General features: G+C 42.9%; 1 protein-coding gene across 1 annotated transcript; it reads right to left on the reverse strand.

Moving 5' to 3' along the window:
• Positions 1-47,945: 47,945 nt before the first annotated feature.
• Positions 47,946-104,617, reverse strand: Ice1 (interactor of little elongation complex ELL subunit 1). Its single transcript, XM_058574502.1, has 18 exons — positions 104,295-104,617; positions 91,782-91,840; positions 88,999-91,236; positions 88,086-88,197; positions 86,178-86,254; positions 84,704-84,741; positions 82,547-82,629; positions 82,300-82,339; positions 82,161-82,217; positions 75,875-75,961; positions 72,826-73,235; positions 66,306-71,099; positions 64,982-65,150; positions 62,145-62,305; positions 59,666-59,856; positions 57,836-57,942; positions 51,354-51,452; positions 47,946-48,989 (listed from the first exon to the last, which is right to left on the reverse strand). Exons 4-18 carry the CDS (start codon positions 88,161-88,163, stop codon positions 48,808-48,810), a joined length of 6,573 nt encoding a protein of 2,190 aa, XP_058430485.1. The 5' UTR covers positions 88,164-88,197; positions 88,999-91,236; positions 91,782-91,840; positions 104,295-104,617; the 3' UTR covers positions 47,946-48,807.
• Between the last annotated feature and the right edge of the window lie 26,358 nt (positions 104,618-130,975).

Below are 130,975 nucleotides of genomic sequence, written 5' to 3' on the forward strand. Positions count from 1 at the left end.
AGAAGCCATTCTGGAACTCCTTCCACTGCAGCTGACACACCACCAAAGCCTCAGGGACTGTGGAGTTCCACTGAGATGTGAACAGCTCCCTCTGCCAATGAGCTCTGAGTGGTCAATAAGACAATAAACTCTCTCTGCTTTAAACGGCTGATTCTGGGCTGTGGGTTCTGCTCAGGGCCTACCAACAGAGTTTCCTCACCCAGGTCTTTTCACAGAATAAGAGCACTCTAAAATATTTCTCTTTTTAGTATTGCAGTATGGAAGTGTCAAAGTTACTAGGAAGCTAGCTGTGTGGTTGAATCATGAATTACTCCAAAGATGAACCCACAGAGCTGGACTGGGCAGGGAGCCTGGAGTTCAGGCGGGCCTCCATCGCTCCCCACCAATCCTTGGGCAGGAGAAGCCATCCATGGGCGAATGCCTTTGTGCTAAACCAGTGTTTTCCACAGGGCTCCAGAGAGCCCGACTGCCACTCTGAGAAGGGAGAAGAAGCCCAGTGGGTCAGGTCTAGGCTGAATGCTGCCCTCTCCTGGTCAGATGGGATGAATCACTCTCTTTTTCCCCTTGACTTTTCCAAGGAATACAGGAGAATGAGAGAAAAGAAGACAGGAGAATTTCTGGGACATCTTGGTGTACTTTCTTGGAATGTTGCCTCCCTTGGGAATGGAGTGGGAGACTAGTGGGGACAGTCTCCCATTCAGAAGGAATGCATGTCCCTTTTGTTGAATAAGGCGGACACTTCTGCTCTGGAGGCCTCAAAGCTAGGACATGAACATCAGGGACACTTTGGGGGAAAGACTCTGGAGTTTGGGTGTACTTCCATGTTTGTTACACAATAGCACACAGAACACATGCAGATTGGAAATGAGGGGAAGTGTAAAGGATTCTAGGATGGGATGGGAGAAAGATAGCCTGCTAGGGAGGGCGAGAGGAGAGGTCACTGGCGAACAAGCAAACAAGGCATGTGGAAGGGAACACGGGGGCCGTCTCCCCTGTAGGGTAGCTTCATGAGGGGCTCGCTGGAGAACTGTCAGCTCGTACTCTCCTGACCCCACCTCCGTTAGCATGGCCTTCCCTTTCTGGTGGAGCAGTGAGGTGGAGCAAGGTCCCGAGCTCATCGGTGGTAGAAGATGGACTCAGCTCAGGTCTCCAGATTCCCGTGGGCTCGCTGGCCAATGGGAAAGGCAAAGAGCCAGAAGAACATGTGTGAAGGCCCAGAGAGGAAGACAGCAGGGAGTTGCAGGTGTCTGTCTTGGACTGTCCTGGAGCAGAGAAGGTGCCCACACCCGATAGAAGGAGACAAACTGCAAAGCATCTTCCCAAAAGGAGGAAGACAAGGCAAGACTGGGATGGGAGAAAGGAGCTTCTTTGCCAAAGTCAAGGGCCCAGTTGGACCAGGCTCTTCGGTACAGGGCACGGCTTAGAAGCCATTGGTTGAAAGCACAGAAGCCAAAAGTCAAAAGAACGCAAAAGCAGCAGATAAAGGGGGACTTCCCCACTGGCCACTAGAGCATCTTCCACTGCCCACATGCAGGCTGAGCCTGAAAACCCACCGCAGAGGGGCACCTGGTGGGGTGACTCAGTTCAGAGATGCTGGCCAAAGCTTGGTAATAATTTGGGTTAAAGGCTGTGCTGATAGACCTTGTTTCTCTTTGATGTTACTTGACAAGGATGTTTTGAAAAAGGAACACGAAACTAATTGGGCAATTTCCACAGGGACTATCTGATTGCAGATGACCTGCTACCTCTAGTGTCTTTATCTCAGGGCTCTGTATTGAGAAAACATAGTGATTAGTTTTCCTTGGAGAAATGTTGGAATAGAATAGGTTTGAGTGGCCATTAATCCCTATGACCTCATTCACTGTCCTCTTCAAAGAGCAAAAACCAGAAACAGATTTCAAATGAGATGTCTTCTAATGGGTGGTGACAGACAGGTCACTTGGGAGGAGCAGCCCTGTGCCTGTAACCAGCCACTCAGTCCTCAGAGTGACGCCAGACCCACACAGACAGCCTCACACCTGATACAGCTCCCTCTCCAGAAAACCCACTCAGACCTGTGATTTCTCTATGATTTATCTGTTCCCTGTTCCCATCAAGCTGCAGACATAGAGTCTGAAGAATAATGAGTCCATCTTATTTTGTCTGACCCAGGGGTTCTCAGACAAGGATGATGTCCTCTGCAGGGGACACTTGGCAATGTCAGCAGAGACAACACGACTGGGGAGAGCCAGAGCGGTGCTGTTAGCGTCTGGGTTTGGTGTGTGGTGGGCAGGGGTGCTGCTAACAGCCCAGGATGCACAGGACAGCCCAGGGCAATTCCTCAGGCCAGCGTCCTCAGGCAGAGGTTGAGAAGTTTTGGTTACTCACAGGACAGGGGTGACCAGGCTATTCTGTGCTGCCTCTGAAGCAGAAACTACTTGCCCCTCCAATCCTGAGGTCTGCCTTCCTTCCCAGCAGCAGGATTCCCGCATTCCCAGGTTAGACGATGGTTACATGAAGGAGGCCTGCTGTTGCCTGACCCGTTAAGTTGCCATCTTCACAGCCAAGACAGTGCTAGTAGATAATCAGCCACAGTCAGGATGATGCCGGGCGAGGGACGGTCCAGAAGGCATGGGAGAGGGTGAGCTGCAAGAGAATGAAGCAAAGTAAGCCAAGCCAACCTCTGGACAGGACTCAGAGGCCTGCATTCTTGCCTGCTGTGTTTGACGCTTGACTGACAGAAGTTTGTTCCTTTCTGGCTAACTTATCCTGTCAGGAAAAAAGTCTAGTCCAAATGGACACTAGAAAAATAAAGGCCATTCTGTAAAGCTGGGTAAGAGTCTACAGAGAAAGTGGGCTCCGCTCTGTGTTTAGGAAATTGAGCTTTGTATTAAAAAAAAAAAATTGTGGAAAAATCACACACAAAAAAAAACATTTTAAAAATAGATATATCCCAAGGGACACAAGGTGGAGATGAGGTCTGGGGATACAGCTCAGTTGGTAGAGCCTTACATGCACAAGGCCCTGGCTTCCACCCCGCACCACAAAAAAAAAAGCAGGAGATGACCCTGACCCTGAAAGTACTAATCAACTGAATAAAATGGATAAACAGAATGAGGTCCAAGCACATAAGGGATATTATTTTGCCACAGAAAAGAATAAAGTACTGATATATACTATAATATAAACAAAAGTTGACAATAGTATGCCGAGGGAAAGAAATCAGACAGAAAGGCTTCAGTTATATGATTTCCCTCATATGAGATGTCCAGAGTAAGCTGGTCAACAGAGGCAGGTTAGTGCTCTGAGGGCTGGATGGGAGGAGGGGAGTGTCCATGGTTTGGATGTAAGGTGTCCCCCAAAGCTCATTTGTGAGGCTATGAAAGAATGTTCAGAGGTGATGATCAGATTCTGATTGGTGAATTAATGCACTGAAATGGATCAATTGGGCAGTTACTACAAGCAGGGTGTGGCTAGAAGTCGTCACTGAGGTGCTACTTAGGGGGTCTATATTTTAATCCCTGGCCATCCCTCTCTCTGTTTCCTGGCTGCCAGGAGTAGGGCAGCTGTCTACCTCCTGCCCTTCTGCCATGATGTCCTGCCCTACCTCAGGCCCAGGGTCAGCCCATGGCTGAACCTCGGAAACCATGAACCCAAACACACTTTTCCTCCTCTAAGTAGTTCTTTTCAGATCCTTTCCGCACGGCAACAAAAAATTGGCTAAAACAGGAGTACTAGGCACAGGGTTTGACGTCAGTGATGGGATGGTCTGGAACCCGACAGTGGCTGCACACTGGGAATGTACTGAAACCCACGAAGTCGTAGACTTTAAGTTTGTTGACAGAGTGGAGTTTATGGTATGTGGATTTTACTTCAATTAAAGATTGAAGCTTCCCATGGGAAGGTGGGAGGGATTGAGCTCTCTTGAATGAAAGGGAAGGGGATTTGCCTTCTATTTAAGATCCATTCACTTAGGGAGAACAAGACCAAACAGGAGCAGAGGCTGTCAGTGCTCCAGGGGTTCACAGATGGTGAACTCAGAGCTCACTCCCATGGAGCTGGGTCACACGACTCAACAGAGGAGAAATGGATGCCAGTCATGGAGCCCAAGTCGTCCTGGTCATTAGCCAGGCCCACTGCCTTCTTTCGGTTTTGTCTCTCCACGTAGCTTCATTCATTCTCACTCGGTGAGACTTGAGTGTGGTTGTGGCTAGCGCCAGCCTTTGCCACAGGTGACTGTCCACCTGCCTCTAAGATCTCCCTCCCCACCCATCAACCTACCTTGAGCATCAGAACCACAACCTCAGCTCTGAAGCAGAAAGTCACTCTCAGCAGTGCTCAGGTTGAGAAAGGGCAATGAGGTGTCGCCAAGTCCTCTCAGCACTTAACACAGTGACCAGCACGTGGGATGGATGACAGGCAGTTCAGTTACCTAATCGCGGTGTGCTTCTACAAGGTCAAGCTGGGAGCCCGGAGGCCTGGCTGACCGGAGACAAGCAGGAAAAGACACAGTCATCTGCCTTTTAATGTTTGTGTTTTGCTTTGTTTTCATTTTGGATCAAGGTCATATTTAGTTGCTGAGGCTGGCCTCAAATTTTGGATCCTCTCAGGATCTGAACCTTAGAGCCTCTCAGGTCATTGGAACTACAGGAGGGTTCCATCAAGCCCAACTATGATAATCTTTTAATAAGTGGCAGCCTTTTTAATCCACTCACCCTTTTTCCTTCTTTCCCTGCAGTACTGGGAGTAGAACCCAGGGGTTCCTTACCACTGAGCTACATTTCCAGCCCTTTCTGCTTTTTATTTGGGGACAAGTTGCCCAGGCTGGCTTTGAATTGGCCATCCTCCTGCTTCAGCCTCCCTACTGCTGGGATTAAGGAGTGTACCACAACCCCAGGCCTAGCTGCCCTGAAAAGGAGGTGGTTTTAAACCACAGGAGGGTAGGAATGGACTTGGGGTCTTCCAAACAGGAGGTGGCAGAACCCCCAGACCAGCTCACAGACTGTCCGTTCACCATCCACACCTGGAGCTCTCCACCTGGCACCCAGTCCTACATACCATGTGACAAGAACCCACTTTGTGTATGCCCAGCATCTCCCTTCTTTTCAGATGCCACCAGGAAGGTCCAATTCCAGGCTTCTAGAATATTCCAGTTATATGCCGCCCCCACAATTAAATCAGAGGGTGAGGGCAGCTGCAGAGACGTGAACACACTCCATTTGCACAGGAAGACAGACCTGTCCGGGCAGTTCACCTAACACATCTCTCCTGCTTGGTGGGATGGTTGGATGCATGTGGGTGTGTACCTGGCTCTTGGCAGATGGAGCTATTTATTTTCTTCTTTTGTTTGAGGCAGAATACAAAACTCACTGTAGCCAAGTCAGAACTATCCAACCGTGAGGAAAAACCGATTCCCGTCTTAAGAAGGACTTAGCTACTTAAATAGATTGGGTTTTCAAAGTTCAAACACAAGAGGAAAACAAGCCAACTAATAGATAATGTTCCAAATAACATAAACCCCTACCCAGGCTTCTCTGGCATGCACCCCCATACTTATGTGGAGAAACCAGAAGGCCACAGAGGGACAGCACATGTGCCCGGGCTGTGGGTGATTACAGTCTTATTATCACCCGGCCCAGTACTTAGGAGAGCACAGCAAGAGGTCCCTCGCATTGCACACACCTCCTGCTTTTACGCCAGGGCGAAATCCCTCCTCTGGGTCCTTACCTCCTCCTTAGGAACCTGAACTACTTTTATGACAGGGAATAGCATGCAATTCTTAGCTGGATCAGTGGTCAGAGGAGCTTCTCCAGGACCCAGACAGGACAACCCCACTAGCAGTTCCAGGTGGGGTGTGAGCATCTCCTACCAGTGATCTCACTCCAGATTTGATGGAGGATGGGAAGCAGGCAGAGAGGCAAAGGTGGTCTCCTCCGGCGAGACACGAGGAGAAAGAGAGGGGTCTGGATGGAGGCTGGGGCTGCGCACTAATCCCAGACTGGGGTCATGAAGAGGGAAGGTCCATGCCCACACCTACCTCACTGATCCTGACTGGACAGAGCCAATTAGCCGAACTCAACCAGCTGGGAAGTGGCTCCCTGCAGGGGGATTCCACATTTTTCCTCTGGTGAAGCCGATTGCCTTTCCAGGTCGCCGCTTGATTCTGAGCAGAGGGCCCACACCTCCCTTGTGAGCTTCCTTTTTTCACCGAGGACAGGGGATACACAAGCCCAGTGTGAAGGATGACCCGTCCTGTTTTGCTCCAGAGGACCATCGTGAGACTCAGGGTAAGGGACCTGGAGCAGGACAACGTGGAGATGGACGCTTGCTGGTCATCTCACATCCAAATGTAGCGTCTTCCCTCCCTCCATGTCCTTCCCAGCGGCATCCAAAGACCAAGGACAGCGGAACGGAAAGCAACACTTTTTATTATGGTTTGAAAAGCTACTGCAGGGGGTGCCTGGAACTGCTGCTTCCTGGTCGGAAAGCCAGATGGGGGTCCCTTGCCTCCACCACTGGCCTTAACATGAGCTTTATTAAGAGGAGCTAACGATGACCCAATGCTTTCTCCCACGCATCTGAGCACTTCAACCCCCGTGGGCCCCTGTCGTCCATGTCCCCTGAGTGGCTGTCTAGTTTTGCTGTGCTTTCTGTAACTCAAAGTGAGGCATCTCCCGGCACCGCTGCAGTGGTTGCCAAAGAGAGAAAGCAGATAACCCCGTCCTGCAATACTCAGTGAGGGTTCAGCCCCCGTGTTCTGCCGAGCATCTGGGAGGCAAATCACCTTGAACACGAATTTGGAAACACCTGGGATCACTTCACTTCTAGACGTCCAGCGCAGGTTGGAAAGATGACTCAATTACAGGAAAAAACCATTCCATTCAACGTGGGGCTGACGTGGTGACAGCCTCATATTCTCATCCATGAACGCAGCGCTGACTGGGCATAAGTGATGTCCTTCCTGTGCGGAGTCCACCCAGCATTCCTGTGTACACCCTAAGAAGGTAAGTGCACACCAGCTCGGGAAAAAGGGGGCAGACAGGCCAGGACACCAATGTTGGCCACCAGACCTATCCCACCTCCTGGGTTTAAAAATAGTATTATTAAATTAATTTACCTTTGAACCAACAGATGATACCTGTGCCGTGGCCGTGTTCAGTCACTTAGCCTGGTTCCCCACACCACACTGGGTGGTTCTGAGGGGGAGGTGGCCTCTGCAGCCCAGCCCCGTTCTGATGAAGCCAGGTGTGGGAAGCCTGTGCCTCCCGGCCTGAGCCAATCATTCAGCGGGAATGAGCCCCTCCACCAGTTCTCACAGCTGGCAGGAGTTTCTTGAAGCCTTTGAGCTTAGTTTCACGTTCTGGGGGTGAGTGAGTATAATAGCGCTTACATCTTTGCTTATTATGAAATGACATGCAGCGATCCGTACGCCGAGTGTGGCCCCCTAGGGAACTGTGATGGGCATGGCTTCTGTGTGAGTTCACCACTAACTCAAGTACCTGACCAGAACAACTGAGGGGGTAAGAATTTACTCTGGGTCACAGTGTCAGAGGTCTCAGGCGTGGTCAGCCAGCTCCGTGGTTTTAGGCCTGTGGTGAAGCACGAGGTCCTGGCGGAAGGGCCTGGTCGATGAAAGTTTCTCAGTTCATGGCAGCCAGGAAATAGAGAGGGAGAGAAGGGCAGGGTCCAGAGAGGAGATACAGTCCCCACAGGCATGCACCCAGGGACCCACTCCCTTCAACATGGCTCCACCTCCCTCTCCAGCAACTCCCAGGGTCCACTCAACCATCGGGGATCCATGCACCGATGAGGTCAGAGCCCTCGTGATCCAATCACCTCCCCAAAGCCCCTCCTCTGGACACTGCTGTGTTAGAGGCCAAGCCTCCAACATGGACCTTTGGGGGACATTCCAGATCTGAACCCAAACAGCTTCTACTATTAATTAGCTTTCGTTATCTAGGGTCCTCTTCTCTGTCAAAATTCTAATGGAGTTTCGTTCCTGGGTGACTCACACTAGTAATTCATCTATAGACAGCTCTTTTCCCAATCATGGCTTTATGATAACAAAATTAGAGTTCAGCATGGCATGGCATCAATGGTCAATTGTGCTTTTTCTTTCTCTATTAACTATTAAGGACCAAGTGCTTAAAAAAATTTTAAATATAATTTAGTGCTACACCTTCAAACCAGCAATGAGACGATGATTCAGAGCCTTGCTGGTCAACACAATAAACCTGGGCTCCATACCACTTGTGACAGGGGCCACATCTGTGGCAGGGCCTGTCTGTGCTCCCGAAGGTCCCAGAAGATCTTCCACAGACTCCACAGGCCCTGCTCCATGGAACTCCACAGCGGTAGACAGCTTCATCAGACAAGAGTCCTCCCAAATCCTGCCCACAGCCCTCAGAACTTCACAAATAAAGCCCCCTCCAGAGGAGCACTGGGTGGGGAAGAAGTCAGAGCTGGGTCTCCATTTCCTACATGTAAATGGGACGGAATATGCCAGAACCCACTTCTTCCCACTTGAAGTTTTCATGGTTCCAAGAATGGAAAGACGTCTTCCAGGATGTAAGGACTGGTTAAAAAAAAAAAAAAATGAAAGATAAGTAGAGCGACTGGTAAGTCTGATACCAACAAGGCAGGCTGGCAGGATGAAGCCCAAGTTGATGTTGCTCTCTTGAGTCCATTTGATGGCTACAGAATTCCTTCTTCCTCAGGGAATATCAGTCTTTCTTTTTAAGACCTTCAACTGATTGGATGAGGCCCCATCACATTCAAGAAAGTAATCTGCTTTACTCAATAAGTACTGATTTAATTTTGCTAATATGATTTTAATTTACAAATCACAATTGTACGTGTCTATGGATTGTGTGTGTATACATATAAATGTAGAATGATTAGATCAGACTAATTTTTTTTTGTACCAGGGATTGAATTTAGGGGCACTCAACCACTGAGCCACATCCCCAGCCCTATTTTGTATTTTATTTAGAGACAAGGTCTCACTGATTTACTTAGTGCCTTGTCATTGCTGAGGCTGGCTTTGAACTTGCGATTCTCTTGTTTCAACCTCCTGAGCTGCTGGGATTACAGGTGTGCACCACCATGCCCGCCTTAGATCAATATAGACTAATATACCCACTTCCTCATTTACTCATCATTTTTCATGGTGAGACATGTAACTTACTTTTAGCTATTTTTTTAAATATTTTTTTTAAATTTTTATTATTAGTTGTTCAAAACATTACATAATTCTTGACATATTTCATACATTTGATTCAAGTGGGTTATGAACTCCCATTTTTACCCCATATACAGATTGCAGAATCACATCGGTAACACATCCACTTTTTTACATATTGTCATACCAGTACACAACTTTTAGCTATTTTTTATGTATTATACAATACTGTTGACAGTAGTCACTCTGCAGAATAGATCTCAAGAACTCACTATTCCAGCCTAACAGAAAGCGTGGTGCACTGTTTGACTGACATCTCCCCTCTCTGTGCGCTCCACCCTCTCTCCACCTCTGGAAACCACTGTTCTACTACTCTCTGCTTCTTCAAGTTCAGCTTTCTCAGATTCATGCAGTATTTGTCTTTCTGTGCCTGGAACGTTTCCCTTAGTATACTGTCCACCGATTTCATTTATGGCATTCCAAATGATAAAATTTCTTTTTTTTAAGAGTGAATAGTATCCATTATCTATATAATACCACATTTTCCTGATCCATTCATCTGTTAGTGAATGCTCATTTTGATTTCCTGCTGTGGCTATTGTGAATAGTACCGAAATAAACATTGGAGCCGAGATATCTCAGACTTACTACTGTCAATTCCTTTGACTATATACCCAGAAGGATTGCTGGCTCACATAATAGTTCTGTTTTTAACTTCTTGAGGAACCTGCATGCTGTTTTCAGTAGTGATGGTGCTAATCTACATTCCCACCAACAGTGAGCACAATTCTCTTTTTTCTCTCTTCTTATCTTTCATTTTTTTTTTTGATGATAGTTAATCTAATAGGTATGAGATGATGTCTCACTTTGTTTTTAATTTGGATTTCCCTGATGATTAGTAATGTTGAATACTTTTGCATGAACATATTGGCCATTTGTATGCCTTTTTTGAGAAACATGTGTGTAGGATCTTTGCCCATTTAGTTGACCTACTTCCTTGCTATTGTTTGAGTTCTTATGTCTTCGGTGTGTTAACCTCTTACCAGAACATGGTTGCAAATATTCTCTCCTATCATGTGTATCCCCTCTCTAAGTTATTCAGTCTTTCCTTTGTTGTGCAGAAGCTTTTTAGTTTTATGCAGTATCTTTTGTCTATTTTTATTTGATGGCCTCTGCCTTCGGGGTCAGACTCAAAAACTCTTTGCCCAGACCAATTTCATGAAGGTTTTCCAAGTTTTTGTATGTTTTATGGTTTCAGATATATCAATCAAATATTAATCACCTGTAAAATACAGCTTCACAGCTTCACAGCAACGTATAAACATATTTGACCAAAAAACTGGGCACTTTGGCCTAGGCAAGGTGAACGTAGAATTGACCATCACAGAATTGACACAAATACAGAGGAAAAATTTACCCAGGTAGTTTGAATTTATCCATCTCAGGCAAAAGAAATCACCAAGCAAAAGGAAAAAATAGTAAAGAAAGTCTGTGAAAGGTACTTCTTATCTACCTGTGGTAGATAAGATGTATTTGATATATAAGATATATTTGGTTTCTTCCACTGAAGTTTTTATTAAATAAAATTAATAAAATAGATGGTGCTGGACATTCCTCATGCAGGGGACTGAATCCCTCCTTGTACCTAAGCTGCCTTTCCTGGAAACTGGGGAAAGTCTCTTGGTATAAGATGCCTCAGCAAATCAGTGGCCTGCACTGCTCAGAAGCACAGGTATTGGAGTCGGCCCAGCCTGAGTTTACTCCTGGGTCCTCCCACGGGCTCCCTGTGTGATCCTGGAGAGTTCAATCCATCTCCTAGTGCCAGTCCCCTAAAAGTGGCATGGGGTCATGAAATTGCCCACTGATGTGAGGGGAGCAATTGAGACTATAAAGGAAAGTGTTGAATGATTGAGTCGGGCTCGCCTCAATGGCCCACAAATGCCGGCTATAAAAGTGAACTGGGAAGATTTCAAATCATGATCTACTGCGCAAACTCTAAGGAAGGTAGACTCAGATGGGCGCCGTGACGATCCCTCAGCAATAAAAGCCACCTTCCAGGAGAAAATGGGTGATGGTGGTCACCAGGCACAGGGTGTGCTGGGCAGGTGGGGACATGAGAAGAGCAGCCAGATGGCCCAGCACCGCCATGTCTATGGGGGCAATCTCCATGCTGATCTCACAGGCCATTAATGTCAGATACCCATCGAGGCGGAGGCAGGTTCAGGTGCAGTGGACATTTTAGAGAAGACGATGGCAGTCCTGACCTGAGAGCTGTCTCTCAGCATGATTGCAGCCATGAGGAAGAGCCAGGCTCTGAGCCCGCAGTGACATGAGTGGCCTCAGTTACTGTCCTGTGCACTGAGAACATTATTATATTGAAGAAGATGTCTCTATTATGGACAGTTAAGACATTGCGATGCCGATGAGTTCCAGCCCAACTGATATCCCACTGACCCTCCCCGATGTGAACAAGAAAATATTGTTTAAATGTATTCAAAGTTATCAAAAACTAATACAGCAATTTAAAAAAAACAGAGAACCAAAATTTGAGAGAAAAATAAAACCTCTGAAATCTTCTCCCTGTTTTGAAACAAGCTGCAGAGTAGGCAAAGATGAGCAAAGCCTTTGAGCATCCGACAGGCGGGCATAGAGACTAGAAGTCAGGGTGCTACTGTACAGAGGTGGCTCAGTAGACCCCTGGCTGTGGGTTGGAACAGCCTAGGAATAAGATTAAGTAGAAATACCTCGACCCTGAGAAAAACAGTGCCAATCCTGCAGAGTCCAGGGAAGCCCCGAGTTCAAGCCCCCTAGCGGGGTTACCCACCATAGCCAACAGACACCCTCTGTGGATGGGGCAGCATTGTCCAGAGCCTCTCATTATCTCTGCAGTTTTTCAATCCAATGTCTGTGCCTAATCTAGGATTCTCATGCCATTTCCAAAACAGGCGACACGGATCTCAGAGTGGGAGGTCACATGGTGGTTAGCAGTGACGGGGCAGCAGAGGCAGACCTTGGGGCCCTGACAGTGTTCTGTACCTTGGTATAGATGTGGGGAACACCAGAGTAGTCTGCTGATAACAATTCATTGGCTGTATTTTATGATCTGTACATTTTATGTATATTTCACCCAAAAAGGGGAGAAAAGTATACTTACAAATGTCAAACCTGAATGCCTAAGAACTATGAATTCTGATAGCTGCAGCCAGACAAGTTCTTTGAGAACCTCTATTTACCCTTTGGACTGGATTTTGATAAGTGTGGTTCAAAATAGATTCTGTTTATGTTCCGGTGCTTGGTGTTCTAAAAGGAAAAATAAAAATTTTAAAAAAAACTGTGGGACAAATAGGTGAAACTTTGAGCATAAAAAGAGTATTGCTATTTTGGGGGAGTTGAAGAATAGATTCCTGAAAGGCCCTGCTTGAAGTCACACACCTTGACCATAGACCAGGTGTGTCTTCTGACCCAGAAACTAGCACCTGGTAAGAAGATCCTGGACACTTCTTGACCTCTGCTGGAAAAGGGCCATGTTGAAACACACACACACACACACACACACACACACAACTTCTACGAGATAGACAAATTAAAAGGACTACAGTTTAGACCCAGCACAACAAGTAGATTATGTTATATTAGCAGTCATTTTAAACTGAAAAATAAAAAATAGAGACTTTTTCCTCAAAAGCATGAAATTTTACAGTTACAGGGCTTTGTTCATATAAATTTAACTGAAACATGATGTTTTATGATTAGAATTTCCACTGGAGATGGAAGTGGATGATGTATTTTACAAACAAGGATCTGGTGAGTATTCAGGAAGGCCAGGCCATGCCCAGGACGTTACTGCAGATCAGGCATCTCTGAGACCTTGGGTACCGGAGAGGTCTGCAGAGGCACAGCATCAGGAGACTCAGTGTGTCTTACAGCTCTAGCCTTCTGAGAATGAGTGTGCAGGGCTGGCTGTGCGGAGGGCATCTGCAGAGCCTCAGCCCTGAGCTCGGGCCTCTTTCTACCTGGCCTGTCAGGAGAAGCTCATCTCAGGTCAGGAGAACAGTGCATCCATCCACACGTCCAGGCCATCTTACTTTGAAAGGCATAATGCACGGTGGTGCTTTCGGTGGAGTTCTACATGCAGTCCCTTTCTGCCATTCTGTCTCAACCTTTGTCCCTCATAAGGTCATGTGATAAGGTAGCATCTGGACTTCAACAGCACACACGTAGGGATAGGTTCACAGCAGGGAGGGCCCTTCCAAGAAGCCATATGGTGGTTTTTCCGAAAGAGTTGTCCCAAATAAGAAGATTCCACCAAGGAAACTTGCCAAGACTAAGAAATCAGCCCACCAAGAATAACTACATCCCAGGACTCGAAGCCGAAGCGAGAGTGCGCACGTGAGACAGTGAGCTCTCTAAATGTTAGCCATGACCACTGTCACCCCCATCACCACCAGCACCATCTTTATCACCTCTACTGTCATTGTCTTCATCACCATCACCACCATCACCATAACCACCTTGGAACTATGCCATCATCATCAACACCACCAGCAGCATCACCACCACCATCATCGACATCAATGGCATTCTGAAATTGGTAGATTGCTTCTACCTTTTTATTTTGTTTTATTTTAGTTTCATCCCTACACCACTGAGTGCTCCCCTTCAGACCTCAAGAGCTAAATGCACTACCCATGCCCATCACAGAGGTACTGGTAAAGTGGGCTGTTCTCCTCTCCTCTGTAGGAAAATGGCGGGATGCACATTAGCAGCTATTGTGTACTGCAAGAGTTGTCCCAAATAAGAAGATTCCACCAAGGAAACTTGCCAAGCCTGAGAAAATGGTCGACAGACCAGGATGCCTGTCTATGGGATCAACAGACCCAGAGCGAGAAGGCTCCCAGTCCCAGGAGGCCCTCTGACCAACTGGGTGAGAATAAAGATGTGAAGAAGCTGCCTTCCTGTGATCTTGAAAGTGCAGCCACTTGCTGTGCTGGGGAGCCTTTCTGAGACGTTTGCCTGGATGCTCTGAGTGAAGCTCATTGTGATGCATGCCTGTTCTGCTGATTGATGGTGAGAGGGAGATGAAGCCCAGGTGAGTTCTTTGGCAGCAGGGAATGCTGCTGTTTTTAATCAAGGCAAATAAAAGACAATCTTTTATTGAAAAAGATGTATCCTCAAGGCCTTTTACAGGCTGTAGATATATGCCTCTTAATCTCACATTCCTTTGAAATGAGAACACTCTTGAAAAGCAATCTATATGTTCCTAATTTCACAATAAAATACTTGAATAGTTTTGAGTTCACAGAGAAGAGAAAGGCCATAACTAAGCCTCTGTGTATAGAACCAACCACTTCATGTGAGACAAGACCCTGGAAGGAGAAGTCAGGGATAGTGCATCCAAGGCCATCTAAGGCTGGCAAGGGGTAAACTTGGTTATACAATATGGACGTGAGAAGTCAAGACAATTGCAAAGCATGAAGACACAAGGATGAGTGGAAGAGCAAACCTGTGTGTCTGAGGAGTCCTTACTGCAGATTGACCTTCTGCTGTAAAGACTTGATGCCCACTTGAAGACTTAGTCACATGCCACCAAGTGCATCCTACTCAGAAACTATGGATGCTGGAGGGAAATAGATGGTACTGGCAAAGCACTGAGAAGCATCAACCCTCAGGCAGGAGCCTGAGAAGACAAATGCCCACAGAGAAGCCTCCTTGCAGGAGCAGCAGACCAGAGCCAGCACATTTCTCATACCAAGCAGGAGAGTCAGATGATGTGTTTGGTGATGTTGCTAAAGAAATACATCTGAGTTTTTAAAATGCCCGGGTTTCATGACTTAATAGAAGACAAAAAATGCGTACAAAACATATTGTCATTGGGTTTGTAACATGATCTCTGCATCCAACTACCAGAGAAAAAAATAACTTTATTTCCAAGTAACTGATTGTTCAGATATCACCTAATTTTTTCAAAACTGGCTTGTGAGGGTGCAGCTAAAACCTTGTTTTTCTTATTAACCCAAATGACTGTTACCACCAGACCCATTAATACCTTAATGAAATCTTCACTGCAAAATGGATGAGGGACAAAATGAGCAGAGTGAGGGGCATCAGGACTCAGAGCCTGCTCTAGACAAGGTCCTCAGGAGGTGTCTCCTGGGCTGAAGTGTGTCTCTCCTGAATCCATGACCATCCTAAACCCCGGAATACGACCTTATTTGAAAACAGGGACTCTGAGATATAGTTAAAATGAGTTCACCCTGGACTCATTCTAATGAGTCTAACTCGATGACAGATGTCCTGATAAAAAGAAAACAGAGATGCAAAGAAGAACACTATGTGGAGACAGAGGCAGAGCCATGCGCCTGCAACCCAGGGGTGCCAAGTGCCCTGGGAAGCCAGAGAGGCAAAGAGGGTGCCAAGGGGACGTGTCAGACTTCTAACCTCCGGGATGATAAGAGAACAAATGTCCATGGTTTTAAACCACTGAGTCTATGGTATTTTGTTAAAGCAGCCCTAAAGCTCCACGAAGTTCCTTGGTCATCTGGAGAACAGAGTCCACACATGAGCACCTTTCCAGGAGTCCGTAAGCCCTGGGCCTTTGAGAGCTGAGAGCTGAGGAGGAGGAGACCACTGCAGTAGCTGATGTCAGCCAGGACCCTAGAGAACCAGAAAGGTTCTTGCCTTCTGTCTTTGCCACCAGGACTTTTGTCAATGCTTTGTGCTGCTGAGTTCCTTTTGATTCTTGGTCAGACTTACGAAAAACTAGTTCCCTTTAATCACACAACTTGGTGTTTTCAAAGGCCAGGATGGCTGTCATGGATGATAAATTATCTATAGCTGAGATGCAGGAATTTCAATCTTGTCGTTGAGGCCAACCCTGCTCTGTTATTGTTTCTGAGTCCATTCTTCTTTTCCTGTATCTTCTCTGTCCCTTGGCCCTGTCCCCTCAGCCTGAAATGCACTGACAGATCACTGCATGTGTGGCTTCCTTGGCCATCTTCCTTGTTCTCTCCTTGTCCTTCAGAGCCAGGGGCATTAGTGTCCCAGGGTTGCTGGGACAAAGCTCCACTTCAGGAGAGTTAAGAAGCCCAATTCTGGCCACTCAAACTCAGTCCCCACTCCCCTCAGAAACAGAGGGCCTTTGCTTGTTCCCGGGGCAGCTGGCCTTGGATGCACCAGGGATCCCTGTTTCCAGCAGACACGGCCTTTAGCAGTGAAGAGCTTCACGTTGGCTGGGAACACCCAGCTCTCCCTTTCTGAGACCACACGCTGCCACACTCTGCCTTCTTTCTGGAAAGATCAGAGAGGAGGCCAGGAGGAACGCGACAGGACACGGCCAAAGTGAGGGCCACTGCACAACGCAGGCAGGTCTGCTTGGGCATGCGCTCAACCTCACAGGTCACCCACACCCTGGGTAAGCCACCAAGTCCCGTCTCTGGGCCCCGGCTTCTTTATGCATAAAATGAAGAGACTAGATTGTGTTGAGTTTAGGGACGTTGTGGTTCTATTAGATTTTTAACAATAAAATCTCCTTAGGACCAAAGCAGGCTTTGCCTCCAGAGGGAGAAACAGATGGGAACTGTGCACCAAGTTCATGGACCAGCTGCAGTGGAGGGCACAGCCTGGGGAGGGACTCTGGGCCTTTGTCCTGATGAGAGAGCGGCTCCCCACTCCACCAGAGGGCACAGGCTGCACCTGCAGCTTCAGCTTGGGTCAGCTCCCTTTCCCCCGACCACCGGCTTCCTGAAGGGAGACCCTTGGCCACCCACTCTGAATCATCACCTGGGGTGAGGAGCACAAGCTGTGCTGGGGCGCCCATGCTTAACAGCCTGGGGGTATATTTCCCTTCTCCCTTTGCAAATTTGAGCTCCGGAGCTGCAGCCCTTGTGAAAGTACAGGGAGGAGGAGGAAGGTGGAGGGAGGAAGGAGAGGGGAGGACACTCCACAGGCACCCCCACGGCCAGGAGCTCTACAGTCACCCTTCACTCGCCTCCCAAACATCAGAGTCCCGAGTGCATTCCTGCTGTGGGCGCCGTGGAGAGCCAGTCCCAGCCACCCAGATAAAAGGTCATGGGGGAAAGATAGCAAATAAATAAATAATAAAACCTGTCTGTGTTATACAAGAAAGATGGGCAGGAGTAAAGCACAGCAGAAAACATGGAGGTCAGAGAAGTGCCTCTGTGCTGGGGAGGGCCAATGAAGACTTGTGGCCAGGAGGGTGTCCCCCGCACAGCTGAGCTGAGCAAAGGTCCTCTGGCACTGGCGGAGCTTCGGGCCTGGCAGGGAGGCTGGTGTGGCTGGGGGAGAGCTAGTTCAGAAAAACCCAGGAGGGCACAGGCAGAGTGCTGAGGAGCAAGCTCCCAGCCACGGGACTTGTGCTTTCCCCACAAGGGCAGCAAGATGCACCAGGAGGCTGTCACAGAGGAAGGCCATAAGCTGGGGTCCTGGCTGCTGGGTGGAAAACACATGGGCAGGAACACCGGGGAGGCACCCCTGCCTAGGTCTGGGTGGGAGAGATGCTGGTTCAGACCAGGGCAGTTGGCTTAGATCTGAGGTGGAGCAGCAGGACTGAGGACACATGGAAAGGACACAGCTGTCAGGATTAGCTGAGGAGTAGTTACTGAGGACAACAGAAAGCAGAGAGAGGTCCACCCATGGACTTGAGCCCGGGCAGCCAGGAGGATGTAGCTGCCATTTATCATGCTGACCAGAGCAGGGGTGTGTCCAAGGCAATGATCAGGAGGTGCATTCTGGACACAGGAAACTTCAGTGCCAGTTAGACTCAAGTCGCACTACAGGGAGTGAGACATAACCTAGAGTTCAGAATCTTGGCATGGGTCAGAGATACCATTGGGAACTTCCAGTGAACAAGTGATATTTAAAACCAAGAGGAAAGACGCTGGAAGGCAGAACCTGAGGCACACCCAGCTCTGTGGAGCAGGAGAAGGTGGAGCAGAGGAGGCCCAAGGAAAGTCCCCGAGGCAGGAGACAGCCAGCTGGGTTCCATGGGCAAATGTCACAGAGGTGCTAGGAAGCTTTCAAAAGCAAGGAGGACCCGCCGAGAGCACTGCCGAGAGAGGAACACGCAGAACTAACCCCTGGCTGTGGCACGGGGGCCATCACCTGTGACTGTGACCAGAGACCACTGCAGCAGCAGGGCCAATGCCTGATTTGAGTCATTTCAAGAGCAGCAGCTACTGGAAGGAAAGGTGGGATAAAATGAAAACTATGTTTTTTTAACAATTCCAAAAGTTGTATTATGCCCTCGTGCTGATGGAAATGACCCTTCCAGTAGTGGAAAGTTCATTTGAGGGACAGGAGGGAGGATTACTCAGGCTTTATCCTCTAGAGCCAAGAGGGGACGGGTCCTAAGGGATAGGAGGAGGGATGGAGGAGGTGGCTCCATGCTGGGGTTGTATAGTGAGTGTGCAAATCTGCGGCAGCTCTCTTCTGGTCACTCCCACTGTCTCCGTGGCACTGAAGAAGCAGTGAAATCAGCTGAAATAAAGAGGGAGGAAAAGCCAGTGCAGCTGGTCGAGAGAGGTGTAAGATCGTGGTGGAGGGCGTGGTGGGGCCAGGCAGCTGGATGGTGACCGCGGGTGTGGTGTGAGGCCAGGCAGCATTCGGGGACCGCTTGGAGTCACAGCCATGGACGTCACGAGGGAAGAGTCTGCACAGTTGTGTGCTTTCTCCAACCTCATTCTGGTGCGCAGGGCAAGGGTGGGATGACCGAGACCGGGAAGATGCAGGAAGAGAGGAGCCAGGGGCTTCTATTTGTTGGTTTTCACAAATCATTATTATTCTTTCTTTAAAATTAAAAAAAATAGTATTGCTTTTTTTTTTCCCCCAAAGTGCTTTACAGTTTTTACATTTAACTATGGTAGGGCATCCACACAGGAAAATCACAGTCGAAAGCTGTTCAGCTAGATGAGTGTCATAAAGCCATACTTATCCACGAGCTTCTGTACCTGTGAATGGGTGTCTTTCACTGATTGGGGAAAATTCTCAACCCTCATGTCTTGCAAGTTTCCATCTGTCTTCTCACCTTTGAGGGCACTGAATCTGAGTGTTAGACCTTTTGTCCAAACATTCTCTTTATTCTTTGCTCTATGTCCCATCATTTATTCTTCTGCAATACATTGTGGGGCTTTTTCACCTATTCTCTGCCTGGTGAGATTCTTCAACTTGACTTTTAATATTAGAATGCATTAGTCGCTGTTGTTTCACAGTCTGTGCCTGACAATTTAAATGCTGGAGTTGTTACTATTTTCTGGGTTTTCTCCTTATTTTTGGCCCACCCTTATTTGTTTTCATCTCTGTAACTTGAGCTGCATTAGAACACTAGGTCTGACAAGCTGATGACCATGTGAGTGAGCTTCTGGGTGCTGCTGCTCTGCAGGAAGGACTTCCTCATGCTGCAGATGGGGGTCATGGCAGGCTGGATCTTCTTAATCCAGTGGAGGATGGCACTGACTCTCAGCTAGCCCTCCATTTGCGTGGGCCTGACCTGTTTCTGGTTGACCCTCCCTCCCAGGAGTCACCTTGGAGATACAACTGGGGCCTGAGGAATTCCCCAGTCCCTCTCCTGCTGCTGGTCCTGGACATCTGGTCTTGTCCTCCCAGGCCCCGGAGGCAGCTGGGACTGCTGCTTGGGGTCTCAGACTTTTGGCTACTGCAGATTTCCCTGAGGGAGAAGGTGGTGCCTGGTGTAAGGGCTTCTTCAAGGTCACCCCCTTTCCCAGAACCCTGACCATCGGGCCCTTGCTGTCTGGGGAGCACTGAGATGTTTTTCCTTATCCTGTGTTCAGTTTTCCTTAACAGGTGGTCTGCGTCATCTAGTCCCATTAATGTTAGTGGATTAGAAGTCTCTTCACTGCTTCAGGGACTTCTTGCAGGTCTCTCTGCATGCTCTCTCAGACCATCAGCATGCAGTGTACATCTAGTCAGACCCCAGAAGGACATACTTCACTATGGTGCCCACAGCTGAGGGACAAAGGCTTGGCACAGGTCATTGTTAGTATTTTGCTCTTAACAAAAAACTTCCAACTCCTCCTCCTCCTCCTCCTCCTCCTCCTCCCCATCCTTCTCCTCCCCCTCCTCCTCCATTGTCCTCCTCCTCCATTGTTAGTATTTTGCTCTTAACAAAAAACTTCCTCCTCCTCCTCCTCCTTCTTCTTCTTCTTTTCTTCTCTCTCTTCTCTCCTCTCTCTCTCTCTCTCTCTCTCTCTCTCTCTCTCTCTCTCTCTCTCTCTCTCTCCTTACCCTTCCTTTCCCACTGCCTCCTTCTCTGTGGCAGGGAGGACCTGAAGGGTTAAATTCTATTTAACTAGAAAGTCTCTCAAAGGATTCATGTCACATTATGTTCTTAGGAATTCCCAACTCTCATTCGACACATGAATTATTTAATTATAAGTTTCCAAGTAGTGGTTGGGGCGGGATAAGGAGTTTCAAGATGTACAACTTAACCTCAAACCTAATAATGTGTTTTCAGGGAGAGGAAAAAAAAAGAGCTTTAATTAAGAAAGCAAAATGACAGATCAGAGAAGTGTGATGGAGCAAGTCAGTCTCATAGCACCTCCCTTACTGCCCATTTCCTCCTGAGACCCAGCCTGGGAACGAGGGTCAGAGGTGAGTTTGAGCAGAAGCTTTGCTCAGAATCCTCTGGGCACACACCTGACCCAGGCCACACCCACTGTACCCTGTCCATCAGCCAGAATGACAGAGCTCCACGTTCAGGAGTGTGGAGTGGAGGAGAGAGAGGCTGGGCCCCCCTGTGGTGCTCATCAATGGGCCAAGAGGCTAAGAACCCTGAGCTCTCGCTGCCCGATGAGTGCTGCAGCTCCGCTCTATGGGCCATCTCTCCTGTCACTTGAAAAGCATACTCTCCTGTGTTCAGAAAGCTGCTCAGTCTGAATCAGAGTCAGTGAGAGAAGGTGCTGTGACAAGTGGCATCAGCCACAGGCTTAGGGGTGGTGGTGCACCACGGGTTGTTTGCCACTTCAGGCCACTTGTTAGAACACGGTACCATCAGAATTACCCCACTGATTTCTGGCAGCCAAGACACATCTCTGTTTTCTCAGACAACCTCATGATGCAGGCAAGACCAGTAGTAGGAATGCCATGTTATAGCTAAGAAAATGGCAACAGGAACAGAACAGGATCTGAGCATATTGTCCAAAGTACACAATGAATACTCCCTAAAGAAGAGTAAATGATTTTGTCCACTCATGTTAAAAAAATAAACACCTAATTGAAGATCATTTTATAAGTAAAATATCAATTTTATGAATAAGCTGGGATACAGCCTTATTTCACATTAGAAATGAAATAGTGTAAGTAGTTAAAGTCATAAACATTTAAGGAGGTACAAAAGATGCCTCTATGATTGAAAACTTTACCAATAATCATTTTGAATATCCAACTAGGCAGGACAAAAGCAGCTCAATTCATCTAAACACGCATTTACATGGGCCAGATGCTGACTGCAGAGAATGTAATCCATGTGCAGATGTTCTAGCACAATCTAGCATGGTTAGGTAAGTGCCAGTGTAAGTGCTCCAGGACAAGGTATGATTGTGCCAGTGGAGAGACACAAAGAAAAGTTTGTGGAGATTTGGAAGTTGCCATTCAGAATGATGATTGAAGGTAAATAACTTTTGTTAGAGTCTGTAAACAAGTCTGGATGGCGCCTGGCAAAATGCCAGAGGGAGTGGTTTGTGAAGGGATGCCAGTGAGCCATTAAGTGTGGAGATTCCTTATTGGTTGACTGCTGTATCTAGTTTATGCTAATTAGATAAGCTGTGTGGAATGTATAAATACCTCTGTTGTCCTACAATAAACGGCTCCCACTCCTGCTGTATCAATGTACACAAGTTGTTCGTCACCCCCCCGGTTATTTTGCTGCAGCCAGACTGCGGCAACTTTCATGTCTTAAATATTACAATTTACTCACAAATTTTGAAACATTCATGTTTTAAGTCTTGAAAATTCACTTCACAAAGAAAGACAGCCAGAAGGGCCCCGACTTTCATATCTGTGGTTTCCAAATTTGTGGATTCAATCAAGGTTCAAAATATTTGGAAATAACATTGCATCTGTACTAAACATGTACAGACATTTTTCTTGTCATTATTCCCTAAAACGATACAGTTCAATAATTTACATAGCATTTACATTGCATTAGGCAATCTAGAGACAATTTAAAGTGTATGGGAGGATGTGCGTGGGTTCTATACAAAGGTATCTTATAGAAAGGACTTGAGCAGGCACGCATTCCAGAACCTGCAGGAGTCTGGGAACCTAGCCTCCCAGGAACTGGGGACAACTACATTTCTTCCAGAGCTGTGCTTGACTATGACCCTGCATGCTATTTTCCCCTGAAATCTTCAACTGTTTATGAGCAAATCGTGTATATGAGACATCAATGTCCACTTCCTGGAAGTCTTCTAGGATGGCACATTCTGAGCCTTTGATAGTAGATCAGTCCATCTTAGGCTCTGCTTATTAATCCTCAAAGATTACGAAAAGAGCAAGGTCATAAGTGGCCCTGTAGCTCCCACATGGTCTCAGGTGTCCACTGCTGGAATTCTTCTCAAAACACAGCACTCTGAAGTATGCAGCGCAGAGCACAAGGAGAGGCCACATACAGGCACCTGCTCCCCCCACCCCAGTGCAGCCTGACCTCAGACATCCCAGCCAGAGCACTGGCAGTATGTCTGAGCAGATGGTTCTGGTCATGAGCCTCAGGACACCCAGCAACTTGAGTCTTCCTGAATGAGACTCCAGGTTGTGCTCTGTACAACCTCCTGGTCCACAAGTGTGTGAGCACAAAAAAGTGATGGTATCTACACCTCTAAGGTAGAACATCTGCCACACAGCACTCAATAACCCTGATACTCACACACATCCAGAGTCCACAGCTCAGTCTCTCCCAACCACTCATTCTCAGTCGTTAAGCAAACTATCCATCTCACCACTCACTCTATTTCAAATGAATATTTTCTCACTGTAATACTTTCATGTATTTCCTTTCATTTTCAAAACCACTTTGCTATTATTATGCGACTATTATGGGACATTTAGGTTCTTTTCCACTTGGGGCGATTATGAATAATGTTGTCTTTCATATCTTCGAGTGTACTCCTGTGCTCAAGTTTGGGCTTCATTTTATGGGATAGATTTTCAGAAGTTCAATTACTGGGTTAAAGAGGATTAATGACTTGAGACTCTTGAGGCATTTTGCCACATTTATTTTCAGAGTTGTAGGAATTCAAGTGACACCAATAACAGATGAGCATGCCTGTTCACTGTAGCCTCTCCAGCTAAATTTAGTTTTGTAATTAAGGAAACTATTAATTCAAAGCTTAAAACTCATAGTTTGATTTATCTCACAAACATATGGAGATGTGGAAAGACACACACATCATAGCAAGGTTACAGAGATAGATGAAGGATGACCTGGAAGAGGACAGAAATCAGAAAGAATGATTGCAAAGCCTGGGAGAGAGGAAGGAGCCAGGCGGAGTGAAAGGGCGATGGAGATCTCCATGCAGCTCTGAGACATGGCGAGGCCTGGACCATAGTACTGAGGACCCTGCAGTGGGCAGATCCCCGGATGGGCTGGGGGTGAGGAGAGCTCCATGTTAATCAGGTCACTTGGCTTTTCAGGATGGATGTCTGGGGATTAGACCAGGACATGGGAGACCAGACAGGGGTTGCTAGGAGTCAGGGGACCATCTCCACTGGGGTGTCTCTGTGACAGAATGCCCATCTGTTTGCCACCCCTACTTCCCTGAGCTCATCCTGGGTCAGAACCCAGGCTTCAGGTAAACAGCATTTGAGAAACAATCACCACAGAAAAATTGGAATGGGGTGAACTTTGCTGACCAGCATCAAATATGCTCAGCATTATCTTCCACCATATCTAGCACTTTAGCTTCTCTAAGGTAAGTGGAGTTCCTAGAACGAAGAAATTTAAGGGAGTATTCCAAACATCGATTTAAAGATTTGTTTATCATTTTAGTTCTCACTATGCTGTGGCCACCATGCTACACTGTCCTATATTTTCTCTCCAGAGGCTGGTGATAAACACCTCTGGATTATGTGAGTGCTGGCTCTGGCAATAGCCCATTATGTGAATATCTGCTTTGAAATGCATCAAACGGTTGAAACTGATCTGATTAGCTACACAATTTTTCCAAGAACAATGTGGAATAAACCACCAATTAAGCCTTCTGAACAAGAGGGCAAGAGAAGAGCAGATAAAATGACTGGTTTTGCTCAGGCCTCTCTGCCGGCCGGGGGAACCTAGGAAATTCAGGCCCTTGCATGTGTTGGATAGCTACAAAGAAATCCATTTTCCCCAAGATTCTCCCACCTGCAAATTAAAATTTTATTTTCGGCTTGTGAAGGAAATGACAAACTAAGAATTGTAGTTCATGGAACAGACCATGTTGATGTACTGGGTGTGGACTGCCGGTCGCCCGCCATCCTTGTATCTGTGTACTGACCTACAAGGGGTAGGTGATTCCTGCTTCCCGTCCTCTCTCATTGGCATTACAGTTCTGACACAAAGGGATCACTGTTCCAGGTTTCAAAACTCCAGCTCTGGGTAAATCGCCACCCAACGTGCATGAGGAGGTTCTGTGATGGACAGAGATTAAGGTCAAACAAGACAATGGGGTGCTGTTTGAGACCATGTTCTCCCACTGTCACTGGGCCTGCAGCCCAAGGCCCACACCCCACTCTCTTCCTGCTCCCACCTGGCGGTTCTGTACCATTGCAAAAGCAGACCCCAGAGTAGCCCAAGGGCCACCACTCTTGCCAACTCACAATCCTCAAATGTCCCTTTAAATCTACCACCCTCAGTCCCCAGAGTAAGTCACACAGGCTGAGTTCTCAGGGGTGGGGCAGTCCTCCACACCCTTTGCCATAGTGTTTCTTCCTGCTCATGTGAGCATGCCGCCGAAATGGAAAGTGGCCTCCAGCGTCCGGGCACTTTTGCTGGTGCTCTCCACCTGCTCTGTGCAGTCTGATGTTCCCCATGCAGGAAACATGGATTTCTGTTGTGGGCCTCAGAAAAGAGCTAAAAATACTACGGGGGCTTGTGACACCATTTGGTAGAACTGTGGATGGTGCTTGCCTGGGGACATCTGCTGGCTCCTCCAGAGACCTGGCTCTCGGCTCCTGCTCTGCATATCAGCAGATTTCCCTTGAGGATGATTAGAAATACAATTGGGAATGGAAGGGGCAGCTGAGCAGAGGAGAAGGCTGCAGATGCTTACTTCCAGGGTCCTCTCTGGGGACTGGACATCATGCCCCAGGCTCTACTCTCCACAGCGCACAGGGTAGGTTTCCAGCAGGCAGGCCTACCTCCTCGGCTGCTGAGATTTCCATCCAATGCAGGGATGCCGCTCACTGTGCATGATGCTGTCCTGAGCACTGAAACACCATCTCTGATTCCCCAGCAACCTGTGTGCAGGTCTGCAGCCATCCTGTATCCCAGGTGAGGAAGGTGAGGTGGAGAGGTAAGGTTGAATTCCGGGTAGGTGTCAGGGCTGCCTGGGTTTCATACTTGCAGATGTGGCCCCAGGACAGCCCTTAAGGACAATGTTCACAGTCTATGAAAGGAGCACACAGGTCAGGGCAGGAGAGCAGAGCAGTGGATGGGCCTCCCCTGCCCTCCATCTGCCCAGTGAATTGGGTAGAAGCCTGGCTTTCCTTTCCTCAGCAGAGGTCTGTAAGGGGCTAAGCCCTAAACACACTCTTCAGCTACCTGTCCACCTTTCCCCTGGCATTGCCTGTAGGCACTTTGCCATGCTTGGGACTAAAGTGCAGAATAAAGAATGAGTGGGCTGAAGAATACATGCCACTGAATTATTGCACAAGATCCCTAAAAATGCATGAGCACCCACCCCGAAAAATATTTAGGCTTGGAAGATGGTGGTGTTTCTGAGACCACTTGCAACATATTGATTTTATTATAGCAGAGAGAAGTTATTCAACTTTATTATACTTTGTTCTTTCTGACTTACCGATTCTGCAAGCATCGTTCCCATCTCAGAAAAACAAACAAAGTGCTTCCTGTAGGAGTCAAGTGGCTCTCTAGTTCCAAAGCCCCTCACATCTCTTACTCATGTGTTCACAGCAGCACAAGGCTGCTGGCTGGGCCACTGCTCCAACCCCTTTCCTTCCAACCAGAGAGAAAATCAGAATTGCTCCTACTAGGTTCTCCATCCTGGGCTCTTTCCCGTTGATTGGGGTTGCTACTGGAGAAAGGGAGGTTGATGATGGCTGCGGTTTGGATGTTGTCACCCAAAGGCTCATGAGTTGCAGGCTCTGTCTCCAGGATGGTGGTGTGGAGGGCAGGTGGGTCCTTTCAGAGGCGGGGCCTGGTGGGAGGTTGGGGTATAAAAACAGAAAAATAATTAATACAGCAGTGTATGTTTTTCTTGGGCAAAAGCCCAGTGCAGCACTCCAGTCCAGCCCCCTGGGAAATAAGGAAAGAAGCACACAGGGCTTCATGCAGAATGGAGGGGCAAAGCATAGGGCCTTGGTGGTGAGGGAGGCCAGGACAGCAGTCCCCAGGGAAGGGCAAGAGGAAACCTGAAAAGAACAGTTACTGTGTTGGGAAAGCTTAGAACTTGTCCAAGTGAATGAGGGGACAGGAATTCCTGAGGACAGTGTCATGAGTGTGGGGATAGGCACTGGAGCCAGCAGTGAGTGTCCACAATACTGAGTGGAGGGAGAGTGGAGACATGCCAGGCAAGAGAAGGTGGTCATCCCCAAGGCCAGCCAGAGTGACAGGCGGAATCCAGGCTGAGACGGTGTTGCAGAGACAGTGTGCACACAGCACAAAGGGCCAGCAGAGAACTGCCCCAGTGCGGGAAGGAAGGCCTGTTGCACATTAGATCTGAGGAGAGGCGTGTGGTGCGCAGGTCCTCTTGCGCCCACCCAGGCTCCTCATCCTTCCTTGCCTCTGACAAGGAAAGAAGGAGAGAGGGGGAGGGTGGAAAGGCGGAGCCAGGAGGGCAGACCCAGTGTGGAGGGCAGGAAAGGCAGTTCAGCCAGTCCTGGTCTGCAGCAAGGTAATTAGAGTTCTCAGGTGCCTCAGGGCTGCTCCACCTGCCTTCTGCCTAAGGCCGTCTTGCCTGCTTTCTGCTTGGGGCTGTGTCCTGACTCAGTTTGAATAGTGTCCCCATTCAGCTGTGTGCTGATGACAGCCCCACACTGTCTGCCCTGCTAGCACTGCACCTGCAGCTGGGGCCCAGGGTGGGCTTCCACCCTCAGGGTGGCATTCTGGGAGCAAGCCTCAAGGTTGCACAGGTGTTGCTGGAAGAAGCTTCTGGGTGAGCCAGGCAGAGGGCTTTGCAGCAGGGGGGGATCATGTGCACATGACTGTGCTGGCCTGCACCTGGGTGGGCTGTCCAGTGGGGTGCACAAAGTTCTCATACCCAGTTCCCTCTGTGACTCCCATCACATCCAAGGAATTAATCCTAAAAAGACCATGAGAACCTGACCTTCACCCAATCACTGAGTTCACGGCAGAGCAGTCAACAATGTAATTGTCCTCTGGAGAAAGAAGCACTCATGATTAAAAGTCCACACACCCTGAGATGGAGAGATTAGATCTTAGTGATTTTGCCACTTACCACTATTTTTCATCGAGGAAATAATGAACAGGTACATCATGAAGAATTATGTGATGAGCAATACAATACCTATTTTAGGAAGTCTGGATTCAGAAATATGAATCAAATATGTCCCTGTCCCCAAATATGCCAGCTAGAAGCCACCATCATCAATCACTTCAAGAATGTTTCCTTCCAAATAAATGACCTTTCACACTGGGCCACCTGCTTCCTCTGAATCTGGATGCTCTGCTGGTGCAGAGGGAAATACAATTGGTGCATTTTAGACAGAGGTCTCCAGAGACACAGAACCAACAGGGCACAACTAGTTTTCAGTGGGTAGTCCTGTGCCCTAGAGACCCCTGGCTAATGTAGAAACAATGGTAGCTAGTTTTAGGTAGAAAGATAGATGATAGATAAAATATAATAGATGGTAGATAGGTAGATGATAAGGCAATACTTTATAGATCACTGTGGGCACAGAGATTTTAAGGAATTGTTTTATATGGATGTGAAGATAGACAATAATGTGAAGGGCAGGCTACAGACTCTGGGAATTCAGGCAGCAGTTGATGTTGCCATCTGGGGTCTGATTATACCAGGCAGCAGGCTGGAAAGTCAGGCCAGGCTCCTGTGTTGCCTCTTGAGAATTCCTTCTTTGGAAACCTCAGTGTTTGCTTTTAAGGCCTCTGACTGATGGGAAGAGGTCCTCCCACATCAATGAGGACAATCTTCTTCAGGTCCTCCCACATCAATGAGGACAATCTTCTTCAAAGTGAACTGATAGTAGATGTTAATCACTCATAGATACATACCTTCACAGTAACATGCCTGGCAAGTTGACACCTAAAATTAACCATGGCAGGGTGTATGTGTGTCCTTTTTTGTAGAACTTCTATAGTGTAGGAACAGTTATCTTTCCTCAGAAAGCAGTCAGGCAGCTGGGTCATTACCTGCTGCCCAGAAGTCAAAAGAGCTTCCTGTGAGAAGAAAGAGAAGGAGGCGGTCCATGGTAGCAGGCAAGCCACTTATTCTTGTGCTACACACAAATTCAGCTTTTTTCCCCTTTGAAATTTCCTCATTATGCAACCTCAAGCACCTCTGCAGTTTCAGATCTGCTCTTTCACCCTCAGGGTTGACAAAATTATGCAAATTCACACAAGAATAAATTTATTTCAATGTAATTTTCACACTTAGGTGCTCAGATCTCAAGTGTGCTGCCATTAAGTCCTTGAGTCCCTATAGTACCTGGAGCAGTGGCACCATCACAAAACACTGCCCAGCGCCCTCCTGGATGGGCCCTGCTTGCCAGACAAGTGTTGGTCTGCTGTCACCCACCACAGTCTCTTGTTTCCCGGACAAGTTCGCCTGGGCTGAAGCACACACCAGGTGCTTCTCTGTGTTTGATGTGCTCAGCACTTATTTTCAAGACAGGCATGTTGTATGGCAGGCACTAGTACACCTCTTTCCACTGCTAAGCAACACTCAAGAGTATGCACAAAGCACAGTTCATCCATTCTGCTCACCAGCAGCCCAGGTCTGGCAAGTATAAAAATCTGAGGAAGGACCTTCTGTGGATGCTGCATTTGTTCTGTACAAATGCCTAGGAGTGGGATTATGGGGTCACACAATGGAAGTATATTCAGCATTTGGAGGAACAACTCTCAGGTGATTTGCTAAAGTGGCTGTAGCACTGGACCCTGGCTCCAGCAGCACCCAAATGTTCTGAAAGTGTGTCAGCATTCACCAAGGTTGACCTGTGCTTGTAGACCTGGCAAGGAGCAGCCTGCCCCAGGGCCTTTCACGTACACTGTCCTGATGGCTAACAAAGCGGAGCAGTTTTCTGCACACTTACTGTGTGTTTGATAAAGTGCCTGTTCTTGTCTCCTTAGGGCTGCGTTGTCTGCTCGTTGAGCTCCGGGTCTTCACCTGCTCGGGGTACACATTCATCATCTTGTGAAGACATTCTCAGTCTGTGACTTGCTTCTTTCTTTTATTCATAATGGCTTGTGATAAAGAATTTCTTAATCTGGATGAAGTCCAAATTGATCATTTCTTTAAGAGCACACCTTTTGTTTCCTATATCTTTGCTTGTCCAAGGATGAAGACATAGTCATTTCTTCCAGAAGTTTCATTCTATTTTGCCTTTACCTTGAGGTCCCTGAGCCATCTCAAATTGATTTTGTATGGAGGGCATTACCAATCAGGGCTCTTTTTAAAATGGATCTCACATAAGGCATATTTGCAAACCAGAAGCATTAATCCAGAGCAATAATATCCACTTCTTTACTGGGGCTGTTAACACAGCTGTGTAAATAGGCTCAAAGCCCAGGGTATTGGACCGGCTCTGGAACCACGGTCTTCTTGCTTCCCCAGCTCCTCCCCAGGCCACTCTGACTCAGAACAGCTGTGGAGAGCAGGCTATGCCCTACTCTGAATTATTCTTTGATATATACAACAGTAGCTTTCAGGCTGTGCCTAAATATGACTTACTGCATCTTATATAGCAGTAGTTTGCCACAAGTGACTCCATATTCAGTACAAGTGTCAAGGCAGAATGACTCCATACTTTGTACAAGTGAACTATCTGCCCTGCACCACCATAAGGAACTGATAAATTACTTGTCAAACTAAATTAAGGAGCACCCAGACACATACTCATCCCAAATCACAACAGGAACAGCAGGCATGAGAACTTATCAACCCCACCACATGAGAACCCCTCACCAGAGATCCATAAAAGGAGAAGCCCCCTGAAATTTGACACAGTGGCACCTTGACACCTGGTCACTCATCATGAATCTTGCCCAGGAAAATCACTGTAGTACATACCTCCAATTTCCTGTTCCCATGAGGCTTCGGCAGAGTGTGGTTTCTCCTGCCTGTGGTCACATGAGGCCCACTCCAAGCTGATACCTCCAGTTGACCTCTGAAACTGAAACTGCAACTGCTGTCCTTCCTGACCCTCTGCTTTGACAGCTCTGCAGAACTGGTTCCTTAAAACCCTTATCTGAATACCTACAGTGACTTTTTTAAAAAAAAAATTTTTTTTTAGTTATACATGGGCACAATATCTTTATTTTATTTATTTTTAAAAATAAATAAACTGAGGATAGAACCCAGTGCCTCACTTATGCAAAGCAAGCGCTCTGTCACTGAGCCCCAGGCCCAGCCCCCCACAGTGACTCTTTAACTCTGCACTCATCTTTCTGCTTGTGTTCTCAGCTCAGCATCCTATAACCCTGCAGCTGCTGTAACCCTTCCTGTGACCTATTCATATGTCATTGTGTGAAGTATATGTGACTTGAGTCTTTAGATATTAGAAATTAAGACTGGACTAAAAGAATTTGTGTTTTCCTGCTGGGTGACCCACAAGTATTCATTGACTGTCACTGCTGAAAGTAGCATAGCCTCTGAATTCACTGTTATGCAATAAATCCCGATGTTGTGGAAAGACGTAAACATGTTCTAGGTTAATGGCAATCACTCAGGCTCCTTGCTGTCACATGGCATGCTCTTGTCACCCCTCCTATGTGTTGCTCAGTCTGTGACAGGCATTCTCCCATGATTTTTTGAATTGTGAAATTTGCCATTCATAGGTAAATATGTGTAGTTTAAAGAATAATCCTCCCTTGTTCTTTTTCTCACACTGTAAGTTTTTTGTTGTTGTTGCTTTTTTTTTTTTTTTTTTTTTTTTACGTAAATATGTGCCCTTTATTTTCTTCTCTTTATTGCCTCCTACAGATTCAGGGTTAAATCTGATATAATTTTTCTTTAGCCTAAAGAAATTCTAGTTAGTATTTCTTGCAGAGAAATGAAGAGACATTTTCTTAGCTCTTACCTTTTGAAAATGTGTTGTACTTTCATTGTATAAATTAACCTTTTGAGATAATACAGACACATGCAATCAGAGACCCCATATAACCTTTACTCAGTTTCCTGCAATACGATCTTGCAAAATTATAGCAGTACATCATGACCATGACATGGACCTGGATAGTCAGGACACAGAAGAGTTCTGTCACTGTGAGGTTCTCTCAGGATCCCTCTTCCAGTAGTACTTAACCCTTCCCCCCTTACACCCACCCCTGACCTCCAGTGACCGATAATCTATCCCCCATTTCTATAATTTTGTCATTTCATGAGTGAAATAACACTGCAGGTTCTCTTTGAGGATTGGCTTATCTTCATTTCTCAAGGCTCTTTTTGTAGGATATGGAATACAGGTGGATAGCTGTGTGCATGTGCACACATATGTACTCTGATGTGTCCTTGAGTCCTTTAAAGATAGTTTCTCACTGTTTTATTGGCCTCTGTTATGTTTGGGGAGAAGTCAGTGGTCATACTTATCATTCTTCTCCTACACATGATGTGTACCTTTCCTTTGGCTCATTTTAGTAACTGTTTTTCAGTTTTGTTTCTTAGCAATTTGTTGTGTGTCTAGGTATTTCATTTTTCCTGACCCATACTTTTTGTGTTTTAAATTTGTGTGATGTCTTTCATCAATTTTAGTCTATTCTCAGTGGATACTTTGTTAAAATACTTATTCTTCCTCATTATCTCTTCTCATTCTTGGCCTCAATTATATACATGCTAGACCACTGGATATTGTTCGACAAATTAAGATGTTCTCATCTATTCTAATTTTTTATTGAGTTTTATTTTTTCCCTTTGCATTTCAGTATTAACATTTTCTATGAGTCTGTCTTCAAGTTCACTGATTACCTTCTTTGCTGAGTCACTCTATCATTAAGCCAAATAAAATATTTGCTTCTGATATTGCATTTGTTTTTAGCATTTATTCAGCTTTTTTATAGTTTTCATATCTGTGTGAAATTTACTATCTCCTCATACATACTCAGAGTGTTTCCAATAGATAACTTTGCACAAATAATTGCAATACTTGAGCCACTTAGGGGTATACTACTGCCAACCATTACCTTTCTTCACTATGAGATAGTAGAACTGCAGAGATTGGGGTAGATGGCATTTCCCTTTGGCAATGGATACCTTCATCTTGCATCAGGCCACTGGTTAGCAAGACTGAGTAAACTGGGTCTGTAGTTAAGCTGGGTCAGTGCTTTGGCAAGAATAGCTTGCTTCAATTCATTACTAGTTTCAAATACTTTGCAAATGGGCTCAGATTTTTCCATTCTGCAGTTCTTAGGATCTGAGCAAACTTTCTTCATGTATCTAAATCACCAGTGTTCTAACTACCCAGGTGACCCACAAGTATCCACTGAACTGCCACTGCTGCAAGTGGTATAACCTGTGAATTTGTTATTCAATAAATTCTGACATTGTACTCTTGGCTCAGCATCCTATAACCCTGCAGCCAATTAAACCCTTTCTGGTCTTTCTGTGACCTATGTATATATCGTTGTATGAGGTATGAGTGAAGGATCTCACTAATTTACAATGGGACGGGCACTTCGAACACCTTCACAGGGTTCCATTTTCTTGCAGCCCCAGGCTTTTGAGTTCCTACAGAGTTCTCGCTCTGTCTGGAATGCTATGGCAGGTTTCTCTCCCATTCCTGTTCACCCTGCAGTTATTGTTAGTGGAAGTCTGAGTGTTTTGGGGAGAAGAGGAATATCTCAGGTCTCCTGCTTATTCCCAGCATTTGAAGCTGAAAACTCAGAGTGCCTCAGACTTGTTTAGTAGGTACTTGCCTTGGACTTCAAGAAGTTTCCTTAAACCTCAGCTTTCTATCTGCCCCAGTCTCTGGCATCCTAGGCCTAAGTGTTTGTTGAGGGCCAGTGGAAAGACTTGGTCCATACTGGGTGCTTCAGCGCTGTCAGCTACATGTACCATTCCTACAGGTTGTTGAGCCATGCCAATGTCTTGGTCCTCATCTATACCCTTTCTCTTGCCTCTCTAGCAAGAATGAGAATAGCTGTAGGTTTCCTCTCTCTTATCTGAAAATCAGCCATTTTCTAGAGTTGAGTTCACTTATGTTTTTAAATTATTTTCTTTCATCTCAGCTCAAGGTTAGTTTAGAAAGACAGTGATTCTGTGGTTTATACATCTTGCTTGAGCTATTGAGAGCAAAAGCCTCATCATTTTCTGTATCCTACAAACAGAAGAGACATCTCTAGTGCCTCTTACCTTCTATGTTCTATCCTTTTGTTTCTCTAAGCTGTTTTTTTTTTCCTTTCAGTGCAATCTTAAACAAATTCACCCTCATTTGTAACAAATCTGCTTTTATTTTGCCCCTTGACTTGAAACTTTGAAGTGTGTCTTTTTAGAAGTTTCATTTTCTTTTTCAAATTTATTCATTACATTTTCATAATCTTTTACTTTTGTCACACTTTCCTATTCCCTGTTAATTCTTTAAACATACTAACACAACTCATATATTCTAAACCTAATAAACAAAGCATGCACAATATGTACACATCCGATTCTCCCCCTGGTGTTTTGAAATTGTCCATGTGTTTAGAAATGTATGCTGCCTGGAACTGTATCTTTGAGAATTCTTTTAGGAATGGGTTTAAAAGCCTCCATTTGGCGAGGCTCTGAATTTGCCTTTCTGGGCACTGGGTACTACCTGATGGGATGGGGACTGGGCCAGGTAGTGTTCACACCAGCCCTAAATTCACAGGAGCAGGACTCTACTCACATCGAGCGTAGAGACAGGTTGGTGTCCCCTTCTTCCTCTGTGGATCAATTTGGGCTTACTCCAAAGAGTTCTCCTTCAGTATGTCCTGGCTTGATGAGGTAGAACTGTTGCTGGCATGGCACCTCTTACTTTGTCCCCAGACTTGTCCCCTTGGCCCTCCCATGTAGACTGCTGCCTTCAATCTGCTCTGTCCCCAGTGCTGCTCTCACCCAAGCAAGTGTCTCCTATCCTGAGATTTAAGCTTTGTCCTTTCCCTTATTTCCTGGTCAGCTCAATTGCACAGTAAAAGTGCTTCCAAAACATATTACTCAGCATTTTCAGTTGTACTTAAGTCTGAATCTCTGCAGCAATCCCCACCCCACCTACTTCTACTGGCTCTGCTGACCCCAGTGGCCTGTCTTGCCCAACTCCCTGCAGGGGCCACACTTTGGGTACACACTCAGGATCTGGATAACAGGGGGATTCTTACCCTGGATAAGGCATCCACAGTGACTTGAATATCCATCATGCATGGTATCTGAAGAGGTCTTGTTTCTTCTAAGGCCACTGGTCTATTGCAACTTAAAAAATACTGTGTTAAATGATTTTTATAAAAGCTTTTATTTTGGTAAATGTAAATGTTCAAGTGACTGTGACATGGTTACATTTAAAAGTAAATGTATCTTTCTACATACTTGCCCAAATTAAATCTCCAACAAGCCCTTATGATAAAAGTGCTCAATAATCATTTCTAACTGTAAATTAATTATTAGGCAGAAATGATGTTTTTACAAGATGGTAGGAATTGTCCTAATTTTCGTCAGAATTTGTGTGAGTATGTGTTTTGGTAGAATAAATCTGCACAAGTTAACCACTTAAAAGGAAAGTGCACAATCACATCTGAAATTATACAAACCGCTGAAATAATTTGGTGTGAAATTCATCCCATAAGGTAGAGTCACCCCGAAGCTCTCTGCATGCTTCTTCCTCCCTTTCTTCAGGGAGGAAGGCTGACCTCATATATGTGTTGGAAGGGGCCATGACGGTGGCAGACCACCAGGGAAAGGACGGTTCCAGAGTGAGGTGGAAGAGACCTGTGCAGGTCCTCCAGCACTGCCTAGTCTCTGCCTGCAAACCTGCACTGTGGTTGGCCATGGCACAGGGCTGCTAGGAGGAATGCAGGTGCCTGGGTCTGCAGGAGGCAGGGTCTGCTCTGGTCTTCCTGGGGCAAGTCTGCCTGGGTGGTCAGCCACTGTCCTGCACCACCGGCCAGGCTAACCCAGCATTCTTTTCCTTCTTCAAGAAGATAGCTATAAACCAAGTCTGACCTTCCTCCTAGCTTTGCCCTGTCTAAAGTGTCCTCACAGGGTCTGGGGTGCAGGACACCATTCTATCTTTGGCTGTTCATACTTGGTGAGGATGTCAGAAACAGCAGGTGAGTTTAGACGATTCTACTTTGCAAGTCTCTGTCTTCCCTGGTGTTAAGGTCACTCTGCCTGTGCCTCAGCTTTAGAAGCAGGTATAGTGATACTAGTATCTGCTTTCAGATACTCTAAGGAAAACAGGTGTGATGGTCCTTAATTAAAAAAATAAAAAAATCAAGCAAAAATCTTTAAAAGTTAATTAACTAAAATTAGTAGCAAAGTGGGCATAGTGTTTTACACTTGTAATTCCACAGACTCCAAAGGCTGAGGCAGAAGGATGGCAAGTTCAAGACCAGTCTCAGCAACTTAGTGAGACCCTGTCTCAAAAAATAAAACAAAGGGCTGGAGGTATAGCTCAGTGGTGAAGTGCCCTGGGTTCAATCCCCAGTAACACACACACACACACACACACACACACGAAAAAAAGAATAAAGAAATTAGTAGCATGTAACTTCAGTAGTTAACCAGAAATACCGTGATTATCTGTGCATGAACTCAAACACAGAATGCAAATCTCTATTCACTTCCATACACACAAAACCAAAATGCAAATCTCTGCTTATTCCCAATCCCCCAAACCAGAAAAAAATGCAGAAAATAAAGGCAAAAGAAAGCAATCAAAATCATTCCATTCCAATGGTGAAAGGTTATTAATTCTGTAAACTAACAACCAGCTAGGACCCTTCCATGATAACTGGATGCAAAGCAGTATCTCCTAAACTGAGGTGTCTTGGGAGGTCAGGCCCTGAGAAGCTCAATAGCATCCCTCAGGGGCACTGCGTTTTCAATAGTAAAGAAATTTAAATGCACTCCAAAAAATTAGGTGACTCTTATAAAAATATTATCTATGGTTTACTTGCCGTGTTTCATCAATGCGACACTAAGAAAAAAGACATGCTTCAGGATTTCAAGGAGCCAGGTGAAGAAACAAATACACATTCCTCTCCATTTAACCACAATCTGAGACACGTAAGTACACCAACCCTGTTATTAGAATTCCAGGCCAGTGGCACTGAGATCATTTTTAAAGAAGTGTCCAGTTTTTTGAGGCTGCTTCTAAAGTCCTGTACCTAATGACTCCTAGCTCTTCAGAATTGCTGCCACCATCTGCTAATGAAGGCTTTGCTTCTATAAAAAGTTCTCCCTTTAAAACACAACAGTGCATGTTTGAAGTTGGATTGATCTGAAACCCAGGTTGCATTTTTTTCTTTCCTAAACCTATTTGCATGTGGTGCAGGAAGGAGGCTCTCAGTATGGGTAGACAGAGCTTAGTGCCACCCCCTGACCCAAGTACAGAGTGTCCCACCTCTGGAAGGTCAGGTGGCTGCAGGCCCCCAACTTGGGAGCAGAGTAAAGGCAGTTCCACTGAAAGTACTTGTGGGGAATTTATAATCATTATTTAAAAAATCAACTTAGGGACTGGGGATATAGCTCAGTTGGTAGAGTGCTTGCCTTGCATGCAGAAGGCCTTGGGTTCAATTCTCAGCAACACACACACACCCACCAAAAACAACAACAACAACAACAACAAAAAAAAAAAAACAACAACAACAACTTGGGGAGCTTGGCACAGAAGTCTTTAGGATTTGTCTTCCTGACTCCTTTCTCTCTGCTTGCTCTGCTCATATTGTAGAGTTTAAATGAAAAGGAACATCAGGTAAAGGACAAGATACAAAGTTCAACCTGTGAATAAACATAAACCATTCACTGTAACACTTAAGTGCATTTTAAACAGGGTCATAAAGCTAAAGAAAGCTGGGGTGGGGAGCAGAAATCAAAGTAACCTTAGGGGTTCTGGAAATGGGTTCATTTTGCTCATTTTTTTTTTCCCAATGTTTCTACTTAAAAATTGAAGTTATGCAAAACTGCTTGAAAATCCAGAAAATATATTTCCTTGTTATCAAACAGAAAGATGCATTTAAAATATTATTTTGGATGATTATCAATGTGATAAGGGTTGAATTTTTTCATTCTCTTTAAAACTACAAACTAGAAAAGGTCAGGGGAGAATGCTTTAAAAATTCTATTTTCTGCTCCACTGCAGATCTAACAAATAGATTTAAAAATGCAAATAAGTGATGGCCCTCACTCACAGAAAATCAAAAAGGGAAGGACACCATGCACCCTAAGTCCCATTTTCCTTCTCCAGTGACAGTGTAGCAACCAGGACGAAGCTGGCTCTAAGTACAACACATCAGTCTCTTAGTTCTTGGGAAGAAAGAATAAACATGTGAAAGACGTTTATTATTATTTATTACCTGCACAACAGGTGTGTGGCATTTTCTAGGTTTCTTTGAATTTTGAGGTCATATTTGTTTTTTTTTCAAGGGCTCTCACCTTGGTAACTGTGTGTCTACTGGGAAAGAAAGACATTACTCTGAAGGGCATCAGCTGCAGCCATTACAGAACCCAATTCTGCTTTTCCACGTTTTTTTCTTAACAATTTTAAAATTCAAATTATTTTTGGCTGATACTCAAAACCATCAACATTGTGCATATTATGGGGTACCATGAGATATTTTGATACTGTTTAAATAGGGTTAAAAACTGTCTCTTCAAACGTGTCATTTATGGTGAAATCCTTTTTTCCAGTGTTTTGAATGTGCTGCGCATTACCCACGGTGGCCCTGATGTGCAACCTCACACAAGGACACCTAACTCCCATCTAACTAAAGGTACCTAACAGCTCTCCATCCATTCCTCCTGCCTGTTCTCCCCAGACTCTGGTAACCACCATTCTCTCAAGTTTAAGAAATTCACTTGCTTAGATTCCACCTGAGTGAGATCCCCTGACTTGCTATGTTACACTTGTTCAGTGCAACATAATATCTAAAGTGTAACATAACATCTCCATTTCATCCACATTGTCACAAATGACAGGATGTCGTTCTTCCTGTGGCTGTATAGTCTTCCCTCATGCATATGTACCCCATTTTATGCACTCAACAGTATGCGGACACTTATGCTGTTCCCATCTCTTGGCCACTGTGAACAGGGCTGCGATGGACACAGCAGCACCAACACATGTGCCATGGGAGCGCAGGCATCTCCTCAACAGCCTGACACAGTTCTGCCAGACAGATACCCACCAGCAGGAGGGCGGGGCCACACAGCAGTTCTATTCTCAGCTTTTTGAAGAACGTGCATCATGGCAGTACAAATTTACATTCCCACCAATAATGCAAGGAGAAAGTACACCATCCCCAGAACTTAACTCTTGTCTTTTTTCCTAAAAACTATTCTTACCACAGCAAGGTGATATCTCATAGTGGTTCTGATTTGCATTTTCCTAGTTAGTGAGGATAAATATTTTTTTATATATCTATTGGCCATTTGCTTGTCTTTTCAAAAAAAATTGAAGTCAATTGCCCATTTGCTATTCAGTTTTTTAAAAAAGTTTCCTCTATATTCTGGATGTTCATGTCTTGTCAGATATACAGATTGCAAATATTTTCTCCCATTCCTTAGGTTGTCTCTTCATTCTCCTAATGGCTGCATCTGCGCAGAAGATTCTGCTTGATATAATCCCATTTGTCTATTTATTAGGTGGTTCAATGCCTCCTATTTGTTCTTTTTGCTCAAGATTGCTTTGGCTATTTGGAGTCATTTTGAGGTTCCATACAAATGTTAGGATTGTTTCCCCTTGTTCTGTGAAGAATACCACTTGTATTTTGATAGGGATTGTGTTCAATTTGTGGATTTCTTTGGGTAGTATGGACATTTTCATAATATTGATTCTTCCAATCTATGAATAAAGAAGTCTTTGCAATTTTATGGGTCCTATTCAATTTTTCTCATGAATGTTGTATAGACTTCATTGTAGAGATCTTTCATTTCTTTGCTTAAATATATTCTTTGATATTTTCTGTTTTCGTTGTTATAAATGGATCTGCTTTGCTGGTTTCTACTTTGGACAATTCATGATTGGCATTGAGCAGTATCTTATAATTTTGCTGAATTTCTTTGTTCTTTCTCATGTCTGATCATTCTGACCAGGATTTCCAGAACTATGTTGAATCAAAGTGGTACAAGTGTACATCCAGATTTTAAAGAGAAAGCTTTCAGTTTTCCCCCATTTGGCATAACGTTAACTTCTGACTTGTGACAAATAATCTCATTATGCTGAGGTGCATGCATTCTAGATCTAGTTGGTTCATTTTTTTTTTTTTTCATGAAGGGATGTTGAGTCTTAGCAAAAGTCTTTTCCGTGTCTGCTGACATTATGGGTGTTGTTCCATTCTGCTAATACGGTGGAACACATTTATTAGTTTGCATATGTTGAACCATCCTTGCATTCCTGGGGTGAATTGCACTTGACTATGGTGAATAATCTTTCAAATGTGCTATTGGATTCAATTGGTCAGTATTTTGTTGGTAATTTACACATCTAAGCTCATCACAAATGTTGGACTGTAGATTTCTTTTTGGTTGTGTCACTGTCAGGTTTTCACAAGGTAATACTTGCCTCAGAGAATGAGTCTGGAAGAATTCCTTCCATTTCTTTCACTACTAGAACTCTGGAGTGAAGCCATCTGGTCTTGGGCCTTTCTTAGCGCGAGTCTCATACATTTTTGGTCAGTTCAAGTTTTCTGTTTCTTCACAATTCAATCTTGGTAGAGTGTATTTGTCCAGGAATTTTTCTCTTTCTAGATTATCAAATAGTTTTGTTATATAGCTGTTCATAACAACCTCTAATGAGCCTCTGTACTTTATTTCTGTGGTATCAGTTGTAAAATCTCCTTCACTTTTGGTTGTGGTTATATCTGAGTTTTTCTCCTTCTTAGTCTAGCTAAGTTTTTGTCAGTTTTCTTTCAAAGAACCAGCTCTTGGTTTCATTGATCTTTTTATTGTTGTTCTATTAGTTTTTGCCTCTATTTCACTTTTTTCCTACTCCAATTTTTAGTTCTACCTTTTATTAATTTTGAATTTTGTTTTTCTAGTTTCTTGAGGTGCAGCAATAGGTTGTTCAGAATTTTTCTGCATTTTCAATGTGATTGGTATAAACTTCTCTCTCAGTACTGATTTCCTTCTATCTCAATAGTATGTTGTGTTTTCATTTTAATTTAGTTCAATAAGTACCTTAATTTCCTACTTGGTTTCTTTCTTGATCCATTCATTTTTCAAAAGTAAGCAATTTAATTTCTATTTTTATGGTTTCCAAAGTTCTTGTTATCAATTCTGTTTTGTTGCATTGTGGTTGGAAAAGACAATATAATGTATATTTTTAAAAGTTTGTTGAGACTTGTTTTGTGGCCTAACATGTGGATCTTTCTGAAGAAAGTTCCTTGTGCTGCTGAGAAGAATGTAGTGGGTAGTATGCATTTGCTGAATGGAATGTTCTCTAGATGTCGTGTGGTGTAGGATGCAATTTAACTCTGCTGTTTCTTTGTTGATTCTGTCTGGTGGGAGTTTCTCAAAGTGGAGTGTTCAAGTTCCTTCTATTACTATATTGGAGTCCACCTCTCCAAAAGGCCTATGGATATTTGCTTTATATATTCGGGTGCTCCAATACTGCTATTTCCTCTTGCTGAACTGACCCTTTATCAACATATGACATCCTTGTCTCCTTTTACTGCTTTTGATTTAAAGTCATTTTATCTAGTCCATTTATATGGTTACTCTCCTTGTTGGATTCCATCTGCATGGAATACTGTATTTCATTCCTCTAGGTTCAGTTTCTGTGTCCTTAGATGTGACATGAGTTTCTTCAAAGCAACACAGTCAGGTCTTGTTTTTAAAATCTTTTCAGTCACTGAGTCTTTTAATTGGGGCATTAATCCATTCTATCTGAGTTAGTAATTTTGTAACTGCTTTCAGGTTACTGCAGCTCCTTTATTTGTCCTTCTCGTACCATCTTCCTTTGTGGTTAAATGACTCACTCTATTGGTGGGTTTTGATTCCTTATTATTATTTATATTTTTTGGTTTGTCTGTTACAATCTTTGTTTTGTGATTACCATGAGGCTTTATGAGAAGACATTTTCTCCTTGTTTATTTCTATTAATTTTTGAGACAGGTCTTGGTATTTTTCACAGATGGCCTTGAATTTACAATTCTTTTGCCTTAGTCTCCTGAGTGTTTGGAGTTACAGTCACACAAGGACATGTTTTGAATATAATAAGCTATCTTGAAATAATAATTATACGTGAGTGTAAAGATACAAAAGATAAAATAATTAGAAAATAATTTTAAAAATTATAAAACCTCTATATTTGCACTCTTTTCCACTCATTTTGAATTTTTCATGTTCCACTTTTATATCTTTCTTTACATCTTTCAGCTCTACCCATTCCAAGATATCTTTATATCTTTCTGTATCTTTTAAAATACAATAAGGTAGATATTTTTAAAATTTGGTGTTTTTTTAATACTAAACATATGGTTTAAGCATCATGTTTACAACATGAGAACATTCTAAATTTGTATTGTTACTTTTACTAGAGAGTTTTATACTTTCTAGCCTTTCCTTCTTCCTTATTAACATTTCTTTCAGTTTGAACAACACCTTTATAACATTTCTTACAGGATAGGACTGGTAGGAATACATTCCCTCAGCTTTTGTTTATCTGGTAATGTCTTTATTTCTGCTTCATTTCTAAAGAATAGCTTTGCTACATACAGTATTCTTGATTTTCAGTTTCTTCCTTTAGCTCTGTGACAATGTCATGCCAGTCTCTTCTGATCTGTAAAATTTCCGAGAAGTCAGCTGTCAGGAGAATTGGAACACCCTTATTTGCAATTTTTTCATTTGGCTTGGGAATATTCTCTTTATCATTGGAAATTGAGATATTCAATATAAGATGTCTTGGGGTAGTTTGGTTGAGTTGAATCTGACTGTTCACATTTGACCTTTCTGTATCTGCATTTTGTATTCTTTCTAGGTTTAGGATGTTTTCTATCTTTTTAAAATAAGCTTCCCACCCCTTTAGCATTTGCAAGTCCCTCTTGAGCCTGAATATTCAATGTCTGATCTTTCCCAAAGTTCCCATATGTTTCTACATGAACAAGACTTTCAAATTAAACACTCCACAATTAGAATTTTCCCCACTGTAGACTCCTCTTCCCTCCGATATCCCAGGGGTGATGTGAAACTAGAGATTGTATTGCAAGCAGCCCCTGAAATACTGACATGAGCTTCTCTAAATGACCAGGTGGCTCAGGACCATATGCTCCGCCAGCACAGGCCCATTCTCCTACTCCGCCTGCTTCAGGTATTGGGGCTGACAGACAGCTCCACATGGCAGTAAAAACTTCTGTGAGCTGAATGTCTTTATAAAGGACTCTCCAGGAAACTTACTTTTCCCTCAAAGGGAAGTACTGGTTGAAAATGCAGGGATGCAAGCCACCTAAATGTGGAGTTCAAGAACACAGCTGTCTTGGGGTGGGGGCCACGTGAGGGAACAAGCCACACAGTGGACACACACTTCTCTCAAGCTTTTTGCCCAAACCCAGCCATCCTGCCAGGCTGGTCCACTGGAGGAGGGCAGAGTCCCTGGCAAATGCTCGGGAGCCCCAAGCTCCTGACTTCAGTCTGTGCCTTGCCCTCCTCTTTTCCTTCAAGTTGGTGGTAGAAGCTCCTGACTCCAAAAATCCAGAGCTCACAGTCTACAGCCCTGATTTCTTGGTACCCTTTGCTTTTGAGGGCGATTAGCTCCTGCAAATAACCAACAGCTCTCCCCCAGCTACCCAAGTGGAGACCACCCCAAAGCCTTAGGAAGCAACTTGCCAGGTAGACAAAAGAACACAGACCCAATTCTGCACTGGCTAGAACGTAGCAAGGGACCACATGAGGCACTTCACATTTTTATTACCCTCCAGGATCTGAAGTACACAGAATGGAGAGGTGGTGTGACATGACAGATTCTAGGTTAAATGATATGCATGCTCTGAGAGAGCCTGGGGCCAAGCCTCCGCAGGGCCTGTGGATGGGGGAACGACACCAAGCCCATGACTGCTACATGCACACAATAGTGCAAGTTAACGTGGGATGACCAACTAGAACACACTGCATGACAAGTTAAACTGTTAAAGCGAATAGATAATGACAGAAAACAACACAAAAAATGACAGCTTTGAGGGGCAGTTTTGGCTGTGGAGTTCTGATGGCTCATATTTTCAGTTCATTGTTCCTTTTGAGTTTTATCAGTTATCCACTCAGGATTCAGGGAGAGGTGACCTCTCAGAGCAGCAACTAATGACTGTGTTTAAAAAAAAAAAACTTAAAAATGGCAGAAAAAGAAATCCCGCTAGCAATGGGATTTGGTTCAAGATAAAGGAAATTAACATGCTTACCTTGTCTTCTTCCCAAATTTCCACTGAAGTAGATCAATAGTGGGAACAAGAAAAGCCACGTGGAGACCAGAGACAAGGCCTTCTGAAAGCAGAGGGCAGGAGTAAGCAGGTACCCAAAGCAGGGCTGGGTAGGTGGGACCAGTAATAGGGGCACTCAAAGAGCAGTGGCTCCCCAAGTACCCCCGAGTTTCAAATTCGGTGGGTATGGATGAGGTTCCAGAATCTGCGTGTCTAATATGCATTTGAGAACTGCTGGTCTAGGAGCAGCCCACCACCCTCCCTCTCTCACACTGGGCATAGGCCCAGGAGAGTGCCGAACAACTCTACCCATTCCAAACAGGATAATCAAGGACAGCCTGGATGAGGGCTCAGCCTACTTTGTGAGGAGGTACACTAGTTACCTGAATGAGCCTGCCCAAGTCCTAATGTCCTTCACAACAAAAGGGGACACATTTGTGTAAAACTGATTTGTATCATCTCCCCCTCACTCTTCACAACTCTACCTTTGTCTGCAAACTGACTGCAGAACAGTGATGGTTCAACTCACTAAGATTTCCGAGCATATTAACATAGAAATTCATGATATGAAAGTAGGCATTCCTTAAAGTTCTGTTCAGAGGGGCAAGAAAATGAACTTCCAGTGTGGTTCACAATTGCACACCCTGAATTTTTGTGAGAATGTGTCAGGCAAATGGAAGGAAGCAGGAAACTGGTGCCCAGTTGATGGCTTGACTTTAAAGAAATGTACCTACATTTCTAGACGGTAACACTGAAAACATTGTTGCACCTCCAGTCTTGGTGAGACAGGTAGATTAGATTCACATTTGTGACTTCTTTTCACACAACTCCTTCATAATGTGGCTATACAGGACAGAATGTGCCAGGATCTTACCTGATAGGCAGGGAGCATGCTCACTGTGGGTAGGATTGTGCAGCTGGGGTGAGCTGAAAGTGCCAGACCTGATTACCCATGGTCACCTATCACTGCCAATAACCCATCCGGATTTTTTTTTTTTTTTTTTTGGCAAAGCATTTTGCTTTAGGACCATTTAAAAAATCACCAGAAAAGAATTTGGCCAAACATGCAGAGCACCTGCTGCTTGTTTCTTTTTTTAAATATGCTCTTGAGTGACATTGGCTTCACATGCTATCCTGCCCACACCTCCCCACTGACTCCTGGAGCTACTGAGCCTAGGCAGTGAGACTAGTGCTCAATATGAATGGAGACAGATGTGGTTCCCTGGAGGACAAGATGGGAGCACAGCCCTTCATGTCTCAGCCCTACTCCAATGAGGGCGCCTGCTGGCCTCTGGCTTCACTCACAGGCAAGCCTGCAGCGCCCTCTGGTGGCCACAGTGAAGGCCCTTGTGTTCACATAGCATACATTCTGGTTTCATTCTTTCCCAATTAAATTTGCTGAATTCCATGGGCACTTAGGATCTTAAAAAAACAAGCAAAACAATTGGACAGAGAATTCTGCATGCAAAATCACCACTGAAATGTCATCAGCCCAGCACATTGGGCTGATTCTAAACTTAAAATGCAAAGCCAGGGATTGCATAGGAAAGTGTGTGGCAAGTGAGGGTCAGCTGGTATGATCACTAAGATTACTCTGTCCTCTGTTCACCACCCCTCCTCATCCTCTAGCTCCTTTGACTTCCTTCAGCATGATCACTGTGCCCAGGCACAACAGGAAATGCTGCTAGTGCAGCAGCCCAGCCTGCTCTGAGTCGCTCCTGTCAGCTCCACACTGCAAGGTTTATTAGGCTGCATAGGACCCAGCTCAATCAAGATTCCTAGTATCTGTGCACTTCTGCAGACCCCAGACTCCAGCCTACAGCCCCACCCAACTCCAGATTTGTTTGCTGTATGGTTCAAATCAAACAACACTACAGCAATGCTCTGCTTGGTTACTAGAAATTAAGTTTAAAATTCTTTTAACCTTGGAAGGGTACGGAGCACACGGGCAACTCCAGGCCTACTTATAATCAGCCCACAGCATGGAGCAGATCCTGACTAGTGGACTTGGGGTACCACATTGGTTGAAGTGCAGCAACCAGGAGTTCTCAGAGGCAGATGATGACAGTGTGCCTGTTCTCCTTGAATTAAAAACACAGAATGCTGCTGAGATTAAAACATTAGATCTACCTGATACACTCACACAAGCAAAACCGCACAGCTGTGTCAGCAGACTGCTCCTCCATCTCCTACTTGCCTCCCATTCACAGTAAACCCAGCATCCTGAGGGATAAGCTCATCAAGGTCACTCCCACCCACTGATGCCTAACCCCCCGCCCCCACAACTCTGGGCCTGGAAGCTCCTGGCAAGGGCAAAATCCATCACCCAGCTTCCCCCAAGCCTGCCTGCCTGCCTTGTTTCCTCCTCCACCCTCTCCCATACCACCTCAAATTCTAGGTCGGCCAAGGGAAGTTATTTTTCTCCTTAAGTGAATACACAAATATAGATCTGTAAACATCCTCCATACGCTGCCAACTTCAAAACCTCTGCCCTGGTCCTTGGGCAGAACTTCACCTGTAAAGATTCCTTGTCACTGATGCCTGCATGTCTCAGGGCTCCCCTGTCAAATGGAAAGCATGGCATTTGTGACTTTCATTATCAAACCTGTACCCCTGTGCCCCACCCCAGGTGCCTGCCCAACTCACTAACCTGGGACTATTCCCAGACTCCCTCCTGCTCCTCACCCCCCACTTAATGGATATAGCATTGATTCCACCCACATGATAGGTTTTATTTTTGGTTTTGTGGTGCTGGGGGTGGAACCCAGGGCCTCCTGCATGTGAGGAAAGTGCTCTACCACTGAGCTACATTCCAGCCCTCCACCACAGGTTTAAATCTACCTACTGTCTACTGACTGTCTACACTGCCATTGCTGCAGGTCCCCTTACAGGTCTTTCTGGTTCACTTCTCAGTCTTTGCACATCCCTTCATCTCAAAAAAGACTTAGTGAACTCCAACCTTACGTGACATCTCTGTTCAACTCTTCCTTGAAGCCTTGGGTTCCCAGCTGGGGGTCAGGTGTTCAAGTCCAAAGTGACTGTTAGATTCCTGTCTAACACAATCTTATGGACATTTGTCCTGTGTTGTGGTCACAGCAACTGCCTTCTGGCACACAGTACATTTTTCACCTCACAGGGCCAACCTCAACCATACACAGGGACACTCCTCCTGTATGTTCAAGGCTGGCTTCCTCTTTCAAGGTCTTTTCAGCATCAACTCCTCAAAAAAACCTGCCTCGCACAGAAAAGAGAGAGGTTTTCCCGCTCTTCTCCACTGTGTGCTTCATGGTTTCTTAATATGGCACCTCACCAGATTCATGATGCTGTATTTACTGGGTGGTTCCTTAGAAATTTTCTCTTCCCACAGATCATAGCTCTATGAGAATCTGTTTCTCAATTGCCCTGACCAGGTCCTCCCAGCCAGGCACCTGGCAGAGATGCCCAATGCACACTGGTGGAAAGCATGACCACACCAACAAACAACTTCCAGAGCTTCAAGTTATGTCTGTGATGCTTAGGAAAAGAGGCAGAAGGAGTAGCAGAAGAGTTGTCAGATGAAGCTTTTTTAAAAGGGCAGCAATTATAATTAAATTATAATTAAAAAACAAATCAAATCCTGAGAGCCATTCAGCACTCACCTGGCATCACCACGGAGCACCCGCTCAGTGAGTGCCCAGAACTAGCTCAGCACTGGCAGTGCAGCACCTGTGCAGGAGGCGAGGCTCCTAAGGGATGGCCGTTTCTTTCTGGCCTAGGTTACAGTATTTTCTTCATCTTTGGTAGAGAAATGCCAAGTGTCACACTTTAATAATCATAACAACAATGTGCATGGCTTACTTTTATTTTTTATTATAAAAAACACATACAAGAGTTTTAAGAAATGATGAATATAAGACAAATCAGAATCACGGTGAGTTATTAAACCCATTTTCTATATACAAATACTAAAATTCCGAAAGTGGAATATCATCCAATGTGAGACACATCATAGCACTGTCCGTATGTACACAGCACACAGAGCTCTGGTGCGGTCACCGCGGAGTCACTCATATACATGTTCTAATACAAAAACCTGCAGTGGAACATCTATGGTTCAGTTCCCTTCCTGATATATAGTTAAATATTCTTAAGAACCTTTAGAGATATGAAGAAGATGCAGTAAAGTGAATTTCTGCTGACAGCTCTCAGTGTTTTACTGTGGTCAATTAAGCACATCTTGAGAGAAACTTCTGTAGCCCATTTCCAGCTAAGAGAGCGGAAGACTCTTTTATTTCTTTTTTAGCCAATTTGTTTCTTCCTAGACACTATATGAGCATAAAGCCCAAAATAGCCCAGGAACCAAATCTTGTTTTTATATTGTTAAATTCATTATAAAATGCCATTCAACTTTTAAAAGCCACTAAAAGGACACTTTCTGCAGCAAAAAAAGGGCTAGGTTCAAGTGTTTGTTGTTTGACCAAGACACAATTACACAACCCATGTCACATGATCACAACAGCCAAAGTGAAATGTATGTGGTTTAGGAAAGAACAATTACACAGCCGCCTGCTCTCCCTGCCCACGCTGGGGAGGGCTGCTGCCATTCTACCTACTTCACGTCTGGACCTCACGCTGTATTCCTAAAGCTGAGTAGTGTACGGACAGCGGATGTGTCAAGGCACTTCTCCAGCCGCAGCGGCCCCTGCCTTCAGCTGAGCCCCTCCACACTCAGGGAGCCGACTTCTTCCAGGCAGCTGACGACTGCAGATGGGATGCTGCTGGAGGTCTGTCTCCGCCAAGCTTCTAGGATCTTGGAAATTTCCGCTGGGTTGCTGGGACTCAAGTCACAAAGAGCATACACAGCTGCTAACTGTATTCCCCATGGTATATCTGAAGAGAAATTTTAAATCAATCATAACGTAAGACAGTATCTGTTACTCAAAATTTTAATGTTGTAATCTACAGGAATGCTTTCAGATAAAGAATTCTTTCTGCCAGCAATGAAGATCAAATGCATAAGAAAGATCCCACAGTAAAAAAAAAAAAAAAAAAAAAAAAAAAATCATTAAGAACTATCCACAATGAAAAGGAAAAACGACCTGACCCTAGCTCCTGGAACTCCTGGCACTGGCTGTGTTCTGAGGACTGCCATGTGGGGGAAAGGGGAGAGACCCAGAACTTCTCTGCCCAGAGCAGTTCCAGAAAGCACTCACATTTAAGTTTAAGAAGACAAGGCGCTCCTAACATCTGTCCAATATGAATCTATTCAATATCCACTAGTAGTGTTCCTAAATGGACTTTGGATGTGAAAAAATGCAATGAGATGAGACACTTTAATAAGCTGGATTACAGTGCAGGATTGTGGATCTTATCTAACTTACAAACCATAGTAGAATATTATAGTTCTCTTTTAGCAGTTTATTTAGCAGTTTTACTTAGTTTATTTTACTTAAAACTTAATTTAGTTAGGGTTTATTTACATTAAGTTTAAATATTTTATGAGTTAGTTAAAATTTATTATTAACTGTATTTCAGTCTTCTGAAAGTGACACATGACACATGTGTTGAGTGGCCCTTATCTGCAATGCTTGGGACCAGAAGGGCTTCAGATTGTTTTGGATTTTGAAATGTATGTATATAAATAATGGGATATCTCGGGAATAGGACTCAGGTCTAAATACAAGATTCATTTATGTTTCATACATACCTTATACACAAAGCCTGAAGGTAATCTTATACAATATTTTTAATAATTTTATGCACGGAAATGTTTCATGGTTCTACACAAGTAGAAACTTATGGTATCATATCCTGCATTTTTGGATTAAGGATGCTCAACTTGTATTTAAAAAAACAACACAAACACACCACACATGCAAATGTTAATGTTTAAGATAATAGCAGAACTGATGCTTTTACTACCCATACCCCTTCTCCACCCCCACACCTACAAATATTGAAAGAAGCACAGAGCATGGCACAGAAAATGGCCACAGCTCAAATTAAAATGCCATGTGAGTGAAACAACAAGCAGATAAAATAAAAAGGACTTTATATAAAGGCAGATATGTAATGTTGTTTAAAGAGACTGGCTCTGGAGTCATGCAAACCTGGGTGAACAGGGCTGCCAAGGCACTGCTCCTTACATATCTTACCTAAGAACATATCTTATGCTTCCCCCAGGCCTGGCATATGCAATAAGGGTGGTGCCATCCACCTCAGAGGGTGGGTGTGGCTGGTAGTGGATGCCACAGGACGGGGCAGTGCCATGTAGTAATCTGCCACAGCCCACGGCGGCTCTTTCCTCCTCATGGTTAGGGCTGCTTGGTTTCTAGGTTACACTAACCCAGCAACAGGACAAGTCTTCATTTATTGGCAAGGTGACCCTCTGGGGCTGTTCTGGGCTAGAATCCTTCTCGTCAGCACGAGGAGGGTTAGGGTTAGGGTTAGGGTTAGGGAGGAATGAGGAATGCTCATGCAGAAGGAAAGCACCCCTCAGCAGTCACCCTGAAGTCAGGAGGGTGCTTCAGGGTGCCACCTTCAGACTGCGCTCTACCAGCTCAGCACAGCAAACCTCCCTCTGAAAGCTCAAGACAAAGACCTACCATGTTAAGATCACCTTGTGTGTCATGCAGTATTTAAGATGTCACTTGTGCCTCTCTGATGAAAAGTTAACTACATTATTTTTTGATTGCACAATACTCAAAACAGAAACTAGATATATCACTTGTAACGGTTATTTTGAGTTAAGCTTTTCTCACAAGAGTAAGACATAAAATTATATACTATGTAATATGTAAATGATAACAGAAATCCCAGCACAGCAACTGCTCGCAGGATTTCTAGCTTTCCAATCCTCTTCTGATGCTAAGCACACAACAATGGTGGGTCCCTCACCATGCAGCATTGCTTTACATGTGACTTCAGCTGGTCAGGACATAGTTGAGCAGGAGGCCTTGCAGAGGTCCAAGGTTAAGACCCAGGGCTCAGACAGAGTGTCTGAGGCAGAAGCAGAGCGAGAAGAGAGCACTTTCTTCCTTAGGGGAACACTGCCCAACAGGGTCAGCTACTGAAAAGAACAAACTACACCAAGGAACTCACACGCACAAACAGCAACACTGAGCATCCATCTCATTTTCCCTATGTACAAGCACACAGCGAGGCACACAGTAGAGACTCAAAAAAAAAAAAAAGCTTAAACAGTAAGAGAAACTCAAGAGATATGAAAGCGATTTTGATAAATAAGAGTTTTACCTTCATCCTGAGCATGTTGTATGAACATACCAATAACCGAACTAATATTTTTCACAGCAGTTGGAAATCCTTCCTTCAAACCCAATTGGCCCAAGCGACCTAGGGAAACAAACAAGACAAAACACAGAGAGTCCTTGGTGAGATACTGATCACTCTTCGTATGAATTTTGATTTGTTCCTGTGACCTTAGTGCTCTCTGGCTAAGGACCCTGAACTAAAGTTAAAAGGGTGACTGCTCCTAAGTGAAAATGGGTGAATAACAAGGCAGCAAGACTTCATGGAGCACACTGGTCTTTCAGGAGTGCCAACAACTGGTACAGTGCTTGCCTCACATGCACAAGGCTGTGGGTTCAATCCCCAGCACTACAACAACAACAAAAAAAAAAAAAAAAAAGAAGAAAGAAAATAAAAACCCAGGGATGTCAACAAAATGGCCAACTGTCTCTGCTTTTACCCCAACAGGATGACAAAGTGCAGCTTCTCAGTCCAGCTACAACATAACAAATGGCATTTGACATAGTGCAGAGAATGTTTCAGCAGGTCACATGTCAATGGCTGACTTCTATTAGTTTAACAGGTCAAATATAAGACTGTGGTCCCAGCCAAACACATGCTTTTGGTCTAACTGCTGTTGTAATACAGAGAGGCAATTTCTTAGCAAGGCTACAGAATCCTGGGAGGCCTCAAAGTCAAAAGGATCCCACACCAACGCTAGGAAACTCTGTCTCTTCAGCACTGGGACAATGGTACAAAGACAACAGCAGATCAGTAACTGCGGCCAGCACAGGTCAGAGAAGAGGCACCTCGTTGGATAGGGGCCATTTCTCATCACCAGCTGCTTGCAGCCAGAAGACGCATTTTCATTTAAGAAAAGCCCCGGTGAAGAGTCACCAGCACTCTCAACAGATCTGGACCGAAAAGTACACAATCTGAAGAAAAGCACACAGTTGTCTGCATACAGTGCAGCGAGGCAGCTTTCCCAGGCAATGACACCTTCACCCGAAAAATAACAGTGGGAAAATGCAGATGTGTTCTCGAACATGAACAAAGTGAGCTGTAACTTCAATGAAACTTTTTCTTGTGTTGTATGACAACACTTGGAGCCTTTAAGCATAATTAGAATTCTCGGACAACTTCTGTCAGTCATTTTCATATTACCTAAGAGAACAATGTTGATATGATATGTGTGGGTTTGGGGAGTTTCTTTTTGTTTTTTTATTGTTGACACCTGGAAGATGTGTACAAATCATTATCTTCCAAGTGAGCAATGGAGGACACAGCATCAATGGGCAAATGGACACCTTCACTGGGTAAACTTGGCCAGTGGATGGTAGTGAGAGTATGAGAAGTTCACTGCTGGGGTTTCAGACTGCATACTGCAACTAACCTGTAAATCACAGCTTCAACAAGGGCAATACAACAAGACTCCCATATCAAGAAAAGAAAAGGGGGAAAAAAAAAGGAACTGCTATTTGTTGAATGTTATTGTAATATCAAAGAGGAACATCTAGAACCTAGAATTATCCAAACATTTGAAAAGCCTATTAAAATTATTCTTCCCATTCTTCCTTTTAATCAACTACCACCTACATGACTAAATGTACCTCATATAGGTAACCCGAATAGCAGATTGCAAGAGACTAAGTGCAGAGCAGACAATGAGAAAACAGCCACCTTCTAACAAAGCAGACAGAAAGGAGGTACGCCCAGCAGTGCAGTCCAGCTTCTCTTGCTGGTGGCGGAAACATGGTATTTTAAAACAAAATGAAAATTCCACTTATGTTAATGAGCTTATTACTTTTTACTTTAAATAAATAAATATCTTGAAAATTTCTCAGTTTAATTTCTAATATAGTAAATACTGGTAGATATAACCTGGAGTAACAAAAATTCTTTTGAGTTCTAAATAGTGACTAATAGTATGTAGGGGTCTTGAGACTGAAAGGCATGAAAACCAATGATCTAGGTCACAGGTCAAGCCAATCAATCAAGAAGAACAACATAATTTATGGAGTTACTAAAAACCTCAATCCTTCCTTTATTCCAGTGGGTGTCCTATAATGCAAGTTTGTTCCAAGCCAAAATCCCATCTCCTCCAGCAAGCATGGCCTTCATTTTCTTTTCACTGTTTCCCTTATCGGAGAAGATTCTGGAAGATATCTTGGTTGTACCTCTATGAAAATACTATATTGAATGCTTGTTCAATGACCATGCTATCCCTCACTACTACCAATATTTCACAGGTTGATTTGTGAATACAGTACGTGAACTACATTTCGATTTTGAATATAGAGAAACTGAGGCTATAATACCTAGGAAACTTACACCTAGAGGAACCATGTCTAGTGCTTGTTACATACACTTTGAGTCCTGCGATATACAGCAGATATTCAGTAAATATCCACTGATCTAAGAACATCTGGATAATTCCTAGTCCAAGATGAGAACCGCAAACGTCCATAATTTCTTATGCAGCCTTTTGATGAAGGTGAAAAGTTATGTACTTCAGAGATCACAAATTTCAAGTGGTTGTTATCACTTTTAAATAGCTTCTTGCAATTAGATCAAACTGCTAACTGCATGCTGGGGTACTTAATGCATAACTGATAGCAGAGAGAGGAACATGTGCCTACTGTAGCAGTGGGATCATTCAGATACAGGATAAGTGTTTTCAGATAATGATACCCCACCATGTTATACTGGCTCCCTTTCATTCAATTTAATGTGCTCAATAAAATTGGTTTCATAAATGTCTAAATAAATTTAAAAAATAGATAAAATCATAAGTCTGAGTAGAATGTTTTGGGAAAAAGACCCAAGTACATGTTGGCTTGTTAAAGATGACAGGTGAATCTGCCAAACAGATGGGAAGAAAAGTCCCCCACAGAAGAGATGTGAAGGAATCCAAGGCCACTCAGCTACAGTAGCATACCAACAGAAGTGTGAAGCTAACCTCACTGTCAAAGACCACCTACTCCATAACATGACAAGGCCACTAGAGAAAAGCTAACAGCCTGCAAGGAGAACAAATCTTCTGGTGAACTGAAAAATCACCATGAGGACAAGACTTTGGCTCCAGTTATGCTAATGAAAGGGTGTGCTGAGGAAATTCCAAAGGACAATTGAAAGACCTGAGAGGAGAATGAAGAGAAAGCATCAAGTCAGAGCTATTTCTGACTTGTACAAACCTGACATCTGATGGAGTGTATTCCTACAGGGTAGGTTCCAGTTAATGAAGGTGGGCCTTGTTATTCAGAATTTAATGAGCTCTCTGGGGACAGAGACGTAGCATTGTGTAGCTTAAATTCCACTGAATCCAGTGCCAGGCAATTTTCTGCCATGGCTCTGCTAACTTCACTGTGTAAACCTGGTCTAGAGCTTGACCTTCCTAGGTCTCATCTCTACCAAGAAACGAGGAGTGCTAAGGTTACAAGTGGTTCTGTCACTCTTCCACGTCAAGAGCCACTCAGGCATTCCACAAGAAGGTCTTGGACACATTATTGTTAGAAAAGGCCAATCAAAGTAAACCCCAGTTAGTAATCACAGATGACAACTTTCTAATAGCAATGTTGATACCTCAGTTGAACAGTAGATAACACTACACAAGCTTGTTTTATTTACCATGGATTAAGATTCATTAATTAGAACTTTGCACATTTGGAATTAAGAATAAGGATAATTCTTTTTATTTTATGAATGCTTAGTTTGTGACCTCAACAGGCAATGTTATATCAAGGCCAACCAACTTAATTACTGATTAAATTCTTTAGTCATGGTCAGCCTTAGACCTGGCGAGAAGTTTCAATAACAGAGTTTCTCAGCCAGCAGCCATTCCAGACAAGGGGGTGGGGAACAACTTTCCTTCTCAGGCCACAGCAGTTCTGAACTGCAGGCTTCAGCTGCCTTCTCCCTCTACCCTCATGACCAGCGATCTCACCATGCAGCAACAGCTTGGCTGCATGGGCCTTAGTGCCTAACACTGAAGCACCAAAACATGAGTGGGACAAAGCTCAGCACCATCCCCAGCCTCAGCCTGCCAGCACGCTGCAGATGAGCTGCACCCCAGCCTTCTCCATACCCCCCCCCCCCCCGCAAGCCTGCCAGCTCCATTGGCAGACCCAAGTGTCCAGACTCTGCTCCAAATTTCAATGTTGTCCTTTCTAACTATCCATCCTTAGAACTACATGTACATATTTAGTCTTATCATTTTATTATATGGATTTATCAGTTATTTATCAGTTATACATTGTTAATTATATATTATTCCCTATAATACAAATTGTAAAATATCAATTTTATAAATATACATATATTACATGAAATAATACATATTAAATATGGCATAAGTTATTTGGTTATCACTCAAAAGCCAGACTATTAAAGATTTAAAGAACAAAGTAGCCTTAGTTTGACATAAATACAAATTGTGTTTTCTTCCTATAATTTACATACTCACTCTTGGATAAACTATTAACAAATTCTTTTCAATTCACATGGGCTACTTTTTATAGTATACATTTACATACTGTCTGTTTAAAAGTTTTGTGACATCTAAACCTGTGTATTGCTTTTTTTTTTTAACCCAAGGGCACTTAACCCCTGAACCACATCAGCCCTTTTTACTTTTTGAGACAGGGTCTCGCAAAGTTGCAGAGGATGTCCTCAAACTTGTGATCCTCCAGACTCTGCCTCCCAAGCCACTGGGACTATGGGTGTGCAACACCATACCCAGCAACGGATTGCTATTACTGAGGCAACCATCATTTCCAAGTCCATGTTATCAGAGGCTTCCATGAAAGGCACTGAAGACCCAGCTCTCCACAAGACCATCAGAAAGAGCCTTGGGTGGAGCAACCTAAGAATCAGCATCTTAAATACAGCTTCCCAGGCAATTTGGACAACCAAAGTTCACAGCCCCAGTGATAAAATCTAATTAAAGAGTTCTTATGCAAGTGATGAGAGGAGCTATCTGCGTGGCTCATCTTCCTGAACTTAAAGGCAGAGGCTGCTTCTGCTGAGCACCAGACATGCCATGTTTAATCCCACTTCCCCTCTTAAATAAATACAGAATCACAACCAAGGCAACAAGAACAGGAAAAGCCATATTTTAAAGCATGGATACAAAAAATATAAATCTTTCAAAAATTCCATAGATACTTCCTCTGAGACAACATGTATTAACAGACTTAAAATCCCTCTCCTAATTTTTCAAATTCTCAAAAAGATTTTACCATTTAGAAAGAGTTAGTCCACAGTATGAACATTTTTCCTGAATTCATAAAGAAACTGCCACTGGAATCAGAATTTCCAGAAACGCAGATGTCACTTGACGGTTGGATTTGTTAGCACTGGCCTTCCTGTGTTCCTTACTGCTTCATATCTAGGAATGGAAATTGTCGTTGAACCAAGGAATTCAGCAAAACTGTTTTGAGACTATGCCCAATTGAGCACATTTTATTCATTTCCACTTCTGGGCTGTTTATATTTTGATACAACTCTTCTGAATTCCTCTATTTTTTAGCAACCATTTGGTTCCCACATTCCCTTATTGGGTAACATATTTCCACCTAAATAGGTACCAGCGAGAAGTCTCTGCATCTGCATGTGCAGCTCACATGGAAGATGAATGCATACCTGCTAATGTGGTGACCAAGGCAGCAGGGAGATCACAAGTCCTACTGAGTGTGTAAAGCTTACTCTTGACATACTCTCAAAACAAACTTATTTTCAAATGTATTGTATTTTAGTTCTAATTAGCTAAGATCCAAATGTGAAAGTCACATGGACATTCTTGAAGCATCTGAAGGGCCATGGTGCAGCAACCAAAGAACTTGGGTCTGTGTTCCTCTGGGTGATGAAGGAGACATGTGGCTGACACACCACATGTCAGCAGAGTCTTTTAATAATCACAAGAACTAGCCCCTGATAATTCTGCAGGGCTTGGACCGTCTGTCACATTTTAAACAAAGAGGAAAAAAATAAAAAATGCGGGCTCAAGGGAAGGAATATAACCAAATGGCCACTGGGGTCCTCTTTAGATCTGAGGGTAAGGAGAAGCTAGGTCTCATTTAAAATATTTTTAAATGGTGAATTTAATTTTGTATACTCTTACTCTCTTGCTTATTAGGCAAATATAAAAAAACTGTGGTGGGTTGTGTGAAGACATTCTCATTTTAGACACCAAGTGAGACTACAGTGTAATTTATACCAATTTATGTACCCTAGTGTGTATGTGAATTAACATTAGAATCTAGAAGCAAGAGCTCAATTGTTTGCCAAGTGTACTAACATGAAGACTTAATCCCCAAGAAAGATGGACACAACACTAGTGTATAAGGCAAGAGAATGACTAAGAAGGATTAATTTAAATATTAAACTGTTCTGAAGGTTGGTATGGTGAGATTTCAAAATCAATTATAATAGTAATATTTATTCTCCCATGAATAACAAGGAAAAAGAAAGCAATAAAACAGACAACTCACCAATCAGTCTGAGGATGGATGCTATGATAACGTCGGGAGTATATGCCACATTTGTGTGTCCTTTTCTATACTTTATCCACTTATCCATGACAGGCCACAGCTCCTTACTGGAAAACAGCAGCACAAAGGATCTGAGTCCATCATCACTTGAACAATAGCTGGTCTTACACATGATCCATACACCCGGAGGAAAGTCGAGTTAAGTGTGGAGGGGCTGATATGGTGACCTGAGTGAGAACGGACACTGAAGCTCACACCTTTACTAACTTCTCAGGGTATCTGTGCCCACACTGGCTCATGAGGGGCTACAGCTACCCACCTGTGCCTGCAACCTTCTTCTGGTTTTTTTTATCCTTGACAGCAATCTCAAAGTCACAGGACTAGGAGGTGGTGGAGTCTGGATTTTCACGTGGCCCCTCTGGCACTCAAGAAGCCTGAGTTCCAGGAGCCCATAGTTAACTGGGAGAATCACAAATAAGCCCCAAGTGTGAAAATAGCCAAGCCCCAGGGGAAACTAATGCCAAACATCAAAGCACACTTTAGATGGATAAAGAAAACCTTCCACATACTGAAAATAGTGACAATTCCTTTCTTTTCAAAAGGTATTTACTTCTTACGTGGCATGCACAATGTATCACGGGAAAAATTAAGCAAGCAAAAGAAAAATGGAAAATAAAAAGCACTGCAAATAATCATAACTTGGATAATCATTACTCTTCTAATTCTGGCTTTTCTTTCTAGACACTTTTCTCTTACAAATGTTAACAATGTACTGGGAGCCTCCATAATGCTGAGAGAAGAGGCAGGGTCTGGAGTCACTCAATTAGAAGTCCTGAGGTGCCACACTATCCTCACTGCTGGTGGGACTGTGGACAGAGAGTTTTTCTGCCTCCTGGGCTCCCATGAAGAGTCAGGGAAAGGGGACCCGCACAGCCCTCATATCATCACACATGGGCACTGCACACACGGCTCTGTCACTTTCTCATTAATAACTGTGAACTATTTTTCTCTGTCAACACACAAAAACCTGTTTATAGCTATGTATTTTAACATAGCTGAATCTAATTCTACAGATGGACCAGGATTCAATCCCTATTGTTTAGCATTTAGCTGTCTCGTCCTCCTTAGTGTCAGAGAAGCAACAACATCCTTGACATAGATGGGTTCTCACAGAAGTTACTTCAAATATTTCAAGGACATGGGTTATCAACCCTATGGTGAATACTTTTTAATATCATAAGCTCCCTTGATCCAGTCATTCTCAATCAGGGTTCCACAAGAAAATTAAGGCCTAAAGGAAACTGTTTGAGTGACAATTTTCTCCGTTCTCTCAGAGATGGTATAGAGTTAGTGCTAGAATGATGGGCATGGAGAGAAAAACTAACTTATTAGATACAATGGATGCCTACAGCATCAGACTCAATTCTTTCCCACATGAAAAGCTGCTACTTTTAATACTTCTGTTCTTTCTTTTTCCAAATTATCTGTGTGTTATGCAAATGATCATGACACTTTATTCAACACTTATTTGCTGGGTGTCTCCCTTGTAAGAGACACTATCTTATGTGTTCAGGATATACCAGTGACCCAAACTACCCCTTCCTAAGAGTCATTTCTACTGGTGAGAGAGAGTAACAAAAAGTAGTGAGAAGTATTCAGAAAAATAAAGCAAAGGAATGTGATGTTCACAGATATTTTAAGGGTAATTTTATGAACTTTCATTGAAACAAAAATGTCTTTTGTAAACATTGCCTTATAACTACAATTAAGTATTCAACAGACAACTATACAATTAAAACAACCCATCTTTAAGTTGGCAAAATAGCTAACCTTATGATGTTATCATGTGTCCAAATCCATTTCTTATGACAGCAGAGCAAATCAATGGCAAATATATATTCCCAAATGTTATCACTTAAGTCTTCTCCAAACTTCTCACTGGACTGAAATTCTGTTTTTGGACTTAGCTGTATGGTCAAAAGTAGCTTAGAAACCATGATGCCAACATCTACAGGTGCATTCTAACAAATAAAAAAATAAATGAATTAAAAAAATAAAATGAGTCTCAAATATAGTAAACCTCAAATGTATGGTTAGTAATCTCAAACATTAAAACATGCAAATGCATACTTATTTAATCTTAAAAACAACTTTTTCAGTTGCATTTTGAATAAGAAACCATGTTTCTGTTAGTCATAATACTCAGCATAAAATGATTACAGAACAGTAGTTGATAAACCAGGATTAAAAAAAATAAATAAATAAGGCAAGATGCAGAATTAAATCAAGTAGAAAGAGTTTAGCTATAAGCCAGATAGGAATACAATTTTTCCTCAACTCAAATCAGAAAATAAAAGTTATAAAATCCATTAATAATTTTTTTAAAGGCCTTAAAAACATTTTAATATTCTGTTCTTAGGATTCTGGAGTCCAGTTTGCCTTTTTCAGAAATCCACAAAATGGAATATGACAATGCTGGACAATTATATCTGGCTTCCTTCACAGTTGTATATGGTACTTTTTGATATTTATCCATATTGCTGCATGTATTAGTACTCTGAACATTTCTTTTTATCACTGAATAGCAATTCATCATATGGATTTGCCACTAGTTGATGGTCTCCTAACCTCTTGATTGATAGACATCTGGATTAGAGCCAGCTTTTGGGTATTATGAATGTATTTTTGTGAGTGTCAATGTGTATGTCTTTGTGGATATGAATTCCACTTCTCTTTAGCAAATACCTAAGAGGGGAACTGTTGGGCCCTTTTTAAAAATACACTTCACTCTATAAGAAGCTGTCTGTCTAGTTTCCAAAGTACTTTTATCATCTTTTGGCACTTCCACCAGCACTACATACAAGTTCTAATATAAAAATAATACATACATCATGCACACTTATATTCTCAATACAAGAAACCTGGGTTCAAAAAGTTTTGGTTTTGGAGCATTTTGGATTTAGGTTTTTATACTCAAAGTATAAAGTCTATGCAAGTATTTCAAAATCCACAACACATGAAAGCTGAAGCACTTCTGGTCACCAGCATTTTGAATCAGCGATACTCCTTCTAGAGGAGGATGCCTGTGTGACTGTGGGTGTCCCCTGGTGGGAGTCAGGAAGAAGGTTTCATCTTCACTTTCTTTTGCCATGATTTGGGGATGGAACCCAAGGCCTTGTGCATAGTACATAAGCCAACTCTTCCACTGAGCTAAACCCTAGCATGGGAAGTCACCACTGTTAAATGACCCACTGGAATTTGTGACAGTACCTTACATCACATACATTGATTTGTCCAAATAGACTGTTGAAGAGGTGATTACAGACTTGCTTTTTTTTTTTTTTTGTACTGGGGACTGAACCCAGGGGCACTTAGCCACTGAGCCACATCCCAGCCCTTTTTTATTTTGAGACAGGGCCTCACTAAGTTGATGAGGCTGGTTTGGAACTCTTGATCTTCCTGACTCAGCCTCCCACCTCACTGGGATTACAGGTGTGCACCTCCATACCTGGCCAGACTTGCTTTTTAATAGTCAAACTTGGAACCCCAGTACCCTTCTTGTCCCATTTTTATAAAAAATAAAAGCTTAAGGAACACTGACATCTACAAGTACTTAAGAAGGAAAGTAAAATTCAACTCCAAACATAAGTCATTAGAGTCTTTAAAAGATAAAAGTAACACATGCTCATTAAAAAGAGAAAGGCAGATAAAAATCCACCCCTCGCTGATTTTACTATCTCTGCTTACACTGTACTATTGTCAACTGAATTCCCATTAGATAAGATCTATGAACAAAAAAATGCCAATCTAAATACTACTTCAATACGTTAATAACCAAAGAAAAACAAAATTAATGAAAGGTAATAGAAAAATCATGTATTCAGAACAAATACAAATTCCACTAAGAAAAATATTAAATTCAAAAAAGCCTAACAAGAAGAAATTTAAGTATCAATTTTTCCACCTAAGCACCTATTGTAGAGCCAAATATTTTACAGCTCTTCCAAGACCTTTACCCATATATACATATGTATGAATTTCATCATTCATAAAACAAACTATGTAATGTCATCTGTATTGGGGTATAAAACAATTGTTAAAGTAACACAATCTGCAGTTCTACAATTATTCCTGGCCTGTCTCGTGAACATTTAATGAATAAAATGCATAAGCTAAGGATAAAATGATATTTCAAAGGACCTAATATGTAGATGCCTATGAACTAATGAAAAACTACACACAAAGCCAGATAATAAACACCTATGTAAAAGTTTACAGTAAGGTATTATAAGAAATAAAAACAGCTCACCTTTTCCCAATTGAGAAAGGCTCTCAAGCAGTTCAGAACCTCTCCCTTAGCACGTTGCCTGGCAACCAACTGCATGGCTGTACTCATCACCGAGGGAGAGAGAAATACATCATGCCACATGTTGGCAATAAACAAAGTCAACTTCTCAGACTCTGGAAAATCTACAAGAAAGAAAACAATACAATAAACCTCTGTGTCTGATCAAGTGAATAAATTACAACTCAAGAATAAATTTTACTTATTTCACTGGTGCCTGGTAACACTGCATCCAGAGCTGAAGGGAATGCAAATGGATGGATGAAAGCTCTGCTCTTGGGAGCTATATCAATATCCACTCTTTTCTCCCCCTACATTAGTATCTTTTCTTTAGTTATACTTTAAATATATTACACAAAAGTATAGCATTGTATGAAAAAAGAAAAATAAGCCAAAACTCCAAAACAAAGAAAATTCAGCAAGAATCCTCTCTCCAAATTTTCACAGTCTCAGATTCTTCATTTGACAGTTGTCACTGCAGGGAAGTTAATGCATTCATACTGGCTGAGCTTATGTGCTGAACACAAAGTTTCTGATTTGAAGAGTTTTTCTTTTAATGAATTCTGAATGCCAAGATTTCTGCTGCAAATACTTTCTTTCACATTCTGGTTCTCCTTTTAAATTAACTGAAGTATAGTTTATATACAATAAAGTACTCTCAGTACACAGTTTGATGACTTTCAACAAATGAATAAGTCCATGCAACTACCACAGTCATAATGAATACTCACCATCCCCAAACTTCTAACTCCAACCCTGAGTCCTCTGACCCCCAGACTCCAAATCTCTGATCTGCTTCTAGCTACTATAAGTCAGTATGCCTTTCCTCAAATGTTTACTCACGGACTAGTGTAATGTGTCCTCTTTTCCCATCATGTGGCTATGTGCATCAGCAGTCTGTTCCTGTCCCCGCCAAGCAGTACTCAGTTGCCTGGTGGAGCACAATCTGTTTCCATTCACCTGCTATTAACACCATTTCCAGTTATGGGCCATTATGAATCAAATCTAGTACAATATTTGTATCAGAGTCTATGTAAGGATATGTCTCTATTTTTGTTGTACTGTACCTAAGAATGAAATGCCTGGGTCATATAAGTGAATGTCAATTTTATTTCTTCAAAAAAAGTTTTCCAATGTGGTTATACAGATTTTTATATCATTTGTCCTAAAAGCTCATCTTTTTCATTTCCTCTGTTCTTATCTATAAATTTTTTTTTTTAAAAAGTAGGTAGCTCAAGGCATAAACTCATTGCACTATTTTGATCTATTAATTAAGTCCTATGTTTATCTGATGGAATTTCTTCTTTTCACTGGACTTCACAGATCCTCTCTGCCCGGAATTCTCTCCACATATATACCTCTTCTATATCTTCACACCTCAAATTCAAAAGTCACAAAGACCAAGAAGACTTCCCTGACTCCTGCCAGGTGCAGTGGCACACACTGAAAATCGAAGTGGCACACACTGAAAATCCCAGTGGTTCTGGGGTTGAAAGTTCAAAGATAGCCTTAACAACTCATCAAGGATTTAGCAACTTAGTGAGACTCTGTCTTAAAAAAAGGGGGGGCTAGAGATGTGGCTCGATGTTTAAGCACCCCTGGGTTCAATCCCTGGTACAAAAAAATTTCCCTGACTCCTCACACTATGAAATCCATCTTCCAAAGTATAATTCATTCATTCAACAGATGGTTAATGACTGCTAACAATGCATTCATCTGGGGGTAAGGACAGAGTGTAAATGAGACAAATTCTGTCCTTTCAGAATATACATTCTAGAGGGGGAGAGATGGCAAACGAAAAGATGTATGAGACATTGATTAAGTGACATGAAGGCAAAAAGAGGAGAATAAGAGATAGAGAATGACTAAAGAAGGATGTGAAGTGTAAGTAAGCCCTAGTGAAGTTGAGGGAAACAAAGTGAAATCTTTGAAAACAAAAGACTGGTGAGAATGAATTTGCTGTGGCTAAGAAAGAACAAGAAAGCCACATGGACTTGGCTGAGCCCACGTCCCTCTCCTCTCTACCACCCGTCACTGTTAAACCCAAAGAGTGTTCATGTGATGCTACTTGGTCTTTCAGTCCCACTGGATAGTCACACCCGCATCTGATTTTGGTCACCGCAGAACTCTTAGCAAGCACCTAATCATGTTTGCTGAACAAATGAGTGAAAAAGTTAATGCAGAAATAAAGCAGGCAGAATTTAAAGACTTTCTGATGCACTAATAAGTTCCATTTGAGTATCTGTTCCCTATTTAAAAACACTGATGACCTAATACAAGGAAGAAGGACTCCTGATGTGATTCCTGAGTAGGAGCTAAAGAAATAGTAGTGAAGGGAAAAGATAATCTCAAAACAACCCTTGGCCTCAGAGGCCTTTTCATTTCTCTCCTACACACTTCTTTCATTAGCTTAAGAATTCATCCTATATGTGCTACCCTTTTCAGTTAATGGCATAAAAGTGTGGTTTGCCATTTTAAAAGTGTTCCCATATTTCATGTAATTTTATCTCATCCTAAAGCAGCAACAAAGAAATAAAATAAATATACAGTAATGAGAGAAACTCTAATTATACACAAGTGGAAGTGTTATGTGCTGACACAAGTAAATTTAAGTATTTTTCTCTACTGAAAACCAGGTGCAGTTAGGTATAGCTAAAGCTACTTATGCCCTTTAATAAATGCACAAAACACAACATTACCTTAAAACATATGTGACAGACAGCTGAAAAGCATAGATCTTTGCACAAGGTAACAGAGCAACAGCATTTTTCTCATACAAAATCGTCACCATCTAAACATACCTTCCTTCAGCAGACTATAGCAGAACAAGCGAGCTCTTTCCAGGTCTCCCAGTTGCCGGCAGATGCCCACATACACTCTGCACAGGGCATGGATGTAACTGTGGTCCCTTGATGTCTTCTGAACTTTTAGTTCTGAGAGAATAGAGTGAAGCAAGCAATCTGCCAAATGCTGAAGTGGAAAAAAATAAATAAAAAGGCAATGCACATATAGTATTTATATTTAGTCTACCTAAAATAGCAAAAGATAGCATAATTTAGTATCTATTGGAAAAATAAAACTGGAAAAATATTGAAGTTGCACAATACTAATAGAGTTAACAAACGATAACAACTTCCCAATATGGAAAGCCCCAAGTTCGGCACAGGGGTAAAAAAATCCCCTTGCTTGTCTGCTGCCTATGATAGGTAACACTACAGATGCCAGATCGCAAGTATAGACGTTACTGGCTTTCTAGTTTCACTTCTACAACTCAAATCATAATTTCCTAGTGCATGCTCAAACAATCTGTGTGCATGCATGTGCGTATGAAGCCCTGTGTTCTAAACTCTCGCAGACCCTACATGTTTAGATCTAAAAATACTGGGTGGTATTTTTCTTGCTCAGAAAGAACAGCAGCATGAAAGGACAATTTGAAAACTCATTCACTTGAAAAGAAACACCCTTTCAAAGCTACTTGCAGTGCTCTTTATGCTCTCTGAAAGTAAGCAATCAAAACCAAATCAACAAAGTACTTATGCCTCGGGACTCCAAGGATGTGCACATAACCACTGAGCCCTGGAGGTCACCTACATGAGGTATCACTGGATAGTTAGAAAACATGCAAGTACTGAAGTTTTAACAATCTATTGTGTGTAAATCTGAACAATCCCTTTCCTCTCCTTTTAAAACAAAGCATTTGCTCCTGTCTGATTTGTGACATCCATTACTGAAGAGCCTTTCTGTAAAACTCTCAAGCACTTAAAAGTGTATATACTGGTATTCAATGAAAAGAAAGGATCTATTGAGTGATAATTTGATGCACTGAAGGAAATCACTGTAAGCCTTTAAAAATGACAAGATTAAGTTGAAATATGCAATTTTAGTCCTGACAGATTCTTCTCCTCTAAAATTTTAAGTTGTTTAATTAATACAAATTATCAAACCTCCAGTGTCTTATTTCAAATTTATAAAATGTTGACAGAAGTAAAAATTTGTCCTAACAATTACATACATAATTCTTAACCTGTGAAATTGTGCTCAGGGTCATCTGCACTCTTTGTCACAGGAGACATCTGCCTTGAGGACCTGCCATTCATAAAGCACTAGAGAAAAGCAGCCACATACCTTTTTTGCTGTGCTAAACTCATATACAACTTCTTTCTCCTGGTCTCGCATTACGGGCTTTTTGGAGATGTTTCCCACGTACACATGACTACGAATTACAGGTAGCAGGTCAAAAGAAGACTCAGCAACTTTCTTGAGAGCATGAGCTATGGCTGTGCCTTGCAAGTCCACGGCTTCTTCTGTGCTGACAGAGAACCGAGACACTGGACTGCCAGCTGGGACAGAACTCTCCTCCTCTGACATGACAACTTCAGCCTGAGGGAGACTTCCCGGGAGGCTCTTGTGGACTTCTTCTGCAGGGGCTCCCCTGGTGTCTGGTTCTGGGGACTCACTGTCCAGGCGCAATCTCTTTGCACTCTTTAGTGTGGAAGCCGACAGTGCTCTTTTCCCACCTGACTCCTGCTGAGTCCCCATCTCTCTTGACCTACCTTGGCTAGCATCACTGGCAGAGCTGCCCCCTGTTTTGATGAAAGCAGTCGATTTTGAAGTGATGGCTTTGAAGCCAATCAGAGCACTGACGGGCCCTGGTGCGGCCTTACAGTCTGCAGAGGAACCTCGGGAAAGCTGGATGTTCCCCTTGAGGATGTTGAGGGTCCGGGCCCTGGCAGATAACTCTGGGTACATGGTATCAAGAATTTTGACAGAATTCTCTTGAGCCCCTCCCCCAGCAGTGTGACCAGGAGCGCCAGGTGGGAGTCTGCCGGGCACAGGAAGTGCATGCTTTGGTGTGGCTGCACAGAACTGCAAAGGAGAGGACACTATCCTGCCACTGGTTGTTGCAGCAGATGGAGATGGAGAGGGCCCTGGAGAAGCCGGCTGGGGGTCTTCTGGCCATGGAGACATCATAGGAGGCACTGGAGTTTCACATGAGGGAGAAATCTGGCCAGCAGGAGAGGCTGGCGGGGAAGGACTAGAACTTGATATCAGAGGAGAAAGTGGCTGTGAAGTCCTTGGAGGTGTTGCTATCAAAGGAGCGAGCAGAGGAGGCAGAGGAGGACCCACTTCTTGCCGTATCTTGCTCAAAGTGTCAGGAGAACAATCTGTGGGAGTAGAGGTATCTGCATTTGCCAGAATGGGCTGAGTTTGACTTCTTTGAGTTTTGGTGTTACCTCTTTCCCCCAAAGGCAACTGAGGAACCTCACTCTGATGAGTTTCACCTTTGCCTGATGCCAAAGTCTTTACTGGTTTGTTTGACTGATCTTTGTTTGACATCTTTGATCGATTCTTATTTTTACCAGATGGCTCTAGTTTTGAGTTATAATATGTGTGATCAGACGCAACATTTTGAGTCTCAAATGTTTGATCGTATATTTGAGAACTAATCCATATGCTGGGCTTAACAGGTCTGTTCCGCAAGCGACTTTTATCAAAGTTGGTACTCTGACCACTGTTTGAAACATCCTCTTGAGCACCTGAAAGATTACTGCCACAAGGGGGCTCCTGAAAGGGAGGGCCCATGTGACTGGTCTCTGGGGACTTCTCCATAGAAGTCCCTGAAACAAACCCAGCTTCTAGCCCTCTCTGATCCTGAGAAACAGCTACGTCCCCAGGAGCATCACACAGTATAACCTGGTCCACATCTGGTGAGACAGACACACCGCTAATGATTGTCCAGTTGTCCCCCTTTTCAATGACAAGATTCTGATCCTTATTTATAAGTACATTGATAACTTCTGAGGTCACTGTGGATATCTGACACTGAAACGTTGCCTCTGCCTCCCCACCAGAACTGTGCTCTGTGCTTGGCTGCATTGTGGAGTCAGGACACAGGGTCAACAGCCCCCCCTGTTCTGGCAGGCCCTGCTCTCCAATGTCAGGGGGCTTGGCTGCATCCTCAGGTGTGTCCCCAGGATGAGATCCATCACTCACGGGAGAGTCACTTCTACTGTGCCCGATGGTGGTAAGTGGGAGCAGTTCAGGGGTGTGGGATGTAGAACCAACTGCTGCCTGAGATGGGGCTTTTTCTTTCAATTCTTCAGTTGTCAGGCTATCAGGGATATTTACAAGAATTAAATTACCAGTATCTTTACCATTACAGTCCTCAGAGTTTGTCTGCAGTTCTTGCCCAATCTTGGTGAGAACCTCAGATAGCGTTTCCAAAGAACACTGAGCAAGTTGACTTGGATCTTTTAAAGAACAGTTATCTTCTTCAGATTCAACCCACTCTTCGGAGGTATCAAGTGTTTCTTCTTCACAGGATTGCTCCCTACATTTTTCTTCGGAGATTCCACTTTGCTTTAACTCTTTGTTCATTTCTTTGTTTGGGGTTCCTTTACTAGAACATTCTGAAACAGAATTCCCTGAACTAAAATCCTTTAGCTGACAACTTTCAAGAAACATTACAACTTCTGATGTAGAAAGTCTGTCTATGTCCGTGAAAGTACTTATGTTAAAATCTTGCAGAGCTGAAGTCAGATAAGCCACCTCTAGGGAAGGTCTCGCCTCAGTTGCTCTAGCCCCTGGACCTCCCAAATCTTCCCCTGTGTCACTGGTGGCACTCTGTTGTCCACTCCCCAGGATGGACTCAGTCTCATGCTCACCCTCACTGCAGCTAAAGGCCTCACTCCCCTCCACCTCGGTCTCCTCTCCTCCCTCCCGTATGCCTGTGTAGCAGTATGAGGTGCCAGGAAGACTGCTTGGGGAGATAACTGGTGTCTCCTCATCTTTTCTGCAAGACACTGAAGAAAAAGCATCATCTGTGGTGACGATGCATTCGGGAACGGTGCCACTAGGCATTCCAGATGCCAACTTTGAAAGCTCAGGAACATTCTGTGGTGTGCAAGAAGGGCTTGCAGCAGTCGGGGCCTCAGTGACAGGTCTTGCTATGACTTCACCGGGCACTTCAACGGGACAACTTCCTGATACCCTTGCTTCAGCTGGAGGCAGCTCACTGCCCTCCACCCCACATGGGTCTGAATTTGTGGTGTGAGGAGATGGCCTGGACTCCCTTACCTCTCCCTGCACTGAGTCTTCCCTCACAGGGTCTTGGCTTTGGATGAGGATGTTTTCAGATGAGAAAGACAACTTACTATTTGGGGAACAATCAAAATTTCCTGCCGGTAAAGATCCACTTGGAGAACTGAAATCTAGTTTTCTACAAGAGGCAGAAATTTCTGGTGAAGTGCTTTTCACAGCAGCCACTCCCTGGAGGTCTGATGTCACCTTGTCCCCTTTTCCACATTTCCCTGCAGAAGAACCATCATCAGCTTCGTTACCACAGTTTTCTGCTGCTGAGGTGGGCTCATTCCCAGGAAGTCTCACATGTTCCAAGTGAGCACTTTCAATCTTTTCAGGTCTTATCTGCTTTGTGATAACTGACACTTGATTAGACAGTAATGAAGCAGTGGCCTTGAATTCTACTGGACAGTGATCTTCTCTGGGAGATTCAAGCATGGCTGATGAGCCTCTATTCTGTAATGCTGACACTGGCTTTTCTAACTGCTGATTAGTCTTTTGTTCATGTTCTGAGGAAGCTCTCAGACTCTCTTCACCACCTCTCCTTAATAAATCACTATGGTGCCAGGAAGTGCTTTTAACAAGACTAGAACCACTCCTGACTGAGCCAACCCGAGGAGATACTAGTGAAATCAAATCTGATTTACGGAGTGTGAGCTCAGTTCTTGGATCTTGACTTTCACACTGCCCAGCTTTTGTGACCTTCCTAAACACTGACTGAGAAAGTGAGTAGACTTCGGGCATGCTTTTCATGATATTTGTATGTTCTCTCTCCCTGCTCTTCTGTTCATCAAAATTAGATGCTCCCAATTCAGGGCTCAAAGCACCCAAGCTATTCTTCTTCAGGTTGCTTTCTCTTACAGAACACTCTGGTGGCTCAGACTGCAGAAGTAAGGTGTTTAAAGTTTTAGTTGGTAACTTTTGTTCTGAATGATGAAGTTCAGTAGGGATTATTTGAGTTGGAATATCTGCTTCATTAATGTACTTTAATCGTGAAGACTGGGGATGACTGCGAACAGACACTGGTACCGAGGTAGAAGAGGAATGAAAACTGGCTTTAGCATCAAGCCCTGCCAGACTCATCATATCTCCTGGATCATCCTCCTTAGGTTTAGGTGACTCTCCCACAGTGGACCCTTGCACATCTTCTCTTTCCTTTGCCAATTCTCTAGATATTCTCTGAAAATGGCCAGAACTTGCTACACAGTCTGATTCAGAAGTAACTTCATCAGGAAGGGTCCACTTAGTGAATTGTGATTTGGGTGAGCCTATCACTTTGGATGAAAGGGTTTTTCCTTCAGATCCGGTGATTTCACTTAATGGCCTCTTGCCAATGGGAGAATAACACAACCCTGACTTCCCAGTGGTCACCTCCTTCTCTTGGGCTAAGCTGCCCGACAGCTTCTCAACCCAGAGACCCCTAGTGGGCTTATGAGATGTCTTCTCTGTCTGCACACACTGAACCATCTCCCTAATCTCTACCTGTCTTTTGGCCTCATCTAAAATGTCTCTTTTTCTATCACTCATGAATTCAGATGAAACTGTCCAGTGCTTTTCCCGAGCTAAAGAAGATGTAGTTGTTGAAGGTTCTCTCAGTGTTGTTGTTAAAGTCTCAAATCCAATAGTTGTCACTTTATTTACTGCCAATTGATTTAGAGCCTGGATAGCTTCATGTGATTTGGACTTCTCCTCCCAGATACTATTCTCTTTACTTTTTCTAGATAAGCCAAAATAATCCTGTGATTCAGTTGTATCATCTTCTGAAAGAGAGTCAGCAGAATTTTGCAGCTGGGCTGAGTCATTATCACTGGAATCTGTATACTCTCCAAAGTACGTTTCCTTAAAACAACATGAATTATACTAGTTAAACTCTCATTCAACAGACTAAACATGACTATCAATATCAATTAAATGTACTTAAAAAAAAAAAAAAAACAAAAAAAAAAACCACATGCTTCCCAAAGAATTCCCCACCCCCAACCAAAGAATTCTTAAAAATCAGCTTGGGAAGTGCTGTCTAGGCTCTGGATCTCTGAGAGTGGGTTGACAGCTGCTGGCATGACACTATCCACCATCTACTTAAAGAAGCCTGCCCCTTCCCAGAAACTCCCACCCTATTTTCATGGCTGTCCCATAGCAAACACCCTCCCAAGCCCCACTTCACACAGGGCCCAGGGTTCTGTGTGTTCTTTTAACATTCCTATTTTCAAACTCTTAATGCTCATCTTCAGACAAAAAGGGTGCCTGGACACTGAGATGGAGGGCCTCTGGCTCCACAGCCCTCCATCTCATCTCCCTATCAGGCATCAAACACTCCCAGTGACTCTCCCTACACGCCAAGCCTCACTACTGCTCCTGCCACACAGCTCCTCCCAGGGCTCCTCGCCAGCTGTTCTCCCTTCCCCATCCTGTCCCTCTAGACGTCTCCCACCTGTGTTAACCACCTCAACCCTAGGATATCAAACACCTGACTTCTACTGATAAGGGAAAGATGGACTGAAGACACCATGGCTGAAACAAACTTGCTCTTCTGGAAGCATCTTTTCCTGATTTGAATTCAGATCATCTAGTCTCCTGGCTTTCCACCAGGACAAGCCAAGATTTTCATTCTCCTTTCCTTGCTTCTCCTCCTCTTTCTGCTTGCCTATGGAATATTCCTTAGGATTCTAACTGGGTCTCCACCTCTTCCCTTCCACACTCTCTTCTCCATGCCATCAAGAGCCAGGTGGGTCCACTACACTCAAATGCCCACAGGTCCTAAGTGTCTAACTCACTCTTTAAAAAGTTTGGTGTGGGCTCCTATTTCCAGAAGCACTTGTGCCCCCTCCCCAACAGCCGGTAAGAGCTCTGTCCTCTCAGGCAGGGTGTGTTCAAAGAACTGTAGAGCTCAGCCCAGCGGGGCAGGTGCCTGCTCCTTTACTGGTCCCACCTCCACCTGACAGACAGGTACTGCATCTTGATGCTCTGTGCTGCCAAGGCCTGGCCTAGTGTCTGGAATATAACAGACATGCCAGAATTTTCCTTCAGGAAGCCACCCATTTATCTGCTCCTTAAGCTAGAAGGTATGAAAATGTGCTTCATCAAGACTTGACTTCCTAGGAAATTTACTAAGAAGCCATCACAAAGCATTCTATAAACACACAAAAAGATGATGAACTCCACTGAAAGTGGGAAACTGCACAAGCCTGTGGGCATGGATGCTACACTGGGTTTTCCAACCACTGTGAACTCCATGCTGTCAAGGTCATGCTTTATTCATTCCAAATCTATGTGCCATGCACTAGCAATGAAAATACACACATAAGACACAATCATTCAACAAAAAACTTATAATTTAGTTGTGATTAAAGATAAATTACAAATGTAACCCTAATACACACTTAAAAAGAGTCATGCTGATCTATGCTAATCCAAAGGGCATTGGCTTGCCTTAAGTTCTCCTTGTTACTTTTTAATAAAGTATGCTAAAATATGAAGTCTTGCCTAAATCAAATTTTGAGTATCACAGCCACATTAGGAGAGAGAACACACCCAGAAGGAATTCAAATTTAAAGAGCAAACTTACAGGTGCGAGTGAAGAAGGTAAGGAGCTTATTGGGTGTGGTGACATCAGAGGGGGTGAGGGCACTGGAGACAGAAGAGGAGGAGGGAGTTTGAAGAAGTCAATTGCAGCTTGAAGGTCTTCATCGAAAAACTGCCTGTGGTCAGATAAGTGAGTCCTGTCACCATCATCACCAGTCGGCACTGAGACCTTAGTATTCCCATCCTCATCAGAAACATGGTCAATACTGTGGTTTGCTCTGCCAGGCCTCTCTTTATTCACACTTCTACATGAAGCAAAGTCACCCTCCATTTCCATAGACAGTTTTGTGAGACATGTCTGCACATCTGAGGCCCTGAGAGGTCCGCCTTGTGCTGGAGGTAGTGTGCCATCTTCCCCAGAAGTTCCAGATGTATCTTCTTTGGCAGGTTTTTCTGTGGGGTGAGGATTTAAAATGTCAAGGAAATTTAAAATAAAACAAAACCTTATCCTAATAGTTCAAAAGTGCTTGCAATGGTTACTTCAAGTAAGTAGAAATACTTTTTAGTAGGGAATCAATTTATAAACATTATCCTATAAAAAGTGAGAGAGGAAGATGAATGGATGGACAGATGAGACAAACCCAACCAGCCACCACAGGGCTACAGCAGGGTAATGGCCACACTAACCTACGAAGGCTTTTATGAAGCTTGGCAATCATACCAGTGGAATCTGGAAGAGAAATAATTCTGTGCATACAGGTTGGGACAGACACTATTTTCTCTTTTTGAAAAGTGATCTAAAGTCAACCCACATCAAGCCCACTCATGCCGCAAATGAGACCTCACTAGTGCACATGAATGCTTTGTGATAATGCATCTGAAAAGTTTCTGTAAAACGCCAACCCTTTTTGGTATACGGATTCTGATGAACTTCAGTTGTACTAATTATTAGAAAAGACATATGGGTCCCAGGAAATCATTACAAATCACTGTTATATCCATAAACTGTACAAGTGTTTTACAGAGGATTCAGAGCTCTTTGGAGAAGAGGCTGATTATAGGACTGGGAAGAGAAAATAAAGCTGAGACTGAAACACCTTACAGTGCCAGAAAGCAAGTGCTTTAAATATGATGGAGTATGTCTGAAGCACACAGGAGTCACTCTGGACAAATTCCAAATGACCAAGGCTGGACCAATTTAAGAAATAATTGACAATATGAATTATAATGCATAGAATAGAACAATTACCTACGACTATATGGAAATATAGGTTATAAAGCAAATAAATGGAGAAGAAACAGTTCTTTTTTAAGAAAGAATTCTAAATAATAAATGCAGAAGAAATGAGAGAAGTAAAAAATCATCTAGTAAACACCGAAGTAGTAATTATAGCAGGCAAGATCCATTACTTAGGATAAATTATGTGGATGACAGTTTAATAATCCATGTCCACATCACCTATCTCCATGATGTTTCCCTGAGCAGAGGGAAACATCACTACTGTGGTGTCCACACCACAAATATACACACCATCAGTCCACCATGAGAGAATACCAGACACACAGAAGGGATAGGCTTTCTAAGAAAACATGCTCTCCAAAAGTGTCAAAGGAAAAGTAGAGGAATGGTCAAGATATAGAACATTAAAGGAAGATGACTGCTAAAGGCAATATGGGGGTCTGGGCTGGATCCTAGAGGGAAAGGAGAAATAGTGGGGAAACTTATGAAATTTACACGAGGTCTACAGTTAACAGGATTGTTTGCATCACATGTTCCAGTTTTGATGACTGGCAATGAAAAATATTAAAATTGGGAAAATGAGTAAGGAGTCTAACGGAATTCTTCACATTATTTTTGTAACTGTTCCATGTGAAAAGAAAAAATTAAAAAAAAAAAAAAAAGATAGTCTATGGTATATTAAGGTTCCAAAGATGCCATGCTTTCTATTCTCCCTTGGAAAAGTTCAGATAAGCAATAGAACTTAGCCCTAAAATTGTGATTTTAAATGAAAGCATCAGATTAAATGTTCACATACACTACTCACTGGTATAGAAGGCTGAAAAAAATCTACAGGCTGCTTCTGCTTGAACAGATAAATTCTTAACTGTAGAAACTAATTTAGAAATTGCAGGTATCATTTGATTATTATCAATGTTACTATCTAGAAAGTGAACTGAGGGAAAAACCTATTTAGAAAAACCCACCGAATATATCTGTGTCAACACCTGACAAGTTATGAATCCAGCACAACCAAGAACCAACATTTGCTCATTACTGATCTTCTGAGGGAACCCTGCCTTCAGAAGCCTGTAGGAAAATCAAGTGCATGTGCTTCTACTGATTTAAATCTTTAATGATCTATCAATTTATAGCAGCTTATTAAGAACTGTAATGCAAAAAATAATAATAATAATAGAGCTCATGCATAATGGCATAATTTGGAGTGAACATACTTTATACACAGTTACGAAAAATGGTGTTGAGAATGGATAATTATGATTGTAATGCATTCCACTATTGTCATGTATGTAAGAAATTTTTTGTAAAATGACAAGAAATAAGAAGCACTAGAATGTAACACAAGTCTCCTATCTTTCTCCCTTCCACTAAGCGTGTCTAACATCAAATTCAAGATCTGAAATTCCAAGAAGACACATGCAAATATGACAGAATGTCTCCCCGTCGTCTTACTGAAAATCAAGGAATTCAGTTAGCAGAACTGCTGAAGTATACAAAACATAAGTTAAACTGCTCGTGAACTAACTGAACATATGAAATAATTTTTAAAAAGCTGTGCATCCTTCAGTCTTCCACATGTACCGGCCAAATATGCCATTGTTTTTTATCCTTCCAGTTTCTTTGATGTTCTCTGATGAGACCTGTTATTAAAAAATTAAAAGCTAAATGAACTGACTTAAGATTAGAAGGCACACTGAAGGGAAAGAAGTTTTGTACAATAAGAACTGGCCACTATAGTTGTTTTCATTCCTCTAACGTTAGATCCAGGAGAAATTAAAAATTACAGGTCACAATGTCCATGGTAATCTTTCTACTTTCACATATGAAGCTGCTTCCATAGCTTCTCTCTCACCTGGGACACGTCTGCTGCCTTCACTGGGTAGTCGGTGTGCTGTGTTTATACACAGCCAGAGTTCCTTCAGGAGCAGTTTCACTTTTCCTGTGAAAAAGAATAAAGCGTTAAAACTATCTTATTTAACTTAAACATGCCCATGTGAAATCAGGATTAGCGACTTAGAAAACTAGGTATCCAAATATCTTCCTCAAACTCAACCACTGTGCACAACTAAGTTAATTATGGTTGGAAAGGTCTACAGTGCTTTAGATAGAAATTAACTAGCACGGATTTCTTTGTTTATTTTTGGTGCAGGGTTAGGGGGACACTCAAAAGCCCCAATCTACTTGGTCAAAGGCTTCATCACCTTTATATACACCCTGGACAGATGAGTCCTGGGCCCACACATGGTCTCCTGAGTGTGATTAAATGGGGAAGGGACGCCTAGTTAATGGGTACAGCATAGGGGACCAGGGTTCTATATGTTCCACAAGAATAACAGAGAAGCATCCCTCAGTTAGATGAGGCTATCGGCAAGGTCATCAGCTGACCATGCTGAAATTCACCTGGATGATGCATGGGTCTAGAAAATCCAAGGATGGACTTGAGGGGAAGTGAGCTGGAGGCAAGATGTGTGGATATGAATGTATCAACAAGGAGAAGCACATGGCTTCATAAAGATTGAAGTATTTATACATTTTCTTAGGATCTAGACTCTGAGTATGATTAAGAAATGCTGATTCAAGTTGAAAGGCTAAGGAAATAACCAAGACAGTATTGATGAAATTCATAAGAATATTACACTAGGGTTTTGAAGCTTTTTAAAATCGTTATGTATACAAATTCCAAAAATATCTTCCCAACCAAAACGTATTTACAAAAATATAAATATGAATCTTATGGTGAAATGTGCATAAAAAACAACCCACATTAGTAAAAATTCAATGAAAACTAGCTTTAACTATGAGGTAATTTCAGGCCATCTCAGAATTCAATTATAATTTCCTTAAATTTAAGTTTCTAAATTAACCTTAAATATCTATTGAAATTAGTAACATCTTCAATCCAGTTCAAGAGGACATAAGAGACTAACCTTTTAAACCAAAATATCTCCAGAAAATCAACCAAAGATTTTTAAATGAGGTTAGTTTTATTTGAAATCAAACTGTGTCATTCCAAAAATTAAGCCTCCAGAAAGGCAACCAGGACAAACATGGAAGTCATGGTGACAACAACGTCAGAACAGCTGACCATTTCCAACCTCTCGGAAGCCAAATCAACTTTCTGGTGACCCCTGTGTGAGGTACATTCACTTGAGTTCTAAAACCCTGTGAATGAATAGCTTATCTACATTGTAATTTAACCTACCCAAAAGCCTGCTTCCAAATATTGTAATCCCCTTTGCTTAAATGACCTGACCAGGATCCCTGCTTATTACGTATACCCAAAGCAGCAAACAAGGAACCTTAAAAAAAAAGAAAAAAAGTTACTTTTCCATTCCTGTGGAGGCTAATAAACAGAGCTATGCCTATTCTAATGAGCACACATTACTTCTAATCTGACCATAAAAAGCTATCTATTCCCAACAAAACAGTCTTCAGTGAGGCTTCATTACTTAGTTGTGCAGATAAAAATCTCATTAAATCGAATGTACACTTGTCTTAAGATGCTTCTACTATCAAAATCTAAGGCATTTATAAGAGTGTTTCTGGACTTTCCCACTCCACTGCTTTGTCAGTTTCTGTGTCAATACCACACTTCTTTAATCATGATAAATTCATAATTACACTGTTACAGTATAATTCTTGCTCAGGTCTTTTCTTTTAAAAAATGTTATTCTGAACATCTATTCCTCCAGACAAACCTTCACCATCTGTTCTTTTCCACAGAATGCTGTAATGGGATTTCTAGTGAGATTAATATAAATACATTGAAGAAAGTATCACATCATTATGCCTTGAGTTTTCTCATCCAGAAACATAATGCTGATTCATGTGTTCATTCTTCCTTCACGCCTCTTCAGGAAGTCTGTACAGTTTTCGTCCCAGTGGCACCACACATTGCTGTAAGTCCTCTCCTAGGCATGTGGTGGTCCAGTCACCGTTTAAGAAAGGGTTGTTTTGATTCCACTTGGTGCACTGTGAATGTCCCTTGTACAAGTCACAACTTGATCAAGCTTCTATTACTACTTTTCCAGCTGAGTGCTCTGGGTATTCTACATGCTCATATCATCTGAAATAATGGCAATTTGACTCTTGCTTAGGAGTATCTGAAGAATTTACTCTGTTTATTTTTTATTGGGGAGGGGGGGCAGTTACCAGAAATTGAACTCAGAGGCAGTCAACCACTGAGTCACATCCCAGCCCAATTTTGTATTTTATTTAGAGACAGGGTCTCACAGAGTTGCCTAGCGCCTCACCATTGCTGAGGGTAGCTTGAAACTAGTAATCCTGCCTCAGCCTCAGCCTCCAGCACTGCTGGGATTAATAGGCATGCACCATGGTGCAGGGCTTACTGTTTATTTTGCCATGCTGATTAGGGCCTCCAGTACAAAAAGAAGGGAGGAGCAAAAAGGATCCTTGCCTTGTTTCTGACAATAAGGACTATGCTTTCAATGCTTCTCCTTTATCAAATTCAAACTTTTTTCCTATTATAGACCGATTTTTCTCTTAATTAGAAGCGAATACTGAATTGAGATGAACATAATACTTAGAATCAGTTATCATATTCCTGAAATAACTCCTTAGATCATAATTTGTATTCTAAGTAACTCACGGCTTTGATGCCTGAAATTTTTATTTAGTATTTTTGCAGTTATGTTATCAAGTAACACAGTTTTGAGTCTTGAGGATATTTGTTCATGTTAATGAGACAGGCACATTCCATATTTTCTAAGTTCTAAAACAATAAATTAATGATAAAGACACTTGTTTTCACTCAAGACTTTGGAGAGCTCAACCAACAAACCATCTGGAACTACAATGGTCTAACACTTCAATTATTTTTAAAAATTTTTTCTGTATTATTTTCTGTTCAAGTCTGAATCAATTTGAGAGCACATTTTCCTAGAAAAAGAAAATCTGTTTTTTACATTTGGATATGAAACTATGAATGAAGAACTAAACTGTACTTTCGCAGCTTTCCAAGTCCGGGTGCAATGGGTTTTCCTCTTGCTCACACTTGATATAGGTTCTCGTTTCTCCAGTACAGTAATGATCCAGTCAGTTTCAATAGTTCCAAATCAATTGCTGCACTTTTTTTTCATTAACTTATAGGAATGGGGTCTTGTTAATATCTCATTAAATTGTGGAGTTATTTTGCTGTGTATTAGCCAATTTAAAATGTCTGAGAAGTATACTAAAGAACTGTGCAGTCTGCAGAGTCATATTTAATTATAGTCATAATTCCATCTCCTGTCTGCTCTCACCTGTTTCTGAGAAACATACTAAAACTGATCATGATGACAAACGATGTGGCTATTCCTCCTAGAATTCCCAAAAGCTCTTTTACTGATAGTTTCATGCTCTTAGACACATGACAGTGTCCACTTAATGAGTTGTGTTAATCAACGTAAACATTCCCTTTTAATCTATGTAAATGTGTTTCTAAGCTTGAAATATTTTCTTATGTTACTGCTTTCCTGAGAGCACTGCTTGGAAGACATTTTCCTGCCACTCTGTATTCAAACTTTTTGTTTCATTTATTTTAGGTACATATCCTACAAACATGTCAGAGGTAGAATTTATATTAAAAAATCATTTTCTACACTTGGGAGGCCCCAACAGAATGAACATAAAAATATTTTCTGTTCAGTGACTTTCTCTTCTGTTACTTCTTGATCTCTTTCCCTCCTTATGGTTCTGTGATTCCCTCTGAAAATTTCTAGGAGATGAATACTAAGACATCTGGCTTTATCCTTCAATTTCTTATATTTTTCTAACACCCTCTGTACTACATCCTTAGAGACATCTTGGATCTAATCTCTGGGTTCACTAATTCAATCATCTATCCATTCAACATTAGCCTATTTAGCAGATTTATTTCTGTAATCATATTTTTAATTTCCAAGATCCACAGAGGGAGCCTGTGGATATGTTCTTAGATTTTCTCTAAGAATTCTAATTTAGTTTTTAACCTTTTCTTCTCACTCATGATTTAGTAATATTTCCTCAGTCTTCTGGCACCTTTCTTCCTTGTCCCTCCCTTTCTTTTTGTCAAGGTTTTAGAAAAGGTTGTAGGCAGAACACCTTTAGAAGTGTATTCCTTTATGTACATTTGTAGTCCTGATCTTCTAGCAGTAAGTGCAGGTTCTTGTTTCATGACCCTGCCTTTGGGGACAGAGGTGAGTGAATGCAATTGTGCGGATTACACGGAGTGCATTACCATCTTATTTACTAGGAACAAGAGTGACTAATGCTCAAAGCAGCCACAACTACTCAATGTTCTACTATCCAGAGACCTCAGGCATGTCTTATGACGCAGCTACCATTTCAGCAATCTGTACCTGGGGCTCAGTCTGTGGGCAAAGACCAGAAACAGGTTTGAAATGAGAAGGCTGTCATACCTTTACCCTTTTATCAATGGCTTGCAAATGCTAAGGACCTGCTCCTACCTCTATTTCTACCCCAGCAATCAAGGGAAACTCCAGGCTTCTGCAGTGAAACTTGCTTTTTGCAGCCTGCAACTGTAACCATCTGCTTTCCATCTTCCTCATTAATTTACCCTATTGATGGTAAACTTTTTAACTATCCAGGCAAACTACTTTTCATTTAGATCATTTTTGTTGGAATTTGAAAAGAAGTCAAGGCAAAGTGCCACTCAGGAAGCCTTTTTTAAAGTGATGCCAACTCAATATTTCTTAGTATTTAATTTGCTAATTTCTTCCAGCAGTCAAATATTCAATATTAATAGAGAAAAGTGCTAAGGATTCAGTTAAGAAGTAAGAAATAAATACATCAAAGTTCACAACTGACTTCATTAATTTATTTACCTGGAAAAAATACAATGTACAATAGACAATATCCCTGCCCTCATTATTAGAGAGGATCAAAACAAAACATAAAATAACTTTGAGAGAGCAATAAGCTCTTTGAAAAAAATAAGATGAAATGTAGGATAGAAAACTGAAAGGAGTGGGTAGAAGGACCATGTTTGAATAGAAAGGCCTAACACAGATCTGTGAGTCCAGAAGGAAATATGATTAAATTCAACAGCTGATTGTTGGCTGGGAAAGCACAATGCAATGCTCTGGATCTTTGATTGCTCTCAGCAATACCCATCACTCCATCTCACACTCCACACACAGAGCAAAAGCACAAGAGATTGCATATATGTGATACCAGTGCCCAGGCAACTGGAAAGTATGAACAGCTAATGGCCTTAAACCAAGGAAAACGTGAACTTGTTCTCTAAGGTAAAAGAAAATTAAAGAAAAGGGGAAAAGGGATAAAAGTGAATTCTTAAGAGACATTGCTTACTTATACATAAAAATTTAAAGGTCTTCAATTATTTCCACTTAGAGGTTTTTAATTAAAAAATCCACATTAGTATGATGAAAATGACTACATTTAATTAATAAACATTAATTTCAACTCCACAAAAAACTTATAAAAGTAGAAATTCAAATTCATAACCTCCACTTTTTAAAAGGAGAAAAAAGGGAAGTAAACGGCAAAGAGCCAAGTAGTAAACAGAAGTATTAAGATGAAAACTCCCAATTTCTCACTCTCAATTGTCATTATGCCTTCTCATTTAGAAATGAGTCACTCAGTACAAATGTGTAGTGACATATCTGGATTTCCCTTACAACAATTCCATGGCTACCACTATTTTACTTTTCTTCCTTAAACTCTTTTGTGTTTTCAGTAAATATACAATAGGGCTTTGACACTATGGTTTTCCTGCCTGACTTTAACAATGTTTTTATGTTTGGCACCTAGGATATTTAAAAAATTAATCTGATAAGTTGCAAACTAGTGAGAACCTAATTATTATTCATACCTATAAATTGTAATCTAATGAATACTTAATTATTGAAAACTGTGGAAACTATACATATTAAATAGTTTTCCTTTCCCAAACAACATTCTTCATTGTATCCCTTAATCACTGTATTTTTTTAGAAGATAAAAAATTGGTTAGAAATATATATTGACTAACGCCAACCCCAAATATATGGCTTCTTCTAACATGAAATATATACTAATCCTGGATATTTTTACAGCTGTATGTTAGAGCTATATGGAATCTTCCAAATCACTAATACTAGCACACAAAATTGAAGCAAAAATCACAGTCTACTCACTTTTATCTATGCTTCCATATGAATCACTTGAAATTTGTGTTCCAATATGTCTCAATTCTAAAAAGATGTGGGGAAAAATAATTTTAAAATATTGCATATCAATATAGAAATTTTAAGTAAGTATTAACTGAATACTCACCTTTCTCATTTTTCTGTTTGGAAAATTCGTCAAGTCTTTCCTGTGAAAATAAAACACTAACGGTGTTTATGCTGGATGAGTAGTGCAAATATGGTGGATCAAATGTACAACAGGTATAACTTAACAGGCAACGTGCCTATAGTCCCTAGGTGGCCTCTGCCTGACTGTCAGATCTGTTACAACAGTCACCCACTCAGGCCCCGAAACCAGGAATTTTCAAGTTTGAACACACTGTTTTATATAGTACCTGTGTCTTCTTAAACTCTTTTTCAAGTATTTTCTTTTCATTTCTTAGTTGTTTGAAGTCTTGAGTTTGCTTGACAGCAGCTTCTGTATTTTAAAATTATAATAAAGAAACAAAAAAATAATTTACTACCTTTACTGCTAGCGTTAATGGATTACTCAAGATCTGATATAGTATGAGATTTTCTCATTTCTTAAAGTATTCAAATACTTTATCGGTCAGGGCTAATAGAGGAACTTTTCTTTCTTTAACTATTTATAAGATTATAAAATTGATGCAGGGCTTAAGAATCCTTTCCAAACCCTTCTGGGCAGGGCCTCAATCTAATGCATAAGGGGAGATGCCATGGTACCTTGTACTCTTTTCATTTCAATAATTAGCAGTGATGTTTTGAGATTTTAGAACTGTGATCTTAGAATTAATTAATACCATTCTCTTTATCTGGTGAAGAAGAAAAGGGGGCAGCTTTCATGATATTTACTGGAGATAGTTATTCTTTTCTGGAATTCCCTCCCCCACACACATTATTTTATTGCTGCAAGATACTCATACATAATTGGGAAACTTATTATTAGATATTCACATATGCACACAATACAATTATATAATTTGGCTAATATCACTTCCTGGAATTCCCTTTAACAAGTTAACTAATCCTAATGCCAAATATCTTTGTTGGAGATCTACTCTTTAGGAATATTTATAGTTCTCTGCATTTTTACCAAATCCTTCATTCTGAAATAACAAATACTTCACACTATTAACAATCTGACCAGTACTGATTTTACACCGATATACTCACACACAATTGCTAAAAAAAGCAAAATCCCCTAAAACAACAAAGTAATAATATGCTAACAAGCTCGAGTATTTCTTTCCTCAGTAATCTTTATTATGTCTTATCATTTACTAGGGGAAAGTGTTTTTCTACATGAAAAACGCTGCATTTTGCTTCATAGCTATATATGGAGTCTCAAAGGCATCTCATGTTTCTCAAAATATTTCCTTAGACACTTATCTCCACACACCACCAAGAAAAAGACAAGACTTAGAACACAGCAGTGTCCTCCCTGCCAACTGTCAATGTTTATGCAATAATCAAATCTAAGGAACATGTCACCAAGACATTTATAGAATAAGTCTAAAACATTTGGCTTAATCTAGATAAATTAATGACTGGGACTACTAAATTTAAACTATTACTCACACTCTAAGTGAAAATGCACCATCATTGAAGCAGGGCACAATCACTATAATGTCAGAAACCCACAGCAGATAAGACAGTTACTAGAGCCACAATGAAACTGAAGGAAGACCACAAGCACGGATGGAAACAGCAGAAGCTGTCTGTCTCTACTGTGCATTAGGTCCATGTCCCACTGCACAATGCAGGGAGGAAAAGCCAACAAAAAGATCTTGAGTTTCACTCCCACTGACTTCTGAAGGGTTATCAGCTGAAACATGAAGACCTAAGAAACTGCACTCTGCACTTTCTTTGTGAAGTAGAAGCACCTAACAACTGTGGAGTGTGTGGAGATTTAAAATGATTTAAATTTACCAGATTTAAACTGGACAATCGTAATGAAGAGGATTTCATGGAAATCTCCCTACATGTATCATAAATGCATGAGTTTCTTGATATTAAAAGCAGTATCTGTTCTTTTTTTTAAAATTTTTTTAGAGAGAGAGAGAATTTTTAATATTTATTTTTTAGTTTTTGGTGGACACAACATGTTTGTTTGTATGTGGTGCTGAGGATCAAAACCGGGCCGCACGCATGCCAGGCGAGCACGCTACCGCTTGAGCCACATCCCCAGCCCCAGTATCTGTTCTTATATCATGGGGGGAAAATAAGAAAGTCCATAGGATTCAACTTTCAAAATTAAATCATTTCATTAGTTGCTACTTTTTACAACAAAAAGTGCAGGGTGCTATTATTTTGAGTATAATACCCTTTCAGGGACTGCCACATTCCATCTCCAACTTCTGATATGGTTACTGGGAGGAACAGACCCTTGCTCTCATTTAGGGATGACCCAGAGATGTACCATCCAAGTCTACAACAACTCAACCATTTGATCGAGTGCTTCACCCTATTACCAGGGATCTGAAATAGCCAGCAAGGGTTTCCACTAGCCAGGTAACAATAGTGCCATTTACCTTCCAGCTTCTTCACCTTAGCTTCGAGTTTCTTCTTCCTAATAATAAAATACTATAAGTTAGAAAGTGAAAAATAATATGACAGAAACAAAGCCTCACAATTTATGAAACATATTTTTTAAATTACTGAGCTTTGCCTAACAGACTATTTCAGTCACAATTAGCATTAAGTTATCAATAACTGAAATTACCATAAATTTTTCTGATAGAATAAACCTAAGAAAGAATGGTATTCCATTTAATGTATAGTAGTTCTAAAATGGATTTTTTTTTTTTTTATTCTGTCTTTTCCATATGAAAAACAAGTTGTGGACCTACTCAGACTCTGCCCCTAGAGGAAGTAAGATCATCTAGAAGCTGAGCTGACAGCATATCCAGACGGGCTCCAAGGGTCAGCACTGGTCAATGTTACTCTCTGGGAGCATGTGCAGTTAACTGTATATACACAGCAACCTGACAGAAGGCAGAGGCTGGAGACCCTCTCCAGTTCTAAGATGGATTCCTAAGAGCCAAAAAGGAAGGTAACCCCCTGAGAAAGAGTCTCTGAGTCACTGCTGAATCACATCTACACAGTAAACCACTGTCTACACAGTTCACATGACTGTTTTGTGTGGTACTGAATGTCAAAATAATCAAGGGATTTTTTTTTTATTATTTTTTTTTTTAGTTGTTGATAGACCTTTATCTTATTTATTTGTATGTGGTGCTGAGAATCGAACCCAGTGCCTCGCACATGCAAGGCAAGCCTCTACCACTCAGCCATGACCCCAGCCCACAAGGGATGTTTTTTTTTTTTTTTTTTTTTAATTTTTTATTGTTGGCTGTTCAAAACATTACATAGTTCTTGATATATCATATTTCACACTTTGATTCAAGTGGGTTATGAGCTCCCATTTTTACCCCATATACAGATTGCAGAATTACATCAGTTACACATCCATTGATTTACATATTGCCATACTACTGTCTGTTGTGTTCTGCTGCCTTTCCTATCCTCTACTATCACCCCTCCCCTCCCCTCCCCTCCCCTTTTCTCTCTCTGCCCCCTCTACTGGCATTCATTTGTCCCCCTTGTATTATTTTTCCACAAGGGATGTTTTTAACAGCACTTTTCATTAATGGTAATAAAGATGTCTATTCTGTTTGAAACCCATTGAAGTATCAGCACAAAGAAAGAAGTCAATAGACACACGGACACACATGCATGTGTACAGAATAAAAAACTTTTATGTACTTCTTTTTGCAGCACTTTAACACAGGACCTTCTAATCTTCCTTATAATTGCTCAAAGTAGATACAATTCCCATTTTACAAAGGTGGAAATCAAGGCCGAGAGACTAACTAGTTCAAGACCACATAGCTAATCATGGCCAAAAAATCCAAAGACTGAGAAAAGAGAAATACTACTGATTTATGGAATATCTACTTTCAAATATGAAAACCCCATTTCTATAGTAATTTTAAAACTACTCACTGTGCATCACTTTTCAAGCATTCCTCTTTTACACGAGCATATTCCTGGTGAGTGTCCTGATATAACTTTAGAGAACTCTAAAGAAACAAACAAAAACTGTCCAAATAAAAGTAGCAACAATAGGTCATAACTTGTTTTGATCTTGAGAAGTCAAACTATCATCTTTCACAGTATGAAGTTAACCAAAAGAATAGATATATTCAGCAGGAAACCAAATATAATTCATTGAATATTTTAATAAGTTTAATTAGATTCTTAATACATATAATTGGTAATACATTCATATAAAAGCTACAAAACAAAATAATAACTTATTTTAAGACAATTCCAAACCCTTTAATAACTGGTTTAAATATCAAATAGCTAATATTCTTGTCTTAAACAATAAAATTCAATATACTTTGAAGAAATTTAGAGCTCAGTAAATATTAGTTTTAGTACTACTGTGGAAAAAATACAAAACAAAATACTATACTTAATGATAACTGGGAAAAATGTGTGAACTCTAATATATATACCCTGACAGCCCTATGGACTGGGAAAGACTCTGTAATTGAGGGTGACATTTATATACATATATATATTTATATATATTTCTCTATCGCACCAGCTCTAGAGGCCTTTTTCAAATGAGTCTGAGGGCTTGAGGGGAATTTATTTTTTTAAAGTCACAGAGAGTAATTAAGAGTTTTATTATTGAGGTCTGACTCCAAGGTTCCCTCTCAGACATAGGTTTTATAATCACAGATAGACATAATTGAACACTGCAACTGTTTCTGTTCAACTTTCACTGCATAGTTGAATGAAGAATTTTTACAAAAAACAGTAAATAAATATGTATCATTCAAGTACATAAGAGCTCAGATAGCTACATGTCTCTAGTGAAAGACCAGAAGGCACAAATACTCTCACACAAGAGCCATGGGTTGGAAAGGGGAGAATACTCTAGGGTGGTAACAATCTGTCTCATGTAAACCATATGACATGTGGGATTTCCAATAATTTTATCTGTAGTAGCCATGAATTCTTTTTTACGGTTCTTGTAAAAGGTATATTTATACAGAAAATTATCCTAAGTTTAAGGTATTTAAAAAAAAAGTTTTCCAGGAAACTGGGTTTTGAAAAGGAAAATAAACTCCATGAAAGGATAACCTTATCAGAGTTTTATATCTAAAATAGGTGTTTTTTTCCAAGACTTCAAATCATTGCATAAATAGTATCAGACTGTTTCAAACAGGAAGTACCTTCTAACCTCAACACTTACCTATGAGAGCATGTGAATATTAGTGAAGGACTCTCACTTTATGCACTGCTCACAGACAATGAGAAACCACAAAGAACCAAACATAACTACAAGAACAGAAATCTAAAATCAGGACCAAACCAAACTACCAGGTAATAGTGGTAAAAGGATATATAGACATTGCTTAGGACATTGATTAGTTCATGAACCATGAGAGTGAGTTCTCTATAGGACATCTTCACTCATACTAAAACAGAGACCCTGAGTCCTACCCTGGGCTGTCCAGCACTACTGGATGAAATCAAATTCTCTCCCACTTTCTCAGTCACACACAATGATTTAAGTGTAAATTTTCGCACATTATTTCACATTCAGGGGAAAAATTGAATTAGCGTAGGACACATTAAAAAAAAAAACAAACATAAAAACACTCAGTTGTCAGTTTTCTCTAGTGGAGCCCCTCAAAAAGCATAAGGAACTAACACAGTATTGTAGAGCTAGTAATCACTGTGAAGCCATTAATCAATCAGTTCAGTGTTCTCTAAGGACAGTGATATATTAACTTTTATTTGCTTTGATAACACATTAAAAGTGCCCTTTTACCAATTACAGTGACAGAATTAATGTACTGACAATAGGCTTTTATAGGAAATGATAGTAGTTACCTTTTTCTCTTCTAGCTCTGCTTTTAAAGATCCTAGTTCTTCCTGACACTTCTGCAGAGGAGAAATTTTCTGCAGCATCTGCTCCACTTGGTGATGTAAAGTACTATTTTCTCTAAAAACGAACAATGAATAATGTCATTACACAAGAGAATCTGCAGTGAATTGCTGAACACCTATACTGATGATCTGAGATTTCTAACTTGGAACCAAAAAAAAGAAAAGAATCTTTTTAAATACATTTCTACCATTTATACCTACTTACACTAATATGATCTTCATATTGCTTAATTTCTTAGAAATAACAGTCTATTTTTGTTAAAAGTGTATCAAAAAGCAACTTGGGAAACAAGTACAAGTAGACCTCCCTGGAAGCCTCTTCTCTCTGCTAGAGAATGTGTTCAAGAACTGTCTGCAAACATGGCATTTCCAATCTTGAATGCATCCCTATTTATTCAAATTAAGTGATAGGCTATTTTGGAATTTGGGTTAAAACCACACTTGAGCCTTCTTCTAAATGACAAATGTAAACAGAACATGAAATATTGCTAAAGTAATTAGATAAGTAATTAGATTGTATAAAATAACACTAGATAAACAACCATGTTAAAAAGTGAAATTCATGTGGACAACAGTAATTTGAGAATAAGCTTCATCTCAGTTGCAATGTAGTCAGCAAAAGTCAATGAAAAGATGAAACACCAGGCTGCAACTTAAGACCTAAGTAAATCCATTCAAATGATGTGGCAGAAAAATGCAAATCTTTTATTATGAGCAATAAAGCAACATACTATACCTAGGATCAATCCTAGGTATGTTTTGTTAGATTCTGTTTAAAATCTGGCCTACAAATACCTATTCCAAATCAAACACTCAAACAAGTGGTATCACCAACTATGAAAAGAGGTTGGCTTACCTTCTTGCAAACTGCAGCTGTAAAACTTATTAAAGAAAACTCTGAGAATTTTATCATCTGATACTCACCTGGAGAGGTGAGTATCAGATAAAACTCATTTTACAGTTATCTTTAATAATCTATAATCAATGAACATTCAAGAAAGATCATAAACCCCAGAAAATAACATCTAAGTTTCTACTTGTAACACAGTAATGTCTTTTTACTGAGTTATTCCTATTTACCAAAATACCTATTTCTCTAAAAAAAAAACAGCTCTGTGAAGACTTGATTGGTTAGAGTTAAATTACAAGAATAAAGACCAAGCATTAACCAGTAAATAGAAAATACTTTGATATTCCATATATATCTGAATTCCCAATAACCTGCCCTTCATTTCTTGAATAACTCAGAGAATAATAGCAACAGACAAGAGTTATATAATTCACAAAAATCACATAACTACCCTTAATGAGTAATTAGAAAAGAAATACAAAGAGAACATAAAATCCACAAAAGCTACAGAGAGATTATAAAATCTATATGGGTCTTCATTTTTACAATTCAGACAATTTGATAACCTCAATTTCATTTGCTAGCATATTTATGCTTAGACAGCAAAGAATAATTCTTTGAAGTTTCACTTCCTAGCAACTCCCATGTTTACTCACAGCCCAGCATAGCATGTGTATGTATATTTGTAAAAACACATCTGCAGCTCCTGCATCTTAAGGTTCTCAAGGTTGAGAAGTACACTTTACTCTTCCTAAAGTACAGCAGTCTTTGAAAAAAATTTTTTTAAAAAGTCATGAAAACAATGTATTTCCTGTCCTTTGGAAAGAAGCAATGATAGACAATAAAATGGTCAGAATAAAAAAATAAATAACGCACTGAATAATGCTGATTTTATCAGAGCCCACTTATTGAAAAATATAACTTTCTAATCTTGAGGGGGAAAAAAAGAGAAAATCTGTTGCTATGTGAGTAGCAAAAGGAAGCAAATTATAGAAAAAAGCCATAATAAATGTGTGACTGGGTTTTTAAGTTGTAAAGCAAATTAAACTTATCCTCCTCTAAGTTGCTCTTGTCAAGTATTTTGGTCACAGCAACGAAAAACTGACTAATATACACACATATGAAGCTGCTCATCTATTTTTCTATTTAGCAATCTAGAAGTAGTTATGATAATTGTTTCTGTACCACTCTTAAAATCAAACATATTACTCTTGTGATTTTTATGCATTTGTAATTAAACAAATTAATAGTTTCACAAAATGAAGCATGAGAAATTTTCAGTGACTTCCAATTTTTAATGTAAAAATTCAAACACTAAAACTAAATCTAAATACTATTACCTTGCTCTAATTATACAAATTAGATATCATGATATGAATACAAATAAATAATTGGAGATCACAATTACATTCAGTATGCCAAAAATAATACTGAAGTAGGCCTCAAGTTGCTGTCAAAATAACGTGAGATTCAATTGTTGTGACAGCAGAAATCTGTCCCAACCTGGAAAATAAAGTTGAAGTATCATGATCTCTATGGGCACATATATGTTTGTTTTCATGGGAGAAATTCTGTATTTTTATGGGAGAGACTTAAATCAAGGCAAGTGTTATCACCAAAGATGTGGAAAGATCAGTAATACAGACCTTTCTCTGTCTGCTAAGAAAATATTTAACCAGAGCTAACTAAATTAGAGGTGTTTTGTAAATATTTATTGAACAAACTGACTCTAAGCCCAAGAATTTCCTTATGAATATAAAAATCATATTATTTCTATATGGTTTTTTATATACACACTAATTCTCTATTAATCACAAAATAATTAAACAAGTTTTTCCCAACATTTTGAATGTTCTCGAGTATACTTTTTGCAGATTCAAAAGGAATATTCAGAAAGTAATTCCTAAGTGTCAAAACATATCCTAAGATGCTACATCCTCAGTAAAAATGGTATTACAAAGCTTATAATACCTTAAAAAAATCAGAGTAATAGAAACAAAACAGGCTGCTAAATCTCCTTGTCTTAGAACTTTAAGTATGCATTAAAACTAAAAGGACTAGCTGTCAATTATGCCCATCAGAAACACTTTTTATTTGAGCCTGGAAACTCTGCCTTCCAAAAGATAACTATTAAAAAGATCAGTCTTCACATCTCTATTATATATAAATAAATCTAAACATTCAAAAGAAATAAACAGTAAAAGGATATCATCACATTTCTTCTGGTATTCTGTTAGCAAATTACTGTAACAAAAAAAAGAATTACGTTATTCTTTTTATTTAGAAAATACACTATGTTAAAATCATGTTGCAAATCATACAAAGCTGCCTCTCCTCTGGTTTCCAGACACAATGTATGCTAATGTGTTACCTTAAATACCTCAAAAGCATTGCACTAAAATGAGCTTTTAATTAAAAATCACTTTGATCAAAGTAGCATTGTGGCCTAAATTTCATAAGACTATTATAGCATTAAAAAAGTAAATCTGAAATCATGGCTATAAAATACTGTGAGAAAATTTTACATTCAGCATAAAGCTAAAATGATTTTGAAAACACAAAACATCTTTTAAAAAATTCCAATCCATCAAAAGTAACTTCCTACTTACCCAGGAGCTTTGTTTAAAAGACCTGTGAGCCACTAAATAAAGGTTCAAGTTGCTGAGAGAACTCACAGAAATGTTACCAGAATGAGTACCTCATAGCCTAACCCTCAGGGCCCAAAACTTCCATGTACTTCAGTTTGTCAGGCTTACAAAATTCTGCCAAATGTATGCAAATATACTTACTCTGTATTAATAATTTTTTGTTTCAAGGTAATCAATGCGTCAACATATTCATTTAAGTTCTGAAAGAAAAAAGCTACAGTTAGCTACTTAGGTTTCTATCACACTCAACTACTTTAAACATCTATGATATTTATGAGAAAATACAAATGTTTGGTTTAATATTACGTAAACATATAAATGCAAGCCTAGTATTTATATTATGTAAACACACGTTTCCAGCCCATGCTGTCCCTCAAACATCTTTATCAAAACACTAACACTCCTTTAACAAAAAAAGTAGTTGTAAAGAAGCTTTAACAGTGTGCACCGCATCACAGTTCAATAAATATTAACTGATCATCATTCTTCACCCTAAATGGTTTATGAAAGGATTTAAGACTACCCAAAAAGATGTACAATTTTTAAAAAAGTAAAAAATTACAAAAAGTAACATGGGAGAGACAAGTTGGAATATTACAATGGATCCAAGAGTAAGTGAAAACTTATTTCATAAGGATCCACATTAGAACTTACAGACCAGTAACAAATATGGCTCTAAGTTACTGCTACAAACTTAAAAAATGTTACCCTGTTCAAATGAACTCCTGGATAACAACTTATTCTAGAACACAATCATGTTAGCTTTTCCATATTCCACACAAGAAATAATCCCATAGTATTTTCTTAGCTTTCCAAGTGGTTGCAGCACATGTAAGCACACTTGGATGCCCTCAATTTATCAAGTCTCTATAAAGGACATTTAGTACTTTCAAGTCTTTCCTAATAGCATGCAGTAGATTTCCTTGTGCATTTCTTTATGAGACTCTTCTACTTTTTTTAGGATGAAGTCCAAACAGTGCATTGCTAAGACAGACTCTAGCAATGTTTAACAGCAGGCCACCCTCCAGAGGTGAGCCATCCCCACCCATTGTTTCTGTTTCCAGCAGCCTTACCAGCTCTCTACCTGAGTGACAACTGTGATTTTTGTGGCAATAATGAAAATTTTCTTGTATGTTTTATACAAATAATTACAACATCTACAACAATGGTCTTATCCCTCCTTTAACTCATGCTTATGCCTCATTTGCTTGCCCTCATCTTCCTGAACTCACTAAAGCCTCAGCACAAGGCCAAATAGTGAGTATAGGGAAGAATACTATGTACACATCCTTGTCTTAAATTAGAATTAAGTTTGCTTTAATCCCGGTTTTTTACTTTGATCACGTCATGAAAACTTCTACAGATAGTTTGCTAAAAGATTTTACCATGTCTGAGTATTGAACTTTAGCAAATAAATATATAGGTATCTATTTAGTTTAAATGTGTACATTTTTCTCCTTTCACTTATTAATTGCAGTGGATTAATTACAATAGTTTCTAACATTGAAGTAGTCTTGCATTTCCCAGGATAAAAGCAAAAGAATACTATACTGACTCCAACTATCTTGATAGATTCAATGTGCCATTGTACTAGTTAGGTTGTTTTTGTCAAATATGTTCAAGAGTGATATGTCTATATTTTTTTACACTATGTCTCATATTCCTAATAATATTATGCATAACTCATAAAATTATTTAGATACCTCTTCCTTATTCAAAAAGTATGAGAAGGAGATAAAGCATGAATACTTCTCATGCATGAAAAATATTTTGCTAAGTGGAGAACTGTTAGTCACCATCTGTTAGCTGTTGAATGCCCCACTCCCAAAAGACATACTGAAGTCCTGCCCACCTCAGAATGACCTAATCTGGAAATAAGGTCTTGGCAGATCCAATCAGGTTACCATCAAAGTACACTGGATTAAAGTGGGCTCTTAATCAGAGCTTTTTGTTAAGCATTGAATCCCAATCACCAACTCTCCAACAAGCCTCAGGAAACAACTCCTCCACAATCCAGCAGCAAGCTTGCTTTTAAGAGGAGGTCTCTGGGACACCATGAACGCTTGGGGCAGAGGTACCATACCAAAAGCAGAGGGATTAAGTAAACCTAAGCACACTAATCTGAGACTGGCCACCAGTTTATCACTAGTAAGCTCTAGAACAGAGGCAAACAGTCCTCTGTCCTCCAGGTAGAAGGGGGCACTTTCCCTCAGAAAAGATCTGCAGTTATTAACACTAGCTATTCTTCCCTCAACAAATGGCCAGGCCACTATCCTGCAAAACTGTGCAAGGTCCAAAAGCCTCACATACTCAATTTACAGCCAGCCTATTAGGAACCATTCATGAATAATTGAGGACTTCTGAACACAAATCAAAAGGCTTCTATATGAAAGAGGGAGACCAAAACAAGAAAAAGCAGCTTGAAGTAAACAAAAACTGGACAGAAAACTTTATAGTTATTTATTAATACAACCTGATATTCATGAAATTATAAGCTACTTTTAAAGAACATTGAGAACTCTTAGAAACTGGGGAGGAGCTCTTAAATTCAAACATGAAAACCAATAATATGGCTAAAATTTAAAAAAGGATAACAGTGTTGGTAAAGATGTGGAGAAACTGGAACTTTCAAACATTGCTGGTGGGAATGTAAAATAGTTTAGCTGCTGTGGGAAACCCTTTGGCAGTACTCCACATTAAACAATTACCACAGGATCTAGCAATCATTCTCCCAGATACACACCCAAGGGAGCTGAAAACATAGTCCACATCAAACTTAAACACTAACATTTATACCAGCATCATTCACACTAGTCAAAATGTGAACATAAACTTAATGTCCATCAAGAGATGAATGGATAAACAAACGTTATACGTAGATAGTCATATAATAAAATCCTGTTTGACAATGAAAAACTGGGACGATTCTTTAAAACATTATGCTAAGTTAAAAAAGCAAGTCACAAAAGAACACTTATTCTAAGATTCCATTTATAATGATTGTCCATTACAGACAAACACACAGAGACAGAAAGTATACTGGTGGCTGCCAGGAGCTGAAGGAAGGAAGGAGGCAAGGGACACCAGTTGGTAGGATTTCTTTTAGAGAGCAGATGAAAACATTCTACAATTAGTGGTGATGACTGCACAATTCTGTAAATATACTTAAAACCATTCACTGCTAACATTAAAGAGTAAATCTTATGATAATTTGTATTTTGACAACACTGTCATCACTGAATTAAAACCATGAAAGCAAAAATTAAAGACTCAAAAAGCTCTGACCATAAAATTGAAAAGGTCCCAGAATATAAAGCAAAAACAAAGACAAGAGAAAGAAGAAAGAAAAAGAAAAATAATTAACCAGTGTCATAAAGGTCCATAGGCCCAACAATAAGAGTTACAGACAGAAAACGAAAAAAAGTCAGAGAAAAACCAAAGCCAGGTGTCTCCAAATTGAAAAGGTTAGGCATATGGATTCAGATAAGATCCAAACCATGAAATGTCAACACTGAATGTCAAGACATTAGAGACAAGGCAATGAGCCTCTAAGAATCCCAAAGAAAAGTGAAGCAAGTCCCACACCAGGAATCTAGAATTGGAAGGGCTTCAGCCTTCACAGCAACACTGGAACCAGAGGCCTAGAAAGTGAGCCCACATTTTTGAAGGAAAATTTAAAATGCTGTACAATAAATATTGGGAATTTGAATAGTCTCCACAAATTTGCTTCAGGGAGATACTGAAAGATGTGAACATGCTCCACCAAAAGAATGGAAGAAGCCAAGGGAAAGGCTAGCTCATGCAAGAGACGGAGATGAAGAGAAGCCCTGGGAAGGCGGCTGTGCCCCAGATTAGAGCAGGAAAGAAGTTTCTCCTTGGGAAGAAAATGCCAGTGGACATAAAAGCATTAAACGGTATTCACACAAGACTAGCACAGAACTGCATGTGCATGTAGTTATTTTGAGTGATGTATATAAATTATTATTTTTTTGAACAGAAGTGACTCTGCCTCCCCCCACCCACAACATTCTCTTTTGAATTCTTCACTATTCTATCTCATCTTCGCCACCTTGCTTCCAGATGCCATTCAGCAATGTCAGTCCTAGGCTAGAAACATCAAAGAAAGGTCTGGCCCTAGAATCACACACACATGGATTCAAATTCCTCTTTCATAACCACTTTCTAGCTGAGTGACCTTAGACAAATTTATTTAACCTCTCCCTGACTCAGTACTAACTCCAATTTTGCAGATGGAGAAACTGAAATGCAGAAGTTAAATGGTTGGCATGCTATCAGGATTGAAAGGGATGGGCCATAAAAAATATTCAATCTAGTCCCTGGCGCAAAATAAGCATGCATTAATATTTTCAAGATAAAAAGTTGAACTACGGATGTAATTATTAGAGAAAACAAGAAACCATGCAGAAAAAGTAATAATGTACACCAGCAGAGCTTCCCTCTGCATTAATGTGCAGTCATAAAAATGTCACAACCAAATACTGATCTGAAATCTAAGTATGCTGAGAGAATGGGGAGCAGGATATGTGCAGGCATGGCAGAGGGTGGAGTAGTGAAAAAGCTCCACCCTCACCTTCCAAAGTCAGAAATTCAACAGATATGCCTAAAATTGAAAGAAAGAAAAAAAAAAAAAAACAAGAAGTAGCAATACAACCATACTACTAAGAAAGTTCATCATAAAACATACATAGTGCAAGCAATTGAGAATAGTGTCTCCTGGAAAGGAGGGATGCGTGGGCTACAGGCTATCTTAAGGAATCCTGTGCATCTAGTTGTCTTTCTAAACTACAGTCATGTATAACTCTCATAAAAATAAAAACACCACAAAACAGCACTCTTATGTCGGGGGAAGGACTTCTTGTTACTATTCTCCAGCATTCTAATCTCTAACATTATTTCCTAAGACCTGGTTGCATGTCTGTTTGAACTCAGTCGATAATTCAATATCCTAATAAGGCACCTCTTTTTCCTCCCCTCTTCTAATCAGATTCAAATGTCATTTATGTTGGTTAAAACAAACGTTTCAATACAATGAGTCTGGGAATGTAGCAGGTTAATCCTTGGTAGAGGACATGCAGGTTCCCTCCTCACTCATCCATGCAGCTGGAACCCACTATTGCCCAAGTTCTATGGAAGGAGATGAAGGTCCAAAACTCCTCTCTTCTAGGAAACAGGAAGGTGCTGGGTCTGATTACTGTTTTTCTCTCAGCACTCCTATTCTCCTCTTCTGAAGCTCCTACACTTTGAGGATGCCTTACCCAAAATGCTTGAGATCAGAAGTGTTTCAGATTTCAAGTTTTTCTGATTTTAGAATATTTGCATAGACTTTACAGGGTGAGCATTCCTAATGCAAAAATCCAAAATATGAAATGCTCCAAAACTCTAGATTTCAGATTCCGAGTTTTGCAATGCTCAACACATATTATGTTGTCTACAGGAAAGTTCAGAATTATTCCTAATTGTCTTCTTTTTCTGATAACTAGTTAATGTTTTGCTTTTCTTTGCCTTCTGGGTGGTTTCCTCAAGTTATAAAACTTACTAAAACAATTTCCAGAGCATTTCATTCTCTTTCTCAAAAAAAAAAAAAAAATCTGTATTTGCTCCTTTTCTTTAGCAGACTATTTTAATCTCAAGCAACGCAATACCCTCCTATATGTCACTGTGGGTACTGCTGCAGTAATCCCTTCTTCCCTTGGGAAAGTGAAAGCGATGCAGTGGCTGAACACAGGGTGAGGAGGGGTTGGCAGGACAGCCCTGGAGAGGAGCAAGTCAGCAGAAGCTGAGCAGGTACACAGAAGAGATGGCCAGTAATGCTGGAAAAACAGTTACACTAGGCAAAAAGTTAACATATGTAGATAATGAGTAAATATGTATATGAAAATGGGATAGGAAGGTTGCTTGAAAAGTATGTAAATATGCTTGAAAAATGTGTAAATATAGTTAGCCCTCTATATCCATGAGTTCTGATCCGTGCATTCAACCAAACACAGAAAATATCTGGGGGGAAAAAAATGCATCTGTACTGAACATGTGCAGACTTTCCCCTTACCATTATTCCCTAAATAATACAGTACAACAATGATTTACATTATATTAGGTATCATAAATAATTTAGAGGTGATTCAAACAATACAAGAGGATGTGTACATGTGAAAAATGCAAATACTGTGCTTTTATGTAAGGGACGTGATTCTGGTATTCAGAGGGGTCTAGGAACCAACCCCTACGTGAACCAAGGGACAACAATACAGTGAGGACAGTGGCGTTTCTGCCTCAGCATTAATGACATTTTAGGCTGAAGACATGCTTGCAGCTCTCCCCACATCCAGAAGTGGGCCACAGCAGCCCCCTGGTTTCAAAGTGGGTGTGCAGCTGAATTAACACATAGGCTTGAGAGCCCTCTCCTTTAGAAAGGCCTGCACACAAGGTGCGTCCTGACTGACATTTGGAAGCTTAGATTTCTGAAAGGTTCCCTCCCACTATTCACCAAACTAATCACCGTGGTTCACTGTGCCTAAACTGTGCAATGTAATTTATGTTAAACACCTGCATTCCTTCTGGGAGTCTGGAATTTAGAATGTGCCTACATGATCAGTCCCCAACAAAAACTTTAGCCACCGAGTTTCTAACAAGCCTCCCTGTTAACACTTTTATACATGTTGTCCCTTGACTCTGCTGGGAGAGTCAAGGGACAACTCCCCATACTTCACCCCCCACTCCATACCTTTTCCTTTTACTAATTCTGCTGTCTCCTTTCCGTACAATAATCCATATTCATGAGTCTAACTATATAAGGACTCCTATGAGTTCTGCTAGCAAATCATTGAAACTGGGCATGGTCTCAGGCCTTGCCAATGTCCCTTGAGTAATTCAAGGCTCTACTATTTAACTATGACAAGCATGAAAGACAAAGACTAAACGAAGGATGGTAAAGAGCCATGACAATGAAATATAGCATTCCTGACAGGAGGATCAACCAGAAAGGAAAAAGCTACTCATGAACCAGTAATCAAAATCTGAATGGGCCAATGGATGGGATGGGACTGTTGCACTGATGCTAATGTCAAGGGGCAGAGGCTGTATGCTGAAGTATTCATCTTTTGAGGAAATATGCCAGTCACCCTTGGCTCCATGCTCATCTATCACGCACTACTTTCTCCCCTTCAAGCTTTTGATTGAACAAGTTTTTGCACAACTTGTTCCTTCTGCCACAAGATTCTCCCTCCATCTTTTCCTTCTTGGTCAACTAGAAATCATCTTCCAGACCTCAATTTGAATTCACTTCCTCTAATGAGGCCTTCAGAATTCACATAAGCCCAAAGAGTTGGCCCTCTTCTGTGTTCCCACCAAAACTTACACCATACTTATAAGTGAGGTTGCTTTGGTCTCAACTATAACCTCAAATAGAGTAAAGCCTCATATTTGTTCTACTCATGATTGCATTTCATTACACATGCCAGGGGTAAAGACATCAATAGTGGATAAATAAATGAATTATAATTTCATAAGTATTCCTTGCAATAGAATGAATTGTAAATCAATATATCTGGGGAAAATATGTTTCAAGTTCCAAATAATGAAGTTCAAACTTCTGGAAATCATCAATGGGAGTCCAGCAACACGTTTATATATAAGATCAGTCTGTCCCTTGAACAAACACCTAGCTCACTAAATTCATCTAGTTCAATGAGCTGAACATATTCAAACTCTCATCTGGATTCCCAAGAAAGTCCAATTGCTTTGTTTTGCAGTGAAGTAGGGCAAAAAGGGCCTCTCCTCCACCAAAATAAAGTGACTTATGCCAGTTGAGCAGCCTGACTTAAAATCACCTAACTTAAGACTTGTGTAATTTAGCTAGGCAGTGGAGCACATCTGTAATCCCAGCAATTTAAGAGGCTGAAGCAGAAGGATAGCAAGTTCCAGGTCAACCACAGCAATGTAGCAAAACCCTGTCTCAAAACTTAAAAAAAAAAAAAAAAAGAGTTAGGGTGTAGGTCAGTAGTAGTGAGCCCAATCTCTAGTACCACCAGAAAAAGAAAAACAGACTTGCTTAATTTACATATCACTGTATTGGTTTTTATGACTGCAACCCACATGGACATTGGGCTCCAGATTAGTGACAAACCATTATAATCAATGAGGTGAGAAAACAGAGATGAGGTGATTTATGAGACTGAAGAAAAAAAAGGGATGTATAAAATGCAGTCAAGCTATACACTTCTGAATCACGCAATGACCTGAGCAAAAGCAGTAACTGTATCTGTTGAACTTCTAAAGAAAATAAGGAAAGGATGGATTAAGACATGAAAGAAAGATTTTTTTGTGCAGCAAACAACTGCTCAACTCAGAAGAAACTTGTTAACTTAATGTTATGGATCAGAACACAGCCACAGCACTGACATGGGTTCCTCCTATAGAAGTATCCTGTATTTTGCTTGTAAACATTCTGCAAAATAAAGAAGTTTCAATGTATTAAAACACAGAACAGGATATATTCTCTCTGCATCTTTAGTTTTTCATGCAAAAGTTTAATCCAAGTACTTGCTGTAACATACAACAAATCAGAAATGTCTCCTAAAAGCTGATTATCCACCTACCAATTAACCAAATACAATTCCTTCTTCTCCGTTTTCATTCTTTTCCATCTCAATTCCCTCTATAACACTATTTAATTCCTTTTATCTGTTTCTCCTTTCTCATCATTCCATGCTCACCTCATCAAAGGCTATTTAGCAGCCAGCTGGGTGTTTTTTGTTTGTTTTTCCTCTCCACTGACTCCAGGGGCTTTGTTTTTGTTTTGTTTGTTATTGTTGTTGTTTTTGTTTTTTTAAATGACAGAACATACTCCCCCATTCTCCCATCTCCACTCCACCTATAAATTGTTTACAATGAACTCAGTGCCCAACTAGCATGCTCTCTATTTCCTTGTTAGTGTATTAGGGTACCTCTGCTCTACCAACAACAAATCTGACAATAGCTAAAAATCACCATCCTGATGTTATTTCAAAACTTCATTCCCACATTTCCAATATCCCTTCCATCTTGGTTTCCTCTACCACAGTTCTCATGTCACTTAAGATTTTAATTTCTGAACCTTCCATTCTTCTGATATAAGAGGTATTTTCATCCTACTTTCTCATATTCACAATATTTTTCTTCTCTTATTCCTAGAACCCCTCAATTAACTCAGGCTTTTATTATTACCACTATGCATTAGTAAAATACTTTACCTTACTTACTGCACCCCTCCCATTCATTCTGCACATCACTCTCTGTATTTCTACTACAAGCCCTGCTTTGGTATGATAACCAGGGAAAAACCTCCTCCACTCCATAATGCTGACAGAAATCAGACAAAACTTCAAGGTGGTCGTCACTCAAGTTTCTCTATGATCTGCCAGGAAACTCATTTTCCAGCCCTACTTTACAAAATTAAAGACTAATTCCAGAGACATCATTCACAACTGATCACTCTTTTTCCCTAAAAAGGTATTCCAATCCCAGGCAACAGAAAACCCAAATGTAGTAGAGTGTCCTGATCTAAAGAAGTCTGCAAACTTGCAATGGAGGAAGGATAGCATCTTCAACAAATGGTGCTGGGAAAACTGGAAATCCATATGCAACAAAATGAAGCTGAACCCCCTTCTCTCACCATGCACAAAAGTTAACTCAAAATGGATCAAAGAGCTTGATATCAAATCAGAGACTCTGCGCCTGATAGAAGAAAAAGTTGGCTCTGATCTACATATTGTGGGGTCGGGCTCCAAATTCCTTAATAGGACGCCCATAGCCCAAGAGTTAATAACAAGAATAAACAAATGGGACTTACTTAAACTAAAAAGTTTTTTCTCAGCAAAAGAAACAATAAGAGAAGTAAATAGGGAGCCTACATCCTGGGAACAAATCTTTACTCCTCACACTTCAGATAGAGCCCTAATTTCCAGAATATACAAAGAGCTCAAAAAATTAAACAATAAGATAACAAATAACCCAATCAACAAATGGGCCAAGGACCTGAACAGACACTTCTCAGAGGAGGACATACAATCAATCAATAAGTACATGAAAAAATGCTCACCATCTCTAGCAGTCAGAGAAATGCAAATCAAAACCACCCTAAGATACCATCTCACTCCAGTAAGATTAGCAGCCATTATGAAGTCGAACAACAAGTGCTGGCGAGGATGTGGGGAAAAGGGTACACTTGTACATTGCTGGTGGGACTGCAAATTGGTGCGGCCAATATGGAAAGCAGTATGGAGATTCCTGGGAAAGCTGGGAATGGAACCACCATTTGACCCAGCTATCGCCCTTCTTGGACTATTCCCTGAGGACCTTAAAAGAGCGTACTATAGGGATACTGCCACATCAATGATCATAGCAGCACAATTCACAATAGCTAGACTGTGGAACCAACCTAGATGCCCTTCAATAAATGAATGGATTTAAAAAAATGTGGCATTTATACACAATGGAGTATTATGCAGCACTAAAAAATGACAAAATCATGGAATTTGCAGGGAAATGGATGGCATCAGAGCAGATTACGCTAAGTGAAGCTAGCCAATCCTTAAAAAACAAATGCCAAATGTCTTCTTTGATTTAAGGAGAGCAACTAAGAACTGAGCAGGGAGGAAGAGCAGGAGGAAAAGATTAACATTAAACAGAGACGAGTGGTGGGAGGGAAAGGGAGAGAGAAGGGAAATTGCATGGAAACGGAAGGAAACCCTCAATGTTATACGAAATCACATATAAGAGGTTGTGAGGGGAAAGGTGGGGGGGAACAAGGGAGAGAACTGAACAACAACAGATGAGGTAGAGAGGGAAGATGGGAGGGGAGGGGAAGGGGGATAGTAGGGGATAGGAAAGGCAGCAGAATACAACAGTCACAAATATGGCATTATGTAAAAATGTGAATGTGTAACTGATGTGATTCTGCATTTGTATTTGGGGTAAAAATGGGAGTTCATAACTCACTTGAATCAAATGTATGAAAGATGATATGTCATGAGCTTTATAAAGTTTTGAACAACCAATAAAAAAAAAAGAGGTCTGCAAACTAAGGCTTTCCCTTTGTTTTTTAAAGTTTCAATGCAACACAGTCACATCTATTCTTTTATATGTTGTCTATGGCTGCTTCTGCACCTCTAGGCAGAGTTGAGCAATTGTGAACTAGTCACAGCATAATAATTTATGATTTTCCCCCTTAGAGAAAAAGTTTACACCTGCCTAGACCTAGATACCTACCAGGACTCTCCTATTGCTGTTTTGAGAACCAACAGTGGCATGGAAGGAAGGAAGGAAGGAAGGAAGGAGACTCCTTAAGAGACTAATCAATAAACTCCAGGTCACAGATGAGAGTGGTGACCATCATGGGGAAGCAATGAAGATGGTGACAAGTGGATGGATGATGACCCAGGAGCACCAGCTGATGGACTAGATTCAGGCTGAGAGGGGAAAGAGGGGCACCAAAAAGGAAATCCAGCTTCTGGCCTAAGCATCCTGAAGAACACAGCTGCTACTTTAAAGAAGATAGGGGCTACTGGGGATGAACAGGAGCTGGAAGATCAGATCCATGACGGAAAAGCATAGCTCACATCAATTATCCTCCTGTGCAAACACCTCCAGTAACTCACTACCTTATTCAGAGAAGCCCAAACCCTTACAATGGTCTATCTGACCCACACAATCGGGCCCTTCCCTTCCTCCCTTTCTGACCCCATCAGCCTCTGACATTCAGACAACTCCAGCCTCACTGGGCTTCTTGCTCTTCCCAAGCATACCAGGCAAGCTCGTGCTCCAGGACTCCCACCTAAGGCTTCCACTCAGATGCTTTTCTATCTAGGTATCAACAAACCTCATTTTCTCACCTCTTTGCTCAAATATAACATTCTAAGGCTCCCTGAAGTCTCTGCCCCCCTTCTGGCTCAGTTATTCACTCCCCTTTTCAATTTTATTAATCACCAATGTATTTACTTTCTAACCTAACTTTTACTTGTCCTGTCCCCATCCCTCAGTGGTTCAGCATGTCTTTTAAATGAGACTCTGACAGCAGTTAGGAAGGACGCTGGAAATTACTTGGCGCTATCTCTGTTACTTCCATGACCAGAAGACAGATTTTTGCAACTCAACACAGAAACAGTCCATGGCCGCTGTTAGAAACTTCATGCCTTTAATTTACTACAACGAAAACTAACACGTTACTGACTTAATTGATAACATGATTAACTTCGACAACTAAGATAGGTATGACAAACCGCGTATGGGCTGAAATATATGTCTCTCGAAACGTTGTCACCAAAGATCTGCTTCCAAGCAACAAAATCTTGGAAGGGGTCAGAACAAAGGTCTTCTCCAAGACGTAAATTCCCTCCGCATCTCACCTGTCATTCACCCACCAAAGCCCGCCCTGGGGAGCCCTGAGGCTGGGTAGGCCCTGCACACCCGCACTCCGCCCCCTCCACCCACCAGCCCAGTCAGTGAGTCCTGGGTTGCAGGTGTGAACAAAGCAAAGCAAAAGGTACCCAAAACATTCGAGAAGGGGAGCGGGAGGAGGGCCTCGAGGCAGCTCCCGCCGCGGAGCCGGAGAGCCCCTGACACGCAGCCCGCGCCCTCCGCCCCGGGGAGGCGACGCACCTGCTGCAAGGAGGCACAGCCCTGACACCGCGAGAGGTCCGCCGCCGTCCCGGGCGCCGCCGAGTGGGTCTCGCCCGGCATCATGGTGCTGCCGCCGGGCCCGGTGGGCACGCACGCCTCAGGGACCCGCGGCCTCGGCCCTGTCCTGCCTCTGCTGATGCCGCCCGGCCCGCCGCCTGCCAGGCCGCTTCCCGCCGGGTCCGGGCGGGTCCATCCGTGCACAGAGGTTCCCGTAGAGCTGCCTAAAGGCTCTCCGAACCAGAGCCGCCTCAGGCACTGGAGAGAAACGCTACCCGGCGCGGCCCCTGAGCGCGACGCGGCCCAGCCAGGACCCCGCCCCGCCCTGGCCCGCCCCGCCCCCTCCGCGGCGCGGGGCTCTCCGACATACTGCCTGAGTAAAATCGGGGGCGGTCCCGCGTGATGCGGCGCCGAAGATGTCCACAATGCCAAAGTCAAGGAGAGAAGAGGCCTAAGAGACGCACTCCTTCCACTGTTAAACGTCAAACCCTTACTGTCAGCATGTCGCGTGACAGGCTTCCCATCGACACCTAAAGTCTGCAGCCACGGAGGAGGTGACCCGCCGATGACGTAACTCCGGGCGCCCGCTGTCGCGGAAGGACCTGTGTCCAGGAGGAAAAAGTGCGCGATTTGTAACCTAGAGCTCCATGCAGTCCCTCAGCCCAGGGAGCCGGAGTGAGGACTACAGCGTGCCCCCGGCGGAGGCTCCGCGCGTCCTGTGGCCAAACCCGGTGCTCCTCAGCATTCAGGACGCAGCCTTCGCCTCCAGTGGCTGCTCCCCTTGGCACGCAGTCATCCCCTCGTGCTCCGGCCTCTCCGCCACGTCCAGGACGGCGCAGCTCCCGACACCCAAGCTGCAGCTTTCCAGGCCCCAGCTCTGGGTCGCCACCGCCAGGGGCCATGCGCATCGCCGGTCCGGTCTTCCTGGGCGACCCTTTTCGTCCCAAGCACTCCCATGTCTTGTTTTTGTTACCTCTAAAGAGAAGGAAAAGCAGGACAAATCCTAACCCTAGCCGCAAGTACTAGGTGAATTCAGGCCCTGACCACCTCGTCGAACCGAGGTTTCCCATCTAAGCTTTTTAGTCTTGAATCACAGCCTGTTGTCATCAGTATCTTTGCTCGGAAACCTGTGGCTTCTCATCTTCTGGTTACAAAGTTCAAATTTCTTATTTACCCTTGAGTGTGTTACATGCACATGATACCGCTCTGGTGCAGATTGGGAACGATCCTTGTTCCCCAGTTTGGAAGAGAAAACTATGGAGAGACACAGAGGCAAGCGGAGAGCAAGTTTATTGAAGAAAGTGGTAGAGACAAATTATAAAGAGACGTGGGGCCTTGGAGCTGAACATTCCTAGGAAGGGGTGCGACTTTTTATTTTTTATTTTTTTATTAGTTGTTCAAGACAATACAATGATCTTGACATATCCTACATTTGATTCAAATAGGGTATGAATTCTCATGTTTCTTCGTGTACAGATTGCAGGATCACATTGGTTATACATCCATGTGTATTCATACAGCAATCCTAGTGTCGGTTGTATTCTGCTCCCCTCCCCTCCCCTCCCCTCCCCTCCCCTCCCCTCCCCTCCCCTCCCCTCCCATCCCTATTGTCTACCCACACTACTGTGACATTATCTCTCTCTCTCTCTCTTTTTTTCCCTTCCCTTCCCTTCCCCCTCACACCATCGTATATGTTGCTTTCTTACAGATCCTAGAAACCCCTTTAATTCTCCATATATGTGACTGGGAGCAGGGGCGCAGAGGTACATTGTTGGCAATCCAGAGTTCCTGGAGGAGCCCAATTGTATGGGAGTTAACAAGCAGTTGTTCTCTTTGATTACCAGTGGTCATCCTTTCTCAGCCTCCATCATTCATGACCTTTGGTCCTCCCTCAGTTTGCTGAGGAATGTGCAGGCTTAGGCCTGCAGGCCAAGTAGGGTTGCAGGTGAATTGCTTTTTGACCAATTGCTTTTATACTCACAGCAAAAACCACTACACAGAAAACGGAGATCAGGTGGGCCCATTTTATAGAATTATTCTCTGAACCTCGAGTCTTCTACATGCTCATCTGTCTGTCCCCTAACACACATCCAGACCTCACCAATCTTGTTCTGACTTCCAGGTTGGAAAAGTCAGGTGAAAACACCCCTTCCAAATAAGGCAGCTGTCATACCGCTGGTTACTGGTGATGAGTCCTGCTTCCCCACATGTTGAGTTTGAACATTAGAGAAGCATGCAGAGGCAAGCATATGAAGCAGGGTTTATTTAAAAAGGGGTAACATAGACTTCTCCCACGAAGGAGAAGGGGGCCATACCCCTGGTAACATGGTATTCCCAGAAGTGAGGTATTCTGCCCTTTTTATATGTCCTAGGCTTCCCTTGTTCTCCTGCTTTTCCCCCTTATCTTTCTCCTTCCTGTGTACAATGCTCCCTGGGATGGCCAAAAAGTGGAAAATAGGTGGGTTGTAGGGGGAAGGGCAGGATGGAGTAGACAGATTAACAATCTTCTAGCTCCCTGTAGAGGGGAAATTCCTGGGACAGGTTACCTTGGCAACAGGTTGGAGCAGGGGCAGGTTCTTGATAAGATCCCTCAGTGAAGAGGGACTGCAAATCAGTTAAAACTATGTATACATGAATACATACGGGAATATGTAAGTTTTTTAACACAATGAAGAGTATAGATATAGTATTTCCTATTTATAGAAACTATAAAACAAAAGAACAGCCAAAGGGATCAAACTAAATCACAGTAAAATGAGTTGACAAGAAGTCCAGTATATTCTGGAAGTCTCCAACTTCCCAGACTCACTCAAAATTGTCCTCCTTGACCCACCTGACTTGATTTACCTATCTACACTGACTGCCTTCTAATTCTGGCTTCAGCGGTATATTTCTGTTATTCTCCAAATCTCATATCCCTGCCCTTGCTTGCACACTCTGGCCTCCACCAGTGGGGCAGTGCAAGAACTAGATGTATGGCAATATATAGATTTCCTGTCAGTGAAACCCAAGCAAGACAGGCCTGCACCTAACTGAAGTAGTGCCCCGGATAGGCACAGATGTTTCAAGGTTAGGACTCTCCTTCTAGCCAGGTGGGCAGAAAACAGGAGTAGGATTCAAAGGGGCAAGGAGAATTATGCAGGTAGCATAAGAGAAGCCACTGTACCTTGAAGACAGACCATGTGACTCTGGAGAAAGATGACATTTATCTTCAGCTTTCCCAAATACGTATTGTTTCCAAAGTACCTGGAGGAGGACCCAGCGTCCCTCTTCACTGTTTACTCACTGCAAAAACCACTACACACTTACTGAAGCAGACCCCCCTATCCCTGATGAAAAACTTAAGCATCCCTAAGATTAAGGGAATGAAATAGAAGGGAATGTGACAACCAAACTAGTTCAACTTTACAGGATTTGCAGACATGGTAGAGACTTAGGACTTAAGTGAAATGGTCAAGACTAAAAATTAATATTATCCTGGAGATGGGAGATTGGGAAGTCAGCTCAATATATGAGACCATGTGATCAGCAGACATGCCAAAAATGGAAGTGAATCAAAAATTTCTGACAACTTGGTCCCACTGGGATGGGACAATGGTCTGCACTCTGGAAATAATATTGGAGACTCCCAAATGATAAGGCGAATAAATTCCAGATGGCAAGAAGTAAATGCATGTGTAGAATAGTCACTGAAGCTGGGTGCAGGGGTGCACACCTGTAATCCCAGAAGTTCGAGAGGTGGAGGAAGACAGATCGCAAGTTCAAAGCCAGTCTCCAATTTAGCAAGGCACTGCAACTTAGCAAGACCCTGTCTCAACTTTTAAAAAGAGGAGATATGGCTCAGTGGCTAAGCACCTCTGGTTCAAACCCTAGTATCCAAAAAAAGAATATCTGGCATTACTCACGGTCAGCTGTACCTTAGCATAGCAAAGCACGCCCCTAGGTGGAGACTAAGATGATAATGAGACGTGGCATGTGTGTGGAAGCCTGATGAAGAATGATGTGAGCACACCACAATCCCTCCTGTACATGTGATGACCTCAGAGCCTGGGATCTTGCTAGCCTGCATGCTGTAAATGCTGCACTCCTTTGTCCTTTGCTCATACCAGCTAGATACTCTGTCAGTGTGGTCTCCCTTCTGGCTCAAGCAGAAGTCCCCCGTAAACAAAATAAAGGCTTGCCTGTTCTAGACCCTTGTCTTGGCCTAGTTTTGTTTCCGTGGTCTATAGACCCAAGGATCCAGAATTGATACCTTTAACATTGTGAGAAATAAGCTATTTGCTGCTGCCTTCCTCCTGTGGCATACTTCCCTGTGTTCCCCACTTGCTTGGAGTATGGAAATCTTCCCTGGCCTTCCAGGTTGTATGTTTTACCTCTGCAAACCCAAGAACACCCACCTCCGTTTTTGACCCTTAGCATTGACAATTTTCCTAACACTAGATTTTTTACCTGGATTTTAATAATTTTTATGCCTTAGAGGTAAATCTAATTTTTAAATGTCAAAATGTGCTGCACATGGTGGGCCCTAAATAAATGTCAAACTGAGTCAAATTCACTGCAACTAATTGAAGTTTAAAAAAAAAAAAGTATTTCTCTTCAAAAATGAAAGTGCATTTTTTTAACCTTTCTCAAAGCCAGTTCTCAAGGCATTAAAAAAAAAAAAAGTTCCTGTTTGTGAAAGACTGGGGTCTACAAACTGCTACTTGGTAAATATGTTAGGTTTTGCAGGTCACACAGGTATGTGAAAACTATTTGTTTTGTTTTTTATGAAACTTGCTTAAAATGTAAAATTCATTCCTAGTTGCAAGCTTTGTGTTGAAAACTGGTGTGATTATAGATTATGGAAATTGGTATAATCCATTAATTAAATAATGCTTAAAATCACATTTTTCCTTTTCACATGATAGTCCACACCTTTTCCATCCTTGTGATGGAAACAGTTATCTACACTGCAGAAAACAGTGAGCAATGGCTCTGAAGGCATACCTGTATTCAAATTCTCAAGCAAGTGACTTACTGGAGCTCGTGTTTCCTCACAGAGGAGTATCTAGCTATGTAAGTTGAGCGTGACAAGGGCAGGGCTGAGTCCATAGCATTTGCTATGCAGAGAGTATGTATTAATAAATTGTTGATGGCATTATCCACCTTGGAAAGTAGATAAATATATCCTACTATGGTTTGGATATAATTTGTCTCCTGCAAACTCTTATTGGAATTTAGTCTCCATTGTGTGCCATTAAGAGATGGGAAACTTAGTCCAACTATGGTGTCTAGAGGTAGGACTTTTGGGACATGGTTAGGATTAGATTAGAGCAGCAGGCTTAAGATGAAAGTGGGGGAGGGAGGGAAGGAGGGAAGGGGAGAGAGAGAGAAAGAGAATATGAAAATGAATATGAACACACAGGAGACCAGAGGAGACATGCTTGTGTTTGCATTCTTTGGCTCTTGTCTTGTGATGTCCTGCCTCACGACTCTGCCAGTGTTAAGGGCATCACCAAATGGATCCCCATAGTCTTTGTTCTCCAGATCCATAATGAAACCTCTTTCCTTTAAAGCTTATCCAGTCTGTGGTATTGTGTTATTAGAAAACAGGCTAAAACACAATTGATACCCAGAGTGGGGATTTTGCAGGTAACACATACCTTAAAACAAATATGGAAGTGGCTTTGGAACTGTCTGGCAAGCAGAGATTGGAGGAGAAACTGGCTGAAAACGCTGGAATGCTGTAAGCAGAGCATTGGATGTGAACCTGCTAAGGGCTTAGAAGAGACCAGGAGGCTAAGGAAAGGACTGGCCATCCTTGTTACACTGTTGCAGATAACTTGGCTGCCTTCTGATCACGCCCTACAAAGTGAAGGACCAGTTCACTTGGCAGAGCATTCATGGTGGCACGGGTTTTTTTGGCCACTTTTAGTCAGATTTACAGTGAGATCATGAGCAAAAATAAACAACAGTAAATAAATGAAAGATTTGGAAAACCTGCAACCTGGCTAGGGAGAGAGTGGAAAAGTGTGCTTTGGAGAACTAGAGGACAATGCAGCCAGCAACAGGTGGTGTGGCAGAGTCACTGAGTGTACCCCTCCCCTGACTCTGAGGAAGAATTGTTTCAGGGACCAAGACTGAACTGGGTTCACTGCTCAAAGGCACCTCGGGATTTGTTTTTCTGCTTTCAGCCAACAAAGCACTCCACTGCAACGGCAAACATGGATCACGCAGGCTCAGAAGAGGCTGGCATGGGTGGGAGATCTCAACACCCACATGAAGCCAGTTCTGCAGGCATGCAGAATGCAAAAGCACTGGCTCAAGGGAGCTACAATGAGATCTCGGAGTCAAGCCTTGGCGCCAGGCAGGAATTTGCTACAGGATCTGCAGGATCAGAATCCCTGTAGAGAGCTCCCAGTGGCACATGCCTAGTGGAGCCAAATTGGGGGGTCCCTGGAAGGTACAGCTACCTGCAAGGTGAAACAGCTCCCAGGAACAGCTGCAGGCAACAGGCAAAGGAAGCCTGAGAATGGAACCCTGGCCTGTGAGCAGCACCACTGTGGGGTGGTGCTCCCTGATACCTGGAGCCCGCTCTGCCAGGGCACCTATGTGCTGGGCATGGGGCTGTAGGACTTACAGTCCACCCAGCTGGGTTTAGGCCTTGCTTTCTGCAGATTACTCTTTCAAACTTCCCTGTTTCTACCTCTGGATGGGAATTTTATCCTATCCCTGTCTTGCCATTGTACCTTGGAACTTTGTAACTTTAAACTTTTTATAGGGGCTACTATCTACAAGAGTTTACCTTAAGTTTCAAATGAGACTTAGTGCTTTTGAATTAGTACTGGAACGAGTTAAGATTTGGGACTATTTGGATGGAATGGCTGTATATTATATGTGAGAAGGACATATTTCCAGAACATTAGGGTAGAATCAAGGGTTTGAATATGGTTTGTCCCCTCCAAACCTAGGTTGTAGTTTAGTTCCATTGCAAACTAGTAAGCGGGTAGAATCTTATTCTCACTATGGTTTAGATGTGGGGCCTGTGAGAGGTGATTGGAGTAGACAAAATTGTCAGATGAAGCCCCATGATGAACATCTGTGTGGAAGGCCAGGGAGGAGGAGGAGGAGAGATGCTCCTCTCTTGCCCAGGATGCCCTGCACTGTCTCAGGACTCTGCCAGCAAGAAGGCCATCACCAGCTGCGCCCCTGAAAAACCAGCCTCTACCTCAGAGCAAAGCCTGTCCAAGCAAGGGACATGACCTTTGTCCTTGGAAAAACCCACAGAGCACTCCTAGGCACATTCCCACCCTGCTAAGTTGTTTATCTACAGGAGAGATCTGCTGCGCCAGGTGTCCCTGACTCAGTCAGGCTAGGTGGGGATCCATAGCAGCCCCCTAGCAGCCACCAATCAGCATGAGACAGGGAAATACCTGGGATGCCAGATGACCCTCCCAGCAGTTTATGGTGGTTGATAACAAGTTGGGAAACCATGTAGTTCAGCACATACACCCCTCTTGGCTCAAACCAATCAGTTCAAATGAATACCCCTTTTGTACTGACCAATCACCCCTACCCAACTTGTTCCCGCCAGTGAATGTGCTAATCATGTTTTAGAGTTGTTATTTGATTTTCCCGCGGTGTGTGATGATTTGCTTTGATGTATGGTGAAGTCCCTGCCCTCTCCAAAGAATGTATAAAACTGCTGCAAACCCTGGGCTCGGGGCCTCTCAGCGTCACCAGTTGCTGTGTGTGTGCGCGTGGAGGACCGAGCTAGCTCGCAATAAACACCTCTTTGCTGCTTACATCGATCTTGGGTCTCTGGTGGTCTTTGGGAGTCCCGAATTCGAGCATAACACCCCATGGCCTTGGACCTCCAGAACCAAAAAACCCAAATTCATTTCTTCTTTAAAAATCACCCAGTTGCTGGGTATTGTGTTATTAGAAACAGAAAACAGCCTAAGACATATCCTTAACTTACTCATAGGAAGAATAGATGTTGTTTAAAAAAACAAAAACAACAAAAAACTAACAAACAAACAAAACTTTTTGTCAAACTTCCAAGAAGCCTGGTGCTGGGCTGTCAGAGCATGCCAAGGCCTGCAGGGATGTCTGAAGACCAGTCTTTGGTCTTTCCTGTGCCCATCGAGATGCTTTGGTGTGCGGAGCACCCACCTGCCACAGTCTCTGTCACCTGCTCCCTCGCTGCCTCCTGATGCTTAGTACTCCACAAACCAAGGCTTTGAATTTAAGATAATTTAGAGGCATCCAGTGATTTACTTTAGTAACATGTTTTTCCACGAAGATGGCTAATAGATTCGGTATAGAAAATAAGGAAAACAAGATGGAAAGCTATTTTTCTTTGATGTTCTTGTATTTTTCTTTATGAAAAGAGCAATTCTTTAAATGTTGCATTTACCCATAGGAAAAGTGAACTATAACATTTTTCTTTATTTTGAAACCCTTAACACATTTTATATAATAGACTTCAATTACATTATCTGATTAGTGACATTATCTGATTGGATTGTGTCTTACAAGGTAATGCTAACATGTGACCACCAGATGTCTGTCTCTCCCTGTGTGATTTAGACATAAATGGAATTTCCTACCATTCTTAAGACATACCCCCTCTTAGGGTAGAGATGTGTCCTCTGGGATATCCTAGGATGGATTGCCGGTTTTCCAGGCACAGTCCGCCCTGCTTGGTCCTAAGTGACTTTGCTCTCCTTTTCCTTCCTGTCTGCGGTTATGGAAGTGGTGTTTGGAGCTGTCCCCTTGGAGCAGAAATTGCCAAAGTCTTTCCCTGAAAGTGACATGAAGACAAGGGTAAACACATTGCTTCTTCCTGAAACACTAATTATATTCAGAAACCCGAGTGGAGGACACTTCTGTTTTAAAGCAGTCCTGTTTTGGAATAGAAGGTAAAACTGTCGAGGTTGTTAAAGATAAACCAAAACTTTAAAGCACGTTCACATTGCCCGAAGCCTTCTGCAAGGGAAGCCAGGTCCAGTCTGCCTTTAGGGATTTCCTCCACATTGAAGACTGTAAAAGCTTGTCCCATGAGAAGTGCCCTGCGGCCTCAGGTGGAGAAGGAAGGTGGTGCTCAGAGGTGTCACGGCTGAGGAGGAGGAGGCTGTGGAGGAGATCCCAGTGTAGGAGTAAAGTGCCAAGACGTGCCCACCCTTCCTGAGAAGATGGTAGGAGAAGGAGGGATATGTCTCCCTTCACCTGTGGCCAGTGAGGGGACATGGAGGGAAGCACTCCCAGCTGGACGTGTGCTAGAGCAGTCCCAGGGACCTGTGGGGTGCCCATAAGGGGTCGCAGGAGGTGCCTGTGGCTGTGGGCAGTGGATACATATGCACAGGGAGCCACATTTTCTCCAGCACTGGGGCAGCAAGGAAGGGTTCTATGTGGTAGATGGAGTGGGCCTCTCAGTGGGAGCTGCGCATGGACCCAAGAAGAAAACCAAGAGGGAGAATAGAAGGCTGCGGGGCTTCTCCTGGTTGCCCAGGGCCAAGGGCATGTGACAGAGAAGCCAGAAGTAAAACTGCTCCTCCATCCCCTGTCCCAAGAACCATAGGTGAATATCTGCAGCTTTGACTTCTCCTTACCCACAAGGCACCAGCAGTCTACCGTGCCAATGCCAGCAAGTTACCAAAGATGACAGCTTCTTGGACATCCAAGGATGTCCCTGTCCTTTTGAACCTGACTTGCAATTAAGTTCAACTAGCTAAACATCAGCAGAAGGGACCTGGCCCAAGGCATTCTCCTCATTTTCTGCTGACTGGGAGAGATGAACCCCAGGGCCCTAAGTGGGTGACTAAGCTGCCATCTCCCCACCCCAAACTTTTCCTTTTATTCTCTGCCTGTGATGCTGGGCCAGGAGGTTGTGTAGCTGCCTCACCTGCCAGGGTCCTGTCTGGCTGTTTCAGCAGACCACAACAGGGTGACCAGAAGAGGCAGGTGGAGGGGCCACACCTGCTACTCCATCCTGGTGACTTCTGGTCCTGTCAGCATCCCTGTGAAGCCAGATTTACAGATAGGTATATAGTTAGGTAAATCGGGTCTAATATCAAGTAAGATAAATAGAATGGAGGCCATTATTGAGAATGGAGTCCAGGAAACCAGATCAGCACTTGGGGAAATTAAAATGTTAATGTTCCCAAGGCCCAGAACCCATTCTAAAGAACTGTTAATGAAACAGTGCCCAGCAAACAGGGAAGTGCTAAACCGCCCCAGGCCCTTCCTGCCCAGATTACTCCTCCAGCCCACCTATCCCCCACCTTTTGGGCCTTCCCACCTGCATTCCATCACTGCAAGATAAAGGGAAACAAAGGACAGGAGTGTGGGAAAGCTGAAAGAAGACCTTAGCTATAAAAAAGGGAAGACCTGGCCCTTCCACGGATTCCGCCTTTTGGGTCCTCTTCTTCCTCCAGGGAGAAGTCTTCTCTGCTGTCCTTTAATAAAGCTTCTACTTTCCACTCTACACTTGCCTCAGTGTGCTTCTCTGGTGTTATACTTCAGCATTCAGGTAAGCAAGGACTTGTCACTGGTAAACAGGGTAACACCTGCATCCTCACTTTTGCACAAGGGCAGCAGTAGTTCCGCAGGCAGCCGCCTGTGGATCCTGTCTGCAGGTTCTCTACAACTGTGAGAACTAGCCGCACAGCATCGCCTGCAAGGTTGGGGCGCAGTGAGGTGGGACACAGTGAGGGCAGGCTCCAGCTCCACAGGGCCCTGCCTCCTAGTAGATATCTTTATTGGAGATCTGCGCTGTCTTCTCCTAGATGCCGCATAGTTCTTTCCTTCGTCCTTTGCTTCATGCAGCCTGGGTGCAGTGGCAGCAGCTGCTTCCTGCAAGATATCTTTTGTGACATCTTATGATTTGGGGTTCTTGGCTGAACCCTTGAGATGCTGATAGACAGGAGGACTCTTCATGGCTGTGGGAGGGGGCATGCCTCCCCGACAGCTCTCTGGCCTTGGTAGTGAAGCCAGATTTAAAATTAGGTAGTCAGTATAGTTAGGTAAATCGGGTCTAATATCGAGTGAGATCTAAAATGGAGGACATGAGAATGAATTCCCGGAAAAGTTGAGCAACTCTTGAAATGTTAATGAAGTCCAGGAAACAGCCCCCAGCAGATTCGAAGATAGCCCATCCCAAAGAAGTGTTAATGAATAGCAAACTTGAAGATGCTGCCTCAGAAGTCCTTCCTGCCCAGATTACTTCTTTGGCCCACCTGTGTCCCACCCCTGGGCCTTCCCACCTACATTCCATCACTGAAAGAAACTATAAAATGGAGAGACAACCGCACTTCCACTGATTCCATCTCTTGGGTCCCCTTCTTCCTCCGGGAGAAGTCTTTTCTGCTGTCCTTTAATAAACTTCTAATTTTCCACTCTGATCTTGCCTGGCGTGCTTCTCTGGTGTTATTCTTCAACATTGGGGAAGCAAGGACTCATCACCGGTCAAAAGCGGTAACAGTAGGTTGGAGCAAGTCCAGATCCTGCAACACCAGGAAGGCTCTGTGAACACCACTGCCTTTTGCTCCTGATCCCTCTCCTCCCAGCCCAACCCCAGGGGAACACAAGCCAGCTGCTGAGGATGGGCACTGTGGGGCAAAGGCAAGCCTGCTGGTCCCTACCCTGGCCCACCCTTCCCACCCAGTTCAGTGGGTGGTGGGCTGGAGAAGCTTTAACTTGAAGCTAGGAGAAACGTGATCAACAAACTGGGTGAGACTTGGTGATGTGTCAGAAGGACTTTAAAGGCCAGGTCCATGCCAAAGGTTTCAGCTAGGGTAAAAGAACGTCTGTCAGTGAAATCCCACTTAGACTGCTGATCCAAAATCCATGAGCAGAGAGCTTTATCATCTGGCCCTGCTCAGCACTACCTTCTGAGTTACAAGGCTGGGCACACATTGGCCACCCCTCTTCCCTCTGCCACCCTTTCAAGGCACCTCTCAGTGGGCAACTGTCATGTGTATGGGTTTCCTGGCTCTAGTTCTTCACATGTGCTATTCCAACCGAGCAAACAGGTGGCACTCCTCATCACTCCAGATGCTAAGCCCACCAGCTCACTTCTACTGGGAAAGCTCCTAGGAATCATTTTGCTTGTCTTTGTTTAATCATTCTGTCTCCATGTTGTTCTTCCTCCTTCCTCCCTCATCCCTCCCCACATCTGGAGTCACCACATCCTGTTGTGCAGTCTCCACGATGGTCCACCTCTCCCTCCACATCTCCTACTGTCACTGCCATACCAGGGTCTCAAACTCCCCGGGGTTGCTGCCCGCTTATGCCACCATTTGCCCTCTGCCCTTTACCACTGTGAGCATCATCTGAGACAGAGAGGTATTGAGAGGTTCAGATTCCAGTGCCATGACTCCCCTAGATCAAACTGCCTCCCGTAGGGTACAATCTGGGCTGGGTTTGCTGCACGCACTCCCTTCCATCATCCATATTTTCTGTGGCTGATTGATCCTCATTATTCAGGTCTCAGCCCAATGACACCTGCCCAGACCCTCCAGGCCTGCAACCCCCGAAATCCCTCTCATGCTCTTTGGATCACATTACAAGAAACAAACACAAGACATCTGAATGTGTGAAGTGATCTGAGCCCTGACTTTCCATCTGTCCCGTCTCACAGGCAGAATAGGGACTTATCTGTCTTGCCCTTTCCTGTAGCTCAGAGCCCAGAGGACAGCCTGGCATGGTGAGCGTGCACAACGTCAAGCCAATGAATGAATGATGGGACTCTGTGGGCAACTCTGGGGAGCCAGAGTTAATTTACAGTAACTGGGAAGCAGAGTGGCTGAGTGGCTTGCCTTGTGCACACAGGGAGACAGTGGCAAGCTAGGACTTCAACTCGAGTCCCAGGGGAGGCAGGATCACTACCCAACTCTGATTCCATCTGTGTCACACCTTAATATATGATTCTTTGCTGTCTCTCAAAACCACAATGCTTTCACACGGTGGGCTTGCAAAAAGTACTTAATGACCGGGGAAGAAATGTTTCTTCCTAATGTGTCTCGGGGTTACAGACCATGTGGTCTTCTTCCACACTTGCCTAAAACGTCTCCTCCTCTCTGACCATATTTTCTATGGCCAACGGACCCTCAGTCCGATGATCTGCCATGCTCTCAGTTCCATCAACCCTGTCCCCACCTGCCCATCTTCACATGCATCTGGGACCCAGGTCTGTCCAGTGGGGTCTGCTGGTACCTACACATTATGCTGCAGTTGTCCATTAGTGTGGTCAGCTTCTCAGATCAGCTAAGTGGTCACCATGTTTCATTCACCTCTTTTCATGGCAGCAAATGTGCATTGAATGAAAAGTGTGTGCCAGGCACTGTTGTGGGCATCCTCAACATCCTGAATGCCTTCTAGCATTTTCCACCTGGATCCCAGCTTCTACTCTGTAGAACAGTTGCTCCACCACCTATCTGTGCTCTCTAGGGCAAGGAAGTGACAGCACGTGAATCCCGTTCTCTCAGTGGATTCTCCAGGATCCTGTCCTTGGCTCCTGGACCCACCCCAAGCTTCTTCCTGTGCTGCTGGGCAGCCTGGACTCTCTGTGGCCTCTCCAGCTCTAAATAGGTGCACTGCCAGCCCAGCTCACTTCTAGACCCTTCCAGCTCCAGGACTGGTGTGCAATTTGTGAAGCCCACTGGGAAATGAAAATGCCAGGCTCCTCGTAAAACATCATGAAGTATTGTGAGATGCCAAAAGTGAAGCCTCGCGTTGCAGGACCCTTGCGAGTCTGGGTGGTTCTTAGCACAGACAGCAGGCCCAGCAAGCAACACTGCCAGTGACTCCTGACCAGTCCTGCTCCCACCCCTGTACCCACGTGGTGCCATTACCTCCAAAGCCAGAGTCACGGGGCTGGCTCATCATCCCTTTCAAACGTGAGAAGCTACCCCCACTGGCCAGCCCAGAGCCATCATTGCCTGACTTTTCACCTTGCCAACCTGTGATGCTAGGCATCACATCTCTTCTGTCTGTCTGTCTAGTTCTTGATGAGTCTAGTCACATAGAACCATGTTATATATTACTCCTTTTTCTTAGGGATCTGATTTTAAAACTCCAAGGAGCCCTAAGGTAACTTCAGGATGACTCTTCAATTCCAAGGGATTGAGGGAGCTACTCCCACAGGACTGTGGCCCGCGCCTTTTGATCCCTGTATTTCATTCGAAGAGAATCATCTGTTCAAACTTTACCAAAAGGTCTCATAAAGTGACATTCTCATGAAGGTGGATTTTTACCATCACCTTTTTATGGTTACTAAATTCAAGGAAGATGGATCCTATCCAGTGGTTGGTACAAAATAACCCTTTAGTGTCTTTGCTCCCTTCTGAGTAAATATTTTCCTGGATTTGTGAGCCTGGCCGGAGCCTTTTTTCCACTGGGTTCTGCTAGAAGGACTTGAAAGTAGTGGCCTGTCTGTAAGTGGGCTCCGTGGGACTTGTGACGACAGTGTTTGAAAACTGCAGATTCTTACTGTGCACCAGGGTCTCCAGCCTCAGCATGCCTGCCATTTGTGGAGGGGGGCAGGGACTGCCCTATGCCCTCTAGGACATTGAGCAGCATCCCTGTCCTTCCCCACTGAATGACAGAGGCAGGCCCCCTACCCGCAGCCCCCACTGTTACAATCAAACCCTCCCAGTCCCTGCTAGATGCCTCCGTGCGGGGTGGCAGTGGTGGGGGTAAGAAACGTCTCCTGGTTGAGAACTGCTGCTCTATATCATGGCAGCTGCTTCCTCAATTTTCTTGGTGCCTGGAAGGGGGCATATGGAGTCAAGGGAGAGACGTTCTAACAGGAGGTACACACCACAGCACCGAGTTCTCATCCAACACAGTCACAGCAGCAGCTGCCCCCTTTCCTCCTTGACTCCAAGGCTTTCCTGGCCTTCAGGCTCCCCCTCTCTGGGGGCTCCCCATCTGAGGCTACTCCTTCTTGGACTCTTGATTTGGCCCCTCTGCGCCTTCCAGAGCCCTGAACGTGGAAGTGCCCCAATCTCTGTCCTTGAAGCTTCTCTTGTCCCTTCATGTTCACTCCCTCTGTGTCCTCCCCACACATGGCCCTGAGTGCCTTCTAGCATTTTCCCCTGGATCCCAGCCTACTCTGTAGAACAGAAGCTCCACCACCTATTTGTGCTCTCTAGGGCCATGTATAAAAAGCTCCTTAAACTCAACAATTCCACACAAAACCCCTGATCTCTTCCCCTTCTGTCACAGCTGTGTGCTCCTGCTTGCTGGAGCCCAAAGCCCCAGAGGCCTCCTGCACGCCCATCTTCCCCCAGGGGGACACCCGTACTCTGTCAGGAGAATGGGCCAGCCAGCCAGAAGATACGCAGCTTCACACAGAGTTCTTCTCCATCCTTGTGCCTCTGACCCGTGCGTTAACACAAAGGGTGCTTCCAAACCTAAGTCACAGGAGATCCTCTCTGGACCCAAAGAGAGAGCCAGAGACCTTGGAAGACAGTTACCCCTCTGCTCCCACTCCTGCTCTGCCCTGCTCCCCCTGTGTACCCGGGGGTCCCCTCCCTATCACTTGGCCAGCGCCCTCCTTCCTGGAGGTCCCCAGGCTCTTTCCCTTCACCTGGACTCCCCGGCTCCCGACCTCTGTGGCCTCTCTCCCTCAGCCCACTCCTCCCTGCTCCAAGCCAGCCTGTCAGAAGGCCGACTGGCAAGTGGAGCCAAGGCAGTGGCTCCTGCCGATCTCTCTTCCTCCCCCTGCTCCCTTGTCCCTTCACTTATCGTCCCCAGCTGACAGTGCCTACATCTGCTGACCCTCCTTCTGGTAGAGCAGGGGCTGCAGTCGGGGAGAGACCCTCTCTGTTTACTGCCATGTCCCCTGTACCGAGAACACACTTCACAGGTGGCAGTATGTTTCAAGAAGTGGTTGTTGAAGGAATCGATGGGTGAATGATGGAGGAAGGTTTTGCTGCCGATTCTGGATAGAAGATGACCTGGTGAGACAAGAAACCAAGAACCGCAGCGAGGGTGTTCCTCAGTATTCCCCCCTGGGCCTTGGAACTCTCACTCGCAGACACTTTATTCTTAACTTCCCAAGCTGGAGCAAGCCATGGTACCTCCATGCAGATGAAAGAATATTAGTCAGGATTAGAAAGAACTGAGCCGTCAAGCCACGAGAAGACATGAGGAAACCTAATGCCCGTTACTGAGCGAAAGAAGCCCATCTGAAAGGAGGGTGCACTGGGTGATTCCAGTTATGGCACTCCAGGAAAGGCAAACTACAGGGTCAGCAAAAAGAGAGTCATTGCCAGGGGTTACAGCAGAGGGAAGGATAGAGAGAGAACAAGATATGCGGGAAGAGAGACTATTGTGTATGACATGGTAATGCTGGACACATGTCATCATAGACTTGTCGGTAGACACTGCAAGAGTGGACCCCAGTGTGGACTGTCAACCCTTTAGTTAATGCCAATGTATTGGGACTGGCTCACGACTTTAACTGATGTACCATGATGGTGCGGGATACTGTTGGTGGGGAGACTGTGTGGGGACAGGGATACAAGGGAAATCTCTGTACTTTCTGCTTGACTTTTCTATAAACACAAGAGTCTCTAAAATGAAAAGTCTATTTGAGCCATTGTGCAGGCCGGGGGAGCAAAAGTAAGAAGACTCCAGCATAGGAGTGACTTGGTATGCTGCGGTGCCAGAAGGTGGTTGAGGGGCTCCGGATCATAGAGAGCAAGCAGCCAGCAGCACTAGGTGACAGGTGAGGGGTAGGCACCGGCCAGATGGCACAGGGCCTTGTCAGCCAGGGAGAAGCAACCCAGAGCTTTGAAGGGTCTCAGGGCACGGTGGCATCATGTACCTTACATACACAGTGCTTCCTTCTGGCTGTCACGGGAGTGCACTGGGGAAGCCATGGGAAGCAGAGAGACAGTGAAGGAGGTGGGCGAGGAGAGATGTGCTCAGAGCTGGCAGGATGGCTGCGTGGATTACTCTGGATCAAGGCGAAGGAGGGCATCATGAATGGCTCCTGGGGTGCTGGCTTGAACCAGGAGAAGGAGGACTGTGGGGCGAGGGTGCCATTTCCTGAATGTATTGCCCACTTTGGAGTTCCACGTTTTTGGGGAGGACAGAAACACAGCCCTTTGGGTGGCCAATGGCTACCTGTATTCCTACGGTGTCTGTAGCTAAGACTTAAGCAATAAAAGAAAACCAGGTTTGGGGGGCAACTGTGAAGGCAGGTTTCTTTAGTGGGTGGAATCCTTTAACCTTCACCCAGAGTTGGTCATCTACTCTGTGCTAGGCCTGTGATGTGCTAGGCCTTGCGGGTGTAAAGCTCAGCAGGCCTCCTCCCTAGGAGCTCATTTTCCTAGAGACCTAGAGGCCCCAGCCAGGACCTGCTTTGACACTTCTGAGCCAAGTGACAGAGAAAAACAAAACGTGTCTGCCTTGGAAGATGCAGAAGAGAAAGAGGGACGCCCTGCAAAAACTGAACGTAAAGCATCCCCAAAATGACTGCATTATACCCGGGCCTTCGTTTAGAGAGCTTCAAGGGAATGTCGTACAAAAAGCAAGGGCTTGGCTCTAGGGAAGAGATTATTTAAAAGGAGTGAACAAAAGTGCTTGCTTCGCACTCATTTGGGGAACTGCCCAGGTGGAGGTTAGTGGTTCAGATGGAGTAGCTCTAGCCAGGACACTAAAACTTCAGTAATTGCAATTAAATCAAATTGCACACAAAATACCAGAGAAGAGAAGACAGCCAGCTTCTCTGAGGGCACTGAGTCAGCAGACCTTTATCCATTTTTAAAAGAAAGCTGCTCACCAAAGGGCACCAGTTTCAGAGAAGTTTTTCAGAAGCCGAGTGGACAAGATGACTCGGCGTTTCATCCTGTTTTCTCAGCAGGCTCGGGGACAAGATGGCAGGGGTTGTGGATGAAGATTAAACAGGTTGGACAGTGAGGAGGTTGGACCCTCTTTAAGGCTGACTCAACCCATCCCTGCCATCTAGTCCACCTGCCTGTCACCAATGCCCGAGCTTGTCCGCCCCGTCCTCCTTTCTGGTCCTCCTCCACCTGCGCTGTCTCCCCCTGGCTCGCGGGCATCACCTGCTTGCTCTTGGCACAGCCTCATTTATCTGTCTTCAAAAGCACAGATTTATCTCTTAAAGTAGTTTAAAGCAAGTTACTTTTTTTCCTAAAATCTCTGTCACTGAGGTCACCTACGGACAAAACCCCGATGCTGTAAATTGAGTTCACACCCCTTCTTCATTCCCCTTAATCTTTGGAGTGTTATTCTCTATGTCACATTAAATCAGCCCTCATCCCTGGTCACTTGGTGGATCCCCCCACTCTGATCCCCTGCCCTGTGGAGAGTGCTGGCCGTCTGACCTCATTTGTCTATACCCGCCACCTCTGACTTCCTGCCCAAGCCCAGTTTCTCCATGATCTGTCCTTTCTTTATCTAAGTCAGAACAATTGCGCTGCCTCTCAGCTCAGATGGGATTTAGAATGCCACTGAGTCATGCACATAATCTCACACTGCTGCTGCTATCTCTTGGCCTTTTTTTTTTTTTTTTTTAAATCTCTTAAGCTTCTCTCTGCTCTTTAATGTGTGAGTCATCAATCCTGAGAACCGCATATCACCACTGTGTCTTCCACAATACATATGACAATAGGTTCATACAGCGGGGATTAATCCACAATCACCAACTGAAGTGAGCACTTGGGGAGAATAGTTGGGGACCAGGGCTCATGCAGCCAGCTCTAATGACGGTGTGAAATACTTTCTAGAATCAGCTCAGCTATGTGTGTCTTCTGTGCATATTTTTTTTTCACTTGTGTTTCAGATTTTCTGCCCCCAAACTGGGGTAAGTACTCTGACTCACCTCTCAGGAATCCTGCGAAGTTCCGTGGTGTTCGTGAGGCACCTTGTTTTCCATGGATAAATAGAAACATGAGGAGAGTAAAATTTACTCTGTGAAATATGCTGAAGTCATGGATCTAACATTTGACCCAAGCAAAAAGGATCTAATACATTTACTTGACAAACATGATCCGTCGTCTTTAAACCAAGTGGTACTAATTTAGGAAAGAAGGAAGAAAGAAAGTCCTTGTTCCCACCAGGGTTTTTGTTTTCAATTCACTTATCTAAGCCTTTTATTTTATTTTATTTTTTTAGGGAAATTCCTATTTCCCGCTGGATTTGATGAAACTCCCATATGGTGCAGCAGGAAAGTATATGATTTCCTCACCTAAACACCTCCCCAGAAAAGTAAGGGCTCATGATAGAATGGACAAATTCCTACCCCACTCACTCACTCAGTGAGGGTGGAACTCACTCCTGCTCCAGGCCAGGCACAGCTCTGGGGATGTGGCCGTGGAGGAGAGGCCCTCCCACCTCCCAGGAGTTCAGATCCTGGCCAGGTAAGCCCCACACAGCGGGATGCCCTGCCAGCAAGCCCTGCGATGGAGGAACAGAGAGAAGGGTAGGGTCTGGGTTTTCACTGGATATCCAGGAACGCCACACAAAGGAAATAAACCTGAAATTCCAAGCTGAACGCCAAGAACATGGCCACTGGGGTCAGGCATTTCCAGGGGGAGGGAGCAGCCTTGGCTCTCAGGTGCTTCATGACAACAGATGAGTATCAGCACTAGAGGGACGGTTGTCTGGGGAGTCTGAATTCCAGGAAGGAGTTCATACATCAGGGACCCTGAATTTTGTTGGATGTCCAGGAAAGGAGGGGTTCTGTATGACAATCTGGGCTTCTAAGGAAGAGAGCTCTCTAGGGATGCAGCCCTTCTCTCTTTATGTTTTTGTTGGACAGAGGTAAAAACACAGAGAACACAAGGGATCCTTGTCAGCTCGTCCCTGTGTACACTAGGGGCAAGCGGCTGAGGAGCGGCTGTCTGGGCGTGCTAGGGGGCAGTGTGGGATCATGCAAAGACCTGACTTCTTAGGACCAAGGCTCCAGTTGGCCTTGGCCCTGCACTTAAATTCTGGGGACCATCCTCATTCCCACACCTGTAAAATGGGGCAGCAAATGTTCCCATTGTGTTGGGGTCAAATATAACGTACCTGACAGCAGCTAACGAAAAGGCACTCAGTAAGTGACAGAAGTTGAAGTTCACAAGTTCACAGACACACCATGGTCAAAGCCCCCCCCCCCTCCCCCCGCGCAGCCTGATCATTTCTCTCTACTCCTTTGCCACAGGCTGAGCTCTCAATGGAGATGGGTCTACACGGAAAACAGAATGCTCTGCTTGACTTTCTAAGTTAAAAATAAAAAATTAAAAAAACAAGAAGATTCACTCTTCACCCACACTCAATCCTCACGGTCGGTGTCTGGCAGCTGGCAGGCTGGTTCACGGTGCAAGTTTCGTTCTCCTGGTCTGTGGGTGTGGGTGTGGGAGGGTGCTGGGCTGAAAGGCAGCTCCCACAGTCCTCCCTCCTCAGTCTCCCCCTCCCGTGTCCCCATGTTCTGCCCTTGGAACACACCCTGGGGAGCCATGCAGGTGGGGTTTCAGGGGTCAGGCAGAGAAGTGTCCTGAGCTGGAAGCTGCCGACCCCCAGGTCACTGCCCCTCCCCTCCTGCCTCACCATTGCTCTGACTCCCCATTTCTAAGGGTGACCTCTGGCTTCCAGAAGTGGGGACCTCCTGGAGGCGGAAGACTCCCACGGCAGGGTGCTCTGCTTTGGTGGGCTCTGTTGGGAGCCAGGGCACCCACACCCACATCTGCTGGCCATCCTCCTTCCCCTGGAGTTACTCCTCCACTGCCTTGACCCACCTGACTTCCGACTGCAGGGGAGCCTGCCCGGGGGGATTAACTTGCAAATAATGTCACTTCTAATTTCAGTTATTTTCCCCAAATTAATTTAAATGGACGCTAGACTATCCAGTTCACGGTGGGTGGTCCTGGGTAACTGTACACCCCTGAACTGTGGACTCTGCCTCTCCTGAGCAATCATGTCAAGGACCTCTTCCAAGGCTAGTCGATCCACCTCCTCTGACAGGCCTGCCTTAGTCTGGACAGCAAAAGTCTCATGAGCATCCCACCCTTGTCCCACCTTCTCCTTGACTGATGCGAGACTGCTGAAGCAGAGCTCACCCATACCTTGCTGAGCGACAAACTCAGCTTGCTGTATCCCAGCATGTCCTGTGGAATCTGCAGGGAGCCAGCATCTGGTGGCATGAATGCCATAGTGTCCTGGCCAAGTCCATCGCCTCAACATCCTGTGCCAAGTGTTGAGTGCCTGTCCCTCGGAGCCATCAGGATCCAAATGCAGTGTCCTCAGCAGCCTCAGCTGTGGACCCCAACGCCAACCTTTACCAGCATCGACATCTTGACAAGCCCCAGTCCAGTCTCTGTGTCTCAGGGTGGTGGGCTGGAGAGTGGCGCCTAGGATTATCTGCTACCTGTCCCATCCCCAGAAGGGACTCAGCAGATGTGAGCAGGATGCCTAGGAAGAGAGAGGAAGAGGCTGCAGCCAAGAAATGGGGGCCGCTAACGGGACCCCACAAGCCCAAGGATGGATCCTCCTCTGTCTCCGCAGGGACCTATCTTGCCACCCCTCTACTACAGCCCTATGAGACCAAGTCCGAATTCTGGCCTCCAGAACAGCAGGTCACAAAAAGTACATTTGTGTTCTGGGCTTTACCATGGGATGACACAAGCCACCCAGTTTGTGGCAACTTGTTGAAGCAACAATTGGAAACGAATACACCTATTTTCTTAATCTCTAAAGTGCAAAATAGAATAACTGCCTCCTAGGATTTTTAGAAATATTAAATGAGTTTATTCATACAAAGCATTAAAATCAATGTCATACATAAAAAATAGCCAATGAATACTGAGTGTTGTTAGCATATCTATGGTATCTATATCTAATGCTGAGGATTGAGTTTCATCTTCAAGACTGGCTATCTGGTTCAACTCAACACAGGGCTAACTTAGTGCCCAGTACCCAGAGGGGTTCCTAATAGGGCCTCCACAATTCATTGCTGTTAGGTCAATGGCTGATGCACAGCTTTATATTGTAAGAGATTCCACCTTTAAAATGCTTTATTAGTGAAAGAAAGCACTTGAAACAGTTAGTTATCCTTAAACAGTAAAAATCTCCAAAATTGTTGCACACCTGTAATCCCAGCAACTCAGGAGGTTGAAGCAAGAGGATCAGAAGTTCAAAGCCAGCCTCAGCAACTTAGCAAGGCCCTAAGCAACTTAATGAGACCCTGCCTCAAAATAAAAAATAGAAAGGCCTGAGGCTGTGACTCAACGATTAAGCACCCCTGGGTTCAATCCCTGGTGCCAAACAAATAAAATAAAAAATATAAATAAATAATCTCCAAAATTAATTGTATTTGGCTTTGAGATTACATAATGTTAATGGCAATAGAATTATATTCATGTCTTAATTGAAAAAGAATAAAGATTTCTTTCTCAGTCTTGAAGGCCCAAGCAAAACCAGAAGCTCAAGAGAGTAGGTGTGAGAGACAGGGAAAGGGGCTGAGCTCGCTGTTTTTCAGGAAAACCACTCCCCGGTGCTTGACCCCTTCCTTCTATAACATCCTTCATCTATGCAGGAGGGCAGTGCCTCAAGGTCTCACCACGTTTTAGTTTCTACTTCTCAACATTGTTCACTGGTGAATCCATTCCCAGCAGTGAACTCTGGGCACGCGCAGGTTCATAGCAACACATAAAGCTGCTCTCAGAGCAACATGGGACAACAACCGGGCCCCATTGGCTAGCCCAGTGGACACATAGGTTGATAATATAGTGTTCAGAACGAATTTATTCACTAATCTGCTGGACAGGTTCTGAGAGGGCCCATCATAAAAAGACAAAAGCCGTGGGTTAGGGGAAGCCAGCACTCACTTTCAGATCAATTCCCCTCCAGCCTTCCTGATCTTGATGCCACTGGTTACCCCCGGTGGTGAGTTCTGCTGCTTCCCAAGTTTTAAAGTTTGAACACCAGAGAAGTGTGGGGGCAAATGTAAAAAAGCAAGTTTTATTCAAAGAATAGTGACACAGACTTCTCCCAGGAGGAAGAAGGGGGCCATAGCTGGTAACCAAAGACGTGTCCTGCCCCTTTTACACATCTTAGATTCTCTTTGCTCTCCTGCCCTCTTCCTCCTCATCTTGCTCCTTCCTTTCCCCATCCTGCAAACAGGACCAGGAGATGCGGGTGGGATGGCCCAAAGGGGAGACACTTGGGCTGGAGGGGCCTAGGGTGGAGTGATCCCAGGTACGAAGGGAGCTGCAGCCCCGAGTCATTAATTAACAACTCTGATGACTCCCTGCAGGGAGGAACAATTCCTGGGAAAGGTTACCTTGGCAACAGGTTGGCCAGGAGCTGAGGGAGGGCTTTGGAAGAAGGAGGGGAAAGGGCAGCATTTGATTTTCTTTCCAACCAGCCCCCGTCCTCCCTCCTGATCAGACCCAATTATTTTCTATTTTTGTTGACCGTCTTTTTGCCCCCAATCTCAACCTCTCACGGAATCCCACTGAGCACATCTTCAATAGTCTCACTCGCGTCTCCAGATCTATGGGAAAGCACAGGTTGTCTGCACACTGTTTGCCCCACACCAGGGAGACCTACAGGAAGTCAGGTTAACCAGGGCTTAGTCTCTACTGGCCCAGGAAGACAGTGGCTACCTGCAAGAGTGTACTGGGACAGTCCCAAAGGCTCAGCGGGAATGGTCTGTGCATAGTGTCCTCTTTTGTGTAACACACTCATCCTTCAGTACCTATAGGACATTGATTCCAACCACGTGGCTCCCTGCTGCAGGTGCCAAAATCCACGGATGCTCAAATCTATAATAAAAATTATGCAGTCCCAAGGCCTTAGGTTCGATCCTCAGCATCTCTCTCTCTCTCTCTCTCTCTCTCTCTCTCTCTCTCTCTCTCTCTCACACACACACACACACACACACACACACACACACACAAACACAGATACAGAAAGATGCAGCATGCACATATAACCTGCACATTTCCTCCATATATTTTAAATCATCTCTAAATTACTTTAATACCTAATACAATTTAAATGATGAGTATCTGTTATACGTATCTTTTAGGGAATAATACCAAGAAGGAAGTTCTGTTTGTGTTTAATAAAACACAATGTTTTCATTTGAAATGTTTTCTATCCATGGTTGGTTGACTCTACAGAAACAAACACTGGGGGCAGATTGTACCTGATTTCTCAATTGTGTCTAAATGAATTATTTATAAACAATTCCAAGATTCATAATATCGTGGGATTTCATACTTTTTTGTATTTTTCTGTCAAAATTTTCTACTTTATACTAGGAACTTCTCTATTAAATATTTTCTAATGAGCCATTTATGAAATTGGATTTGGATTCTCTTCCCTTCATCTTTGCAAAATTCTGGTAAGTTTCCTGGAGATCTGGATCGTGCCAGGCTTGTGTCCTTCCCTCAACCCTGTGCCTTCCACGCTCAGGCCAGGCATTGTACTGATTCACAGGGTGATCACTGCAGGGTCCCATTCTCCCTGGGCTGCTCAGGGTGACCTGTATGGGATGGTCACTTGGAAGCCAGACTCGTCCAGCTCAAGCACCAAAGCTCTCTGGTCCCCAGGGTGATGCTGAGAAACAAGAGGGCCTGTCAATCCAAGAAACCCCTCTGTGCACAGTGGGCTAATGTGCTGCTGATGTGAGCTCTAGTCCACCTGATCACTAACTGGACAATGCTTCGCTGAGAAACAGGGATCCTTAGTGGAGGGAATGCGGCCTCTGTTTAGAAAATAAGAAAGTGCCATGTGTACATGAGCCAAGGACTGGAGCGAGAATAAATAACAGAACATGTTTATATTTTGTGATTTATTATTTCCATGCTACTTTTCATAGAGATATATAAAATATATTGTTGTATAGAAACCATGAAAGGCGTAGTATGCTACACATATGGACATGCATTTGCATTTTCTAGCAATATGTATACCACAAATATAATTTTAAAATCATTTCACTTAATGATAAAAGTGAACGTGTACCAATGATTTCAGTCTTTATGATTGTGACCATCAGCCTTAGTTTGTCTCAGCCAGTCCCTCTGTAGGGCTTTCCTCCTTGCTTTAGGGCTTGTCAGCCTGGGTGCTGTTGGCCCCTGAGGCCAGAGAATGCTCTATGTTGGTGAGGGGCCCTGTCCTGTGCCTGCAGGGTGCTGGTCAGCATCCTCACCTCTGCCCACTTTGCGCCCTCAGTTGCGACACCACAGTCTCCGAACTGTGGAACATCCCTGCGAGACAACATCTCCCTGTGCTGGAAACCAATGGTGTCGATTTTTTTTCTTTTTTTCTTTTTTCACAATATCCTTAGAGAAAACTGCTTGAGCTTCCTTCAGCTGCCTTCCACCTCACCCAGTTATATCCAGAGGGTAAAGGCCTTGCATGCTGTTCCTGCTGCCAAGAAGAGACATTCATTTGAGGATTTTGCTATATTTTTACCAAATTTCTGTCAAAGTATTTTTGAAAAGCTAAGACCATGACTGTCATGGAATCATACAGTGAACAGATGTCAAAGATTTATTTATCTCATGCAGCAAGACAAGCAGCAGGACAGGAGGTGACTCAGAGGGTGTGGATGGGAGGCAGTGCCAGGCCTGGGGGGGCTGTCAGTCATGCACCAGGACAGCACAGCCTTTGGGTGGAGACACTGCCCGCTGCCCCTGCAGGACACGGTCATTTGAATTGCCATCAGGTTTCTATGATGACATGAACATGGTTCTGCTGTATCCTCATCAACAGAAGACAGTAAGCCAACTGGTCACAGTTTCCCCCAAGGGGAAGTTGAAAGGACTGAGTTATCTTTTGCCCATGCCCAGTTCTGTTTTTTTTTTTTTTTACGTTGTCTTTCAAAAATTTGTAAATCGTACTCTCCCTTCGACTGACTCAGCTCCTGTAACCAAACCAGCATGAAGATTGTTGTTCATTTTTATTGCATCCTTTTGAACTGATATTTTGTTATTTTTTTCCCACTGACTTCATTACCAGTGAGGTCAAATATGTCTTCACACATCTATTGGCCATTTGAGTTCAAAGTTGCTTTGTCTATTCATGTCCTTTGTCCATTTTCCTTTTAGAGAACTCTACTTTTTCTCATTCCTATAATAATACAGATCATTTGTCTTTTATGGAAATGGCAAATATTTCTTTTTCCTAAATTTTCTTTGCCTTTTAAACTTAAGTTTTTCTTCAATATAGACTTTTGTGTTTATCATGTGTGTGTGTGTGTGTGTGTGTGTGTGTGTGTGTGAGTTTCAGTATTAGGGATTGAACCCAGGGGCACTCTACCACTAAGCTACATCCCCTGCTCTTTTTATTTTTTTTTTATTTGGGGATAGGATCTCATTAAATTGCTGACTCGTCCTCAGAGTTGTTATTCTCCTGCCTCAGCCTCTCAAGTCACTGGCATCACAGGTGAGCACTGCCACACCCCGCTAAAATAAACATTTATATGTAGTAAAAATCCTTCAAATCCATCAGCATTTTTCTTATGGCTTTACTTCTGATATAACACAGAAATATTCTTTCTTAACCCCAAGACTAAATATTTATGCTTTCTTCTAACATTTTTAAAGGTTATTATCTTATGCTTAGTTTGTATTCCATTTGAAATTCATTTTAGAGTGAGAGTTGGTCATGTAACTTTTTTTTTCCCCCAAAAGAATTAGCCATTCACTTCG

This window comes from Marmota monax, unplaced genomic scaffold (genome assembly GCF_021218885.2).
Source record: "Marmota monax isolate L192 unplaced genomic scaffold, Marmota_monax_Labrador192_F-V1.1 WCK01_AAM20220418_F8-fsc00082, whole genome shotgun sequence".
NCBI classification, from domain to species: Eukaryota; Metazoa; Chordata; class Mammalia; order Rodentia; family Sciuridae; genus Marmota; species Marmota monax.

Bases quoted from the DNA above. Each gene is read 5' to 3' on its own strand.
- Ice1 (XM_058574502.1), bottom strand. From the start codon at position 88,163: ATGCTGCAGAAAATTTCTCCTCTGCAGAAGTGTCAGGAAGAACTAGGA. The intron at 75,962-82,160 runs GTGAGTAGACTG...TCTTTTTCACAG, and splicing joins ATATGGAAGCATAGATAAAA to GAAAAGTGAAACTGCTCCTG. The intron at 59,857-62,144 runs GTGAGCTGTTTT...TTTATTTGTTAG, and splicing joins CCTTTCTCAATTGGGAAAAG to AATGCACCTGTAGATGTTGG.